We start from the raw sequence: 144,179 nt of genomic DNA, 5'->3' as shown, positions 1-144,179 counted from the left end.
CAAAATATCCATACTATACATCCATGATACATTCTATATTAAAGTAATTAGTTTTGATTGCTTATTTAACACAATGCTGAATCTTCTGAGAAGAAGGCCTCAGTGAAGGATTGTACAGGCGACGCTGATCTGTAGACATGTCTGTGGCCAATCATTTTGATTATGGTAACGAGGCTGGAGACTTGCCTACTGTGAGTGACACCATTCCCTAGGTAAGGGATCTTAAACTGTATAGTGGCAAAAGCAGGGAAAGGGGTCTGAGAGGAAACACGAATGTGTTCATTTTCTCTCTGCTTTTGACTGATTGCTACTACATGCTTTAAGTTCCTGCTTCCTATTACTCCCTGATACAGTAGGCTTTAACCTGAAATTAGGAACCGAAATAAACACTTTCACCTCCAAATTGTTTTGTTTTGTTTTTTGCTATGGACCGGCTCAGGGGAGCCACTCAGACCGTGAGGGAACAGGACGAAGAACAGAAGATTTCAGGATACGGCGAGGAAAGTGACAAACAGACCACTCTCAATGTATTTGAGACATGTTGTTGTGATTTACTTTTTCAGTGCGAGGCTTTTATATTTTTAAAAACAAAGAGCTTGGCAAAGGCATACATCATCAGATCATAAAAAAAAAGCATAAAACAGTTTACAAAAAGAATCTTTGAAAATGCTTTGACTTGGGCACAAGGACTTTCGCCCAGTCTGTACCAGGTGGCTGGCAGGGCTAAGTGACCTTGTGCTCAGAATATCTTGGGGTGTGAGAGGAGAAGGCCACTATCTTCCTGGGAAAACTTTCTGCTAGGAAATTTCTAATACATAGTCTTGAATCTCTCTGAAGTTTACTCTATATCACTAACTTCAACTCTCCTCCCTTCTCAATTCTCAGGCTTGGATATTGTCAGTTTAGGTTAGGTCTTTTTCTTCCCACAAGAAAGGTTTCATAGGCCTTCTATTTACAACTGTACATATTTCTCAGGTAAATGCCTAAGGCTTCTAAGGTTTTTCCTAGTAAAATTAACTCCTTTTGTTCCACATCATCAAGGAATTGTCCTAATGATGACCCTGCCAATTCCCAGAACTGGCTACTTCTTTTAAGGCTTTAATTAATAGTGGAGCAGAATTCAAAAATGTCCTCAGCAGTCTTGTTTGTATCCGCAACTGCCTGGAATAGTCTGATCTGTTAGCAATATGCAAGGATCACAAAGAACACAAAGACAAAGAAAAGGACACACATATGGCTTCCAAGGATAGCCAGGTCGAGTCAGTACAAATGGCGACTCAGGTGGCATTACACCACAACTGATTGCCAAGGGACAGCCTGGGACACATCTCTGTGGAGCGCGGATCCCAATCCTCCGGCAATATTTGCCTGCCCAGTCAGCATTTCTGCTACACTGGCAAGACAGCAGTGGATGTAGCAGTTTTTCAGGGTATTCCAGCAGCCAGAAATGAAACCTGGATATGCCTAAATATTTGCTCAAAGGCGTTAAGAACATTGACATCAAGAAAATCTACACACACACACACACACACACACACACACACACACATACACACACGCGTTTTATTGGTAATTGTGAAAATTTAGAAGCAACCAAGATGATCTCCAGTAATCAATGGATAAATAATCTATGGCTCAACCTGAGAGTGTTATATTATTCAGTACTACAAAGTGGCAAACTCCCAGATGACCATGAAAAGACAGAGATTAAATGCAGAGTATCAAAAAAAAGTCAGTCTTTATGATTTCAAAAGCTGAATACATAATTTCAACTATGTGATACCTTTTTAAAAATTCAAAATTGCAATGTGACTTTTAAAAGGAAAGAGCAGGGTTGTGAAGGCTGAGTGAAGAAAGGCAGAGCGAATGGAGCATGGGGGACTTATTACACAGGTAAAATCATATATGACTCTGCATGACGCCCTAACTATGGATTCACATTACACGTCTCCAAAGCACAGGATGCACGACACCAAGATTGCCTGCTAGTGTATTAAACTACGGCCTTCGGCTGATTATCATATGTCAGTGCAGCTTCATCAGCAAAGATACCTAATGCTTAGGTCTGTGATGCTGGAAAAATCAAGCAGAGGCAAAAGCAGAAGGTGTATCTGAAATGCTTGTCATTTTGTGTCAATTTCACTGTGAAACTAACTGATTTAAAAGTGAGCTTTTAAAAACTTACATTCTCGTGTGTGTGTGAAAGAGTGTGTGTGTATGTGTGTGCGTGTGTGTGTGTGTGTGTGTGTTGGGGTGGAGTAGAGGGCAATTTTGAGTTCTCTCCTTCAATATGTTAGAGTTAGTGGCTAATGCTTTTACCCTCACTGAGCCATTTCTCAGGCCCATGAAGTTTTAATAATAATGGAAAGCTTAAGGTGTACTCGTTTCACACCTCAGATTCCATCATTTGACATGCCCATGCTATAGTTGGAAAGATTTTTCTTCTATCTATTATCCTACCAGTGAGAACTATGACACAAGGTATGGCTCTCCCATGGTTCCCTGTCCATGTATACTTTTGTATGTGCTTCTTCTGGTCTGATGATCTCTGATCTCATTGCCCTGGAGGAGATCCTTGGAGTCCAATTTCATAATAGGTTGCCTTGTTATCAGTTTTGTTTTGGTGTTGTTTTGTTTTCACTACATTGCTGAGAGTCAAACCCAAGGCCTTGTCCAAGCAAAGCAAGCTCTCTCCCCCTGATCTATCATAACAGGTTCCCCCACATTAATGAAGCTTCACAGAGACTGACAAATAACATTAGATCCCAATACAACTGTAAGAATATTTATTTTTAATACTTTTAGCTTGTTGCAATTAAAAGTTAGACTCCATTGTCTTTACCAACCTAGCATTAAGTTCACACTTCGAATTTAATAGAAATTCTCTTGCTGTTGGCATTTTCTTTAAACTGCCAACCAACTCCCAAATAAAGACATGGGGGTTGTTACTAATTGTGAATGCTTAACCTTAGCTTAGACTTGTCTCACTAGGTCTTTTAGTTTAATTTAACCTGTTTCTGTTCAGTTACATTTTACATCGGGACTTTTTACCTTTCTTTCATTTTGTATGTACTACTTTCCTGCTTCTTCCATGTCTGGCTAGCTGACTGGTCCCTGTCATCTCCCTGTCATCTCCTTTTCTTTCTTTCCTCAAGCCTAAATTCCTTCTCCTGCTTATTCTCCATGCCACAAGTTCTGTCTATACCACCTTCCTCACTATTGGCTGGCCAGTTTTTAATTAGATCAGTCAGGGGCCTTAGGCAGGCAAGGTAAAACTGCAACACATATTTATGTAATTAAACAAATGCAACACATATTTACATAGCTGAACAAATATAACACATCTTTGCATAGTTAAGCAAATATTCTGCAAATTCTCTTTTTCTAAATAATTAAAAAAATTGAAATCTGTATTTTAAGCTTCATTTTAAGTTTAAAATGAAGATTGCTTTAAAATTGTTATTTTTGCTTTATTTTGATCTCAAAGTAATACATTTTTAGTTGCTTACACCTACAAAGATATTATGAGTAAATTCCAGTTTTTATTGACCTTAAATGTAAGTAAAACAATTTGTCTTAAAAACAGATGTTGAACAAGTATGCCTTCTTTGGTAATATACAGATACTGCCTATGCATATGAACAATGCCTGTATTTCTTTATTTGTTATTAATTTGTAGAATTTGCCCATATCACTAATAACTAGCCTACTTAAGATATCCATGTAAAAGGACTTGACCATGTTTCCATCTACTTTCTTATAGGATGTGTAGTGTCTTGAGGGGCTGACCTGTGGGCAATCACAGGTATTATCAACCTTTTTCAGATTTTCTAAGGAATCTGTTATTTCTCTTCCATGCTTTATAATCACCCGTGGATACATTGATGTCAGTTCACACTACAGGGTAATTTGTGACATGAATAGATTATTGTTGCTTGGTTTTTATCTTGCTACTAACACAAGTTTATGGTTTAAAATCAACTTAAAGATATTTTATTTTCATTGCTATCCTTCTGAGACTACCAATAAAGTTGGAGGGCACTTATCTCTCTCACACTTTTGTTTAATTGTAGAATTAGTAAAAATTAAAGCTTTTATGGAAGATTAACTCGATTAGACAATAAAGGCTCTTTATTGCTTTCCTTATTATAGATTAACATCTCTTTAAAGCAAGAATTTATACTCATTTAATCAAAACTACTATGCAATCTTAAGGGAAGAATGGGTTTCATCTTCTTTTGTCATGTTTCATTTAGGGTCATCATTTTACATTTGAGCTTCCTTTTTCCTCTCTCTTTGGTCTTTCTCATTAGCATATATTAATTGAACAAAGGGTTTCCTATGCCACCTCCATCCATGCGTATGATGTGCCTTAATCCTATCAGCCCTCCCTTCCTCCTTTCCTCCCATATCTTAGCAGTTCCCACTTTACTGTTTCATATAGTTTATCTTTGGAATATACTCTTTGTTATTTAAAGAAAGCTTTGATGCAAGCCAAGTCTTTTTGTCACAAAGAAGTATTAAAATACTGGGGTGTAACAGCTAGAAAATAGTGAGGCTTATATCCTATAGAAGTTGGGGACTTAAAACAGTCCAAGATGCAAAGAAAAAGAAACCTGAACAGACTGATGGGTGTAGCAGCTGGGAGCTGGCCAGTCAGACACATGGGTTTTATAGGTCTTCCCTTCTTAATTTCCAAATTTGCTTTAGAGTAGCTATATTTATTTTGGCTGTTGGCACAAACCTTCTGTGTGTGGTGTCAGTAGAAATTTTAATGAATTTAGCTAAAACATTTTTAATGAAGATAAGGTCCAGGTACCTAAACCACATACATGCCTCTGATGTTCTCTGTCAGATAAATCTGTGGTTCTGAAATCTTGGAGTGGAAGTAAGGTGATCAGGAGACCGCAGTCTTCATAATCTGAATAGAAGAAAAGGTTACCTTTGTTTGTCATAAATTTATAATTAATTACGTTCTCAGAGAAAATACTACTGTGCAAACTAATCAGTCTTCATTTTGTTCTTCTCATGCATGAGGATTCTCTTGACCTGGAAGGAAATAGACCCTCAGCTTCAGGACTGGAAGCTGCAGGCCTGCGCCAGCACTGCGTGGTGCTGCAGTGCCGTGGTTACTTTTCTCTTACTCTTGTAGTGTGCTTTGGAAGGCCCGGTTTGCTTTGCTTTAGGGTGTAAGGGGACACATCACATTCCGGAAGGCGTGGCTGTGGGAGTCATACAGTCATAGCAGGATGAATACTGGTGCTCAGATAGCTTCCAATTTTTCATTTAGACTGGGACCCCAGTTCATAGGATGGGGCCAGGTACCAGAGCAGGCCTTCCCACATCAGTTCAACCTCTCTGGAAACATCCAGATCTGTGTTTCCTTTGTGACTATAATTCAGGTTGACTGGAGATTAGACATTGCACTCACTATTGCATTGCCCTGGTCCTGTGTGCTCCCAAACAGCTCCCCAGATGGGACAGATCTATGTTCTGCTGTTAGGGTACATGGTGGGTCCATGTGGACAAAGAGCTAGGAAAGATGGAGAATGTGGGCTCCTTGCTGCATAAGACATAGAGATGTACACGCTGGGAAGCATTGTACTTGTGCTAACTGGTTAGGTCCTTGTAGATTTTGAATTACCAGTTGCCTTTTAAAAAATAGAGTCTTACAAGTCTTTTCTCAAAGTCTATGATTTCTTTTATGACTGGAGTTGCAATTTGCAAAGCACAGACTACATCAAGTGTTTCCTTCATGGATCTGATGTATGTTGTGGCTTATTCATCAGAGAAGACAGTTTGGGCATGAGTTAAAACCAACAAAATGTCTTTATTATCAGGCCAGCAAATACACTGAGTGTTCAGACTCCCAGGATAATCCTAACCCTTTATCAGGTTTAGCTTTTAAGTACACACAAAAAAACATGTTCTGGATTAACATACTTGGTTTAACAAGAACAGTTAGTCAGAAGTGGAACAACAGAAACTAAACAGCAAGGTTAGTACATTTTGAGACTTTCTCAGAACTGTACCAATTTTGGTAGATTAGGTTTTGTTTTCCTTTTTTGCAGATGGTGCTGTCTTTGTGCTGAGTGTTACAATCTGAATGGTACTTTCATCCTGGACTCAGTTGTGCTAAGGTCTGGGGACCTACTAAGGTCTTGGACCCTGTTACATTTCCCACTGGTATCAGTGAATGAGTCAAATCGTGGGCTCACCTCATTTTAGTTTGAGATGAACGGCCCTATTGTTAATCCAATCAGAATGAGAATTAGAGTTCCAGCCAGTGCTGATCTATGGGTAGTTAGCCAGGGGAACTAAGAGAACAGAGAATGATAACATGTCTTGATGTTGATAAACCTGTGTACTTATTTTGAAAAGCGCTGAGGAGACATATTTAGTTAAACCACTGATAAATGCCCATCAGGTAGTCTCAGGGGCTCAGTAATATTCATTATCCAGATGAATTAATCCATAAGACAGAATAGCAGACATCAGAATAAGGGAAAGTGCCTAGGTTAAGCCTTCTAATGCTAATTTGGGCTGCGGCCAGTCACATGAGTTTTGTCAGTCAATACGCTGACAGTCTGTTTAGTTCTTCTCCCAATACAGTACAGAGGTCAAGATTCTACACATAACCAGCAATTATGGCTGATTTTTGGTCAATAAATTAATAGTTAATAGTTAATAGATTAATTCTATCCCTAGGGTCCCTTCCTGTGTCACAGAGTCTTATTGCCCTGTTTATTTATTTCTTATTTCTTCCCCCATGCTCCAAAAGGCCAGGATCTTTTATAAGGAAATTTCAGGAAGTATCAGTTTTATAAACCCAATTTTTGCAATGGAAACTCCCTTCTTTCTGGCAATTAGGGAGGCCAGCCATAGAACATACATAAAATGGTAAACTTTGCATTTTTAACTTTCCTTTCTCCAATACAGTCAGACATTTAAAGTGTGCAAAGATCAAGGTGAATATGGGTTGCTGGGCCCTAGTCACACTAGCTAATACCTCATCTTTTATTTGTCTTAGTTCCCTGGTCCAGGCCCAAGGGTCATAGGGATTAGACAATAACCCTGTATTTATACCACACACACACACACACACACACACACACACACACACACGTCTCTGAAGGAGGTGAGGAGCAGGGAGTGGAAGGGCCTGGGGGGTATCCAGTGGAATATTTCAGTGGGCCCATAGTCTGGAGACACTCCCTCTGTGGCTTTTACTTTCTTGATTTAGGTATGGTGTATCCATGGTGTAATGGCAGCTGCCTTCACACCATAGGAGTAGAGCTAATTACCATGTAGAGTATTTTCCAAGTTGGTTTTAATGCTCCTTTGGCTATCTGCCTGAGCCAGACAGTACTGTAGAATGGGAACTGGGGGAAACTGGTGGTAGACTCAGAAATTGCCTGGGTTCCTCAGATAGTCCAATGAATAGCCTTTATGGAGGACTGAAAGGGCTGTAGTGACTTAGAAAGTTCTGCCAACTGTTGGTCTATGAGCCAGGAAAGCAGTGAGGAAGGTTTTCCAAACATAATCTCATAGGAATTAAACCCCTCTGATATAGGAGGGTCTTTTTTCTATGTTGCTTTCGTTGGTTAAATAAAGAGACTGCCTTGGCCTTTTGATAAGACAGTAGCTTAGAAAGGTGGAGTAGACAAAACAGAATGCTGGGAGAAAGGAGGCAGAGAGAGAGAACTGCCCGCCATGAAGCTGCTAGGTCAGACATGCTGAATCTTTCCCGGTAAGCCACGAGCTCGTGGTGACACACAGATTATTAGAAATGGGTTGAATCAAGATGTGAGAGTTAGCCAACAAGAGGTTAGAACTAAGGGGCCAGACAGTGTTTAAATGAATACAATTTGTGTGTTGTTATTTCGGGGTATAAGTTAGCCAGGGAACCGGGAGCTGGGCGACAGGAAGCAACCCATCGTTCCTTTTACAACATCCCTCCTTGTATGAGGTGAAGCAGGCCCAAAGCACAGGAGAGGAGGTCTATCTATTCACATTTTGCCAGACTCTAATGAGAGTTTTGTTAGAGTTCTCTTTAATGTTTTGTTTGTTCTTTTTACCTGACCAGAACTCTGAGATCTATATGCACAGTGAAGTTTTCAATCCACATTTAAAGCTTTAGCTATTAATTGATAAGTTTTTGGCTATGAAAGTCAGACAGTGTCCAACCCCATTGTTAAGGGGAGGCTAAATCAGGGGACCAGATCCTGGAGGAGCATTTTAGCGACTACTTGAGCAATTTTAATTCAGGTAAGGAATGCTTCAACCCACTAGGAAAAGGTACCTTTAGAAACTAGTAAGTACTTTTATCCTTCCCAGCAGGCTGGGTCAGAGTTCGTTGGAGTTCTGGTCTCTCATCTGGACCGCTTCCTGGGTAAGCTCTCTGTTTTGGATTTATTTGAGCACAAACCCGGCATCTGATGGAGACATCCCACACTAGACTGTTCAGTCTAGGTATAACATACTGTGGTCTGAGCAACTCAGAAAGCTCTGTGGCCCGCAGATGAGTAACATGCTGAAGGTTAGTTACCAGAGTCCTGACAGTTGGTTTGGGGTGAATTTTCATTCCTTCTGGTATCTTCCAGCAACCTGTTGGTTTGAGTTGCCCATTTCTTCTTTACCATGAAGTCTTTGGCAAAATCAGTGTGTGGTATGTCATCAGAATATCTATAGGTCCTGAAAGACCCAGATAAATCCAGACTCCCCTAGCAGGAAAAATAGAGCCAAAAATCTAGCAGGAAGAGAAGAGTCAAAAATCTAGGTTAGCCAGTTCAGTGACTCTGTTCCAGGAATTAACTGACCACAAAGTTAGATTATAATCTTGAGAAACGGGGAGTTACTCCCTTGTGATTATCGGAATTTTCAATGATGCCCTCCCTACCCCCTTTTGGGTCATTGTTTCTTCTCTTAAATACCCCCTCTCCCAGCTACTTGGGGTTGAACTCCTCCCCTGTGTGAGATACGAGTCTCGGCCCCAGCGCTGATTCCTGTCAATAAACTTCATTGTAGCAAGAACAGTCTCTCGTGAGTTCTTGGGGGACCATGTTATCCCAAGACTTGAGTGATTGTCTCTCCACACTGGGGGTCTTTTAGTCCCACTGATTTTAGAGTCACCTGTCTGTCAGCTCAGCAGTGGGGGACAATAATTTGTAGACAAAGCCAAATAGCCTCTAGAAGGGCTAAGATTTTTTTTAATACCCTGTTCCCCCAGCACTGAAAAGCCTTCATTCTCTATAAATCATACCCTGGATTTGGCCCAGGTTGTTTCAGTTAAAGTAACTACTAATACAGCTGCCATGGACCTGGTTTCATCTTTCATTTCCTGATAGTCAAGGATGAGCATCTATGTCATCCGGCAGCAGAATTGATGACAGTGGATTTCTCAAACTGGATTTGAGGGTAGGCCTGAAGTAGGGTCTGGTCCTGGGTTACATATTCCTTTGACAGATAGCATTCTAGTGCTCCTCGGAGGAGGGCTTCTGCTGTGTCATGGAGTGCTATGAGTATAAAATCTTTACCCATATTAACTTGTTTGCCTTCTTTCATTAAACTAGCCATAACCCCCACAGTTCTTGGGTCAGCCATCCTGTGGCTACGGGATGCAATTGTTGGGACAGATATGTTATAGGGCATTTCCATGGCCCCAAAATTTGGGTTGTAACCCCTTTTGTATTTTGTTTTATGGACAAACAGATGGGAAGATTTTGAGACATCTGGAAATTTTAGTGCTTGAACATAAGTCAGGACTATTTTTAAAGTCTCAAATGCCTTTTTCAGCCTTAGTCTAGATTAGCGGTTTAGTGCCCCTCCTTTGTGTTGGTGCATAGAGGTCTTGCGAGTTCCACAAACTCTTGTATGGTGTTGGGAGAATTGTCTGTATTCTGCCAATCATGTATTTTAATAAAACGCTGATTGGCCAGGCAGGCAGTATAGGCGGGAAAACCAGACAGGAAGTAGAAGTGATGCAATGAGAACAGGAGAATTCTGGGAAGCAGAGAGGTTCCTCTACCACTCCTGTGCAGACCACCGAAGAGACAGCGTGTAACTTGCCCAGCTGAGAAAGGTACGGAGCCATGGGCTAACGTAGATAAGGATAATGGTGTAACAAAAGTTGTAAGAACTAATAAGTAGCCTGACCTAGTGGGCCAATCAGTTTATAACCTTATGGAGTCCTGTGATTGATTTTCGTTGGGAGTTGCCAGTTGTGGGGTACCGGGCGGGACAGAAACCCCAACAGGCCGGCCCCCTCATGCTACACTTGTATCCAGAGGCAGCAATATCCAGCTGTACCTAGGACCTGTCAGACCTGAAATCTTTTGATTGGAAGCAGAACTGTCATTAGAAGACAGTGTCCTGGTAGAGGGTAAGACATCAAAATTTTGCTGGGTGTCTGTAAGTCTAACTGTGTTTCATCATCAGAGAAGATGACAGGGGCATGTAATTTATACAAAAGAGCTTGTCTCAATCAGTTCTTGGCTGTTATAAAACCTTTGAGCTACCCCAGCAATGGGGACCTGCTTATACCATTAATTTTTTTTTTAGCTTTTATAACTTAAAAAAATATATCTGGGGCTTCCTGAGTGGCAAAAATTTTTCTAGCAGCTTTCTTTAATCTTTCTAAAAATTATACCTAGTGACAATTGTTTAAAGTTTCCTTGATCAGTGTTGGAAAGAAAGGAAAAAATCTGTTCTGGGTTCTGTCCAGGCTGTGCTGGCAGTAATCCCTGTGCCCAGCCCAGAGGGGAGCATGTTTTTAAACTTTTTCTGAACATGGTGGCTTTTACAGATCACTGGTTAAAAAATGACATAAATCATGAAAGAGGAGGAAGTGGAGCTTTCTCTTTTCCAGTGGGCTGAGGCCAAGGGAACTTTCCCCCTTCCCTGGGGCTGCTTAGAGCAGGCACAGCAGAGGGAAGGCTCACCTGGGGGAACTCTTTCTCCCTCTCTGAGTGCTCTCTGCTTAGACTTCAGGGGTCCTTGATTGACAGGCCCAGCCACTCCCCACTTCCACACAGCAGGACCTATCCTGACTGGAAACAGGTGTCAAGGAACAAAATAAGTAAGCATTTCTGCTCCTGGAGTGGGACAGGTGGAGGGGTTTGTTTGGTTGGTTGGTTGGTTGGTTTCTCTGGGTGATCTAGCAGAACCAAAAGGATTCAGGTTCCAAACAGGAGGAAGCATGAGTTATAAGTTGGATGGAGGGAGGATGTTACATCAGAGAAAGCAACTGGTCAATACTGCAAAATAAAACTGATGGAACACAAACACACACACACACACACACACACACACACACACACAGAGAGAGAGAGAGAGAGAGAGAGAGAGAGAGAGAGAGAGAGAGAGAGAGAGAGAGAACAACCAGGTGTGGCTACCTCACATTCATTCATCTGCTGAACAGGATAGAGGGATCCAGGGATGGTTCCCGGTTCCCGGTTCCCGGATCCTGGATCAACAGCTGCATTTAACCTCTCCTAATGTGCCCAAATAGAAGCCAAAATCAACAAGACTTACCTCCTAAGGGGACAGACCAAGCAACTTTTCAATTTGTTTACTGTTGGGGTAGAGCTGTCAGACAGTGTTACATGGGCAGTAATTGATCAAAAAGAGCTCTGGGAACCTCGAGCATGGGGACCTGGAACATCTCAGTTGAAACACCCCCTCAGAATACCCTGACCATTGCACTCTTTCTTGCTCCAAGGGACTCTGAGACTTGGTGTCTTCAGGTCTGATCTCTGGGATCTCTGTCGGACCTCCAGAGATGTTGTGGGATATTCAGCAGAGAAGACTGATTGGACATAGGTTTAAATCAATAAACCTATTGCTTTAGGTAGTTGGGGACTACACTGGGTGTTCAGGACCCCAGGGTAGCTCTGAACCTTTCTCAGGGTGAGCTTTTAAGCACAAAAACCATGTTCGGGGTTAGAACTTCGGTTAGCAAGAGCAGTTAGCAAGAGCAGAATCATGGAAGCCAAAAAAACAAGGTTAGTACGTGTAGAGACTTGCCCAGCATTATACAGACTTTGATGGATTTGGTCTTTGTTTTCTTTTTTGGCAGGATGTGCTGTCACATACTGAGTTTTACAGTCTGAATAGTGTTTCCATCATGGAAACCCCACTAAGGTCTGGGTCCTGTTACATGCACACTACATATCTGATGAAAACTGTCAAAACATTTGATACAATTTTCTAGGTGTTCTAAAGCATCTCATTTTACAGTCAGGATAATGATCCATTTTCAGTCAGTTTCTGGGATGTGGGTCTGATTGTGAGGCTGGGTCTGATTCACTTTTCCTGTGTGGATGTCCTTTTCTTCCAATGTCATATTTGAAAGACTGTCTTTGCTCCACTGTGTTTCCCTAGCCTTTTTATCCAAGGTGATTTGACTGTATTTAAGAAGGCTTGTTTCTGGGCTCTGTAATATGTTTCTTCAAAGTTGTTCTTTTCCGTGAAAACTGTGTGAGCAGCCCCGGGCATCTTTGTCTAACCATACAGGTGTTAGACTCAGGTGTATGTAAGTTTACATAATTTGCACCACATAAATTTACAGGCCTTTTTGCTGTAGTTAAATCAGATTTACACATCAAACTTTGGGAAAATAATATTGTGACAATATAGGATGCTATTGATGAACATGAACTATTGGGGCATTCACTTAGCTCTTGTTCCTATTGGATATCTTTCACCAGAATCTAGTGGTTCTACTCACATGGATTTCATATAAAACCTGCTAAATTATTCCTTAAGTATTTCATTTGGAAGGATGGATCGAAATATATAAGGTATTTTTTTTCCAGTGGTAAATTCCACTCATTAGTTGCTATTATATAAGAAAGTAATTAGCTTTGTATGTTAGAGTGGTTGTTACACTTGACTTCTCAGTGTCCTCTATGAAGGTCCATTTGTCTGAGTCTTTGACTCCAGCTAGTAGTGCTCTTTTGGGAGGTTCTGAAAATGTTCAAGGTGGGGTAATCAGAGGAGGTGGGTAACTGGGAATGGGTGGGCACCTGGGGATCTGTTTCCTCTTACAGTTTTGTCTCTTACACTCTACTTCCATTAAGAGCATCCGTCTCTATGCTTTCACTAATATGATGTTCTGCTACCTCACGCAGAGACAACGGCACCAAGGACCGTAAACGATTATTTGTTGCAGGATATTTGTTGACAATGTATGAAGATGTAACACAAAGAGCTGAATGGCCGATGGTGAGGCAGGAGAGAACACACAGAACTTTTGGGGAGAGAGAGAGGGGAACTCTAGGAAGAAGAGAGACAGGGAGACACTAGTGAGATACTGAAGAAGTCAGCCATACATTATAGTGGAGAGGTAACCGAGTCACATGGCAGAACATAGATCAAAAGAAATAGGTTAATTTAAGTTGTAAGACCTAGTTGGGATAAAGCCTAAGCTAAGGCCAAGCTTTCGTACTTAATAATAAGTCTCTTTGTTGTTATTTGTGAACTGGTGGCCCAAAGGAAGTCCTATTACAATTACTCTCAAGTTGTCCTCAGAGATTTCCTCACAACCACAGAAAAATATTTGATATTGTTGCTTATCTGTCAACCTTATTGTGATTGCTTAAGTCTAGGAGATATTGTGTCATTTTTTTCAGATTACATTCATGATCATATCATGTGGAAACAAAGGCACTTTTATTTCTTACCTCTGAATATGTATTTCTTTTTATTTATTTTCCGTGTCTTGTTACTTTGGCCAGTATTGAGTACAATGTTGCAAAGACTGGTGCAAAGGATGTCTCTACCATGTATGTTATTTAGTGAAAACTTGAGTTTTTCACCATGCAGTGGGATATAAACAACTGTAGGTTTGCATGTTTTAACAAGTTGAGCATGTTTTTCTGACTTCTTTATTTTCTGGGGGTCTTTTTTTTTTCTTTTGGAAACCAATAATAGGATGGCCCATGAGTTTTTGTCAAATGTTTTCTCTGAATCTATGATATTTTTCCTTGTTAGGATGTGAATATAGTAGTGGAATTGTGTTCATTTATTTAAAAATTGTTCTTTTTACTTTTAAAAATTCTATTATGTTACATCATCCCTTCCTTCTTTTTCCTCTCTACATATGCTCTTATATATTCATAAGAAGGGGCTTCTTAACTTTTTTTCAGATTCATGGCCCCTTTTTGCATTCATTGTTGTCACACATACATACACGAACATAGACACTATGTGTGTGTGTATGTATGTATATGTATTTTTTATGTGAATTATATACATGTATGTATGTATGTATGTATTATACAGGCAGAGCAAGTTGTATATATATACTTGCTCGGTTTGTATAATGTTATTTGTATGTATATTTTCAAAGCTGATTATTTGGTATTAGATATCCAATTGGTGTGTCCTCCCTAGGAAAGAATATTTCTCTCAGGATTTCAACTGTCTGTAATTCTTTATGTAGGGTAGAACGTTACTGCAGTTCTCATCAGTCAGTCTCTACACACCCAGTCCAGATTCGTTTCAGGAGCTCTCATTCACACCCTCAGCATGTCCTATAGGCTTAACTCAGGTGCCTTTTTCTTATCCTTGTTGTACCCCAGTCCGCGGGGACTTCAAAAGACCACCAGGGAGACTGACTCATTGAAATGCAAAAGCAAGGTTTATTATGATGCATGAGCAGAAACCAGTAGGGACCTTGTCAGTGTAGCAGCGAGAGGAGGTACTCCACCCTTCTAGAGAGCATTATTCGAAGGAGAAAACCAGGAAAGTTACATTAGCAGGGTTTGGGGTGATGGGTTCACTACTGATTGGCTCGTGACTAGGAACTTTCCACAAACTTTTATTTTAGAACCTCACCTGTTGCTTGTCAAGTTTTCTTATCTGCTGACCTTTGGGTGGGGACATTCTATGGTTATCTGTACTTTCCAGGTGGCTAGTCTGTTACTTTTGCCCCTAGCCATTTCTGAGGACTGGAACATTTCACAGGAAATAGCTTACACAAGATGCAAGATGGAGGCAGAGGATAAAATGGAGGAACTTTGGTTCTTCGATCCTAGTGGGTCCTGCGGTTTGACCTTGACCATGGAACTCCCCTGTTACAATTCTACCTATTTTCTATCAGTCTGGCTGATCACTGCTCCAGTGAACACAGCACAGCATTATCCATGGCTTTTCTTACAAAGAAATTCCTATCCTATATCAGGTTTTGCATTAGTCCTAACTGTTTTCTCAATTCTCAATATTCAAATGCATCTTCTGAGTCACTGGGACTCCAAATCATATTTGCTTCCTTAATTTCTACTAGTAGATGTTTACAACTGTATGATTTATGCATTCATACGTACCCCTCAATGTTCTGGTATCTTTTTCCACTTCCCATAGTTGTGCTTTTCCCTTCCTTCCTTTCTTCCTTCCTTCTTTCCTCCCTTCCTTCCTTCCTTCCTTCCCTCCCTCCCTCCCTCCTTCTTTCCTTCCTTCCTTCCCTCCCTCCCTCTCTCCTTCCTTCCTTCTTTCCTTCCTTCCTTCCCTCCCTCCCTCTCTCCTTCCTTCTCCTTCCTTCCTTCCTTCCTTCCCTCCCTCCTTCCTTCTTTCCTTCTCCTTCCTTCCTTACTTCCCGCTCCTTTCTTCCTTCCTTCCTTCCTTTCTTCTTTCCTTCCTTCCTTCCCTCCCTCCCTCTCTCCTTCCTTCCTTCTTTCCTTCTTTCCTTCCTTCCTTCCCTCCCTCCTTCTCCTTCCTTCCTTCCTTCTTTTCTTCCTTCCTTCCTTCCTTCCGTCCCTCCCTCCTTCCTTCTTTCCTTTTCCTTCCTTCCTTACTTCTCCTTCCTTCCTTCCCTCCCTCCCTCCTTCCTTCCTTCATTCCTTCCTTCCTTCTTTCTCCGTCCTTCCTTCCCTCCCTCCCTCCTTCCTTCTTTCCCCTTCCTTCTTTCCTTCCTTCTCTCCCTCCCTCCTTCCTTCTCCTTCCTTCCTTCCTTCCTTCCTTCCTTCCTTCCTTCCCTCCCTCCCTCCTTCCTTCTTTCCTTCTCCTTCCTTCCTTCCTTTCTTCCTTCCTTCCTTCCTTCTTTCCTTCCTTCCTTCCTTCTTTCCCTCCCTCCCTCCTTCTTTCCTTTTCCTTCCTTCCTTCCTTCCTTCCTTCTCCTTCCTTCCCTCCCTCCCCCTCCTTCCTTCCTTCCTTCCCTCCTTCTTTCCCCTTCCTTCCTTCTTTTCTTCGCTCCTTCCTTCCTTCCTTCCCTCCTTCCTTCCTTCCTTCTTTCCCCTTCCTTCCTTCCCTCCCTCCCTTCCTTCCTTCTTTCCTTCGTTTCTTCCCTCCCTCCCTCCGTCCCTCCATCCCTCCCTCCCTTCCTCCCTTCCTTCCTCCCTTCCTTCCTTCCTTCTTTCCTTCCTTCCTCTCTGCCTCTGTCAAAGGTGTTCCCTCTTCCCATGAAGTCTATTCCTGAACTGTCACCGTGTTGATCCTTTTATTTTACCCAGATGAGTTCTTCCTGTTCTACTTTCCAGGAAATAAATACAATAGCAGTGGAGTGGTTTCTTCCTGTCTCTTATCATGGCCAAGGTGTAATTTGTTCTAACAGAGATAAAACTTTCTCTTTGGATGAGATAAGAAATAAAAAACGAAGCACATGACTTCTCCTACTTGGGGTGAAGGAGAAATTTTATTGTAGATAGAAGGAAGAGCCTAGCCAGAGGGAGAGGCCTCTGAGAGATTGCAAAGTGGTCATGACCCTAAACTTGGCAGAAAGGAAAGCTGGAAGGGGGGGCTACTAACCAAGATGGTTGTCCTGGGTCAAAAGACTTGTCCAAGAGACCAGCAGGGTAAAAAGTAGATGAAATGATTAGGTTATATAGGGCAGGGCATCTGAAGAACAGCCCAACCCCTGGGCTGGAGAAATTTAGGGTAAGGGTAGGGGTGTGCCAACCAGAAAGATTCTGTAAGAGGTAGGAACTGAAGGTTACTGAGATAACCTGATGGCCAAGTCCAGTATGTTGATAAGTTAAATAGGTTCCTCAATTATTTGTTTCAGGTTTGAGTTCTAATACTCACTCTTAAATGAACACTCTGCTGGTGGCAGTTAAAGCCTGTGACTCTGAGAAGGAAGGAAAATCACTTCTTTGCAGATGGAATTGTTGATATTTCTCACACTTCTTTGTTATTTCGCTGTTGTATTTGACTGACTTGCTTTCTGGGTTCAGATTCCTATAGTGAAGCCTTGTGGACATCCAGGAATGCAAGAAGAGGAGTCCTCAGAATTAATCTGGGAAATGTTTGGTTTGCTTCTATAATCTGGTTGGTAATGGCTAGAACAAGGGCAGGAAAAACAGGGGCTCTGAGGTCACCACCTACTGACTGCTTGCACCCTGGTTGTGATAGTCATGTAAATAACCAGCGGCATTATTAGCAAAATCCCTGCCTCTCCAAAGCACAACCATTGTTCCTTCTGTATCAAGAAACCTTGGCCTTTTGCCATCATCTATTTTAAATCTTTAAAAACACAAACCTTCAATTCTGAGAGACACATCCCGAAGACACTCACTAGAGTATCACACTCAAGCTGGAGTCAATGAAAGGAAGCAAATGGCCACCTAAATGAGCAGGCTCTATTCTACTAGGGATAGAAATATCCATGCTTGACTCTTGTACTTAAATTAACTTTCCAGAAGCTTCTTTTGAGGGTGTGCTGTATTTTTCCAAGCTTGGAGCTATTTTGCAAAGTTTCCTAGTAGGTTTGCATTCTATGCAAATAACTTCCTGGCCAAGAAAGACATGCTGATTTGTCACGTTGTCTGCTGCTGGCATTCTGGTTGTGCTGTCACCACACGTTAACAGTATCAAGGAGCACTGGTGCTAGTGCAGGTGGCAGTGGGAAGAGACACTGGTGAAATCCTGAGAAGTTCACATGGCTGGTCCAACACACACCACAAGTCTCAGATGGGAGGAGTGCCCTACTGCAGACATGAATTTCCTTTAAGATTTTGACTTTTGTGGTAAGATGATGAAGAACTAGAGAGATGGCTCAATGGTTAGGAGCACTGGCTGCTCTTACAGAGGACCTGGGTTTGATTCCTGGCACACATATAGTGGCTCACAACTGTCTGAGACTCAAACAGCAGGGGATCTTATGCCAATTTCTGTCCTCTATGGATGCTGCATGCACATGGTGCAGAGACATATAAACAGGGAAAAGAGCCATACACACAAAAGGAAAAATAGATTTTAGAAAATCCCTGAGGGATTTCTAAGGTTCAGGATCCCTGATTGACTGACATTTGTCTAGGGGTGTCCTGGTGGAAAGCATGGGTGTGTGCTGGCAGGTAATCCTATCTACAATGGTTGGAATGTTAGGTGTAACACCTGATTCTGTGTTACCCTCTTGCCACTGTACCATATGCAAGTTGGGCAAGGGCCTGGAGATTGAAAGAACACACACACAGAGACCTGGGTCATTCGAAAGGAGATCAACCGAAAGCCTTTATTCAACTTTGGGGAAATCCTATTATACCTAGCTGCTGCACAAGGATTTCCACCCAGGCAGGTGGGAAATTACCATACCAAACATGAAACAATGCCCTACAGCTAATCACCAGGCGGGGCAGAGGGAGCACAGGAACAAACAGAATGTTTTAGCTGGCTGACCAGAAACTGTCCTCAAGATGCACCCCAGAAGCAGAGGCAGACCCAGGCCCTACAGTTAGGAATTTTCTTTGGATGGTCTGTTCCTGAGTAGTGTTTGGGTAGTCTCAGTTGTGGTTTTCTTGGAACCAGGTATTGCCTTAGAATAAATTACTGAGACTCAGGCTTCTATTGAGCTTATCATGAAAGGTCCTACACTGAGATGCCTGCCTAGCTGATGGTGAAGGTGCAGGCAAGCATTGGGAATGTCTCAGCAACCTGGGACTCCACTTGTTTTCGGGCATACACATCCCTTTTCTAATGCACTTGACATCCGGAGACCCTTACCTGCCTGAACTATTCAACCTAAGACTCTGTTTAGAACTCTGGACCCCCATCTGAATCGAGCTGCATGCACACCCTAACAGTGGGATAAGTTTTTCTTCCTATTAACAACACAGATCCTGTTCAGTGACACTTTAGTTAGGACCAAACATAAGGGAACAGGGGATGATTTGCTCAAGGTTGATTTTGGTGAATGTACAATAATGCAAACTGTGTCTTCTAAGTGAACCTTTTGGAAAACTTCTTATTTACTGACTTTGTCCTATAAATAATTAGATATCTATATGGTTAAAATCACATGCACTATGGGATATGCACAATAGGAAAAGTTATATAATTTAACTTTGTTCATCAAAATAGAGATCCATTCAAAGTATTTTCTGTAGAAACTAACCAGGCTCTCTTCTCTTTAGACTTAATACAAGAAGACTCAAGCAAAGCACGGGGCCCTGGAATGCTCTCACCCATGGGGCCTGCTGTCATTCCTGACAATGCTATTTTTCTCTGATCTATACTATGCCTTTGCTCTGAAAAAAGCATTCTTGATACTTTTCAAGCTGTCTGCCCATTTCTTTTCTTGAAGAAGATGCCAAGAACATGGGAACACCCATCTCAGACTTCAGCTACCAGTAGCAATTAATTGTAGCTATTCAAAACATGCACATTTTTAAAGAATATTTAAGTCAACTTTCTATCATGACAAAATACCTGAGAAAATGTATATATAAGTAGGAAAAGTTTCTTCACAGTGGGTATTTCAGTAGGCTTGGTCCTTGGTGGCCTGGTTGTATAGCTTCTGACCTGTGGGAATGCAGAACCTGGTAGAATGGAACACACCATATGACAAGTTTCCACCCAATGGTACATGGGAAGCAGAACGGAAAGTGAAGGGCCCAGGTTCCTGCAGCTCTGTTAAGTCCGTGTTGCTATGATTTATCCTCCCTCACTAGCCTGCAGCTTCTGAAGGTTCAACTACCTCCCAATAGTACTGCATACTCAGGAACAAACTTTTGACATATGCCCTGTGGAGGGCATTTGAAATCCAGCCTCTAATACAAAGCGTATTCCATTCTTTCCCTTTTAAAGTTTATATAAGTGTATCCAGAGAAAGTCAAATCTGTCCTATAAGAGATTATATCTTCTCATTAAAACTAAACTTTTGAGATGGCAAAGGGTGTGAACAAATCTTTTCCTGTCACCAGCCCACCTCAGCCTGAATGTGTAGCAACTGAAAGCAATTTCCTTTGATTTTTCCGGTGACCTTTATGAGACTAAACATCCTCTGCTCAAGCCTGCCTCCTGTAGGACTTGGCTGTGCATCAAAAAGTCCGGGTAATTGGCAATCCTTTCCCATAGCCCTTTTCAGAGTCAAAGGTTAAGTGGAAGCAGAGACCAAGGCAAGTGCTCAGTGCGCACTCTCCTGGCTCAATAAAAGCCTGTCTTCGCTTATTCCCGGTGTTGTATTTTGTGACTGATTTTCATAACATGGAGCTTTGTTCGTAATCTGTCTGTCCGAAACAGTGTGTGATTATGGTCACACAGCCAAAAGCCCACGTGGTGCATTTATTTCCTATGCCATTTACAATCACTGCAAATGACAGGAAAAAAAATGGTCGTTCTCAATGCACAAACACCACTTGGACATCATTCATCAAGAACACAACGGTATAGTACAGGCAAGCTGGGTCTGTCAAGTCTAGAGGGGCGTGTCGTTTGTTGCCTTGGTAAATTGTAGGAGCCTCTCTGCAATCATGAGGCTGACAAGGGAGAGCTCTCTTCTCCCAGGATTTGGTGATTAGTGGAATACACCACAGTAGATTAATTGGAGATATTTGGAGGGTTTTCCTTAATATTACAGGCACAGGGCTGGGGCATTGTTCCACTATTGTGATTTGCCATCTGGACTGCTGCTAAATGGTAGCGTCCTCTTCTTCCCAAAGGGGAGAACAGGATAAATGCTCCCGAACATTTCTTATGCCTGTTTAAACAATTTTCTGTGGGTGCATAGTAGGTCCTGCCACCCCTCCCCTCCTTCCCCTTCATTCTTCTTCTGTAAATAACCTGGCAGGGAGAAGGAAAAAAAGAAATCTTATGTCTACCAATTTCCCATTCTGACACCCAGTGTGGTGCCATTAAATTGTCCCCTTTTGGAGTGGGTCTAATTGGTCGGGATATGGGGGCTTTCTATTGATGCTTTCTAGCCAACTTCGTGTACTTACATGTATATAATTTATCACGTGAAGGTCACTTTCTTCACCCTTATTATTCTGCTGTTCAAATTGTCATTCACCGTGAATTTCCATGTAATTAACTGGTTTGGTGGCAATTTCAAGCACTTCAGAAAGACAAAGGCAAACCTGAGAAATGCAACCCTCGTCTCGTGCTCTGGCAAACACACAGGGAAGCGTTACTCGCCGCTCCTCTGGACCACCAGATGTCAGCCTAAATTGCAGAATAGAGAAGAAACCATGTTTTATTATGTGTGGTCTCGAGGGCCAGATGGAGTTTTACACAACCGTGCAGCAAGGACCAGACAGCAGCGTTTAGACTGCTGTGTTAGCACAACCCCAACTGCTTGCTCCACAGCGCTTTGGATGATGGAACGCAATTGTACCGGAGGTCACTGATAGCTTAATTTATGAGGATTGATTTTGTTAATTCCAGTGGTTCAAAAGTCACTGGTAGAGCTTTAGTCCATTTAATTGCATCTGACTTTAACTTTCTCCATGCTGTGGGAAGACAAACTGCTGGACAGAGGAGACACAGTCTTACTATTTTTTTCCCCATTGGATAACACATATGTGTGATTTACATGACAGTACATTTACATACAGGAAGCAGATTTTTTTATTTGACTTTTAACTGAGCACAAGTAAATGTAAATGCTAAACTAAGTTAATTCTGGGTCACTTTAATTTTTTTAAAAAAAATATTTTATTTTATTTTTTTGTGTGTTACTTTTTATTTCACAGTGTTAGTTCAACAACCAGGAGATTTTTTTTTCACCTAAATGTTAGTCAGAAGCTCTAAATTGGAAGATTGTAGATGTTTGTCAGGATTAACTGACTGTGTTTTAGGCTAGCAGAAGATGTCTGCTGTAATTTTCATTAATGTATTCAGCATTAAACATGGTGGCAAACTCCATTAACACACCCATAAAAACAAATGGTGAGAGATAGAAGCAAAGGGATTTTGCTTCTTGTTTTTTGAATTTCACATAAGATGGGGGATACATTAAATAACAGTGATAGAAGAGAAGGGGAAAGAGATTAAGGGAGAGTCAGAGAGAGAAAGAGAAAGAGAGTTCACTGTTGTTTACTTTGTTTGGGACTTGTTCCTGCTGGTACTGCTGCTATATCAATGAAAGAGTTTTTCTACCATCTCTGCAGTTTCTTCTTGAATTTTGAGCCCTGACATTTATTTGAATAGCAGCAACCAGGTTCTTATCTTTCATTCATTCTACTGAACTATGAAAGCTCCGTTGTCTTTGGAACCAATGGCAATAAGAATACAACCTCATATTTGCTTATCATTCTGAGACTAAAAGCACCTACGACATTCTGCATATGTGACTTTATTACCTTCTTCATGGAGTGCTGTCAACATAGGCATGCGAATTTCAGAATGGTTGAAAGCCTGTGGCCTCACCACGAGGTTGTGGCCTACCAGCAAAGTTTCAGCAGATCTAACTCCAGAGGCTCCATGGCGTCTCTCTGACTCCGCCTTCCTCCTCCCAGCATTCATTTTAGTTTTCCCCACCTAGCTCTGTTTCCCCATAGCTCTGCTATAAGCCCAAAGCAGTTCCTTTATTAACCAATGAAAATAGCACATAGAGAGAAGGACCTCCTACACCATCTGTCCTTTTAGCAATAAATTATGAAGAAAATTAAAATGGTATCTGACAAGTTTATCCAAATGTTTGTCATCAGTAGATACAGATATGAAATAATGACCCAATTTCCATGAGTACAATTAGAAACTGAACCAGACTATACACTTTCAAACAGAGAATGAAATCACATGTGAAACAAAGAGGTTTTATTTTTGTTTATTTTTTTGTTGTTCCCTCTACAAGCAGCACAGGCATTATTCAGTTCACCCAAGCCTGGCTGTGAGCTGCAAAATGTCAGGTCAAAAGAATCTGGTGAAAGGGCTCAGTGGGAAAGAGCAATCTGGTGACCTGAGTTTGAGTCCCTAAACCATAAAAAGGTTGAAGAGAAAAGACAGAACAAAATTATTTTCTGATCCCTTTACAAGTACTCTGCCATGCACACACACACACACACACACACACACACACACACACACACTGATAATAATAAGTATGAAGTAATTTAAAAAGGTATTAGTATGGTTCTGACCAACAACTGCAAGCAGGAGCTTCAGGTCAGAGGAGGTCACATGAGGACAATTCTGTACTTGTAATTGTTCAGCTCACAGAATATGATGAAAACTTCCTCCAGGACTTATCTACCTAAATCTGCACCCAGCAAATGTAAAATCTGGATGGGGCCCCTGTCATTCTCTAAAATCCTAATCTGCCCACATCAATCATTCATGACAGTCAGTGCTTTTCCCCTCTTTCCTCTTTCCATATACTCTTTCAGTCAAGCAAAATAACTCTTTAAACATCTTTTATCTCCTTGCTTTCTGGTCGTCCACCTTGTTAAGAAGCACCTTTGGATGCATGACTTTGGATTTCCCCTGCTCTTTCCACGCTAAGTTCTGTTCCACAAACATTTGCTTTGCAGGAAGGAGTCTACTTGTCTTAGTTAGGGTTTCTATTGCTGTGAAGAAATGGAATCACTCATAAAGGAAAATATTTAACTGGGTGGCTTATAGTTCAGCGGTTCAATCAGTTACCATAGTGGGACATGGCACTGTGCAGGCAGACATGGTGCTGGAGGGCTGAGAATTCTACATTTTTGATCCACAGGCAACAGGCAGTAAACTGAGACACTGGGTGTGGATTGAGCATGTATGAGACCTCAAAGCCTGCCTTCACAGTGAGACACTTCCTTCAACAAGGCCATACCTCCTACTAGTACAAGTCCCTATGCACTGATGCGGTCAGTTGCACTCAAGTTGCCACACTGCTGGAGTTCCTCTTCAGCCTTCCCTAGTCTAGCGTGAGCAGGATCTGCCAGAGCTAGTGTTCCATTAGACCCTGAGCTAAGGGAACTCTCATTCTTTTCTAAAGTGACAACAGGCTGGCGCAAGAATTAGTACACGTCCCAGGCATGGTGCTAATCCTGCAATTCTCCAGAAATACCAGCTCCACCATTTTGGCTGAGCTTAAGAAAGTTTTTGTTAAAAATTTAAATACTGACCAAAACAGAATTTGGTTAGGATACGACCTGAAAACTTCCCAGCTGTGTGGCCTTAAGACATGTGTTAGTGGGGCTTGTATGGACAAAAACTTTCCCATGAGGGAAATACCATACTTTCCCATGAGGCTTTGTTGTTATTTTCTAAGAACAATGACTCCCAGAATCCCAGGAAGTTATGAATCATAAGCTGTTATGCCCAAATCCACGAAGTCCCCGCAAAAGCCAGCAAGGACACCAAGTCCTGTATGTAAAAGCAAAGAGCCTTTATTTTAATCAAGTTTGCAAACTCGGTCTCTCTGCATGCAATGCATTGAAATAAATGGAGAGTCCCAAGCACAGTTAGAATTGGGTTTTTATAGTAGTAAAGGTGGGAGTGAGGCGTTTCTGAGATTTAGGACTCTTGTTTGGCTGACATTTGTCTAGAGGTGTCCTGTTGAGTATGCTAGCAGGTGATCCTACCTACAGAGATTGGAATGTTAGGCATTTCCTTTGAATGGACTATTCTTGGGCAGTGATCAGGTAATCTCAGTTTGTGGTGCTTCCTGCAACCAGGTATTGCCTCAGGGTAAACTACTGAGACTCAGGCCTCTATTTAAATTTATCTATGGCCATAGTTTTACTTTGGCAAGTGATAATGGTTGGAAGTAAAGAACTTCCTTTAGGTGACCTGCCCATACTTAGCTTACCGTGGCCAGCCCCCATAATGCTAACTGTAATTGTTGTTCTGTCTCTTTAAGAGACAAGCCATGCCTACTCCCTCCCCCATCCCCCGAGGCAGGCTGATCTTCAGGTTCTGGCCGGAGCTCACTCCCTTTTCCATCTTCCTCTTGGAGAGACAGCTTCGATTCTGCCTCTCTCCACACTTCTCAGCTTCCCCCCTTCTCTGTTTCTTTCTCCTCTCCCCCCCTCTCTTCCCCCTTCTCTCTTCCCCCTCCATAACCCCCTGAATAAAATTCAGCCTCACTCTGCATGTCCTGTCTATCCATGTCTCTGTCTCCTGCCTGCCTGCCATGTGTCTCCCTGCCTGGGACCAGCCACTGTTCTGGGACCGGCAGCGGCAACCATCTTTGCCTGGGACTGGCTGCTCACAGAGCCTGCTTCCTGACACCACATGGCCCGCCACCACCGCTTGGGCCACCACTCTGGGACCGGCAGCCGTCTCTGCCTTGGACTGGCTGCTCCCAGGGCCCTCTGTCTGCTGCCACATGGCCCACTACCACCATTTGGGACCTACAGCATTTCTGCTGCCTACTGTCACTGGATTTCTTGCAGCATTTTTAAAATAATCATAAAACTAACAGTATCCTAGAAGAAAGACCCTTGACTTAAGTGCTCTATTTTAGCTCATATACCCTCCTTTAAAGCAGTTCTTTTGACTGTAACTTCTATTTAGCATCTACTGTGCTTCTGTGCTAAATTCAAATATTCAAATTCTTGAAAGTCAGTTTTGATGACTCTTTAGCAATTTCTCAGCATTTTTCTTTAAAAATATCTATGACTGAAAAAATAAGGGGCTTGTGTGAGTTAGTTTTAATCAACCTGACACAGGCTAGAGTCACCTGGGAAGAGGAAACCTCAGTCATGGAATTAATTCCACTGAACTGTCCCATAAGCATTTGTGGGGGCATAGTCTTGACTGATGACTTATATGGGAGGCCACTCCTGGGCAGACGGTTCTGCACTATGTGAGAAAGCAGTCTGAGGAAGCCACAGAGAGCAAGCCAGTAAGCAGCATTTTTCCATAGTTTCTGCTTCAGTTTCTGCCTGTAGGTTCTTGCTCAGTATTCCTGCTTTGACTTCTCTTGGTGATGGAGTGTGTCTTAGGAATTCTAAGATATGACATAGACCCCTTCCTTCTCAAATTACTTTTTGATCCTGGTACATATATATCACAACAAATGAGAGCTAATTAAAACAGTGTGTTAAACTTTACAGTCCTGTAAGGTCACCTAAACCTTTGAATTACCTTTTAACACTCATATTCAAAGACCTCATCAGATCAACTCAAGCAAATACTCTGATGATTGCTAAGTGTAGTGATATTGTTACTATTTAAGGAAATCTGGCCTTCGGTGTGCTGTGTACCAAGGCTATGGAGGGTTGGTAGGACATAGCACTGTATACCTATATTAACCCAGGCTAATCTCCTGGCTTCTCACAGCAAACTTCCACCCTTCCTGAATAATTAATTTTGCAATATCTTTCTTTGCTCTTAATTAGGTTTTGGATAAGGAAATGGGGAGGGGATTGGAGAGAGGTAAAAACTGCCTTTCAAACAAAAGGCCTTTAAGAAACTTGGCCATAGAGTGCGGTTCTGTAGTAGAGATGGAGAAAAGGTGTACCTTTAAGACTGCATAGGGAAAGGGTGCAGTCTCTGTAATAGATTAATAAAATTCTGGGGATCCCTGAGAGACGCAATGGGAAGCAGGACATGAGATCCCACCACAGGTCCCTGAGCAGGTGCAGGCTGCTGGTCCCAGAGCAGCCAGTCCCAGGCAGGGACAGTGCAGTTCCCCGAGTTGCTGCAGCAGGCCATGTGTCCCAGGCAGGGAGTCGTGTGGTGGGTGAGAGACCCCGTCGGAACAGCCAGTCTCATGAGGAGAGACAGACAGATGGGCATGCCACAAGACCATGCCACAGGTCTCCAAAGTCAGCTGGTCCTGGGCAGGGAGCCACACAGCAGGAGAGAGACAGAGACATGGATAGACACACCAAGTAGAGTGAGGTTGGATGTTTATTTAATGGGTAAGGGAAGGGGAGAAGGGAGAAGAGCAGAGAGGCAGAGAAGGGGGGAAGTGGAGAAGTACGGAGGGACAGAAGCTGCTTCTTCGAGAAGGAGATGGGAAAAAGGAAAAGACTCAGGCTGGAAGTTGAAGATCAGCTTGCCTTGGTGGATGGGGGAGGAAGTGGGCGTGGCTTCTCTCTTAAAGGGACAGGACAGATCATTACAGTCTTAACCCTGCCAGATAAAAGGCTTATTTAACATATGGCCTATGGTATGTGTTTGAAGTATAGGATTGAGGAACATATGATTTATGCTGTGTGACAGAGACCATTTATTTCCTGGGTGAAGGAGTGGGATCTGATTAATATATGACCCATAGGATGTGACAGTGGTCAGGCTCCTATGAGCAATGAGGAGCAGGAGAGCTTAGCATGTCCTCACTGGACTCACAACTTTTTCTACATAGGGCCCCAAAGGGCCTTGGCACTGTAACATCTATAGGCTTCTGTTTATATATGAGAGAAAAAGAGAATGGTTTTATAGAAAGGAGACAGAAGGAGGGTAAAGATTTGGTGTACACTGAATTCAGTCTGTGGCGGCTTCTTGCAGAACTGGAACATTATTGACTTGTTGGTCTCCCATCTCCTGTCAGGCAGTCAAAGGGGAATCCTTGAGTCAGTCTCTGTTCACACCTTTGAATGAGAGGATGTCCACATGAGTCCATGTAGTTTGTTGGACCATGGTTTGGGAAAGCCAGTTCAGCACATAGACCTGAAACAGGTCCATGGATGATAAAAGATCAAAAATGGTCTTAAAAAGTGTGGCAATGGGGATGAGACAGGGTATCAGGAAGAGTAATGAAATCATTTATTCCATGATTTTGATGCCCCTTGCCTCATTTTTGAAGCATAAGCAGCAAACTCATTTTTGCTGTATTCTGATCAGGTCAAACCAATTTATATAGAAGCACCATCCGTCCTGCAAAAACACAGGCCCTTGTTTAGCTCTCAGTAGATCTAGGTCTCTATTAGTTTAGAGTGTGGCTTCTGCCAAGGAGCCTACATATACTTGATTCTACTTGATTCTGGATTCTTTTCAGGGTTGGAGAGATTTTGTCAAGACTCCCTTGTATGTCTTGAATGAGATAAGGAATGATAGACATTACTGATGTGGCTTATAAATTTATCCTGTTCTTGTCAATAACTGCCCTTATTCTTAAATTTATAAGAAGGGGATTAGATATCACATGTTCTTGCTAATATATGGCTCATAGCTTTGGATTTTTAGATATATTGTTTAAATTGGAATGCATACAGACTTGATAAGAAGGAAGAGGCCATGACAAGGTGGAGAGGACAGAGACCTTAAAAAGAATAAAGATGATAGAACACATATGCTATGAAAATAAAGGGAGAGAGTATTGGAGATATTAGGGTTTAGATAGGAATGGACTACTGTATGGGGTTAAGACGAGGTGTGGGGGGAAGGCTAACAAACATTAAAGATATATGATGATGTCGTAAGTAAATCTACCAGTGATCAACTAATTCAAATAATAATTAAAAATAAAGACTTTGAATAGAGGTTCCTACCACACAAGGGTGGATAATAAAAATCCCGGAAGCCATAGATTGTTAAACCAAAGTCCCAGTGCTATTTGTGAGATTCCTCCCTAGGAGCTGTGCACCAGAAAATTCCCACAGCTCCCTATAACTGTGCAGGGTGAGACCAGTAACAGTGAATGAGTGCCGGAAGTTGCACTGGGGGAGAAAGTCAGCAATGATCTCCCTCAGCTTTAGTCATTGCATGTTTCAATACCAACTTTCTAAACTAGGGATTCCTCCTTTGTCATAGTGGCACAACTCTTACGGGTGAAATCAACTGCTTTATTTCTGTTTGGATCTCAGGCCTGCTCTTTATGAGGGTGTATTGTGTGTGGCTCTGGATAAAGGTTGAATCTACTGAATGAAACTGAAGAAAGGATCACCACGAGGTATGGAGAAGATTTTTACTGTAGATAGGAGGGAGAGCAGAAGAGCCAAACTTTATCAATAAGCCCCACCTGCCCAAGGGCAAGGTAACATCTCGGAATGCTAGGAATTATAGTTCTTAGATGTAACAAGCCGCGTGTTCTTTTCCCTAAACAAGTGTATTTGAACCAACTACATTGAATGCATTTGATCACCTGCTGGCCGGAAAAAAACATCAGGATGTATGTTTGACCCTGGTTAGACCTAAAGGGAAATCCAATATATTATGGATTTTACATTTGAAAGATACTGTGCAATGGGACTCAGGGCTATCTCCTGGGAACCTATTGTCCTGATCAAAGTCTTTTTTACCTGGACAGTATTTAATTAAAGCTTGTTTCAAATTTGTCTCAAAATTGTGAAACTTGTTTTTCTCTCACGAACCCGAGGATTAACCAGAGTGCAGCCAGAGAGGCATCGGGATGGGTTCAGACTGAACTGGGATCTAAGGAGAAAAAAAAGAGAGGGGGATAGCAACAGAAGAATGGAAAAGAAAGGGAGAAACCGGCAAGTGGATCAAGATAGCCAAGAGCACCAAAAGAGTCAAGAGCCAGCCAAGAGAGGAGCCAAGAAAGTGCATTACCAACACAGCAGGTATATACAGGCAAAAGAAGCTGAGGGAAGGAAAGCAAAGTCCCAGGGCTAAAGAGGCTTAGGGTAGGGAGCAGAGGTGAGAAGAGCACAGAGGAGCCACAGGGATTTGAGATCCTAAGAGATCCTAAAGGCCAGCACATGCTTTAGTATGTTAATAGGCACCACAGCTGGCCATTAGTCCAGGTTTCTTTGGAACATGACACCCACTACTCTTGTTTTGCTGAACAAATATGTCAAAACTGCCTCTTAGAAATATAAGCTTATACCTGTGGACAAGAGCTGTCCTTAGCCTCATCAAAGGCACTTCTTTTGCAGTGAACAGCATGTAACATAGAGACTTAGGGCTGTCAAGGTGTTGACAATAAGTGATTATTTTGTGTTTAGCATTAAACAGCATAAACATATTATCCATCCACTTCTCACAGCATGAGAACATAGTGGAAGGTGTGGGGGAGAGAATGTAAGACAATGATATGAAGAAAGATAAGGAGGAAGACAGTGAAATGCTGTCTTACAGGTATGGCCTGGTTATGGCATTCATAAACTTATAGATGCTCTATTGCCTGTGTAGAGCTTGTACAAGATTGACCCCAAAACATTCAGTCATGGATTGGGGAAGGGTCATGAGTCCACATCTTATCCAGGAGAGTAAATGGGAGTTGAGGACTGCTAAAGAAGATCTTTAGTGAGGCAGCCATGAATATGATGCTTCTGCTCCATGGGATAGCTTCACACATATACCCAGGGGACCTAAGTGTAATAGATCACTAAGTGGATCAGAAAGCATAAGCAAAAATATATGAAAGTGGCCTGGGGACTTAGTAGAAAGAGGGAAAGGATTAGCTGGGAAATAGGGACAAAAGAGGGTAGAAGGTTGTAACCAATATGTACTACATTGGATGTACTACATACATGTATGCAATCATCAAAGAATATTGTCTTAGGGTTCCTACTATTGTGAAGATACACCATTGTTATTCCTTTAAAGCGGCAGGTTTCCTGAGCAGGACAGTGGTGGGTTATCCAAGGGGCCGTGGTTCCCTGGGGGGCAGTGGCAGCAGTCCATGAGGTGCAGCCGGTTCCACCACCCTAGGTCTTAGCAGGTCCCAGGTGGGTGAGAGACTGTGTGGGTGAGAGACAGACAGATGTACATGCAGAGAGAGTTTGGGTATAGAGTTTATTTAGTGGGTTATGGAAGGGAGTGAGAAGGGAGATGGGAGAAAAGAGAGACAGAGAGAGATGGGGAGAAGAGAGAAAGAAAGGGGGGAGAGATAGATAGATAGATAGATAGATAGATAGATAGATAGATAGATAGAGAGAGAGAGAGGCAGCAGCCACCTCTTCAGAAAAGGGACGGAAAGAGATAGAGCACAGGCTGGACGAGGCAGAAGATCCACTTGCTTCTGCAGAAGGAGGGAGTGGGTGGGGCTTGTCTCTTAAAGGGACAGGGTACCCAGGTGATGGGACAAGCCAGGAGCAGATCATAACAGCCATGATCATGGAAACTCTTATAAAGGAAAACATTTAATTGGATGGCTTACAGTTTCAGAGATTTAGTCCATTGTCATCATGGTGGGACATGGTAGCATGTAGGCAGAAAAGGTGCTGAGAGTGGAGACGTTCCATCTTGATCCTGCAGGTAACAGGGAGCAGTCTCAGACACTGGACCTTATTTGAGCATATATGAGACCTCAAAGCCTGCCTCCATAGTGACACACTTCCTCCTACAAATCCTCATCTACTCCAAAGCCACACCTCCTAGTAGTGCCACTCCCTATAAGCTTATTGGGGCCAATTACATTCAAACTACCAAAAATACATCAACACATATATAATTTTTTAAAGAAAGAAATTTCAGAGAGGATTACCTGATATGGGACTTCCATCTGTATGCTGTGATTACCGTTGATTAATAAAGAAATTACTTTGGACCTATAGCAAGGCAGAACTTAGCTAGGTGGGAAAAAGTAACCTGAATGCCGGGAAGAAGTCATGTAGCCCCACCACAGACAGATGCCAGAACTTTAGCCAATAAGCCACAGTCACGTGGCAATACACAGATTAATAGAAGTGGGTTAAATTATGTAAGTTAGCCAATAAGAAACTAGAACTAAAGGGCCAAGCAATGATTTAAATAATATAGTTTCTGTGTGATTATTTCGGGACTGAGCACTCGGGAACTAACAAGCAGGCTCTCACAACAATTACCCAAAAGGACATCATACAAAATTCATTTTTCTGCATCCTTTTTATACACATTCCTAGTTATCTCCCTGTGTGAGAAACCAAGACACATTACCACAAGAAAAATGATTACTGTACTCAAGGAAAAGTATATTCAATGGAGCTCTCTGCCTGTTTCCTTTCCTCTAAGTAGACAGTAATTCACAAACACAGCAGGTATTCCTGCCCACTAAAGCAAAGTCAACAGCAAAGAGCCCCTTTTCCCCCCAATGGGCTTGGAAATGCCTCAGGGAAATCTACATTAACAATCTATATAAGATAGGCATCTGCTAGTGATTGGTTTTCCATCAAGCTGCACCCTGATAGATTCAACATTTCTTCCCTTTATCCTTTGAGACTCTTAAATCTTGTTCTTTTTCTCTTTTTTTTCGATTTTATTGAGCTATACAATTTTCTCTTCTCTCCTCCCTTCCTCTCCCTTCCCCTTTAACTCTCTCCCATGGTCCCCATGCTCCCAATTTACTCAGGAGATCTTGTCTTTTTCTACTTCCCTTGTAGATTAGATCCATGTATGTCTCTCTTAGGGTCCTCATTGTTGTCTAGGTTTTCTGGGATTGTGATTTGTAGGCTGGTTTTCTTTGCTTTAAATTTAAAAACCACTTAAATCTTGTTCTTGAAGATGCCAGATAAGCTGGAATTTAAAACTGCCTCCTGCAGAATTATTCATTCCTTGGATGTTTCCCACCTGTATGTGACAGACATATGTTAACTAAGTTACCATTGTTTATCACTTGTTAATCTTTAACTTGTAAAAAACACCTCAGTCACATGATTATGTTATTTTAAAATGTTTATAGATTTAGAAAAATTAAAATTATGGATTCAGAAATATTAAATCATGCAATCATGTTTTGCAGTCTATTAGAAATTATCCACATATCTGTGATTAGAAGAAAATTACATGCTGAGAAATGGAGTTTTTTTAATAGTAAATTCACTGTACCTCAAACTTAAAATAAAAAGGAATGAAAAAGAAAGAAATGAGTAGGCATTCTAATCTTCAGCTGGTGTGAAAACCTCACAGAATTTGGAAGATCCCTTTGCCTTCAATTCCTTCATTAAAATGATTAAAGGGATTGGAATTACCTAAATAATGTTAATTAATATTTAATGAGTGATTGATCAAATGCCAGACATGAACCAGCTGTTAAAACAAAATAAAGAAGCAAAAACAAAGGAAATGCCTTTCAGGACTCTGTTATAGACAGTGTCCTTTGAATCATTTTTCCAACTAGTCTGTTGGAATGTCCTGAACCTTCGTAAGTTCATAAGCAGGCAGTTATCGTCTGTTCTCTAGTCAATCAACATGAAATATGAATCTTTGGACTTGTAACCAGTGAATTAAATCTTGTGTCTCCTAAAAATTAGAGACGAGTGGAGCGATTACTTATAATTTTCTATTATTAAATAAAACTTGGAGTCAGATATTGGGGTGAAAATCTGAATGATCAGAGAAGTGGAAAAGAAACAACCAGTGACCTTCTTGCTCTCTTTCTCTTTCCAGTCCAAAAGCACCTGTGAATCTTTCTAAGGCCCTCCCTACTACTTCCTGTGTCTCTCTATATGTCCTGGGTCCTTCTGACTGTCTTTAGATCATGAAGGAATACTCCAGTATCCTTTACAAGGGAAGCAGAGCCCTGAACAGAAACACTTTCTCCCTAAAAAAGGATTCTAGATAAAGAGATGCATCTACAAAGGGTGACTTACTACAATGTCACTGTCTGTGAAAGTTCAGACTGTTACAGGTCTGAGAACCTATTACAAGTTCGCTCAGCTATCTTCAGTCCCTTAAAGAGCCATTGTTCTTTTGTTCAGAGCTGATAAATATATAAAAAACATTTGAAATGTATTAACTTAACAAAACTTTATTATCCCCAATGGAAGGGCTAAGAATGCTACCAGATAATCTCTGAGAGTCATAAATGAGATTACTCTTCTTGATGCAGAGGATGGTTCCACCAAATTTTTTAATGCCTTGATTTACATCTTTCTGTAGGGGGCATTTTCCATCCTGTCAACTGCTCCCAAATAACCACACAGAGACAATTTATTAATTGTAAATGCTGGGCCACAAACTTACGCTTGCTATTAACTAATTCTTATAACTTAAATTAACCCATATTTCTTATCTACTTCTGCCACGTGGTGTTACTTTCTTTCATCATGGAACTTTTGTCTTGCTTTTCTTTGCATCTTCTCGAGACTCCCCTGACTATCCTGTTCTTCTTCCCAGCAACCTCTTAGTCTGGCTGTCCCACCTAACCTCCTCCTGCCCAGCTATAGATCGGTCAGCTCTGCATTTAACCATTGAGAGTAACAAATATTACAAAAAAAAGTTTATTCCACAGCAACTTTCTTTGTTCTGTCAGTATAAAAACTCATGAAACTGCCTCTACACCGGTACACTGTATTTGGGGAGACCTAACTCTATGTTTCCACACCATGGCTACTCATATTTTCCTTCAGAATAATTAATTAATTAATTAATTAATTTATTAATTTGAAAAGAGAGTGGTTTATTTCCAGGGCAATTTTAATACACAAATTTGGGTCTAGCACAAGTTTTAGTCTATAGGCAGAAGAGCCTCATCTAGTAGATCACATTCACAAAGCCATTGGCTCTAGGGATTGATTTCATAGGCAACTATGGACCTAGATGAAACATCACAGCTTCTGAATTTTAGTGAAGACCCTCAGTCTCGATCAGTCACAAGATGTGGCCCTTGAGATATGAACTACCCACTGAATGACAGCAGTGGTGTTCTTAGAACAACTGTTTCTTTGTGAGTCAGTTCCTGAAGAAAGATGGCACTTCAGGGCACACATCAAAATTACCACAACCTGGGGAGGGGGGCGGTGAAGCACAATTCAGGGTGGGGATTTTGGAGACTTGGTATTGTGCCCACTGCAATGAATGAGCTAGTTAACTGTGTGTCTTTTGCTCAGACACGTTGATCAGTACTTTCTCAGGCAGTTTAATGGCCCTTGCTGACTAAGGGCTTCAGATCAAACTATGATAAAACACATATAGGTGCTATGGTATAAGGCAAAAATGGTCTCTTAGAAAACCAAGACAACTTAAAGGACTTAATTCAAGTAGGGGTAAGGCAAGAAAAGAGAAAGGTTGAAGTGACTAGGGCTTCATATACTAGTAAAGGATGGGCACTACAAAATAATGTGTCCATGAGTGGTAACGCAAAGTGTTAACTCTGACCTCAAAAGAAATGAGTTTATTCTACAGTCAAATTTGAGTGATCGTGTCTTAGGAAATTTAGAACTATGTTACCCCAGATCCCATAAAGGAAGAGGTAAATATTTGAGGAAGAGAGACAGTAGACAAAGACCAAATGGTAAAAATCATATCAAAAGGCAAAGTAAACCAAGACAAACAAAAACAGAAGCCCACATGCTTTCACAGTTGTAAAAGTGAACAAAATACTTAGAACAAGTTGAAGTCAGAATCAAAATGCCTTTAGAGATCCACGAGTAAACAAAACACCACCAGAGGTCTAGACCAGGATGCTTTCAAAGCAAACTGTTGTTTTTCTTCCAGGTTGGTGGCTACACCTGAATTTACTGATATTTTAATTGTGGCTCTGTAGTCACCAACCCTCTGCCTAGGCTGTGACCTGGCAGGATTTCTAGTCCCACAGGACCTGGCTCTGCCTGTTTTAAATGTAGTTTTAAACTAAGTCTCTGTCATTCTTTTTACCAATAAAGACTTAGGAGTCAGATGTTGTGGTGAAAACCTGTTAGCTCAGAGAGGCTAAGAAGCAACTAACTGATCTTCTCTTTTGGTCAGAGACCCAGTTGTCCCAAACCAAAAAGACCTCAAGACTCCAAGTCCCTCCTTAGTCATTCCTGTCTGTTTTTCTATCTGAATTCTGGATCCTCCATACTCTTTATGGCCAATTCTGGTCAACTAGTCTATGGCTAATACTGGTCAACTAGCTCCTGCATTTGACCCCTGTTTCAAGGTTGATTTTATTGACACTGTCTACGGTTTTACAATGCCATCAAATATCCTTGTAACAGCAAACAAATTAGACATCTTAAATTTAATGCTTTGGAAGCAGATTCTGGATGTATCTATTAAATTAGGATCCTTATTTAACCAATAAAAAGACAACAAATAGATTGTTAGACAAAGAAAGAAACGTCTGGAGTCCCGTGAAAAATTTACACAATCTACCTGAGAAAGTACCATCCAATGGGCCTAAATTCAATGGGACCAAAGCAGAAACCTCATTTTCATTTTGAAAAGTAGATCAGTTTTTGGCTCCCCACCTTGTGGTGTCCTAACTGTTGATGCAAAACACCTAGCTCTCTCCTCAAGGAGAAAAGAGAGAAATTATTTGAAAGCCAAGTTTAGTGACTTGGTCCAGAAAACATGGAGCTAGGTTACCCCAGGTTCCATGTTCCCTCATAGAAGCAGTTTTATGAAGTTGTGTTCTACCAGAATAAAGTTATAAATTAAACACTTAAAAACTATGGTGGTGAGAATATCAGAGAGGTGGGTTACAGTACAACAGAGGACTCTTCCTTATAGGGCTCAGTATTGCCTGATGACTGTCTTGGCTTTTGGGTTGGTATAAGAAGTCTCCTAAGTTAGGAGATTTGAAAATAATTTTTATCAATTAGTCACAAAATGTGAGCTCCAGCTCAAAGGAGGGCAAGGAATGGCTACTTAGAAAGCTTAACTTAGGCTAAGATAAGGTAATTAGGCTCTGAACCTATAATATCTCAATCCCTGCACATCATTGTGCTTCTAATCAGTCTTTGAAGACACAGATTCTTCCCAGGACTTTTCCCAAGGGAAAGTTCTTGGCTTAGAGCAGTCTGTTAATACTGATCCATGTTCACCCCCTTCACCCCCACAGTTCTCATGATGCCTCTCACTGGGTGAACTTACACAGGTATCTTATACAAATGACTCAGTTTTAGAGGAGAGTGAGTGCAGGCTAGCAATCAAATGGGTAGATAAAACTTGATAACTTTCATTAATTTCAGCAAAGATTTTTATTTATGCATAGGGGTAGAGTGAGTTCAAGTTCTTAATGAATTTCAAAGGTGATGGGAAGTCAGGTTATAATTGCTGGCACAATAGTAGATTTAAAACGGTTAAGTAAGGAAACAGCAACAAATTTACCAGAGGATTACACTTGCAAACTCAGCCATCACTGTGAGAGAAAAAGATGAAGCAACTACGATAAAGAACTATTTATTCCTAGTTTGGTCACGGTCATCTTTAGTCTCCACCCTCTTTCTCCACATAACTAATGATACTGATGTAACTCCTCCTTAGACAAGAGATTACCTTCATCAGTACTAGCAGTAGACCTCTAAGTAAACCTCTGAGCACTTCCATCCTATGTCTGAAGTCCAGTTCACATCTTTAGACAGGAATCATGAAAGACATGGCCTTCTGGTTATGTGCATGGCTTTACCTTCTGTTCTAGTCTGCTAAGTATTTCACACAAGACAGATCTGACTCAGAAGAAATATATAGCTGAGATATAATAAATACAAGTTAGCACGTTATCACAGGTGAGAAGGAGAAGAAAAGTTCCCCTGCTTTGGTTTTATACCTGTCAATACCTAATAAAGCATATCTCCTTTGTTGCTGTTACTGTAGAAACAGGAGACACACGTAAGCATAAATGACTGAAATGTCTTCAGACACAGAAAGTATGTGTTATGGCAATTAACTGGATCATTTAGAAGTGTGTGTGTGTGTGTGTGTGTGTGTGTGTGTGTGTGTGTGACTGCATGCTTGACTTGTGTTTCTTTGATTAATTCAGCTCATTTAAAATCTAATCTTTCATCCTTAGAAATTATTTGACCAAGTTGCTGCAAGCCATATGCTTTTCCATTTTCAAATGTTCTGTGTCTTGTCTCGCATGTCACAGTTTTCAGCAAGTAGTGTAGTCTTTTTAATGTTTCTTTCTAATTCTGAAACAACCTTTTAAAAAATCAGTTTCTTTTCTGTGTCAAATTTTTAAAAAGCTAATCTTCCAATGCTTTTAGTTCTTAAAGTTTTAATCCTTTGCATAGTCCCTTTCATCTAGTAATCCCACCCCACATTTAAAAAAAGATGAAAGAAAAGAGAAGAAAAGGAAAGAGAAGAAAAGAAAGAAAAAGAAAAGTAAAATATCCTGAGCCTCACGATGTAGCCGGCCTTGCGCTCACTGAAATCTGCTGAAGATTAAAGGTGTTTGCTACCACACCCAGCATAAATCCTTCCCTTTCATCTTTGAGTTAGGTTTATATTTTTGCAGAACTACAGCCTGGTACAAAGTACAATGTCAAGGTTTCTGGGAGAAGCATGTCAAAACAGTCTACTTACTTGGCTTCAGTCATAGTACCTGACAGGCGGCTTGTGACTGATCGTTGTCTGTGAAGAAATCTACTGACTGACATGTGGCTGCATGACAGTGCCCCAGATGACTTAGATGATAGCAGAGTCATGCACGAGACTGAAGTCACAGTGAGCATCAGGCAAAGCCTGAGAAATAATGCAAGCAATAATAAATATTTAAGGAGGGGTCACAACCCCCAAGTTTCTGTTGTGCTGAGGCTTCAGTTTGTGTGTGTGTGAAATCATTTGGTGCATGTATGGAAAAGAAGGCTGTCTGTATACAGGTTTACAATGTGACTTTGTAGTTGTTTTCTGGTTTATTCCTCTCTTTTCTCCATTCAGAAGGGAAGAAGGAAGAGACAGGGTAGGGAAGGACGAAAAGAGAGAAGAGGAAGGGAGGAAGAAAGAAATAAGGTAAGAAAGAAGAAAGGGAGAAAGGGACGGAAAGGAGAAGTCACCAGTATGATGAGTGTCCCAGTAATTCAACACTTTTCTCCTCAAGTCATTGAGAGTTAACATTTGTCCTCAAGATCCTCCCTGATCAGGGAGTAAATACAAAAAGGCTTCACATTCTTGTCAAACCATTTCTACAATCATTTCCACATAAGTCTCATCGATTTTGTTTATGCACCACACTTAATGAGTGCTAAGCCAACAAGGAAATAGTTAAAAACACTGCTTTGGTTGGACAGATCAAACCATAGTAGGAAATGATTTGGTTAAACTGATGCTGCCAATCATCACCGCAAACTCTTCTAAGTGGCTGTTGTGAGAATGAATTCTTTTCCCAGGAAGACAATGTCTCCTGCCTCCATGTAAGTCCCTAAAATAAAAGTAGAATTTCATCAAAGCACATCAGAAGGGAAGCTTGGGTAATTGCTTCCCCATTGCTGCAAAGACAGAGTCCTCCACTCTCTTCACTAACCTTTAGCACATCCCTAGCTAGACCCAGAGAGCTTGTGCAACCAGGGCAGAATTGTATTGTTTAAAAATGGCTTGAAAGGTCCCTATGAGAACTTCTAGAAGATCAGATGGTGGTCCAGTGGCCATTCCTATCCCCTCCTTTCTAAGAGCTTGTCAGTAGAAACAGGCCCTCTGAGAATGGTCCCTCATTCTCAGAAGTAGTGACATCTGTTTTGGTGAAGACAGCAACTGCTCTGCTCAAAGGATCAGTTTCTACAATGGTGCCACATCAGTGCTACATGCAAAAGATTATGAAACACTGCATAAAAGCTTTTCAGTTTGAGTTGATTACTCCACAGTCATTCTAAGTGATGATGGAGACGAATGTGGGTAATGTTAGTATATCTTGAGCATAATCAGGACATGCTTGTACAATCTGGAACTCTCTATGTGAATTACATTAAAGACCCTTTCTGAAAGGCATTGAGTTCAGTCCATTATACCTTGTCTAGTTGAACTTTCACAGACAGTGGGCTTTCACTTATGTACTGAGTAAAATTCTTAGTTCCATTCATTTACATCCTTACCAATGCTTATAATTTTATTTTCAGGTATTTTATTTTTAATAGTTTTGTGATGGGGGCTCATGTGTCTTGGTACTTCTAGTTTGCACCTATGAGACTGTCATTCATTTATGTGCTCTGTGTTCTTGCAGATATTCTCTTCTCTTGAGGCTCTGTATAATTTAAACAACAATTTCAGAACATCTGGTTCATTGAATAAAAGCAATCTTTGTATAATGAACTGGAGAATCAGAGTTCATTCACAATATAAATGAGTTTGTGTTAGTCTAACATAGTAAGCACGGGTTGGGGTTTGGCCTCACACATCATTTATATTCCTCTAACATCTAGTTCAGATTAGTAGAAAACCTTTCCTGAATCTCTTGGTAAAGTCTGTCAATAATACTGGTGTGAAACAGTGGTCTGTATTCAGTCAATTATATTTTAAATAAATGCTGATTGGCCAGCAACCAGACAGGAAGTAGAGGAGGGGCAGTGAGAACAGGGGAATTCTGGGAAGAGGATGCAATTGTGACCTGGCCATAGAAGAAGTAAGATGTGACTGCCTTACTGAATAAGGTACTGAGCTGTGTCACTAACGCAGATAAGAATAATGGGCTAATATAAATCATAAGAGTTAATAAGAAGCCTGAGCTAATGGGCCATTCAGTTTACAACTAAGGTACACCTCTGTGTGATTTCTTTGGGACTTAACGATTGTGGGAACCGGGCAGGACAGAAATTCTGACAACCTAATACATACTTTTGTAGGCTCTTAAATTATCATTATTTGTCAGATGACTCAATATGATGCTATTTTCAGGTGTTGTAAGCATTTAAAGAAAGAAAGCGCCCTAATGGTTTAACCAGAAACCCTAGGAAATGTCCCATACTCTCTCTCAATGAATGCATCAAAGCATCATTAGAGCTATGGAATCACCAAGTTCAGATGAATTGCTCCTTACTTCTCATTTGATAGATGGAGGTTTACAATCTTACTCTATTCAGGATGATGGAGGCTCACAGTCCATGGTGATGGAGGCTCACAATCCTCCTTTACACAGGATGATGGAGGTTCACAATCCTACTTTACACATGGTGAAGGAGGCTCACATTCTTACTTTACACATGATGATAGAGAATCACAATTCTCCTTTACACAGGGTGATGGAGGCTCAAAATCTTACCTCACACAGGGTGATAGAGACTCATAATCCTGCTTTACACAGGTAATGAAGGCTTAGAATTTTGCCTTACACAAGGTGATGTATGCTCACAATTCTACTTTACACAAGGTGATAGAGACTCACAATCCTACTTCACATAGGGTGATAGAGAATGAGTCCTAGAACTCACTGTGTAGACCAGGCTACCCTAGCACACACAAGATACACCTGCCTCTGCCTCCTGGGTACTAAGATTAAAGGTGTCTGCCATGGTGCCCTGTAATCTTGTAAGTCTTAATGAAAAGTGGGAAAGCACTGGGCAATGTTAGCAAAGAAGTGACAAAGAATAGACTCTACTGAAAGCAACAGCATTGAAATGAATGAGGTAATACCATTTCATTCTGATTGTTCCCTGACTCCATTTTGTGTCTACTTCAGGTGCTTTTCTGTCACAAAGCCTCATTGTCATGTCCATCATCATCATGCACTCTGTACTTTCTGTGACTTTGACCATGGAGGTCCGGATATATAACCCAAACAATTGATCAATCTGCCAACACAAATCATGCAAAGTTCCTTTGACCTACACTTGACAATGATGCCATTGCCTTTAAAAAGGTTGAATTTTAGGGCTGAGAGTTCTTTGGAACCATAGCCTTCTCTCTCTTACCTGCTAATAAAAAACTCTAATTTGACCCTGTATGCATGGTGTTCTGTAATTTTCCCGCCTGGACTTTAACAGCGAATGCTAATTAAGAATACGAAAGGATCCATCCTTCCTTCCTCCCCCCATCCCCATCCCCCAAGCTTTCCCCAATCCTCCCCTACTCCCTTCCTCTAATCCTCTCCCCTTCCATCCACCTTCACCCCCACCCCCGTGCACCCAAGGTTGCCTGGCTCTCTTGTCTACTTCCAATATCCAGGAGGATAACTACATAATTTTCTTCAGGTTCACCTTCTTATTTAGCTTCTCTAGGATCACGAATAATAGGCTCAAAGACCTTTGTCCAGACAGAAGTTACTATAGTTTGGAGTTCTTTATGGTCTTGCACTTCTGGGTAAATGGCCTGATCATATTACATTTTAAAGAGGAAATCATGGAAGTACATAGATAATAGAGGTATATAGATTTTATGATGTGTGTAAAACCAAATCACATCAACTTTAACAGAGGAACAGATTTTGTGTGTATGTTGCTTATCTCATTATATCAAAACACTGGGATAAATTCAAATCTTTGAATGGAATCAGAAAATTTCTCACAAAGGAGCATTTTGTGACCTGGTGTAGTCAGAACCTGAAGATGGAGACACTTGGGCCATTAGTCCTAAAGGCAGGGTGATGTGGGAAGTCCTTCTGTATATGTGTTGATTTTATTGATTAATGAATAAAGCTGTTTTGGCTACTGGCTTAGCAGAATAGAACAAGGTGGGAATTCCAAACAGATAGAGGAGGAAAGTAAGCAGAGTCAGGGAGGTGTCATGTGACTGCTGGAGGAGAAAGATGCCCTTGAGCTGGTACCAGTAAGCCATGAGTCTTGTGGTAAAATATAAAATAATAGAAATGGGTTAATTTAAGATGTAAGAGCTAGCTAGAAATACATTTACCTATTGGCCTAACAGTATCGCAATTAATATAGTTTCTGTGTGATTATTTCAGGTCTGAGTGTTCGAGGAAACAAGCGAACAGTCTCTGCCTACAGCAGGGTCTGGCTTTTTGGAACAAAAGTTGAGTTTGTTCATTTCAACAGTTTAAAATTCATCTGCAGAGCACTCGAGCTTGAGCTGGAAGGCTGGCAGTTTCTGTTTGACAAGAAGATGGCTACAGTGTAGTCTGCCCCTAACTACTGCTACTGTGGAAGCATTGAGCACTGTTTCCATCGTGGTCACAGACGTTGGCAATATGAGAGAACCAAAGTTGTCCTGACAAAGTCATATATGACCTTCCTACTAGATCCAGGATTATGTATTTCCTTTGAGACTTTTGTTATCATCTTGGTCCATTTTTTTGGTCCTCTTTTACACCAAATTTCTTGTGCTAACCTCAACAGTATACTTTTTATTAATTATTTTGTGACTGAAATGCTGCCTGCCTTTTGCTCTTCTAAAAAAGAAAAGAAAGAAAACCCTAAATTATGTACACTTACTCTTTGTTAGATGTCAATAGTAGTGCATTTTCATCAGTTCTTTCCCCTCACCAGTCCTGTCCCACCTTACACATGTCTGAGAAGACACATCTTATTACTCTTCACAAGACACGTCTTGATTCTCACATTGCCACACGTAGCTCCTGCTTACTGGCTGTTCTGGGAAGATGGAAGCATTTCCTTTCTGAAAAACAATTGATGATGTAACATTCCTTCCTACATAACATTCAGCCTTCTGATTCAGTTTGGTGAGTTTTAAGAAATGTCTGCAGCAAATGCAGCTAAGTTGTCCACTGGGTCAGATGGCTGCAGATGACTGGGTTATGTGCACTCTTCCCAGCTGAAGATTTCACTGTCCTTTGTTCGATGGTGTTTTAAAAGGATATAAAGTAAATCTGTCCAAAGGGCAAAATTAAAAACTTATATGAAAGAAAGGCCGGTAAGACATTCAGTAGTTCAGAGGACTCAATGCTCTTTTAGATGACCAAGCATCCACCTAGAGATTCAAAACTGTAATTCCAGTTCCATGGGATTGAACTCCCTTTAGACATGACCAGACTGTTGGTCTCCTTAACACACAGTCTCTGTGGTTTTATGCACATGGACAGGATTAGTCGAACAACATTTCAGCATGAATCAGGGAGGATCACAAACCCTCTCCATTAGCTGAGGAGCTATTAGCAGTTGATGGATTCTGGGAGGAAAAGTAGGTTTTTTTAAGGGTGAGGCTCTTGGTTGGTGGACTGTGTTCTGGTGGAAAGTCCTATGTACAAACTAGAATCAATGGGGTTTAAAAATATTAGAAAGACTTGAAGCTGTTGTGAGGAAATAGAACTGGGAGGAGTAAGGAGAAACAGTGGCATACAAACATAATGAAAAAGGTCACTTTAAAAAAGCAGGAGTGGAAAGACTCTGAGGAACCAAGTATAATAGACTGCTCAGCATGTGATTGTGGAGAGCATGCTGTGACTGGAGGATGAGAAAATAAACGCTGTGAAACTCTGAAAGAAGTGGTCACCATGCAGTGGGCAGATAAAAACACAGACATCGGTTTCTCATTAACCGTGTTGTTCTGAAGGCAGTTGTGTAAGTGCTGTGGTCAGCACTCTTGTAAGTGCTCTTAGCTAGCAAAGGAAATGCTTGACGGGAAAGCAGAGCCATAATACCACCTCCCCATGAGCTGCCCCTGAGATTAAATATATGTATCCTCTTCAGAAATTTAAAAAAGTTTGTGCTAAGTGAACTATACCATCTCTTTCAAAAAATTTCATAGTCTTAAGGAAACTTACATGTAGAGGATATGTTACCCAATTATTTTAAAAATATGTATTTAAGCTGTTTGCATTACCTAGACTGTTGGGGCTGACAAATAAAATACCACAGACTGGATGCATAAGTAACAAAAATTTTGATTCCTACAGTTCTGGGGGCTGACACTCCAGGATCAGGCTCTCCACATGTTTATGATTTTTTGAAATCTCTCTCCTACATTGGCACATAATTTTTCATGCCCATCTCAGCATAAGAACAGCAGTTATCCTGGACTCTGACCCACAACAAGGATTGCATTTTAACTTACTCATATATTTTTTTTGCTTCAAAAATCATTCAAGTGCCAACTTTTTAATGATCATGAAGACCTTCACAGCAGATGGAATGCAGGGAAAGAAGCATAGTAAAGTTTCTACATGTGTGGAGAAAGAAGGATTAACTTGCAAAGAAATGGTGAGCCCTGTGATCTGGGCAAAGGTCAACCAATTGCTGGAAGCCCTCTAGGAGGAGACTGCAGGGATATGAGGCTAGTGGAAGGTAAGGGTTATTTCATTTCCCAGGGGTGCTTTATGTGCCTCCAGCACAGCAGCAACTCCCAGTTATCAGCGAGGAGAATTGTGTTTTTCACTGGGGTGCAAGAGAGGCATCATTCTCATTGGATTCTTTGCAGCTTGCTGCAGGTGAGAAAGTGCAGTTCTGATGGCTCTTTCTATGCCTGCTCCTTTCATATACTTTCAGCTCAGAAGGATCCATCTGCTATATCAGCACATCTTGGGTGGCATCTCCTAATTTCCTATTCCCTCCGTAAGATACACCTTTAAAACACGAGTGTGTTGGAGGGAGGCTGCTTGATTGTTCCCAGCTGCTCAGTCCTGAAATAATCACACAGAAACTATATTATTTAAATCACTGCTTGGACCATTAGCTCTAGTTTCTTATTGGCTAACTCTTACATATTAATTTAACCCATCTCCACTAATCTGTGCATCACCACAAGGTCATGACCTGCCAGCAAAGTTTCAGTGTGTCTGTCTCTGGCAGAGGTTCCCTGGCTTTTCTCTGACTCTGCTTTTTTTTTTTTTTTTATCTCAGCATTCACTTTAGATTTCCCTACCTAGCTCTTTCTGCCCCGCTCTACTATGGGCTCAAAGCAGTCCTTTATTAACCAATGGTTTTCACAGTATATAGAGGGGAATCCCACATCACCTCCCCTTTTCTGTTTAAATCAAAAGGAAGGTTTTAACTTTAACATAGTATAATTACATATAGCAAAACAGGTATCAAACAAAATTACAGTTACAATATTTATATCTACTTTATCTTTTATCATAACTAAGGAAAACTATAACTATAACTATCAATTCTTCAACTCCATCTAAGACCCCAGAAGGATACAATACTACCTAAGTTAACAGGAAGTGTAGCGTAAACAACTTCCAAAATTCTAGAAATGACAGAGACATCTAGCTGCCTGGACAGTTACCCAAAGTTCTTCTGTATCATTGGGGCACCCATCTTCAGTCTACAAGCCCATAAAATCCAGCAACTACGTCCTGCAAAATTTATTTAGCAGACTCATGAAGCAGAAACCCTGAAGGATGGTCTCCCCTTTAGACAAGTTCAAGATTCATTTTTCTGTGGGTCCTGCATGTCCAGTTTTTGTAGCATACCATGAAGCAGTCCAGGCAAGAGCAGTTTCTTGCCCAAATGGCTAACAAACTCCATAAGGAGCCTCTTCAACGCCCATCATCCTCTTGAAATAGATTGGTGTTGCAAGGAGTAGATGTGTCTCACTGTCATGAAAAGTCCTAAATTCTCTCTGACTTTGCCCTTCCTTCTCCCAGCATTCACTTTAGTTTTCCTTGCCTAGCTCTTACTGCCCTGCTCTGCTATGGGCTCAAAGCAGTCTTTTATTAGCTAATGATCTTCACAGCATACAGAGTGGAATCTCACATCACAAGTACATCCATGTATCCTTATTTTTTTTGTTGTAGTCAAATGACATTTCGCTATTGCCACTTAAAAAAAAAGCTGTTAAATTTCATAAATCCTGTAGCACTTTAGGACCAAAAATAATACGAGTTGTAGCAGAGGATCAGGTTGATGGTCCTCTTTGTATACTAGATTAAGACCAGGTAATTTTAAACACTTGTATCATGAATTCATTTAAGATTATTATTTTATTTGTTTATTTCTGAAATTAAAATATAGTTCCATAATTTCTCCTTCTCTTCTTTCTCTCTCCTGCTTCTCTCACGTCCATCCCTCTTAAGTCCTCTCAAATTCATGGTTCCTGCAGCATGATTAATAAAAACCAGAGTCAGAAACTGAGGTTAAACCTAGAGGTCAGAAATGTAAAACAGCCAGTAACTGACTCTTACCTCTAACTCAGTTTGAAATGGCAATCCTGTCTCCAGGAATCTCAGAATAAAACTGTGTGTGAGAGCTGTAGCCTCCTGTCTTACATTCCTCTCTAGCACTGGGATTAAAGGTATGTACCACTATGGCAAACTAGTGTGCCTATTGGGATTAAAGATATAGATGTATGTCACCACTGCCTAGTCTGTAAAGCTTATCAATGCAGCTCTTTTACTATCTTGAACTTCAGGCAAACTTTATTAAAATACAAATGAAATATCACTACAGATTTCTTTATTATTATCATTATTATAACACAACTACATATTACACGCATAAGCATAAATACAGCTGCTCAGTTTATATAGTGTTGGTTGATATAATTGCTTTCAAGGTGGACAACTTGACATTGGATAATTAATTAGGTGCCCCATCCCTGGGGAAGACTATTTCTCCTGATCTCAGGACAACTTAGTTGTCTCTAGTTCTTTATCTAAGGGTGGGTCCCCATGAGATTTCCTCCTTCCATGTTAGAATGTCTCTTGGTGGGTTTTTGTTTGTTTGTCCCCTGACTACTTGAGCTAAAGTGTGCATCACCATACTTTCCCAGGTAGTAGTTAGGAAATGTATTGGTTTAGGGAAGTGGATGTAGAAGGTTCTCCTCTAAGATACATGACCTTACTAACCCTGGGTCATTGCCTAGGTTTTCAGTACTAGGAATTATTTCTTTCCTGTTGAGCACAACTTAAGACCAATTAGAGAGCTGTTAGTTAGAGTCAAGTTATCAGTGCCATTTTACACTTGTAGGGATATCTTGGTTATCTTATAATTGTTGTGTTTTATAGGCATTACAACTGGTTAGGATTATTGGTTTATTTCCTCCCTTAGAATCCTGCACAGCATCTTTTGGTACTATGAAAATTAGTCCTCAGGGAGGAGGCTTTCAGGTTAGAACTAGTTCAAATCCTTTGACTCCTGTGTCTGAAGTGCATGTTGTCTTCAAAACCAGGCAACTGCCTTCAATTTTCGTAAGGCATGCAAGGGCAGCAGTAACAGGCTATATTGTTTTGCCAGTCTCTTGGACTCCCTTGACCAACAAGCAAGACAGTTTCATATACCAGATACTGGTAGTTTTTTTAGATAATCTATGACCCTGGGTGGCAGGTGGCATTATCAGCCCAAGTTGCATAACTTTAATTAGACCATATATGTCTACACATAAGCTTCCATATATTATATGTAGTTTTAGGTAAATAAAACATAATTTCCTTTGGCTTTTTAAAACATCCTTAGTATTGTTTTTCTCATCCTTCCTTTTTCTGCTATACTGAGCTCCTATCTTCTCCCAAATTAATGTATACACACTGTTTTCTCCTATGTTTTTCTTATTCACCCTTTCTCTGCACTGTACTCCATCCTTCTGCCTGTCTTGGTGGTGTACCTCCTCTCCTGAAGTAGTCCAGCTTCTCCTCTGTGCCATACGAATTCAATTAGCCTCCCATCCTTCACTCCTCTGGTGTAGGAGGGTCTTCTATCTATGTGTTACTTTCATTGGTCAAATAAAGAAACTGCCTTGGCCTTTTGATAGGACAGCAGCTTAGATAGGTGGAGTAAACTGAACAGAATGCTGGGGGAAAGAAAGCACAGTCAGTCAGATGCCATGGCTCTCCTCTCCAAGACGGACGTAGGTTAGGCTCATCCTGATAAGCCACAGTCATGAAATGATATACAGATTATTAGAAATGGGTTAATTAAGATGTGAGAGTTAGCCAAGAGGAGGCTAGATATAATGGGCCAGGCAATGTTTAAATGAATACAGTTTTCATGTAATTATTTTGGGTAAAGCTAGCTAGGAGCCAGGCAATGGAAAGTGGTCTGCTGCTCCTTTTACAACACTCCTCTATTAACATCTTTTGCTGTCCTCCCAGAGTGCCTTTATGTCCTATACACACACACACACACACACACACACACACACACACACACACACACACACACTGGGGGTATGTGGTATGTGTGTGGTAAATCTAGAGTCTGTATATGGACAGAAATCTATGAATTGCTGTTAGTAGAATAGTCAGTTCCACAATATTAATTCTGATGATTCATGAGCACGACATTGTCCATTTTCTACTATCTTCAACTTCTTCGTCTAGTGTTTTAATTTTTTTTCAGTTTTTCTTTTCTTTTTTTTCAAAGTTTATTAAAATACAAAAGTCTCCATTTCCGCACCTCCTCCCAACCCCCTCACACTCCCCCCACTCCCTCCTCTCCTCCCTCTCCATCGCCAAGAGCAGTCAGGGTCTCCCACCCTGTGGGTAGTTCAAGCTCCTCCCCTCTCCCTCCAGGTCCAGGAAGGTGAGCATCCAAACAGACTGGATCCCAGAAATCCAGTATATGCAGAGGAAACAAGTCCCAGTGTCATTGTCAATGGCTTTTCAGAAAGACTCCGGGCCAGCCACATTTAGAGAATCCGGCCTCATTCAGAGAATCTGGCTGGATCACTTGCTCGCTCAATCCCAGTCAACTGGCCTTGGTGAACTCTCATTAGATCAGTCCCCTTGTATCAATGGGTGATCGCACCCCCCGCGGTCCTGATTTCCTTTCTCATGTTCTTCCTCCTTCTGCTCCACATTTGGACCTGGGGGGACTCCGTCCGGTGCTCCAATGTGGGTCTCCGTCTGTATCGCCATCCATCGTTGGATGAAGGTTCCCTCTGATCTTGCCTTCCTTGCTCACGTTCTCTTTCCTTCTGCTTCTCGTTTGGACCTAGGGAGTTAAGTCCAGTGTTCCAATGTGGGTCTCCGTCTCCATCTCCATCCATCGCCAGATGAAGGATCTATGGTGATAAGCAAAATAATCATCAGTATAGTTATGGGCCAAGGCCAGTTCAGGCACTATCTCCTCTGTCCAGAGAATAATCTGGGGATCTCTCCTTGGACCTGGGATCCCCTTTATAATCAAGTCTCTTGTAAACCCTAAACTGACTCCCTTAGTTGAGATATATTCTTCCCTGATCCCATATCTATCCTTCCTCCCGCCCCCCCTCCCAGTCCCCCCCGAGCATTCCCCATTCCTCCCCTGCTCCCTTCTCTCTAACCCTCTCCCCTCCTACCCCCCCATGCACCCGAGGTTACCTGGGACTCTTGTCTATTTCCAATCTCCAGGAGGAAAACTACCTGAATTTACTTCAGGTTCACCCTCCTATCCAGCTTCTCCAGGATCACGAATAATAGGCTCAAAGACCTTTAATTATGACTAGAATCCATTTATGAGTGAATACATACCATATTCCTCTTTTTGGGTCTGGCTTACCTGACTCAGTAAAGCGTTTTCTTTTCTTTTTTTTATTATATTATATTATTTATTTATTTATTTATTTATTTATTATTTAATTTTTACTGGGAACCCTTCCAGAATCAAGTCTCTTGCAAACCTTAAAATGGCTCCCTTAGCTGAGATATAAACCTCCCTGCTCCCCCCGCCATCCTTCCTCCCTCCCCCCTCCCACTCCCCCAAGCCTTCCCCAATCCTCCGCCTCTCCCCTCTCCCTGACAATCTTCCCTTACTTCCACCCCCCCAACCCCCATGCACCCGAGTTTGCCTGGCAATCTTGCCTAGTTCCACTATCCAGGAGGATAACTATATGATTTTCTTCAGGTTCACCTTCTTATTTAGCTTCTCTCGGATCACAAATTATAGACTCAAAGACCTTTAACTATGGCTAGAATCCACTTATGAGTGAGTACATACCATATTCCTCTTTTTGGGTCTGGGTTACCTCACTCAGTAAAGCGTTTTCTATTTCCATCTATTTGCATGCAAAATTCAAGATGTCATTGTTTTTTACTGCTGAGTAAAACTCTAATGTATATATGTTCCACACCTTCTTTAACCATTCTTCTATTGAGGGGCACCTAGGTTGTTTCCATGTTCTGGCTATTACAAATAGTGCAGCTATGAACATAGTTGAACAAATATTTTTGTAGTATGATAGGGCATCTCTTGGGTACATTCCCAAGAGTGGAATTGCTGGGTCCTGAGGGAGGTTGACTCCCAGTGTCCTGAGAAACCGCCACACTGATTTCCATAGTGGCTGCACAAGTTTGCATTCCCACCAACAATGGATGAGTGTTCCCCTCACCCCACATCCTCTCCAGAATAGGCTATCATTGGTGTTTTTGACTTTAGCTATTCTGACAGGTGTAAGATGGTATCTCAAAGTGGTTTTGATTTTCATTTTCCTGATCGCTAAGGAGGTTGAGCATGACCTTAAGTGTCTTCTGACCATTCAAAGTTCATCTGTTGTGAATTCTCTGTTCAGTTCAGTACCCCATTTTTTAATTGGGTTAATTAGAGTTTTAGCGTCTAGTTTCTTGAGTTCTTTGTATAGTATGGAGATCAGACGTTTGTCTGATGAGGGGTTGGTGAAGATCTTCTCCCAGTCAGAAGGCAGCCTTTTTGTCTTACTGACAGTGTCCTTTGCTTTACAGAAGCTTCTCAGTTTCAGTAGGTCCCATTTATTCATTCTTTCTCTTATTGTCTGTGCTACTGGGGTCCTACTTAGGAAGTGGCCTCCTGTGCCTATATCTTGTAGACTACTTCCCACTTTCTCTTCTATCAGGTTCAAAGTAGACAGATTAATGTCGATGTCTTTAATCCATCTCTATCTCTTCTAATAGATTTTAGTTTGAAGTCAATTTTGTTAGATATTAGAATGGTCACACCTGCTTGTTTCTTTGGTCCGTTTGCTTGGAAAACCTTTTCCCAGCCCATTACTCTGAGTAGATGTCTGTCTTTGTGGTTGAGGTGTGTTTCTTGTAAAGAGCAGAATGTTGGATCTTGTTTTCGTATCCAATTTCTAAGTCTGTTCCTTTTTATAGGTGAATTGTGTTCACTGATATTAAGTGGTATTAATGACCAGTGGTTAACGACTCCGGTTATTCTTTTTTTTGGGGGGGGATAGTGGAGTGTATGTTTTTCCCTTCTTTGAGTTCTGCTTGTGAAGGGTCGCTAGATGCCTGAGTTATTGTAGGCGGTGTTAGGAATGTTGGATGCCTTGGGTTGTGATTTGCCTTCTAATACTTTCTGTAAGGCTGGATTTGTAGCGACGTATTGTTTAAATTTGTTTTTATCCTGGAATATTTTGTTTTCTCCGTTGATAGTGAATGATAGCTTGGCTGGGTAAAGTAGTCTGGGCTTTCATCCATGGTCTCTTAGTTTCTGCAGTACCTCTATCCAGGACCTTCTGACTTTCATGGTTTCCATAGAGAAGTCTGGTGTAAGTCTGATAGGTTTTCCTTTATAAGTTACTTGATCTTTTTCCTTTGCAGCTCTTAATATTCTCTCTTTAATCTGAATGTTTTGTGTTTTGATTATTATATGGCGAGGGGATTTTTTTTTTGATCCAGCCTATTCGGTGTTCTGTATGCTTCTTGAACCTTCATAGGGACATCGTTCTTTAGGTTGGGGAAGTTTTCTTCTATAATTTTGTTGAATACATTTTCTGGACCTTTGATCTGCAATTCTTCTCCTTCTTCTACCCCTATTATTCTTAGATTTGGTTTTTTTATTGTGTCCTACATTTCCTGAATGTTTTGTGATGAAAATTTGTTGGATTTGCTGTTTTCTTTGGTCAGAGCGTTTAATTTCTCTATGGTGTCCTCAGAGTCTGAGGTTCTTTCTTCTATCTCTTGTATTCTGTTGGTTATGCTTGTTTCTGAAGTCTCTGTTCGTTTACCTAGATTTTCCGTAGCCAGCTGGGCCTTGGCTTGTGATTTCTTCATTGACTCCATTTCAGTTTTCAAATCTTGAACTGTTTCCATTACCTGTTTGATTGTTTTTTCTTGGTTTCCCAGAATTTCATTCATGGATTTACTCATGTCTTCAAACCTTTTGGTTTATTTCTCTTCCATTTCTTTACTCATTTCCTCAATCTTTTTGTTATACTTATCTTCCATTTCTTTACAGCAGATTTTCACCTCCTGTTTAAGTTCCTCTATTATTTTCATAAAGATCCGCTTAGAATCAATTTCTTCTATTTCTTCTCGAGTCGGGTGTTCAATTCTTCTAGTTTCATGATCCCTGGATTCTGGAGATGTCATGTTGCCTTTCAGGTTGTTGGAGGAATTCTTGCATTGGCGCCTGCCCATCTCCTCCTCTCTGGATGAAACTCCTCAGCACTCTCTGGATAGAACTCCTCAGCACTCTCTGGATAGAACTCCTCAGCACTGCAGCAGGGATAGCTGGTATTTCCAGGACCCAGGAGACAAAAGGACCGTAGCAGTGGGGACAGTACTTGGCTTCTGCAGCTGAGGGGGGAGGGGTTGTGCTCTCTTCTGGGACAGAGAGCCCAGGCGAGCACCCACTCACCTGTCTGGGTAGAACTTCTCCTAGTGTTTTAATTTTAATTGTAAATGTTTCTATTTCCTTAGTTAAGATTATTTTGAGGCATTTTTAAAACATTGTTATTTTTGTTTGTTTGTTTATTTTGATACAAGGTCTCACTTTGTAGATCTGGCTGCTGTGGAACTTGCTATGTTATCAGAACTCACAGACAGATACATGTCTCTGCCCCCGAGTACTGGGAGATGAAAGGCATATACCACTGTGCCAAACTTTTCCAAGTATTGTTTTTGAATCTAGGGAATGGGGTTTTTACCCTTATTTCTTTCTCAGTGGTTCATTTTTGATATATTAGAAGGGTACTGATTTTTATACTTTGATATTTTTTTCTGCCACTGTATTAAAATTATTCTTCAGTTCTAATCATTTTCTGGTGGAATATATGGAATATCACCTGCAATGAGGGATAATTTGATTTACCCCTTACCTATTTGATCCCTTTTATGTTTTTCACTATTAGATATATTGGTCTAGTTAAGACTTCAAGCACTATATCGAATAAAAATGGGAATAAAGTTCAGTTAATGTATGGCATAGTTTAACTCTAAAACTTTTTTGTTAATTAGTTTGGATAATGTCTTGGATAGGGTTTCTAGTGTTGTGATAAAACTCTAGGATTATAAGCCACTTGGGAAGAAAGGGTTTATTTGTATACACTTTCACATCATACACCATTATGAGAGGAAGCCAGGACAGGAACTCTAGCTGGTCAGGAACCTGGAGTCAGGAGCTGATGCAGAGGCCAAAAGGGAGCCCAGGCTACTGACCTGCTCTTTGTGGTTTCCTTAGCTTGCTTTCATGTAGAACCAAGGACCACCAGCCTAGGGATGGTGCCACAATGGGTTGAGCCTTCCATTCCAATGAATACCAATTAAGAAATGCCCTACAGCCCAACATTATAGAGGTCATTTACCTCTATAAGAGTTGAAACACTCTTATCTTAGATCACTCTAGTTTGTGTCAATTTGACATAAAAACTAGCCAGATACCTGATTTAAAGATGAAACGTGGGGTACTGAAGTCATTCACTATCCTTCTGCCAGAACCCACCTGATCTTTGTGGCCAGTAATATTTGTTTTATAAAAACAGGAAATTTAAGTTTAGTGTATTTATATTTACAATTGATATATGTTCTTTTTATTTTTTAACTTTCTTTTTATTTATTCTTGGTGTCTTTCACATCATATGTCTCCATCCCATTCATTTCCTTGTCCCTTCATATCTACCCTCTGTCCTTGCAACCTCCCATCCCAAAATAAAATAAAATTTAAGAGACAAAAAAAGGAGAAAAAAGAAAAAAAAAAGAGAGAAGGAACAATAATTCTTGTCATGAAAGCTGTAGAGTGACACAGTGAGTCACGAAGTAAACACCTTTATCCATTTATGGTCACTTGCAAGTGTTCATTGCAAAGTCATTGGTTCGGTTCAAGGCCCCTGGTTTCTGCTACACCATCAATACTGGGCTCTCACTGGAATGCCTCTTGGTTATGCTGCTGATGCTCTGTGTTGTGGACATCCTCCAGTTAGGTCTCTAGTCCCTTCATGTGCTCCAGCAGATCACAGATTAACTCAATGTTGGGGAGGGCCAACATATAAGCCTGGTTCTTGGCCTGGGTAGTAGTTCTGGGCCAGGGTTGGTCAGCCTGCCAGCTTTCTCCTGTCTTCACCACCACGGTGAGCTCTCCTGCATTGCTGTGCTAGTTCACTCCTTGCATCCATGAGCAAGTGGTGGGGCCAGTTCTCCAGCTTTCATAGCCTCAGGGTTGATTCTCCCACACCTACACCTTCTAGGCCAGCTCTCCTGTGTTGCACAGGTGTGACAGGGACCATTCTGCTGAGTACTGCATCTGGTGGAGACAGGGCAGTTCTCCTGTGCTTATGGCCTCAGGGTTAGTTCTCACACCTGCCTCAGGTATTGCTGGGTGGGAGGTATGGGGACATTTATCTCCTACCCATGCTGCCACAGGACAGATGAGTAATAGGGACAGCTCTCCCATGCTCACAACATAGGGGCAGGCTCTATTGTGCTACCCAGGCAAGGTGCAGGGCCTGCTCTCCCAAGTGTTACAGATTTTTGATGAATAGTTTCTTTATTAACATGTAGTGATTCTTTTCTCTCTTTTAATTTTTTGGTTGGTTGTACTTTATCAGATATTAGTGAGTTGGTTTATGCATTTTATTTATTTTATGTATTATTTTTCATCCTTTGACTCTCAGTTTGTCTGTGTTTTTGCATATGAAGTGTGTTTCTTGGAGACCACAGATAACTTGTTTTTGTTTCCAAAACAGTCAGGTAGATTGCAAGTCTTCATTGGTGAGCTGAGGACAAAAACGCTAAAGATGTTAGCCATTTTCTTAGTTTTTGCCAGTTGCTTTTCTGTTTGTGGGGTCTTTCTTTCTTTCTTTCTCTCCTATTTTTATTAAATATTTGCTCGTTTACTGGGCTGAACATATTGGATTCCTTCCTAGCTCTCTCTTTTCATGTATTCCTGTCATCAAATTTATTTTTTTACATATGCTCATGATTGAGACTGGTTCCTTTCTCTTCTGTGTACAGTATTCCTTTCAGAATACTGGATTATTGTTTATAAAATGTCTTACATTGTGCTTGTGTTGAAATGTTCTAAATGCCCATTTCTTTCTCTAGGTATGGAACAATTTCTGTCATAATTTTATTAAATAAAATTTTATACCTATTTTGTATGTATATGTATGTATGGTATGTATGTGTGTGCTTGTTTGCAAGTACATGTGTGCTATGAGCATAAATGTATATGTATATGTGTATGTATGTATGCATGCATGCATATATGAGAGAGATTGCCATCATATACATTCCTGTATTGCTCTCTATATTATTTCTTTAGGCAGTATATCTAACTGAACCCTGAGTTTATCTGTTGACTATACTTGTTGTCTAGCAAATTCTGAGATTACACCTGCTGTGGGACAATGTTCTTTTACCTTGTGATTTATATTTATTTAAGATTTGTGATTTATATTATTTTAATAAATGCTGATTGACCAATAGCTAGGCAGGAAGTAAAGGCAGGGCGATCAGAATAGGAGAATTCTGGGAAGAAGAAAGGTTCAGTCTGCGCTCGCCACCCAGGTACAGAGGAAGCAAGATGAGAATGCCTCACTGATAAAAGTTACCAAGCCACATGGCTAACACAGACAAGAATTATGGATTAATGTATGATGTAAGAGTTAGTTAATAAGAAAGTGTGAGCTAATAGGCTAACTACTTTGTAACTAATGTAGGCCTCTGTGTATTTCTTTGGGACTGAATGGCTGCAGGACCAGGTGGAACAGAAACCTCTGTCAACATACACCTGTCTCTACACCTACAACCCCAGCATTAGAGTAACATATACTTACTATCATTTGGGTTTTTATGTGAGCATCTGCACGCTGGGAATCTGAATTCATGCCTTCTGTGAGAAGTATTTTATTTACTGGGTAATCTTCCCAGTTCCAAAATATTTATGAATTTAATATGTATCTCAACTATTTCTTCTTTCTTTTGGATTCATGAGTTTAGTGTTTTGGTGCTGTCAGTTGTGATCATATTTTTTTTATCAACCTCGATCATTCCTGGTCCTTGTTCTCTTGCTTGAGAAAGTTAACTGGTGATTCTTCTCTCTCATAGTTAATCCACTGTATTTTTATTTCCAACATTTTTGTTAGTTGATTTTTAAAAATTCTTCATTTTCTTATTTACTTAAAACACATGTTTCTAGCGTTCTTATCCTTTTCTTTTACGCTGTTGACATACCAGGTCCTGGACTCAATTCACTTGTTGCTTTGTGCTCTGTTACAATCATTGATTGGTTTCCTACTATCTTTGAAATTCCCTTGAATGTTACTTCTGTCATCACCCTTCACTATGGTTGCTGAAGATTTGCCATATTTGAGAGGAAACCTGTTCGTATTCTTCTTCATGATTGTTTCTGGCTTGTGGTTTGCACAAGTTGATTTGACTCTTTCTTTAGTCTCATTTGGGGAATCTTCTTACTTGACAGAATGATTGTAAGGACCCATCATCCAAAAACACTCACAGAGGAGAAAACAAGCTTTTTGAGTTTGTCCCTCTTCATGTTGTCCCTCTTGAAGCACAAAGCAGTGACAGCCGCTCTCAAAGCTGAGGCCTCCTTATCAGCCATCACTATGTGGTGACAAGGTCACCATTTTCTGCTTCAGCTCAGTATCAGACCTCCATGTTTCCCTGGTACTTTCAAAGGCTATTGCTCATCAATTCTGTAGATAATCATATAAATAAGTTTTTTTTCCTGAGGTCATTGGCTTAATACAGTGTTTCCTTTTCATTTATAGAATGCTTTAACTGATGTGAACCTGCTCTAGACTCATTTTATGCTTCAGTTGCTACGACAGTTATGAAGAAACCCTGAAACTCCATCTCAAATGATTCTTACGTAGCATTTCCTGACAAACTGAACTGTTTGGGGTTAAGATTGGCAATCTCCAAGTCAAGAGACTGACACCCCCTGCAATTACTAATAGTAAGCTTGGGAGCATCCTCCTTCATGGTATTTGAATGGGTTAATTACTGTTAGAAGTAAGCTAGGGAGCATCTGCCTTCATGGTATTTGAATGGGTTAATTACTGTTAGAAGTAAGCTTGGGAGCATCTGCCTTCATGGCATTTAATGGATTTAGCTTAGAATTTCCTGCCTCTGTGACGAATAAAGTGGTGTTAACAAAGAGGAACAAAGCCACCCAAGTCATTTTCATTGTGTCTTTCAGAAATTAATGTGGAAATAACAGAAATAATTTTACCTCAAATTTAGGAATGACATATGTGATTCAAAATGGAATAAACTTTTCATCATTTAATAATCCTTATAAATAAGATAGGAAAATAATCCTCATAAAGAAAATAGGAAAAGTACTATATACTACCTCATATTCTCTTTTCATTTCTTCTGTTAATAAAATTAGATCACTTGCCTTTGTTGAAGTTTTGAATGCAGTTAATAATTGTTTTCAATCAGAGAAAATAACTATGTAATAATTACAATGGTGGGTGGTCCTTAGATTTGTATTTGATATTCATTTGTTTATTTATTTGGTTTTGTTATTTGTTCAGATAGACTCTGGCTTTGAGGCCCTGTCTGGCCTTTATCTCCTTACTATCTTATCTGTCTGTCCTAGATGCCAGGGTTCCAGCAGGCACCATAAAGTCTGATTCCCAATCTAATGGAAATTTTGTAGTATCTGAGAGTAACAAGAATTTCTGGAATTTTTAAAGTCTGGGAAATACAGTGCAGTAGACAGTTTTAGGGTTTTGTTTGTTTAGTTTTTGGTATTTTGAGACAAGTTTTCTCAGCATAGTACTGGCTATCCTGGAACAGTAGACCAGGCTGTCCTTGAAATCAGAGATCCCCTTGTGTCTGGCTTCAGAGTTCTTTGAGTAAAAGTATGCACTTAGGGACAATTTCACTGTTATTCTCCTTCAACTAACTGATATTTTTGACATTATCAAATTAGTTTACTAATGTGAAAAGCCAACATGAGAACTTTCTTTTACTTGTTTTGTTTGAAAGGGGCAGTAATGTTCTCCTCCCTGTAAAGATAGTTATGTGTCAATGCTTTTCTGGCCTTTCCCAGAATTTATTGCCACTGAGAGTTTAGGATTTAGACTAGGTTAGCATAAAAAAAAGTGGAATTTGGTGAGTGATTTCCAAACTGATTCTTTTTTGTTCTGAATGTGCACTAGTTTTGCATAGTACAACTCTATTTATGATAGATTGAGTAGGCCAAATGAACCAAGGATTTCATTATTACTACTTTATTTTAAAGATACACAGAAATGCTGCTTGAAGGTCCTTCTCTCTAAGAGAGAATAGGCATAAAGGAAAGGAGGTAAAAGATAAAAACTGAGAGGAGGGTGCAGATGGAGACTGTGGTTTCATTTCCTGGCTGCCAGAACTGAATAATCACACAGAAACTGTATTAATTACAACACTGTTTGATCAATGGCTCAGACATATTCCTAGCTAGCTCTTACTTCTTAAATTAACTCAATTCTATTATTTTATATTTTACCACGAGGTTTGTGGTTTATTACCTCACATCTTGTTTCTTGGATGGCTTTGTGACATATGTCTGATTCTGCCTTCTTTCTCCCTGTATTCAGTTTAATTTTCCCACCTAACTTTATTCTGCTCTGCCATTAGACAAAGCAGTTTCTTTATTAACCAATCATAATCAAATATATTCACAGCATACAGAGGTGAATACCACATCAGGAGGGATTGAAGGACATTATTTTCTAGTGTGTTGTTCATTCATAAAGGAACATGAGTTGAGTGGTTAGGGTTAGTTTAGGAGCTAGAGATAAAATAAGGGAAATGGGCCAGAAGTGGTGGTACAAAACTTTACTCCCAGAACATAGGAGACAGAGGGAGGAAGAGCTCTGTGACTTCAAGGCCAAAGTGGTCTACAGAGAGTGCCTGAGAGTCACCTGCATTGACATGACATGGTCTTTCCTCAATAATACATCAAGTTTAATTTTTTCTAAAATTTTGTTGCAATTAAATATGGATGAATAGTAAGTCATGAAATAAAATGTTAATATTATAATTTTCCTTAAAATTAGATAATTTTATATTTTCAATATTTAACATCTGTAAATAAAAAATCTGTAATACTTAGAATCTATAAATATAAGCTATATGATATAATTTATGTTTATACTTACAAATCTAAATAGAATGCTACATTTATTTGATTAATATGAAAAAGATAAGAGGAATTGTAAATTTTCGAACAATTGTTGTATCATTATTTATTTACTTTATCATTTAAAATATTTTTTCTTCAAATAGTCTGTTTTAGTTGTCATTAAAGACACCTTTGAATTACAAATGTAGTTGAAAAATTCTATGTGCAAAACTGGTTTCAAGTACATAGATTTTAAATTTCAATGTATAGGATGTAGTATATTTGTATAATAACATATACAGGATAAAAGACATGGAATCTTATATATTAATAACTTATCTTGCTTCCTGTCTTTATTATTATTAATTTATGGTTATCATTTTAAAATTATTAATCAACATCCCAACTAAGACACCCTCAACTTACTGCCATTTTCATGTATTCTTCACAACTACACTATCAGTGGAGAGCGGTTTGGTTTAATAGACTTTCTTTTTTCACTGGTATTTCTTCAATTGACATATCTTCTTACAATAGATAACTGTAAAATAATTAGCAAAATCAAATGTGACCTTATGCTAGTGTGACATATAAGTGAAACTAGCAGAGAGAGAGCCGTGAGAATGGATGCTGTGGAAGATCCTTTTTCTATACTATGAATACATATTACTTTTATTAACCAACTCTCATTGGTTAATAAAAGACAGAGGCCAGTGGCTGGAAGGAAGTTAGGTGGATAAACCAAATTGAGAATGATGGGAAAAAGGAGGGTGGAGTCAGCCACCCAGGAAGGAAGATATGCTGGAGGACAGCTAAATCCAGGAGCCATGTAACAATACATATATTAATATGTTGGGTTAATTTAAATGTAAGAGTTAGCTAGTGACAAGCTTGAGCTATCAGCCGAGCATTTATAAGTCATATTTAACCTCTGAGTTGGTTATTTGGGAACTGGTGGGTGGGAAAGAAATGCCCATCTACAGAAAAAACTTAAAAGTCTGTGATTTACCTACACCTTAGGCTTATATGAGAAAAAGCTTCAGAAGCTTGGCAACATTACACAAATGAGAATTATTTTATTGTCTAAAAGTTTGCTTCACATTGTCTTACTCAAGAGATTATGAAGAAAATGCTTCCTGCTACTGTCTTTATGTCTGCTTCAAGTGAGCAGTCAGCATCTTTGCCTCAAATAAAATTCCTGCTATTGTCCATACATTTGTTTTAAGCGAGCAGTCAACATCTTTGCTTCAAATAAAATCTCTTCAGCATTAGGGAAAAATTCTGTTAGATAATAAATTGGAATGTATAGTTCTAAGATGCCATGTCCAAAGACCCTGTATCATTATATATATATTATATATATACCTTTGTACATATATATGCATAAGCATTCTGAGTTTTTTAAATATCTGGTGCCATCATCGCTAAGTGAAGAATTCCAGAAACATCAATAATGAATACATCAAAGGTACCGAAGATATGCCAAGCAAATGCCGTGTGCCTACTGATTAATTTAATCCTGCAAGGCTTTGAGTTAAATACATTTAATTATTATTCATTTTATAGACGATGAGGCAGAGGCTGAGATTAAAAAATAAACACAGGTCATGGACTGTGTTACGGCAGAGCCAGGGGTGAACTCGAAAATCTTGGTTGTATGTTCTGCTTCAAACGAAAGGTTTAATTAATTTAGGAATTAGTTTAATTAATTTTTTTTCCCATTTACTGGAGTGAGGGTGGAATTTTTATGTTATGAGACAAGGTCTTGCTTTGGAGCTCAGACAGCCTTGAGCTGTCAATCTTCCTGCCTGAGCCTGAGTGCAGTGAGACCATTCAAGTGTTAACGAGAAAGAGAAAGAGCAGACAGAGAATGCTGTCAGTGAGACACCAGAAAATTCTCCAATCCGAGAAACGAATCAAGAAATTTTAGTGAAGCGTCTAGCCACAGAACCAGTTATGGATATGAAATGATTTCCTTATTGAAGCAGCTGTGGCTGCTCTGGTGCTTGCATCTTCTATTGACCTTGTCATATTAACATTTGTGGTTAGTATGTTATATACAGGATCTGTAGCTACAATAAAACTGATTCCAGAGGAAGAAGAAAAGTAGATAAAATGGCTTTTAATTGGTTTGGTTTCAGGTAGCTCTGGCTGTCCTAAACTCAGTATGTAGGGTTTAATCTTTTATGTAAGAATTTCTCTTAATTTTTGGCAAAGACAGTTCTGTTTGTTTTTGTGATATTGGGAGTTGAAGCCAGGGTCCTCACTTGTTGGTACCACTGAACTACATACCCAGCCTAGCAATGTTTTAATGCCTTCTTGTCGTTAAACCTTTTAAAAAAATACCCCTGCAAAATTTGTTTCATAAAAAAATAAAAAATTAATATAGAGCCCAAAGCTCAACACACATTTCTTGTTGTATTTCCTTGTTCAAATACATTTAGTTCATGTGCCAGGGTGGAATCAGCCTTTGCTGCCCAAGATAAAAGATGCATCTCACTGGAGAGGTGTCCAGCATTACAGATTTACTTGAACTGGTAGGTGAACAGGGGATGTCAGGGGATTTCACAGCAAAGGGATTATTCTATAGACATTTAATAGTACTCTTACAGCTTTTTAACTCTTACAATCGAAGCTATGCAAATCTTCTTGGAATTTACTGCTTAAAATAATTTTAGTTACGTTCTCTGTAATGCTCCTTCTTTGTACATACCTTAAACAGATCCATAAGGTGTTTTATTCATGCCTTTATCTGTAAAGTCAAGTCTTCAGTTAGAAAAAGCATGAAATAATTGTCTCCTCTGTATTGACCTTGTAAGTAGTATGAGGTATACAGTCTGTGTCTGTGAACTTCCTACCAAATAACCAGAAAGAATTGCAAATTTATTGACTAAGCAATGATGATAAAGGGCTTTTTTTTCTGTAGTAGGTATGACCTATGTATATATTAAATGATAGTTTTTTTTGTTATAAGAAAAAGTAGAAAATAGGTGTTCAAAGACATTTTCTTGTTAAAATTTCAGTCATTTGTAAAGCAGATTGATTATTTAGAGAGATCTATAAATTATCCTCCATTCTGTCTGTGATTTTAATCACGTTATTTTAATTGCAATAGGTTGTAAATTTGCAATAAAATAACAAAAAGGGAGGTGGTAACAGATGTTCTGTCAGCACACTGATTTCCGCGCAGACTCTCTCCATTCATCATGCTTAATCTTCATCAACGGAAACGGACTGATTTGTAGTAGCATGGGCTCTGGGCATTTCAAAAGGTGTCAGACACAGGAAACAATGGGCTTGGCTTTTAAAATAGGTTTTAACAGTGGAATTTACTGGTTCTGTGTCTTGATTATAACTGTGTTATTTCAAATTGCATTTGTTTTAATTTGAAAGTGACTATTACTATGTACTGTACCAGTAGGTTTTCTTTCTTTTCCTCTTTAAAAACATTTATCATTCATGTATTTTTACTCATGACAGATTCCTCACCTCAGTAAAATCAAATATCATCTTTGTTCGGTTGGATTTCATTTTAAAACCACATCTGGACAGAACGCTGCTACTGTTTTTGGAATGTGCTATTCATATAGTGGTAACAGAACCCTCACTTTCATAAAAAAAAAAAACCCCACAATTTAGACATTTCATATAACATATAATAAAGACTAATTTTATAGCTATTATAGTAGCTTCATCATATGTTTTGGATTATTATTGAGCATTAACAAATATGTATAAGAAATATGCAAGAGTGGGCTTATAAAACATGAATGAAAAATAAGAGGGAGCAGAATTATATAATCTGTATGTTTTCTACAGGAAGGCTTGTGAAGACACGTGTGGGGGGAAGAGTGGGGGAGAAAAAGGCTGCAGGGAAGGTCAGAAACTGAAGTAGAAGGACAAAATAGAGAGGGCAATGATGGGGAAGGAAGACAGAAGGAGGGGCAGGGATGCAGAAGGAAGAAAGGAGGGGAAAGGAAGAAAAGGAGAGAGCAGAAGGAAAACGAAGAAGGGAAAGAAGTGCGTGTGATGGGGGAGGGATATGAGAAACAGGACAGAGCTAGTGAAGTTCTAGACCACCCTCTCCCAGGTAAGGCTGGGCTGGTGAGCATGCTGAAGCCCTGGAACAGAGAGGAGGTTCCCTACCTTTGGCTGACTGTCACAGAAAATCAGAGAAGAGACAATATGTTCTTATCAATGAGACCTGGGGAGGGACCTTTAGGTCTGGAAGGTTCTTAGGTTCTACAAAAGCACTCTGTCTGGGCCTTATGGCTGCTGGATATACCGTTCGCTGGGAAAGTGATGGCAGTTTGAGAGGTGACCAGCAAAGTCCAGAGGTTGCCCAGAAGCACAGCTTGGTGAATGTGGAGGGAAGATAAGAGCAAAGGTGTAGGGAAGGAAAGAGAATTGCTATGTCTACTTATATGGCTTTTCCAGTAAAATGGTTGAAAGCTACTCTGACATGACGGCACTGTGACCTGGGCTCCCTGTCCCTCAGCCTCCTCCAGGAAAGAAAGCTGAAGGGGGAGAAGGATTGCGCATGCCTCTAATACAGTGTGGGGCTTAGCAGGTGTCTTTTCTGCCAGGTATCTCCTCTCCCACCTATGATCTATGCATTGTCTACTGAGCATTGCACCTTCTCCAAGAACAGACACATACTGAAATCTATACTTTTTTTAATAGATAGAAATTTGTTTCCTCTTGTCTTTTCAGAACTCCCACCCCATTGTTTTGGAGAAAGAGAAGTATATATTGTGGAGGGGTATTTTCTCATCAATATTTGTAAAACTGTACTTTGTGTTCTTGCTAAAGTCAGTGTGCATTTGTTTTAAAACCACAGTTCTCAGTCTTTTGTTAGCCGTGATAGCTAAGATTTTATATAACATTGCCTTCACTCTTAGCTCTCAGAGGACACAGGAAAGGGGTCCCTTGCCAGCTCCCCTCATGCATCCAGCAGCAATGCTGGCTGGATTAATGACATTACACCTGCTCCAGTCACCTGTGCTTTCTGTCTTAATGTGGGGACCTGCCTTTCAGGGCCACAGGGAACAGGCTGAACAACTCACCAATATTTTCTTTAAAACAGGAAACCATTAAAAGTAAACTTATAGAAATAGCACACTTTCCCTTGTTAGAAAAATTGCCAAGTTTTAAAAAATGAGAATGGCAAGATGAGAACACAGTGGCACAGAAAACCTTAAGTTGAAGGAGTTGTCTGTCTTGCCTGTACGATGTCCCTGTTGAGCCCATCAGAGTAGCAACCTCACAATGTCCAACAGACCATGTCTTCGAATTGTCTCAGGACAAAGCTACAGATTTTCCAGTGGCAGCTGGAGTGAGTGCTCAGTGATTACAGCTTCCTCGGCCAGCTGGTGTGGTGGCACATACCCATGGTCTAAGCATGTTGATGATCTGAAGCAGGAGGATCACTGTAAGTTCCAGGCCATTTTGGGCTCCCTGTGGAGACTCTCTAGAAACAGACCAAGATTTCCTACACTAGTCCTTTCTCCGCTGGCTGGTGTGAAGTTGCCACACTGGCCCCAGCATTCCCACTCCGGTGAGTTTCACGCTTTTGGGCTACCTCAGGTGTATTTGGCCACAATCTGTATCTCAATCCTGATCAAAACAGTTGCTCTTCCTTTCTGCTCCTCCCTCCTTTCTGTCGCCTACCTTCTCTTTCTCTCACTCTTCCTCTACCTCCTCCTTGGCTGTATTCTGCTGTGACGGGAGACTGGAGACTGCAGATCTGAATCTCCAGAAGAAGCTGTCCCAATATAAGAAAAATCTGTATCTCTAAGTAGCAACAACAACAACTATTTTCATGGAAAAGACTCTTTTTTTTTTCTCATTTTCAAAACAGCTTGCTCACCAGGTCACTCACCAAGCACTCTCTCCACTGGTGGCAAGACGACATACCTTACATTCCAAACTGTAAAGACACAGCTGCAGGAAGCAGCAACAGTTAGAAGGCAAAAACACAATCCAATATGTTTTCTTTGTAATCTGCTTAAATCTCTATTAACGAAGACAACAGAATAGCTAAAATGTAGACATCACATTCCCCTGTAGATTAAGAATGATCAGTAGGCTTTGGGATTATGAATTTAAATATGTTTCCATTACAGTGAATAAAATGAAATTTCTGAGGAATTCTTTTCATAGTTCCATAAGCTTCTAAACATTTACTTACAAATTCCTAAAGTTTTATTCATGACTTGTGATATTTTTTCTTCACTCTCTTTGTCAGCATGTTCTTTGTGGTTGGGATTTTTAAGGCTTTGCCCTATTCGTCAATGCAGCTAGGACATCTGTAATGCTCTGTGGGCATGTTGGTCTGATTCTTCTTCAGACCCAACTATGGAATAGCATTTTAAATGGCAGTGTTGCTCGTAGATATTTAACTTGTGTCTTTTAAATTCGGAAGGACAGATAGTCCGTAGATGTCCACAGTGCCTTTAGTGAGCATAGGCGTGTTGTTCATGATGTCTTTCTTTCTCAAACACATGTTTTTGCCTAAAGTGCACCACACTGGAAGCCAACCGCCACAATTGTACAGAAACGCAGCATTTGCCTTTATCTTGCTTTTCTCATTTTTTTTTTCTTTTTCTTTTCTTTTTTGTTGTTTGTTTTTGTTTGCTTGTGTTTTAGAGACAAGGTTTCTGTGTAGCCCTGGCTGTCCTGGAAGTCGCTCTGTATACCAGGCTGGCCCCAAACTTGGAGATCCACCTGCCTCTGTCACTGCTGCCAAGTGTTGGGATAAAAAGTGTGCATACAACCACAGCTCAGCTGAGTATTTTCCTTTTTTGCTGCTTCCTTTTTCTGTGTAGGTACAACAGAGTTGTGAGTTTGCTCTTAGCACAGAGCACTGTGATGGGGAAAAGTCCAGCCATGGCACATTAATATTCTACCCATTTATAGGAATTAGAATAAGAGTTTATGAAACAGAATCATGATTTAAGCATTTAATAGCAAGAGTTAGAAAGGGCAATGAAAGTCACATTAAAAAGGCATGAAATCTCTGGAGGATTTTTGAGTTTCTTCTACAGAATAATTTCCATATGATTTAGCTGCCTTATCAGCAGGAATAAAGGGTTATAAACATTAGTTAAATAGCAAGTCTACAGAGAAATAGAAATAGCAGATAGTTGGAAAATGGATAATACAGAAGCATCTTTGTGAGACTTTTTTTTTTTGCTAACAGCAAAATTGTTCTAACAAGTTATGAAGGTGGTTCATGTCAATAGACTGAAGAAGTTAGGACAAGAAATGCACAGTTTTTGACATATGTATATCAAATGCCTTTGTCTAAGTTTAATATTTTCTGCATAAATTATACATCTAGCTACATTAACTCACTTTAGAGATGACGAGATAGCAGAAATAAGTATGTTTCCCTACATATGCTTTGACAAATGTTTGTCATCCCCAATCTGCAGATTTCCTGCAGATGACAAAATAGGCAAGCAGTACAGTGAAGAGGCTGATTCTGATAATGGCGACAGGAGGAATAATCGAGAAGTAAAATACAGAAGCAGAAAAAGTTAAAAATTATTTGCCATTGTTGGTATTCCGGTCTGAATGAACGTAGTCAACGGCAGTGCCGGTAAGGGAAGTTGAACATTTCTGAGCAGGCACATTTTGCTGGACTGGCTAGTGTGATATTTTCATCGTGAGCACAGTCGGTGTCAATTTTACTCTAAATCCCCAAAGAAAACTTGAGTAGGGAATTGAAATAACACGTCGAAAAGCACACTAAACCTGAGATCATGTCACACATCATTTTCAGTGTCATTTTGAGTGGGAGTTGCCTAGAATTGTGCTAATCTGAGTAACAAGGAGATCTGTTCTACCCGGGGTAGAGTATACACCAACAGTTCACAACTGAGGAGAACAGGGTGTTAGAACACCATTCTTAACTTCGCGGCACTGGGGACCTGATCCTGTGGATGACATGCTTGTTTCCCTCAGAACTTTGAGTATTGAAACTTCATTCAATAGAATGTGACTGGGTGGTAAAGTCTTCAGAGTGCAATTATCTTCGGAGGAGACCATACTTGGGGCCTCTATTAAGGAACAGTAGCCTCAGGATGAGACAGTGACAAACATCTCACTATGTGTGGCTAGTTTGGAATGCATTATGCAACCCAGGCTGGCCTTAAGTTTGGGATTTCCTGCCTCAGTTTCCCGAGTGCTGTCATTCCTAATGTGTATCACCAGACCTTATTGTGCTGAAGCCCTTGTAAGGGAAAGAGCAGGGTTCTTCATTGTACACCTTCTCCATCCATGTAAAGACACCCTGAACAGATTTCTGTAAGCTGAGGAGCAGCTCTCAAAAGCCATCAAGGCTGCTGGTACCTTATAGCCCTCGAGAATTGGAGAAATATTTGCTCTTTAAGCCATGAAGACAACAGTGTTTCCTCAGGGCAGCTGGGACTAAGAGAATTGATATTGGGAAAATGTTTTATTAAAACCTGGGTTTTAGGGTCAGCCTTAGTGACACCTGCCTATAATTCCTGTACATAGAAGGCTGTGGCAGGAGAAAACAAGCTTGAGGCAAGTCTAGAATATATTGAGACCCTGTCTCAGAAAATGAAACACAAAGCCCAGATTAAAAGAAAAACAAAATGATCACCACTACCACCAAAAAAACAAAATGGAACAAAACACCCCCAAGCGGACACCCGAGCTTTCACGACCTCTGAAGGGATTCATATGCAAATCATGAAATCTCCTGAATTTGGACTTTTTCCAGGGTTTTGTGTTCAATTGAGATGTCAACCTAGAGATAGGAATGCAAATTCACCGCTGCTGGATTGCAGCAGGGCTCATGGTGGAGTGGCTACCAGCTGCGGTAAAGGCACTGGTGGGTGGTGCTTAATAACCTTCCCGGGACGGCTGCAGCCTGTGTGGTAAGCCCAGGAGAGCCACTGGAGTAAACGGCACAGGTTGGCAAGGCAGGCCTATATTTCACTTCAGTGTGTCTCCCGAGTACCCCGCGATAACAGATGGGAGGGAAATACTTTTGGCTGATGAATTTTTTGCCACATTTGAAATGAGCTTTGATGACAGGACACTACTCAGTATTTTTCTATCATGAACAAGGAGACACTAATAAAACTGGAGTTCTCAGTGAAGGAGCTGTGTGGCCTCCTGCTATGTGCAGACTCAGCTGGCAGTGCTTGATAAAGGTTGCATATGAAATTTAACATAGATTTGTTTTGTTCTTGGCTTTTTTTTTTTTAAGGGATAGGGTTTCTCTGTGTAGTCTGGGCTGTCTTGGAAATATCTCTGTAGGTTAGGCTAGCCTTGAACTCACAGAGTTACACCTGCCTCTATTTCCTATGTGCTGGGATTAAAGGCATGTGCTACCACCCTGGCTGAAATTTAACTAGATTAATAATAGTTAAATATTACATAAACTTGAGTAATAATTTTTTATATAGAAATGATATGAAATAAGCTATGTAAATATTTAACATGCATATATCATAAAAAGATATTGAATATAACTGAGATTTATAAAACATAAAGTATATATTACTTTATGTAGTTTTACTGACTATATCTGTAAATTTGTTTTATATTTATATTTATTTTGTGGGCAAGTAAAGCAACCCCAAGAAGATTAAACAGACAACCAAAACGATCTGCTTGTCATATAGGAATCATTTGTTAATGTCTAAAAAAATTAGCACATTCTTCTAGAATGAGAAGTTTTGTTTTTGGATTGGTAAAATAGTGTAATTTTAGAATAAATTAAGACACTTTTTTTTTACTATTTATTTGCTTAATTAATCAATAAGGTGTGTGTGTGTGCGTGTGTGTGTGTGTGTATGCCTGAGTACTTCTAAGTACACAGTGTGTATGCTAGAGCCCTCAGATGTCAGAAAAGGACATGAGATTCCCTAGGACTGGAGCTATAGGCAATTGTGGGCTGTCATGTGGGTTTTGAGAACTGAATTAGGTCCTCCGCAACAACAAGATGTACTCTTTCATGATGTGACATCTTTCCAGTCTTATCAAAGGATTTTAAAATATGGAATATCAACCCCTGTACTGCAGATTGATCAAAGACACAGAAGAAAGAACAATATTGAATCAGATAAGCCTCTGCTCTTCCAAAACTTGCATGAAGCAGGCTATGGCAAACACCTTCCTGACTCCGAGCTGTATCAGCTAAGAACATGTTTGTTCTGACTCACAGGATGTTTGCTCTTAGATTATGTTTTAAAGGTTTTTAATATCTGTCATATTATCTATTAAGCATGGATGAGGGGATGGTGTCAGCAATCAGGGGCTGGAAATTCCCTGGAGCTTGCCGAGCACAAAAACATGAGGACAGTTTCTATAACTGAATCTGCAGAGGGGAAAGAACAAAGTCCACTGTCTCCATAGAAGAACTCAAGAAAAGGCCTTGTGATGGTTTATTATCCTATATGAGTAAATTGACCATGACAGAAAGAAATTCCTAAGTTGCTTAAATTATACTTGCTAACTTTTAAAGCACAACCCTGCAAAGTCAAGCAACTTAAGGTTGCTGTATTGCCTCTTAGCTATTGGTGACACTATTGTCTAATCTTATATGCTACAAATATGTATACAAAGATTAACGTTCATCATTAAAATGGGAACATCAGAACCTCTGATAATGCTGCATGTCTGTCACTTAATTATAAAACTCATGGCTCAACCTGGCCTGAGAAGACAAGTGCTGTCGAGGGGCTTCCTTCCTTGCTTTCTACCACAGAAGAACAGCGTTGACATAGACACTGGAAATGGATTTGGAAAGAAAAACATATATCTACTCTCTATTTGAAGAAACAAAGTAAACAGCAGTTTAACTATGGTAATTTTCTAGTCAGGGACTGCAGAAAGCATTTGCTTTTTGAATTTTCTTAAAAACCACTGATTTATCTACAATCAGAGGAAACTCAGTGAAGCCTCCAAGGTTCCACTCCTAGATCACACTCTCCCCTATATCCCGATCTGCTCAGAGTGTGTCTGTGGCCTCCATGTGTATGAGGTTCACTTGAAGAATTGGCTATAGGTCACAATCCACTGTAACACTCTTTTGATGACATTTATAGGTGCTGTAATGCGTCTGTCCTTGCATTAATTGGTATCTGTGCACTCTTTGGATACATAGAGTTTTTTACTTGTCTGTTGGATATGTGGGTGATGAACTGCTTTGAACTATCACCAAGAAAGTTACTATGAACATTCATGTGCATTCTTGGTATTGATACATGCTTTTAATTTTTGGTAAATATAAAAAAATTTTCAAGCCTCTATTATATGAAAACATTATTTTTATTTTGAACTTTGAACACATTTTAAAAGTTGTAAGATTTGATGAAGATATATTGAGCATGTTAATATTAACATATTACAGATAGAAAGAAATATATAAAGGTCTGATGTGGGAGTCCCCTCTGGATGCTGTGAATATCATTGGTTAATAAAGAAACTGGCTTGGCCTGATAGAGTAGAGCTTGGCAGGAAAAACTAAACTGAATGCTGGGAGAAAGGAGGTGGAGTCAGGGAGAAGCCATGGAGCTGCAGCCAAAGACAGACACATTGGAACCTTGCTAGTTAAAATATAAAATAATGGAAATGGGTTAAATTAAAATGTAAAAGCTATCCAATAAAAAGCTAGAGCTAATGTGCCAAGCAGTTGCTGCAGGAGCTCCTTCCGCTCCTTCAGCCAATAGCCATTGAGATACCAGCCCATGGGGTGTGGCCTCTTTCTCTTTAAAAAGCAGTGGCAGCCCTCTGCTCTCACTCTTGTTCCAGTTACTAGACTCCTTTCCTGGCTGTCATGTAGGACGGTGTTCTATAAGTTTTTCCCCCTCAAATAAATAACTCTTTGAATCCAAACTAGTGTGGGATTGTTTCACGCTTTAAGCAGTGATTTCTGTGTGATTATTTTGGGAGTCTAGGCAGCCAGGAAATGAACAAGCAGCCTACTATCACAAAGGTCAACCAGTTAGCATTTAATGAAATTAAGAAATGTTTATTCTCTGTCCATACTTTCTTCCTTTGAAAGGTAAATCTCCCAGCCTCTGTGTGCCTCTGTATTTCATGGGCAGAAAGAGGATGGGAATACATAATATGTATTTGATAGATTAATACATAATTAATGACAATATAGTGGTCATTAAAATTGACTCATGAGAGATGACGGCATTATAAAAATATTCTCATTGTTTTTATTACTACTCATGAGACTACATTCAGAAATCCTCTGACAAATATAAAGAGAAAATGCTATCCTAAAAATGTTATTCTAAAAATAATAGTAATTAGCTTCATTGCTGCTGACATGACACCTTCCTACTTGTAGCGTGCTGCTATAGTCAATGAGACCCTGTATAAAAATTGTTTGGCAGACAAAGGCATATCATGCCTCCAAGAACTCATTGACTCATACAGATTAGTACTTAGTCTTTTAAGAATAAGGGTAAATCTGTATGTTATACTTTTAGGTAGCTGGATAAGACATTCTGATCTCCTCCAAAGATTAGACATTTGCAAATTTCTTCTCCTTTAAGATTTATTCCAGATAGTCTGTACAACACCTTGTTAGGGGACCCCACAGGAAAGTGATTCAGGGAAGATACACCAAGAAGATGGGAGGCATAATTGTCTCCTTAAAGGGGTAGTATATGTATATTTCTTAAAAAGCCCTTCCCCACTACAGTTCTTATTCCTTTCCCAGACATTGGGTGAAACTTTTAAAAGAAACTAGACCTTCTTTACAGTAATCTTACCCTGCTTTCCTATTCTCGTGGAATAGACTTTTACCTTACCAATTGTAATCCTGCCAGTTGCTGCTCACAGTGATAAGGACCATCCAGTTCTGAGATGATACCTTCAAACTCCACCAACATCACACAGAGGCTTATTGTGGAAATCATGAGCACCAGTCCTCTTGGAGAAGCCCATGCCTATGTTCCATGGCAGGCCCTCCTTAGTTCTGCCAAGTCCACCTCATCTCCTTCCCACCTTTATTAAACCTGTACTGAAAGATCTTTAGTAAAATTTGCAACTCTGCCAGCTCTAGTCCTGGTAGTTTCAGTGTCAGAACTGAGAATCCTGGTTTGGCCTCACTGGGCATCCCTAAACCTCTTTGGGAAGTCCTCCTACTGCTGATGGTGACATGGAAAAATTGTCCTCATTCACTTGTAACCTCAATGCCGACCTTCTATTTCTTGAATATTGGCCAGAGGTCTGGGAATCTTTCCCTTTCATTCCAGGCTTTCTCACTTATTCTCTGAAAACCTCTTCTTTTCTACAAGCATCTACTTCTGGATCTCCATTGCTGAACATGATGACTTTCTTGAACCCTAACTCAAAAGGCATGAAGGCCTGGGGAGATGGCCCGGTAGTTAGAGTTCAGTGTGCACGAGCGAGTACTCTTAGAACACCACACATGCACATGCGTAAATACACGCACACACATTACAGATGAAAAATGGAAAAAGGGAAAAAAGCTCATGACCTTTTACTTTCTTCTCTGTCTTACTCCTCTTGAAAGCTGCCCAAATGTACAGCTGTTACTTTTTGTCCAAACTTTAAAGAAATGGGACTTGAGCTTCCTTCAGTGTCCATCTTTATAATCCTTTATTATTAAGACTTAGAGTCCACAAAAGGAAACCCCAAATTTCCCCACAAGACTATAATGAAAGAATATGAATTAAAAGCATTGCACTTGTCTTCATGTAGATGTTATGTGACAGAGGCATATCCATAGAATTAAGTATAAGTATCCAAGTAGGAGTCAGTTATTTCTCCATTTTCCAATTTTGAAAAGAGAATATTTAAGCATATTTTATATTTATATTTTACTTTTCTTAGTTTTTAGCACAAATATAAATGTTAGTATATAAAAATGATCAACTCAAAAGTGAAGCCAAAATAGAAGTTGAGAAATGGTGGGTTTTTTTTGCCTTTGAACTATATTTGAGTTTGTTATTCTAGGAAATTCTTGTTCTATAGTTACACACAGAGAATAAATCAGATTTTAAGTTTCCTTGGCAAGTCTTGCTGTGACTTACAATAGCATGTGCTGACATTTTATTCTGCATTGGAGATACCACAATGAAGGAGCATAGGTAGGCATGTGTACAGTAGTGTACACATTGGGTTTCTGTCCTTTCTCTGCATTTCCTTAGGGGAAATAATCCCTTTCTGCACAGGCTAACCAAATCATCTTATGACATACCCATTAAGACTCTTAAAAGACATTTCTCATTTCATGCAGAAATGCTACAACAGAGCAGATGTGTGTGCAAGGGTAGATAAAAAGAGAGAGAGTCAGCTCTGGAGTGGAGTGAAGTGCCAGTCTGTCTCTCAGACAATCTTAGGTGCGGTATAACAGGAAACCACTAAATGTGGTCACAGGTGGGTATTTGATTGGAATTGCTCCTTTTACAAGGCGCAACCACACTTCTTGCCCGTAGTTTAATTCAAATAAGGCATCCCCAGTCAAAACTCTATCACAGTGTATTTCATTGTCGGGATTTTCAGACTCAAATCTAAGCTTGTCTACTCCATCAACCACCACAAACCCTGAGATATGAGCACTGAATGACTCTATAGTGTATTTGAATATGTACACTCCAAGGTATGGAATTCTGAACTTGCCGGTCCTTGGGTTATATGAAGCGCCATAGTTGACGCCTAGATCATTGAACAGGATTGGACCGGGAGTTGTCATTCCATGAGTGTGAGATACAAAAAATGCCACCATTGGAGCGTATCTGTAAGATCCTTTGGAGAAATCTGTTCAAGGAAAAAAACAAGGCAAGAGTTATTTTTCAGGTTTTTATCTTGTTTCCCTCCCCATATAGTTCTCAATTTATCACAGTTGCCCAGTCCTTAGCAAAAGCACCAAGGTCTCTATCAAGCTGAATGTCTGCCTCCACTGTGGGATAAAGTACGTGGAAACACTCAGTCTCCTGGAGCCTGTTTCTCCATTTAGATCAGGGTTGATTGTCACCCCACACCTCTCTTGTAGAAATGCGTGCATGATCATTGCATTCTGCTTTATGTTCCCTAAAGATGGTGCAATTCAAAGCTCGATCATTAGAGGAGGCCAGAATGCCCTGCAGGATGGGGAGAGTTTCCACAATCCTTCTTAGAGGCGGAAACTGAAGTGTAACGAACCCTTATTCATCAAAGAGAAGCAGACAACAGGAAGTTTCTGTGTAATTAATGCCACACACACTTAGGAAAGACTAAAAATGGACTAAAATGTACTTTTGAACACAGGAAACAGATAAAGTCTGACTTGAAATATTCTGTGGCCACCAAAGATAATATATTTTAAATGTTGTACACATTTTTTATTATAAAAGTCAGGAGTGCTACACTAAAGTTTAATATTATTATTCTCACTGTATATATGTATGTGTATGGGCCATCGGTCGACTTTCAGGAGTTAATTCTCCCCTCTCCCTGGGTGATCTGAGCATCAAATTCAGGTGTCAGCTGTCTGCCAGTACCCTGTCCGACTGGGCAGCCTCAGGGGCCAGGAGTGCTGCGCTCTCAGATGTGAAACTAACACCAATCTACAGGAGTGAAGAAAACAGGAAAAACAGGCTAAGAAGGCACAAATGGTCTTTCACAACTATTTCCTGCCTGTGTTTGTAGGTGACACTGCAAAGCATAGCAAGGTGAGGCTTGTACCTGGTGCTAAGGCGTTTTCTTCCGCCGTCTTCACAGTGCAGGTGTCACCCGTGAAAGGGTGTCGGCAAGCACAGATGAAGCTGGTTGGTCCACTGATGCACGTGCCGCCGTTCTGGCACGGGAAGCTGCTGCAGCTGGAATGTTCATGCGCTCCTGGAAGGGAATCACAACAAAAAGGGGGATAATCTATTTCCATCTCCAGCAAGAGTTGTTCAGTAGGATAGTTGAAATGCTGAATTTGAAATAAGAAAAATGTGTCTTTAGCCTGAAGACACTCACCAGTGTGGGCATGGGACTTCAAGCAGATAGCTCTTCTCTGCCTCTCATCGGGGTGGACATGGAACTTCCTGCAAAACTCTTATATCTGACTCCGTTGTGTGATGTAAGGATAATTTTGTGACCAGTTGTATTTGAGTGTCTTAAACTTTTGGTCAACTTTGGAACAGAATATAACTCTCCAAATGCAGAACTATTTATATTTGAACTGGAAATGACAACGGCAAGGTTTCAACTCATTAGAGAAGAAAGTCACCTTTTTATTTTAACTATATATTATTATTTAAAACTTTTATGTGTTCATAGGCACACATGAGTGAATTTATGTGTGCCATTTGTGTACAGATTCCTGTTCATGCCAGCAGAGGGACTTAGATTCCCTGGAAATAGAGTTAGAGGCAGTTGTGAGCTGCCTGGCATGGGTGCTAGGAATAGAACCAGTGTTCTCTGTAGGACTAGTAAGCACTCTTAGAGACTGAACCATCATCTTTCTAACTCTACCCCTTTTAACACTAAAGAGAAAAAAAGGCCTTTTATATTTGATCATCTGGAAATAAAATCTTACTTTGAAAGTTAAAATTTTGGTAAGTGACAAATTAAGAGAAAAATCTTAACACACAAATTTAGTGACTAGTATTTATCACTCATGAAAGCCTCTGATGATCAGACACAAGAACATTTTCACTTAAAAAATGGAAAATGACCAATGAGATTAACTGATAATTCATTGAATTCTGATAACATTTTCGACACTACTATGGATCACATGACTTAATATTATTAGGTAATAGTAAATTTAGCCATAATTAAATCATGTTTATATCAGGTAGAAACAGTTTAAAAATTCAAATACAAGGATCTGACAAAAAAGGTCAAATGTTGATTGACAGTTAAATGGCCAGACCCCTTGACTGGAAAATTTGGCCATACTCACATTAAAGGGCTCATTTACTTAGGTCCATACTTCTGGTCTGTGTACACAAAGGTGACTGCTAAAAGGGCTTTTGTAATATTATTTCGATTTATTTTAATTTTATCTCAAAAAATCAAAATGCCCTTTAATAGCCAGTGATTCAACTTGTCAAATAAATTGGAGTATATTGCTACAAAGAGAGAAAGAAAGAACAACTAAAGAATGTGGTATAACCTCAACACCATTAGTTGACTGTTGGGGAGCTTACAGTTCATGCACTACATGCAAAAGAATTTTGCTAGAACTTCAAGCTACAATAGCGGGTATAATCATAAGGCAAAATTATGTAAATTCAGAGAAAATACGGGAAGAATTGTTCTTTACTTGCCACAGTTTTTGTTTTGGCACCACCTTGTGGCAGATTCTAAATTAAAATTCACTCTTTTCAAATTTTGTGCCTGTAGATCACTTAAATTTTGGAATTCCCCATATCCCCAGCATACCCCTGCTCTGTCTTCATATATGAAGACTGGATTCTATATGTGAAGGAAATTACATTTGTGTGAGTATGGCTTATTTCTCTCACCATGGTGACATTCAACTTCATTTAGTTTTCTACATGCGATATATTTTTAATATTTCTACAAGTGTAGAAGCCTTTATTGTATGTTCATAAAACATCTTTCTTGTGTGTGTGTGTGTGTGTGTGTGTGTGTGTGTGTGTGCAGGTGTGCTATTATGTGTATACATGTGGAGGTCAGAGATTGGTGTGGGGTGTCTTGACCACTTTCCACCTGATATTTTGACATGGTCTTTTGTTAAACCTGTATCTCATTGATTTGGCTACTTAGGCTGGACAATGAGTGCCACAGTCTTCCTGCCTCTACCTCCCCAATTCTGGGATAACAAACCAAGCTATTTACATGAGTCCTGGGAATCTGAACTCAAGTCTTCAAGCTTGTATGGTAGACACATTATTTACTGAGTCACATCCCTGACAGACAATATATTTATTTATCTATTAATCGTTGATGAACAGGTAATCAGATGTTATATCTTGGCTATTGTGAATAGCTAATAAACATGGATGTTCAAGTGGCACTATATATGCCAATTCACTTGAATTCATATACACACACATGCACACATATATAAACACAAAGCACAAAAATATGTGTATACACATCCATATATATGTTCATACATGTACAGATAAAAATAAATGCATGTAGCTATATATACACAATTATACACATATACAAAGCCACAAATGCACACACACATATATGCACACATAAAATACATGTAAACAAAAGAATATACACACATACATAAATACTTGCACATACAGTTGCACACATACACTCACACATACAGACATAAATGCACGCACATACACAACAACAGATGTACACACACAGTCAAATAGAGATGTGCAGAAAACTACTGAGATGCAGGGTGATTTTTTAAACGTTTTAGCACTGGAATTTACTTGATTAGATGTAGTATCAGAAAAGGGAACAACAAAACCTCCGTGAAAGATGTACACCCTGGAATTGTCTGGCTGGATGAAATGAGGAACCGATATTTCTCATTTTAAAAACTGGGTGATTTGTTTTGCTTAATAATTGTTTTCTGTAAAAAAAAAATCTGTATATCCTCTGTTTCTCTATGTACATAAACAACTTAATAAAACTGTGGTCAAACTTCTTGCCTGTATTATTTAATTTTTTAAAGAGAATATATTAGTACATTCAATTATTCCATTGGAATTTTCTTTACAGAGACTCTATAAACTACTTCTCCCATCTAGGAAAGTATTTAAACAGTTTAGGCAACATATTTTATGTATTTTTATGTATTACATTCAATGTATTTGAAGAAATGTTGTATGCTGACCTACATTTTTAGAACACGTTCATGCCTTGAACCAGGCTTTAAGGCCTTTCATTTGCAGCCAGATCTCATTCTGGAACTTAGCCCACTGCCTGCTTGCTTGAAAACTCCCAGCGAGTCTCCATTGTTTGTTGAAAAGTGAGCTCCTGACTGCAAAGCACTTGCTCCATTCCTTTTGACATCCCCTGACCTAACTCCATGATTAACTCCTGGGAGACTGCTCATGTAACCAGCTTCACTAGCAATGAGTAGATTACATAACAGAGGTCAGGATAATAAATTATTTCTGAAACTTGATCAGCTCTATAATTCTAGCTTTCCCAGTTGATAATGTCAATCCCACCCATAGACTCGGTCTGTAAAGATACCAGACTTATTCCAGGGAGAAACAAATATGAAATGACGGCTTTCTCTCATTGCTACCAATTCCATGCACTTCTTCAAGGTTAAGGCTTCTGCTCGGTGTTCAGTGTCTGGTGTACACACTCAGCTGTCATTCTCCTGCCCCATTACTTTCCGAGATAGAGCTCTTGTCTCTCAGCATTACTGAGCATGTTGCCCACCCTTCATCCCAATCTTTCTGTGGAGTCAATAATCTGCAAGACGGGTTCAATTCTGTCTACTTGAGTACTTGAACTTTATCCTATTACTGCAGTAGTTCAAACATCTTGTGAACACACAATTGCTCACTCGGACCTCTGTCTTGTGCTTTCTAATCACCTGTCTGCATCAGCTTCCAACATTTCTTTCTTTCTTTCTTTCTTCCTTCCTTCCTTCCTTCCTTCCTTCCTTTCTTTCTTTCTTTCTTTCTTTCTTTCTTTCCTCCCTCCCTCCCTTCCCTCTCTCTCTCTCTCTCTCTCTCTCTCTCTCTCTCTCTTTCTTTCTTTTGTTGCACTCTTTGCCCCACTTGCTACTTAAGGTATTTCTGGCCTACAAGTTGAGGACACAGTGACTCATAGTTAAAGATGTAGTATACATGATACCTAGTACTGCATACATTATACCAACTGAATCTTGATGGTAGAGATTACAGTGACAATTGCTAGTTGTCCCTTTTCAAAAGATTTCACATTTCTTCCAATGTAAAATAAGTCGTCGGTCTTATGTAGCTTTGCATCTGTCTTATAAAACTTGTTTTTTTTTAATCACAAACTTGTTGTTTTATCACAACAAGTCGCTTGTACTCTGATGTTCCTGACAGCCTCTAAAAGTCTACCTCAACTCGTGTGTTTGTGTTTAGTGCTGTCAATAATTAAAGTTACTATACTTGACTTGTCATCTATATCTGTGGAAACAGTGCCTTGTTTTATTTTGTGGGAATGTGTCAGTGACTCAGGCCTGCTTTGATAGCATTTTCACATTTATGTTGTTGTGTGTTTAGCTAATCAGTGCTAAAACATGTCATGGCACTCTGTCAGGTATTAGGTCTCACAGACCGGCAAGCATGGTTAATCACAGTTTGGCAGTTGGAGTTACTTGTAGTTAGGTACAACTCTACTTTTATACATCCCGTGACTCAGACTGTTCTTTACTTCCACAGTACTTTAAAATGGTTAGGAATTCAATAATCAATTTGTTATGGAATTAGCATAGAAAGTGAACTCTGAGAAAGGAATTTTGTCACGTTCCCTGCTGCTACAATTACCGTCCCTTAATGATTGCCCGATGCTGTATGTGTTCTCGTATTGAACTTATCACACTTGACAGTAATTGCTCATGTGTCTTTACTTCCCTGCTTTAGGAAGTCAGGGTTCACAGTTTCCTCCTTAGCTGCATTGCCATGAATTCACAGAATTTGTGACATACACAAAATGGCAAATCTTTAAAGGATGAATGAATAAGTTAACGGAAGTTTGAATTGGTGCTTAGTTCTTTATCCAAATTCTGTCTTCACAGTTTCACAGAGAGCACCGGGGTGTCATGCAGATAAGAACAATTAGTTGAGTGGTTTTACCAACTCAACGTTTTACTATCTTGTGCAGGGAGCATGGCTAATCTTTTAATGCTAATTTCCCTACACAGAGCATGACTAAAATTAATTTTCTATTGTCTTGGGATAGTTCACGAATCTTGAGCTTGGCATTTTGAACTCTAATATGCACTCCAGCTGCGTTTATTTCTCCATCCTATTACAATATTTCATAAAGGCTGGTGGTAATTTACACATATTAGAGAGCTCCTTCTATTCCAGAGCACCTTGCCTTCACGAACACTCGCACTTTGTGACTGTGACTGCCTGTTCCATGTGTGCAGCCTGAAGACGGGCACTGACTTGAAGCTACACTCCATCTACTTAGTTTTTCACAGCACTCAATCACAACTTATTCAGTCGGAATTTCACAATGGAACTAGCACGCTGTGTTCTGCTTTATTCATGCTTATTACAAAAAAATAGATTGTGTAAGTTAGAGAACAAGATTGTATATACAAGTCATCATTATATTTTACTTTATGATTGGTGTGGGAGAATTGTGTGTATTCTGTCAATCGTGTATTTTAATAAAATGCTGATTGGCCAGGCAGGAAGTATAGTTGGGTCAACCAGACAGGAAGTAGAGGTGATGCAGTGAGAACAGGAGAATTCTGGGAAGCAGGAAGCTTCCTCTGTCACTCCTGCACAGACCACCGAAGAGGCAGCATGTAACTTGCCCAGCTGAAAAAGATACCAAGCCATATGGCTAACGTAGATAAGGATAATGGGGTAATATGTGTCATAAGAACTAATAAGTAGCCTGACCTAATGGGCCAATCAGCTTTATAATCTTATGGAGTCCTGTGTGTGATTTTCGTTGGGAGTTGCCAGTTGTGGGGTACTGGGTGGGACAGAAACCCCAACAAGCTGGCCCCTCATGTTACATATGATTTTATTATTTACTAATATTTTAGCATAACTATCTCAGTTTTATTTATTTTTTTCATTTAAACAAGCAGTTCTCAATCTGTGGGTCATGACCGATCTGGGATTCCAGCGACCCTTTTGGAATGGATCACAAAGCAGACATCTTGTATATTAGATATTTATGTTTCACAACAGTAGCAAAATCACAATTATGAGGTAAAGACTAAAACAATTTTATGGTTGAGGGCCACCACAACATGAGAAACTGTATTAAAGGATTGCAGCATCAGGGAAGCAGAGAACCACTGATATAAACAATAAAAACTGTGATCCCTGCCCATGACATAAAAGAGTTTCAAAAGGATTAGTGGGGACCCGCCCTGATGCTTCTGGCTAGTTTCACAGCACACAGGTACAAGCAGTCTGGCATTCACTGTGTGATTTTTGCTGCTAGGTAACTACTCTCACTCTCTCACCTTTCTTTACGTCTCATTCCGATTCCATTGATGACAAAACCCTTCTACTCTCATACTTACGGGCACATCTTAGTGCCATTCTGATTCCCCATTTATTATATGAGACTTACTTACATTACTGTAGAAATAGTTCACATTCCTTTCCTGACAAGTCTTGGAAGTGTCAAGGTGCATGTTTAGATATAATATTTTAATTTATTCAGTTGCTTATTTTGGGCTCTCTGACATGTAAATGTGTAGAAATTCTTTTCTGTCATTGCCACTTTTCCTTAAATATGTTAATTTTTATAAATGTTTTTCTTTCACATCACATTTGTTGTTGTTGATAATGTTTTCTTGGTTGCCTTTTTTGGTAACCCCTCAAATGTTGTTTTAAATGATATTTAGTTCTACCTGCAATCTAGGCTATCAAGAAAGCTTTTGGAACCCATTTATCTGTATTGCGCCCAATGCTGGGGTCACTGGCTTGTACGTTCATGCCTCTTTGCTTTGTGTGGCTGCTGGGGATTCTAACTTAGGTCTTTATGTCTGCAAAACAAGTACTTTTACCTAGTGAGACATCTCCACAGCTTTAGAAGTTCAAATTAATACTTAAAACTATGTAGTGTAAAAAGAATTTTCTTGGTGTTGATTTACCTTAAAAATGATTTGATAATCAATACATAAAATACAATGTTATTTTGCCATATTTCAAATGAAAAAAATGTAATTAATGAGTAGCAAAACTATACACATATTGCATTTGATGTAAAGAGCAGTTAGCAATCAAATTTTCTTCCAAGTCTTGGTGTCAGAGGAGTTGACTGCTGTGAGAACTGCTGATTCTTGCTTGAGCAAACATGCAAACCCAGATAATGGGTAGATAAATACAGCCAACTGCTCCATCTCCACTTTCTCTCTTCTGCCTTTTCTCTCTCTCCTACCATCAGACCAAATACTTCAAACTTTAGTTCAGAAAATGACCATTGAACACATGGGTTTTAGACTAATCATAGACATCCTGGTATGAAGGGTTTGTTAAACCTGCCAGCCTTCCCGCTTCATTTGTCATCAGTTTCCACAGAAAAGGAGATAATAGAGAAGGTGAGGGGACATTTGTAATTCACAAGAAGCTATGAACAGAAACTTGCTCATTTAATATTCTCTCCAACTTGGATACATTTTATCCATAGGAACAGGGGAAGTCATTCCTAGTAGATAGGTCTATAACCAGGCCTATAATCAATTCTGATACAAAGACTATCTTTAAGACTTCCATGCACACAAAAGAGTTATGGATCTTGAAAGAAATGGGCTCACAGAAAGATGGTAAGCGAGAGGCAAAATGAGTAAAATATATTATGAACATGTATTTAAAAACAATCATGGTGGAAGCTGTTATTCTGTATAATCAAAGCATAAAAAGAATGTTGGTGTGAAGGAAAAGAGAGGGTAAAGACACACATAACCGAAATTGAGAAGTTGCACCATCCTTAAAAGTTGCTTTGTGCTTACAATTTGGTTTTAGAAATGCAGGATTGCTCCTGCTGAGCAACTGTCACTGCAGAGAATGGGTGTCTGTGCTTGTTAAGAACAGCATGCCTGTCTGACATGGCTGGGAGCTAAGAGCCTTCTCTGAGAAGAAATAAGGTGCACGTATTATGACATCTTTCCCCATTCCATTAGAGAGCACAAAGACATTGGCCTCTTCATAAGGGAAGCACAAAGAAGCCTATTCGTCGATTTTCTGAGTCTTCCTGAATTTTTTTTTTATCATATTTGGTCCTAGTCTGTTTATTTTTTAAATTATAATCCATTTCAGCTGTGGACACAACTATTTCCAAAGATTGTAGTGATTCCAGGGATCACCAAATGTGTGTGGTTTTCATATCGTCTAAAATAGCGATAAGTTCTGAATTCAATTAACCTTTGTCATCAAAGTGATTTAAAGTTAGCTATTTTATACAGAGGTCATCTTTGCCAAATATACCTTATCTTAAGGTGTACTTAAAAATCTTATTTTAAATAATATAGAAAATCATACCAATGGAAAATTCTCTTGAAAAAAAAAACCATTCTTTATAGACTTTGTAAAGCATTGAGAATGTAACCCACGGACAGAACACTTTCCTTTCACTCACAGAGTTTGGAGTTTGATCCCCAGCACCACAAGAGACAAGGGTTTTGCACAGTTACGTCATTATGCTTTTTAGTCTGCTCTTTTTCACATTATTTCACAAGGTTCATTTTACACACACACACACACACACACCACATGCCCATGCTGAGTTTCAAGCAACGACTTTTAAAAGACAGAAGCTGTTAGAAAAAAGAAAAAAGAAAACAGTAAGGTTAAAAATTAAATCCTGAATTTCTAGTGATAAAAGAAAATAGACATCAAACGTTGGATGATATAATAAAAATGTAAGCTGTTGAACAGAGCTAAGAGGATTGCATCATATAATCATAACTAGATAATGGGACACAGGCAGAGAATTTCCTTGATCTGGAAGCTAAACTTGTAAGGTGGTCAAGTTATTTTACAGATGATTTACAGTTTAAAACATGCATGGCATTACAAATAAATGTGTTACCAAGAGAGGTCTGAGCCCTGGTTCTAAAATTCAGCACCCCGTAGTTATCGCAACTGTATCTGTGAAGTCACAAATGCGGGAAATGTGTGAGAGTGGTGAAAACAGGTAAGGATTCACTAGGCTTTCCTCCTGAAAACAGGGAAGGATTCACTAGGCTTTCCTCCTGAAAACAGGTAAGGATTCACTAGGCTTTCCTCCTGAAAACAGGTAAGGATTCACTAGGCTTTCCTCCTGAAAACAGGTAAGGATTCACTAGGCTTTCCTCCTAATTTGCTTATATTCACGAGACAGATGAGTTTGGAAAACTATGTTGGCACGGTGCTGAATATTCAGTACAGTGAAGTCTTCCTTGGGAGTACAGGAACAATCATGGATAAAAGCGGTTTGTAACAGGACTCTAAGCTTTAACAGCGGGGAGTGGAGACCAGGAAGTTTGCTTACTCCACAGTGATACTGCAGAGTCTGCTGCCCTTGAGAGGGCAGGCAGCCAGTCTCTCTCCAGGGATCAGTCAGTCAATTGTTGTGCAAACAAACCTTCCAACATGAAATTAAAACGCATAAATCTTTGATATCTATCTGAGTATTGTATAAAAACAAATCAAGTGTTTAGAAACTAAGCCAGAATAGCTTCAGCAATGGCCTGGTAGATACCATATTTAGCATAACCGAATGCAGGCTTTCCCTTTTACGACAACAGGTTAAGGCAGATTTCATGAATAACCCATGAGACTTTCAGTAACTACCCTGTGGTCAGGTCACAGGAGAGTCAAACTGAAATCAGTATCAAGATTTCAGCCATATCAATGGAGGTCTCGGGTGTCAGTCTTTGAATATTTAATAAAAGGAAGTCCCAGGAATTTGAGCTTTGGTCACATTGAGCTTTTGGTCTGAAGAACATGAAATGCATGGAAGAATAGCATAAGGGATAAGGCATAAGAATACATTCTCCCATCTCTGTAGGCGAGGATGGAGGATGGAGTCTTAGGCAGTAGATCAGGGAACCTGCTATCTGAAGGACACTGTGGTTATTTGCTGGCTGTTTCTGATTCTTCCAAAGAGAATGATAATATCTGTCTTGTAGGTATTGTTGAATGAGGCAACATGTCTAGTACATCTACAAAGTCTTCAGTGAGTGAATGTTAATAGGGTCAGGCCTCAAAGTAACTTATCATCTATTAACATTAAAGTTGATATAAAGATTATTGTCACAAATCACACTTTTGTAAATATTGCTAAAAGATGAATAATATGATAAATAGATTCCAGAAATGATGGTGTTATCCTCAAGTTTTAGCTATGCCAAAGAAAATGTGGTCCCGGGTTTTACCTTACAATATCAGAAGTGAAAGGACACTGGGAAGTGATGGCACATGCCTTTAATACCAGCACTTGGGAGGTAGAGAAAGGCAGAACTCTGTGAAGTCGAGGCCAACCTGGTCTACAGAGCGAGTTCCAGGATAGCTAGGGTTACACAGAGAAATCCCGTCTTCAAAAACAAGAAAATCACAACAAAACTTGTGCTTGTGTGTATACACTTGTGTATCAGAGCATGTGCCTGTGAGTGAGCCAGAGGTTGGTATCAGGATGCCTTCCTCAATGGCTCACCATCATACTCTTTGAGGGTTCTCCATCTCTTCAATAAATCTGGAGTTCACCATTTCTGCTAGACTGATTTGTGAGAGAGAGTTCCAGAGTCTACTCTGAGTGTGGTCCTCTCTGCTGCCATTACAGATGATCATAGCAATGCCTGGCTTTTCGCATGAGTTTTGAGGATCTGCACTCAGGCCCCAGGCTTTCATAGCAGACACCTTACCCCCTGAACCATCGAGCCATCGCTCTGGCCCCCCAGGTGCTCTAGCTAGCATCCCTGACTTTGTCATCAGGTGCTCTAGCTAGCAACCCTGGTTTTATCATATTCTTTAGTCCTTACTTGTTCAGCTGTTCATGGAATGCCACCAGTTTATAGCCCACAGCAGGAGGGACGGGTTGACAGGTGAGCAAATGACATTGGCTTGAAAGGATCCCAGGCCTTAGACAGTGAATTCATGGAAAGGAATTTCCACATCGACTGCATTTATAATGGTACCAATGCCTCTCTATTGCATTGGCATTATTATTTTTTATTTTAACTGAGATGCCATAAAGAAGTTTTTGTTATTAACTTTTATAGATAAGAGTATAAAACTTGGTTGAAAAGTAAATAAATGCATAGTAAGGAATTTTATCAAGCTCCCATCATAAAAACAAAATTCAGAGCTGTGTTATTTCCTGTCAGAGCCTTAATCAAATATTATGTCAATCACTCAAGTGAGAACAGCCAGCAACATTTGTTAATGGTCCTGCTATCCTCTCATGCCCTGTTTCAAAACTTCAGAATGTGTTTCTCTCTTCTGTAAGTGACCTTCTCTTGGCTGTGAGCAGAGCATTTCTCACAGTGAAACACTGTGGTAATTTTCTCCTCATGACCCCAGGAAATTACCTGCTGCAAACCAATCATTTCAGCACGAGTAATAGTTGCAGAGGGGGTAATTGTCTTTTCCTTCCTTCCTTCCTTCCTTCCTTCCTTCCTTCCTTCCTTCCTTCCTTCCTTCCTTCCTTCCTTCCTTCCTTCTCTCCCTCCCTCCCTCCCTCCCTTCTTTCTTTTTTTTCTTTCTTTCTTTTTTCTTTCTTGGACGGGTTTCTCTGTTTAACAGTTCTAAGTGTCCTGGAACTAGATCTTGTAGACCAGGCAAGCCTTGAACTCACAGAGATCCACCTGCCTCTGCCTCCTGTGGTTAGATTAAAGGTGTGCCCCACCACTGCCTGGCTTGTTTTTACTTTTTAAGGCTATTGACTAAAGTAGAGACTTAGTGCTATAGTGAGGACCAAGACCTGACTCTTAGGTCTTCCCTTCTTCCCCTGCTCCTATTTTCTGCTGATTACACCCTCACAACAATTTTCACGGCTCCTTTCAACCATCTCTTCTTACTTCTCACCCTCACTGTGTTGGACCATATTTATTTAGTACTGCCCTAACTTGTGTCCTAGGGTTGGTCTGTTTGACAATGATTGGCACTGCAGCAACTTCATACTTCTGCATCGCATATTCACTGCAGCCAAATTATTGTTTTGAGCTTTCAAAGATATCTCACTCTCTGCTAAATTGTAGCTAAGTAGAATTTTTTCTTCACATCCATCCCTTTCTGTAGTCTACTCATATCTGATTTTTGAATAGTCCCTTAATGCAGTAATTTGAGAGACAATCTGAGTACTTATTTCATATTTTACCCACTAAAGCTCTGATTAATTTATGGTCTAAATTTCTTAACTAGCCATATGGAGAGATGTTTCATAGGAAAATGTTTACTTATTTTGTAGTGGTCTGGTTAGACAGAGTGGAAACGTGTTGTTCAGCTACACACTGACACCTAACTTATGTTCAATCAGACACAACAGAGTACATCAGTTACTTTGCATTACTTTACCTTGCCCAAGCGTGAGTAAGTGCCTTCCCTGCCTCCAGTCTGGCTATGAAGTAGGATCTACCCAATAGCATGTAACCTATAGCATGAAAGAGGCTCAAAGTTGTTTTTCCGTTTCAGCTTACCAGGATGTGGAATGCTGTCTGTGTTTCTTTGCGTCCGGCCTATCAAGATGGTCGTCACGTTCACAGATTTCTTAAGTGCGTTGGGTTTCTTCTGAAGTTTTACCTGCTTCTGAGGCTTGACAATATTTGCCAGACCATCAGACAATAATCGATCAACATTCCAGGTTAAATTAGATAGAGCAGCTTGAGTTTTTATTTTAACAATTGATTCCACAAGTTCCGTCAGACTGTCTCTCAGGGGACCTTCGGTCCACACAGGTAAGGGAGCACTCTGTCCAAAGGTGCTTGCAGAAGCATTGTGGCATGTCATTGAAAGCTCATGAACAGTTTTGTTAAGCAAAGAGAAATTCACTGAAAGATAGATAGATTTTGCTTCCAGTGCCTTAAATCTGGAATTTAATACCTTCAATTGAAGATCAGTATCTTTCTCATTTGATAGCACACCACTTTTTTTGAATGAAATATAGTAAGGTATGAGTGTCTTGGTCACTTTAGATTCAACGCCTTGCAAACGAGTTTCAAATTCTTTGGCAGTCTTTTTTGCTGAGAGTATATTTTCTTCTAAATTACTCATGTTTTCCTGACATTTTTTCACCTGGGAAGAGGTTTCATTGAACATTTGATAAACCTTTTGAAAGTTTAACTGGCTTAGTTTCTCATCTTTGGGAAGAACTGTAAGGGCTTTAGCAATTTGCAAAACAAAATTATACTTCTGATTGTCGTTGATTAAAGTCTGAATAGAATCATTCAGACGCTGGAACTCAGTAATAAATGACAAAATGGATTCTACATTTTGGTTACACTCACAAACCTTGGGATTATCTGACCTAGCACTTAAACTCTCCTTCAGCACATAGTTATCTTGAACAAAATCGATGGCATTGTTTATGACAGTCATTGTCTTATTTAGGCCATCTTCTGTTTCCAAGACATGGTCGCTGATACGTCTTTCTAAGAATTCGTCCCGGCTCTGCACTTCATTTCTGAGTAAGTTGTGTCTGTTTGTAAGTTCTTTGGTAAGAACATTCAGGCGGTTGACAGCCCCGATCAGGTTCTGTACCTCTCTGCGCGTAACTGCAGCTTCCTTTGGCTCGCGTATAACCGGCTGTCGAATTGACGGCCTCTGCTCCAACAAAGGCTGGAGGATCTCCATGTCATATGTCAGATCATTCAGCTGCTCACTTATTTTATCCACCTTGTTGTCCATGGGAAAGATAACCTCAGACAAGGTTTGGTTTAGCACATGCAGATTCTCCTCTGTGTCCTTCAATTGATATTTAAAGTCGTGCCTGCATTTAGACACCATTTCTTCGCATTCACCCCTGACTGATTCTTTCTCCATCTCCAAAAGAATGGTGAGGTTGCTGATCTTGCTTTCTTGGACACGCAAATCACTGAGCATCTGCAGCAGCATCAGCCCTTGCTTGCTTGTTGTCTCATGAAGCACGGAGAGATATTTAGTGACGTTACTGCTCCTTGATTCCTCAGTGGCAACATTCTCCATTCCCGATGCTTGCTGAACTGGTAACTGCTGTGTGTGCGCTTCCTGCATTTTGGAGAGAGTTTCATTGAGGGTTTGCTGGTACAGAACTAGTTCTGAGTGCTCCTGTCCTATTGCTCCTTCCAAGTGAGCCTGCTTTGCTTCCAGCTCCTTGAGCGGCTTCTCACAGGTCAAGGCCATTTCCTGCCTGACATTTGTGATGTTGTTCTTTAGGTCTGTGATATCCTTCCATGTGGGTTGATTTTCTTGTGTTAAAAGGAGCTTCTGCTGGGCTGTTACTGAAACCAAGGACGCATTGACTTGGAGAACTGCCTGCCTGGTGCTTTCCAGGTCCTCTGACAGCCTTGACACAGTCTTGAAGAGCTGCGCAATCGTTTCTTGCAGGTCATCTTGAAAAGCTTTAAACTGTTCTTTTACTATATTCCTTAGCAGATCATCAATGCTTTTTGATTTTAGAGCTAAAAAGAATAAGATAAAAAATAGGAAAAATACACAGTTTTGAATTAAAAAGACATATTTGTGAAAAGGCTAAAAGTCTAACACCAAACACTAACTACACGTACTAGTGAAAGTAATTCTCCCCTGCATATATTTATGACATTAAAAAATTTTTCTAGTATTCTTAAAAGATAACCACTTATTTGACTGGCAAATAAGACATGGAAAATCAATTACCATGTAGAACATACTATCACCATAAGCCAATGTTTTTATGGGCAAATGGCAAAAAGGAAGTGCTATTGACCCCAGTGACACAGACTGCTCTACAGCAATCCTAGACCTAGCTCTGAATGAAAATAAATTATGTTGGAGTTTTTTTCTGAGTATATCCCTAAAGTTAGTATATGACTGCATCGTCAACTGTCTAGCAATTAAAGGCAGCACTTACATTGTGAATTCATGAATGCTAGTAAATCACAGAGAAAAGCCTTAATGACTTGAAGGGAAATGTAGATATCCATAAGACTTAAGAATGCCTTATGAAAACAAGAACTGAAATTACTATTCTTTACAAAATGAGTGAAACTTATTTTAAAATATGAATTTAAGACATGTTAATAATATGACATTAATTTTTTGTCTAACAAGAGGAAATCACCCTCAGTGAACACTTAATAGTGTTTCCAACACTTGAAATTACCCATCCTGAGGCTGTGCGAAACAAGAAAGAAAGAAGAAAAGAGAGGATCGAAGATAGGAAGGAAGGAAGGAAGAAAAGAAGGAAGATAAGAAAGAAGGAAAGAAGGAAGAAAGAAAGGAAGGAAGGAAGGAAGGAAGAAATAATTGAGGAAAGAAGTGGGAGAGAAAGAGGCAGAAGAAGAAAGGGAAGAGGATGGGAAGGAATATGGTCTGGATTATTTAAAATGACTTAAGTATAAAGTGCATATTTGAAAAGTCTAAAACCAAACCAAACTAAAAACCAATTAAACAAACAAACAAAAAGCATTATCTCATACGGAAACAATAGGAAAAATAAAATATATACTTATAAAGTTTAGCTACAAATAATGACAAATGGAAGAACTGTTCATTAAAATTTACAGAAAAGCACATTGATTATCATATGAAATTCAGGAAACAAAGGACTTTTAAAAATGAAAGTTGTATACAGTGAGCCATCACCAAGTAGGCTCCACAGCCTTGTGTTTTTACAAAGTGTTTATTTAGCACACATGAAGACTCACATAAAGTTTTACTCAGCAGTAAAAAACAATGACATCTTGAATTTTGCGTGCAAATGGATGGAAATAGAAAACACTTTACTGAGTGAGGTAAGCCAGACCCAAAAAGAGGAATATGGTATGTATTCACTCATATGTGGATTCTAACCATAATTAAAGGTCTTTGAGCCTATTATTCGTGATCCTAGAGAAGTTAAATAAGAAGGTGAACCTGATGAAAATCATGTAGCTATCCGCCTCGAGATTGGAAATAGACAAGAGTCTCAGAACCTTCATCGCGACAGACAGAGACCCACATCGGAACACTGGACTTAACTCCCAAGGTCCAAACGAGAAGCAGAAGGAAAGAGAACGTGAGCAAAGAAGGCAAGACCAGAGAGAACCTTCATCTGGCGATGGATGGCGATACAGACGGAGACTCACATTGGAGCACCGGACTGAGCCCCCCAAGGTCCAAATGAGGAGCAGAAGGATGAAGAAAATGAAAAAGTAAATAAGGACTGCGAGGGATGCGATCACCCACTGATACAAGAGGACGGATCTAATGAGAGTTTACCAAGGCCAGTTGGACTGGGACTGAACGAGGACGCAATCCAACCAGATTCTCTGAATGTGGCCGGATTCTCTGAATGTGGCTGGCCCAGAGTCTTTCTGAAAAGCCATTGACAATGACACTGGGACTTGTTTCCTCTGCATATACTGGATTTTGCGGATCCAGTCTGTCTGGACACTCACCTTCCTGGACCTGGAGGGAGGGGGGAGGAACTTGAACTTCCCACAGGGCAGGAAACCCTGACTGCTCTTAGGGATGGAGAGGGAGGAGGAGAGGGAGTGGGGGGAATGGGAGGGTGGTGGGAGGAGGGGCGGAAATGGAAACTTTTATAATTTAATAAAATTACTTTCAAAAAAACCTATTGTAATAGAAATTTTAGAAGAAAAAAATGTCCTCTTTGAACATCTTGCTATTAATTTTTTTAGTACCCCCCCCCAAAAGGAAAACCCTATAAACCATATTCCTGGAAATGTATTCTCTAAAGATTAGGGTTGCTAAATACAGAAAGGCACAAAAGAATAAAAATACAAAAACCATGAAGTATCATGCACTAATACATGGCAGCAAAATATGAAAGAAAGCTAAATTAGAAAAATTTAAATAGCTACAGGAGAGAAATTATACAAAAACCACCTTTTCTTTTTGTTTATGAACAAGTCAGAGGCATGGGCTAGCATTTTGCCAGCTACCCACTTATTTCACAAGTATTTTGTGAGTGTGTATCGATATCCTATGTGGAGAGCAAAATCTGAGCTTAAAATACATGGCATTTGTAAGGCATTACTCCATAGTACACATATGTCTGTGCTTTCTACAGGATAATTTTGCCATTTTTAGTTAATTAAAATTATGTTCAATTTTCACAGCTTCTAAAACTTGATGATGTTCAATGAAATATTTATACCTGTGAGGGTTATTTCTTTTGAATTTGAAACTTCAGATTAGTCAGTCACAGTGCTTTGAAGATTGATACGAAAAAAGGAAATTTAAGCCTTATTGAGTTTGCTAGCTGAAAACAACAACAGCAAAAACCCTGACAGATGTCTAATCCCAGTTATCAAAAAGCTGACATGATCGGAAGGAAAGATTATGACTGATAGGCTGGAAACAGGATGCAGAGATAAGATGGATATGGATCTTGCTGAAGGATATTGGAACAAGATGTAAATATACTTGGTTCCTTAGCTATCATTCTTTTATACACCTTTGGGAAAATCACAGAGGAAATCTCAAAATCATAGCAGTGTTCAAAAAGACACCAAACAAAACATTAGCTCAAAATCATATTCCATGATAGCGTTTTTTCCATCTGCAGTTCTATAACTCATTGGTAAAGAGTTTACAAAAGCATGTATGTCACCATGCCTCATGTTAATACCTGTGTGGGGTCGCTCTCCAAACTGCTTGACTGTTCCATGTGTGTTAAATGGCATTCTTTTGTCGATGTTATTGACATTCAGTTTTAAAGGCTTTGGATTATAATACAGTTACATCATTTGCCCCCTTTTATGTCTTCCTTTTGCATCACCAACATCACTCTTCTCTAGCAACTGTGATTGACGTGTGGGCTCATTCTAACGATGGCTACATACAAGTTATGCTGTAACTAGGTGCAACATGCCGGTTCAAGTGAGTATTACAAAAATATGTTTTGAAACACAATTTCCAAGTATTTTTAAGTTACATATTTTAAATTACCTCATTAAAAATTTCCTTACTATCTAATTTAAAGTAAAGATTCAAAGTGGCAGGAGAACACGTCAATGAATAATTTTCATTTTATGCTTACCTTTTAGAAGAGGTTGAAATTCCTTGCCTTTGTCTTCACCGATTTTCCCTTCCAGGGAGAGGTATGCATTCCTCATGTCCTCTGCAGCCAGAGAAACATTGTCTACTTTCTTCTGCAAGAACGTCAGCTTCATCGCCTGCTGGCTCATTTGCTCTGCCATTTTTTGAATCACAGCTGTGTGTAAAAGAGAGAGATTTCATACCATTAAAATAATAGACGTAACACCTGTCAAAATTTATCGTGTATAAAGATAGTTCAAGTACACCATATCACTTATAGATTTGAGACTACAGACCACGTTTCAGTGGCAACATGAACAATGAAGCTACTTTAGGGGATATGACATGTAAAATATTGTAATATCTTGAATTTTTACATTTTAAAGTTTTCTCATAATTTGTCTTTTAAAAAGTCTTAGTCCTGTCATCACATTCTGAATAAATACAGATATTGAGGGTTTGAAAGCTAAAGGAATGGGCTTTCTATCCCCCAGTTAGTAGCTCATTTCTGCTATTATACCGTGTCCCAGCACTAAGTGAAACTACAGTTTCACATACGTATGGCACTGTAGTTGTTCAAGGGTGACTGTCAGTGCAGTCCTCCTTGATGAGATCAGATCCCAGTTTACAGTGACTCTTCTATACAGAGGCAGTTATCACTGCAGCCTTACACGCTGCACTGATTCAAAGACCTGCAGTGTTTTACAGATACTGAGTCTCAACGTAAACTAAAGGACAGTATGAGGTATGCTAGCCAAATTCAGTTTTCAAAATTAATTCTTTGGATTATCATCCAAAATAACAGATTTTAATATGGCATTTCCTACGTATTTATCATCACTTTTCATTCATATTCAACTTTTGTTACTGTCGTCCTTGTCACCATTCTGTTTCTTGAAGTTCTCCTTCCTCCTCCTCAATGACTTCCCCTGCTGCTAAGCCTTTCCATCTATCTATCTATCTATCTATCTATCTATCTATCTATCTATCTATCTATCTATCTACCATATATATTATTAACTCTCTAATACATGTATGATATTTGTGCATGCATATATATATATATATCCTATATGTGAATTTGTATAAATCTAGTTTTCATGTGTGAAAGAAAACTTGATGTTTGTCTCTCTAAATCTGGATTATTTCTATTAATATGATGATCTCTAGGATTTTAAAAAAAGAGATGTCTTTAAATATCAGTTCGCAATGGGGTGCCTTGCTTTGCTTACCAAAATCTATGCCACTAGTGAAGAGATGCTACTGGCAATAAGTGACTTCATTTTGGGGCTAAAGTTATGTCTGAGATGGCAAAGTACAGTATAGGACAGAAAACCCATCCCAGGCTGACTTTTGATCAGTACAAGGTCTTAGGTATACAACCATTTCCCCAAGTTATCAGCACCCCTTTGTGGTGTCTTATCAGTGAAAACAGCCTTCCCAGCTCTTTTAACTCAGTCAATCTGCTCCTTCTACATCAAACAAAAGCTGAGTTTGATTTTGGAAAACTGTTATGTTCCCTGGATGTGTGATTGCAGCATTTTTAGTCTCCTGGGTTTGTGCATGGATTTTTTTTCCCACTGCTTTATATAAATCTTTTCCATCTGGGAACCTACAACCTAGTGCAGTTTCTCCAAACAATTAGCCCACCATATAGCAGGATTGAGAAGTATAATCTATCACCACCAAAATGGTGTTGACAATTTTTGGGTTGAAGGTGACAGTAATTAAGACCTGGGTTGCTATAGTCTTGCTTCTGCTCTTGCTGGTTCTGCTGGGCCGTTCCGTGGTCAACAGCTGTGTGACTTTCAGCCTGGTTACTGTGTGCCAGTTGCTGCTGTTCTTCAGCTAGACAGAAGCAGAGAGAGTATTCAGTGTTAGCATTGGAAGGGCCTCCTGTTTCCAGTCCTGAGTGATAATGGGACTGACATTCATTTTCCCGTGTACTGAAGCGTGGTGATGAGGCCGACTGCAGAGCAAACTGTTCTGCCCCATTCATGGGACAGGGTAATGCCGCATGCAGTTAGAAGTTGGGGTTCTAATTTTGCCTTGAAAAAAAATTATTCAAAATCCATGTGGGTGAAAAATGGATGGAATCCTTTGCCGATGCAGCCTATGAAACTAAGTGGACATTACAATCCATTATGGTAAAAGCCACAGCAGCCCTGTAAAGGGACTGATTTTTCAGTAATGCATTTCCCAACTGGTGACTGCTAGAAGGAGTGAAAGCTGCGTGTTCCTTACAGCCTAAGACCAAATCAGCTGCTTAATAAACAGTGCATTTAAGGAGTTGTTTCAAGATTAAAAAATAATAAACACATGGTTTCTGATAAACTAATGGCAAAATTAAACAATTACAGGTATATCTCCAGGGCAATCAACCCATAAAGTCAGTGACATTCCACAAAAATCAGAAATTCTTGTACCTATATTTAAGGAACACCATGTCTTACAAATCAAACAATTTAAATATCTATATAATATTTCTTTGGGAAAACAATTTTGAGAGAGTCATTTGAAATATTAAACACTTCAATAATGCCTGCTTAAATTATAGACTTTGAATGAACACATTTGGTCACTGGTGCCTACACACAGATGTGTTTGGTGTCTAGCTGGATTTCTTTCCCTATGAACTTTTGTCTCAATGAAATGGCAATTGAGCTGCCTGTCAATGACCCCCATGATGCACATGTGGCCTTGCTGACAATCTTTACGCTTTCCTGCTCCTTAAAACATGCTGCAGGTTTGCCATTAGTTGGGGTTTGTCTCCATTATTAGACTGAATTCTGCCGTGTTGTTCTTCAAGGACTTGGGCTAAATCAATGAGTTTCCAATTGTGTAGAGTTTGTTTCGATGTCCCCTCCCACCAAAACCGAAGAGTTATTTAGAAAACGAAATTGTTGCAGAGGTTTGAGACAAGAGCAGTGGTTTGAGAATTAGGGTAAGGAGTGAAAAGTATTAATTTCCTGTGAGCCCCCAACAATAATGTTCTTAGGGTGTGAATTCAGATCAATTCATGCTAAGATATCTCTGAAATAACAGTGCAACTCTCCTGCCATGGCTCCTCTGGGGGTGAGATAATAAAGTGTGTTTCTGACAATTTGCGTCTCTGCCCACTGAAGGACATAGCTAAACAGTAAAGCAATGGTTTGCAAATTGGAGTCACTCCTGTGACCATGAAAACATTCCCTGGGAAAATTTGAAACAATAGCTTCAGAACCCTACCCTGATTGAAGAAATTTCTGCGTGGAGCATCCACTCCTCTTTTACCAAGATGGTCACGTGATTCTGTGCATGTTAAAGCTTGTGAACCACTGAAGTAAAGCAGCTTGATCGACATTCCTCTGTAAGCTGACCACATCCCATTCCCTGTTTCTCTGGGCAGTGAGGAGTGTCCAGACCATAGACTGTAAATACTAATCGCAAGATGAGCAAATGGGTGTAATAAGGCTACAATAGCTTGTCCATTTTCTTACTGGATACTTTCTGGAGTTTGACCACAGAAAGAAAAATCATTAGTGAATTTAAAAGTGAGTGAGCCAATGTATTGGAGTTAAAGCAGAGTGGTCAGTGCTATGGCAGTGTGACACAGGCTAATTACCATAGAAACTTCCTCACTCTCAGCTTTTTATACATCTCTTGCATCTTTGTTGCTGCTTTCTACTGTTTTAGAATGCTATTGGGTTTTTTGTTACTTTCATTTTATTATAGATAGAAACTAGAAGTCTTTATGATTTGGAGACTAAAATATTCCTGTTTTTCCAATTCATCTCCCAGGGCCGTGAGTCTGGGTGATTGGACACATGTGTATTTAAAAATTTCAAGTTGTTAGGTGATTTTGATTCATGACTCTGGTTAGATCCACTAATTTAGAAAAGAATTGAAAGGTTTTCCAAATCTAATACAATTTATTGATACGAGGCAGAACTTTTTCTATATTCACAGTAAAATTGAAATACAAAAGTCAGTCTTCATGGTTCTTAAATAGGATCCTAGTTATGGCTAGAACATGTTTTAGAGGCATGGTTTATTACAATCTAACAGATGAAGACCATGTGCCCATCATTCTGTAAAGAAGTGGGCCGTATAAACAGTGGCATTGGCAAGAATTGCTCAGGATTCCTCATTTCTCTCATGTATTCATTGTCATTCTCTCTGTGGTTTAGACAATAGGACTGAGCAAATGGACTCTGGACCATAAAAGAAGCTGTTGCTGTCTCCCCAGCGGTCATGTCTAAAGTCTACTGTGGCTCAAAATCCCTCCAAAGTAGACTCCTTCCCATTCTACACCCAGGCTGTCAGTCTTCCTTCCTGCATAGCTGTCTGTGTGCTCCCCATTCCAGATTCTAGGCAGGATGAATGAATGTGGCTTATCAGTTGTCAAAATACCGAACCATGCCTTTCAGTAAATACATAATAATGCTGTATAACAACTTACATAATTAATCTTAAAACTATTATCTTAGTTTATTTCAAGTTAATTATGTACATGTGATAAAAGATATATTCTTCAGGATGTATGATGAACAGACTTCCAACCCAGCACCATCTGAAAACTATTTCCTACGGCACATAATGTAATAATTATAAAGTAAGATATCATGGCAATTCAATTTTATGCCATTACCCTTTGTGGAATAAATATCTAATAAAATGAAAAAATAAATGCTTAGGAAACCAAAAGTCAATTGAAAACTGAAATACTATTAATGAAATGAATATCTTTCATACATACATCTTAGATGTTAACTCAACTTTTAGAAGTTATTTAATTAACAACTATTAAAAGTTAACTAAAATCCAAAAGTCATGAATTTGACTACAGTTAATAGTTTTATCTCAGGAAACTGGAAGAAAAAACATTTTTAATATTATAAAAGTAATATAGTCATATATAGGAACATTCAAGAAACAAAATTTCTATGAATTGTGATTGTAAAAATATAGTCAATCCAAGTGGTGTACAGCTGTATTTGGAATGCTTGATAGGATGGGGCAGGAAGATTAACAAGAGTTTCAGGCCTTTCTGGTTAAAGAGCAACTCTGTCTATAACAAACAAACAAACAAAACACCATTGATGTAAAACAATGGAAAAGAGAGTACACTGGATATTCCAGACAAATAGAGCAAAAAAGCAGGATAAGAAAGTCATCCTGGAGACCCAGACACAGCTTCAGAGAGAATCCTGCTGCTGTCAGTCACCATGTTCAGACATCTTAGATGGGGACAGGATGGCCATGGTGTCAGCAAGCATTTGAGCATAGTCGTGCTGGGTTCATATATATGCACCACATTTCCTGCAATGTAGCAAATACATGGCAGTCTAAACACAGATGAGGGACAGATGGACAGGAAGAGTTTGTGCTACAGAATCAAATGTGAAACACTGGAAGGATTTTTGGGCTTTAGTAGTAATCTTTGGGACCAAGGTTAAGAAGGCATTTTATAAATTTTTCTCCTTGTGAATTATTTTACATATGTATGATATTAAAATATCGATATTTGAAACAGATGCTATTTGGAATACATTATTTGAGACAGCCACACATATATTATATGAAACCAATATAATGTGATCAGTTGCTTGAGAAAATGAAATCTTTTCTAATAAATTTAAATGCAAATTAAATGTATGTGACATAGCTATAAAGTTAATAAATGTTCCTTTGTTGATGTTGCCCCAAATATGACTAAATGGTACTTACACGGCTCTAAGAAGAAACTACATTTGTGATTGCCCTAGGTGTTTTCCTGATTTAGCTGCCAAGGAAGATGTGCAAATTTAAAAGCATGCAGCTGTTATAGATTGCGTTACCACCCACTTTTCTTACAGCATAGTTCAGAACAGGACTTCCAGAGCATCAATATTAATAGACAATACAGATGTGCTTGTGTCCTACGATGGCTCTGGATCTGAGTGAGAATTCTTCAGAGAAAGTCAGAGCAGCTTCCCGTGTTTAATCATTTTCCTGAAAGGGACATTTTGTTGGTGTATCCTTGGCCAAAGAAAAAGCATGTCAGGAGCCAGGAGACACCAACAAATCTATCAGGGATTATTAAAATAAGAGTGGTTTATGATTTTTGTGACTTGACATTGTCACTATATTTATTATGGTAATTAATGTGTTAGTTTGGAAATTAGTATGGCGGTTTCTCAGAAAATTGGGAATCAACCTACTTCAGGACCCAGAAATACCACTCTTGGGCATGTACACAAAAGATGCTCAATTGTACTACATAGACATTTGTTGAACTATGTTCATAGTAGCATTATTTGTAATAGAGAGAACCTGGAAACAACTGAGATGTCCCTCAACCAATGAATAGATAAAGAAAATATGACACATTTACACATTAGAGTACTATTCAGCAGTAAAAAGCAATGACATCTTGAATTGCAAATGAATGGAACTAGAAAACACCATCCTAAGTGAGGTAACCCAGACACAAAAGGATGAATATGGTATATGCTAACTCATAAGTGGATACTAGCTATAAATAAAGGATATTGAGCCTATAGTGCATGATACCAGAAGAGCTAAGTAACAAAGTGAACCCTAAGAAAAACATATATAAATCCACCTGTAAAGTTGAAATAGATAAGATCACCTGACAGAATTGGGAGCACAGGGATTGGGGGAGAAGAGAAGGTGGAAGGGGAAGAGGAGGGGAGAAAGGAAGTGGGGAAGATAACTTAAGGGAATGGGATAGTCGAGATGGAGGAAGGACAGAAATGAGAGCAACGAAAGAGATATCTTGATTGCGGGATTCATTATAGGACTAGCAAGAAACCTGGCACTAGAGAAATTCCTAGTAATCCACAAGGACGACTCCAGCTAAGACCCTAAGCAATAGAGGAGAGGGTGCCCTAACTGACCTTGCCATGGAGTCAAACTGATGAATATCTTAAATATCACCATAGAACCTTCTTCCAGCAACTGATCAACCCGCATCAGAGCACTGGACTGAGATCCCAAAGTCCAGCTGAGGAGTGGGAGGAGTGAGAATATGAACAAAGAGGTCAAGATCATGATGGGGACATCCACTGAAGCAGTCTACCTGAGCTAATGGGAGCTCACCAACTCCAGCTGAACAGGGAAGAAACCATCATGGAACCAAACTAGCCCCTCTGGATGTAGTTGACAGTTGCATGCCAGGGGCAGACTAAGGGGCACCAGGATTTAAACCTACTCCATGTATTAGCCATTTGGGAACCTATTTTTTTGGATGGATACCTTGCTCAGACTAGATATAATAAGGAGGGCCTTGGACCTTCCTGAAGACAATGTGCCTTACCCAACAGATGGAGCAGTGGATGGGGCATGGGGTGGGGAGGTAAGTGGAGGGAATGAGAGGAGGGGAGGGAGTGGGAACTTGGATTGGTATGTATAATGAAAAAAAGATAGTTTGTTTTCTCTTTCAAAAAATAGTAAAAAAAATAAGTAATGCATTCTTACTGTAGTTTATATTTCAGCATTACTGAAATAGTGGGTAAATGGCTGAACATTATCGTTGTCCCTCCCCATAGCTCTATGTTCACAGTTTCACTATACTAAAGCTTTTAGTAAAGTTTTGCTTCAAATACTGTTACTGCATTCTAATAAAATTAAACCTGTTCATTTTATTACTTATCATGTATGGCATGCTTCAGACTTAATGAACAGATTATAACATTACCCTTCTTTACTTAGCATCTTGCTAGAACTGGGAAGTTGGAGCACTTGTCTCTTATACATGTAAGTGATTGTGAAAATCCACCATAACCAAAGCAATTCATAAAAGAGAGGGTTTAACTGGGGATTTGCTCACACTCACGGTTTCAGAGTCTTGCTCAGAGTCTTTTATCGTCACAGAGGGAAGCATGGTGGCACATATGGCTCTGGAGAATTAGATGAGAGCTTTACATCCTGATCCCTCAGCAGGGAGATGAGAGAGAGAGAGAGAGAGAGAGAGAGAGAGAGAGAGAGAGAGAGAGATCACCTGGCCTAGAAACCTAAAAGCCCACCCTCAGTGACAGACTTCATCCAACAAGACACACCTCTTCAACCTTCTACTCTTTCAAACAGATCCACTCTCTGGTGTCTAGGCATTCAAATATGCGAGTTTGTGTGGGCCATTCTTCAAACCACTACGTTCACCCTTTATGGTGGAGAGGGGTTGCTTGAGATTTAAGTAAAAGGATTTTCTCTAGCACCATAGTTGTCCCCATACTACCCAGTTCAGACCAACCTTAAATATTCAGAAATAAGAAGCCCTGCTATGAGACAAACTGGGGAACAGAAGGGAGATAACACTGAATACTGAAGTCTAATTTTCTATTGACCTTGAAGTAAAAACCATCATAAAATATCATTCATGAATTCTGGAAAAAATGGTTTTGTTTTATACACAGGTAAACAGTGATGAACTAGAGAAACCCAAAGTCTTGAAATAGGAACCAAGGAGCACAAGGACAAACCTTCTTCAGTTAGTGACAAGTGGAAGAGGAAAGGAAGCTGTCAGGACCAGTGATAAAGTTTCCACCAGAGGCACCTGCCCCACACCTGACAAGGGCACCTTACCTTAATCCCCAGAACAAATGACAATACAGGACAAAACACAGAGCTAGCATGCTAAAGTCTTTAGTTTCTTAACCCATTCTTAGATGATTATGACTTATATGGTTGACTATTAAATCTTTTAATATTATATTTAACATTTTGGTGAAATTTTAAAAATACTGATTAGAAGAAAAATATATTGAGGAATAAATTTCAAATATCCTTATGCATGTGTGCACCTACATGAAGCAGGTAATAAAATTGTCCTCCGAATTCCAGGGGGTTAAACACCACACAAAGATCTTTGGGATCTGGTGTTCACACGAAGCTCTCTGCTCCACAGTGCATTTGCTAAGGTCTCTGGCAAGGCTTTTAAAAACTCAAAATGCCTATTTTACAAATTCAATAGGTCATGTTATCTTTTCCTGGCTGTGTTTGTCAGTTAGAGTTCAATATTTCCATTCAACCCAATTTATATCCTAGGATTTTGACTGGTACCTTCAAAGGGCTAATACAATCTCTTACAGTCTGCTACTTTCCTGTGATGAGAAGCCTGGTTGATCGATGGTCCTTTATTTTTTCATTTAGCAATTGTTCTGTGTCCGCTGATGTATTCTCTTCAACACAGACTGCAGAGGTTTTCCTGACAATCTATCTTCCCTTTCACACAAGCACAGACTGCTTAGTTCCGTGGAGTGCAGATTTCTAGGTCTCTTCCCTTGTCTTCTTTACATGACAGATGCAGCTACAGAGAAGTGCTAACCGAAGCCAGCAGACTATGGAGACTACTGTGCACTTATTTTTGAAGGACAATGTTGGATTTTATTTGTGCTCCTTTGGTCTTATGTTTCTCTCTGCAAAACAAACTCTGATATTGGTGATCAAGGACTCAGAAGCAAGGTCAGCAGATGTCAAGAGAAGCAGCTCTCTCATTAGGTGTGTTTATTATTGTTTTCTATTTAATAAGATAGATTTTATTTGCAAGTTATTTTTTTTTGCTGTTGTTATTTGTTTTTGCTTTTTAAGATAATTTTCTTGAACACTTTGAGCCAATAATGTCAATAATGTCAAGTCAGTAAGGAGGATGCTCTCTTTCCTGCTAGTTGCCAGAAAGTCTTCCTGTGTATATTGATGTCTAGCTGCTCCTGCAGCATCAGGTACACTGGCAGGTAGATGCTCAGTGTGCTCATGAAATTGAACTCAGAAAGCTGAAGGAGGCAGCTTGGCAGACAAAGGCTCTGAGCATCAATGTCCGTTAGTCAAATCCTACACAAAGTTACTGAACAAGAAGCTCCCAGAACACAACATACGTCCAAAGGCAGATGACAATGAAGAACACTTGGAAAAACCAATTTTATGAAAATATAAGAAGCAGAATTGTTTCTTCATTTAAGTAGTATAAATTTCAAGATGATAAATTTGCAATGTATTGTGAATAATCTCACTTCTGAAGCCATGTATTTAAAATGTTAGTTCAAGCAGTTTCATAACTGGTTGAATTTTTTCACACATGCAAAATAAAATGTCTTTCATGTGTTTACAATGTACCTTAAGGGGTCAGTTTATTCTATATCTTCACTTATCTTTCCAGTATTCATAATTGCTGTGAAAGATATTTTAAAATGCAATTTTATAGATTTTTCTTTAGAAAATCTGCATGGGGTCAAATGTTTAACAGCTTGGCAAAAGGAGCTTCTCTAAACCAGTATCAACTGAACATAAATGACTTTTCTTTGTGATTTAATAGAAATCATAATTGCCTTGTTCCACTTCAGAATATTTTAGAGACATCTACTGGAGAGGCACGGAACTGCACATTTTATCTCAGCCATAAGTGGTATGGCATTAAAAAGTCTCTAATACGATATTGTAAAATAAGATAAGTTTCCTGCTAATGGAAAGCTGGAAAGACTTGTGACTAAGTCCACAAGGCATGTAACTATATGAAAGCTATTGCTTTAATATCGGACCTAATATTTTTTTCCCCCTAAACTATCAATCATGCAATTAAAAAAAAAGGAATTCTTTTAGATACTATGCTATTTAAGTAGGTAAACTAGAATCCAGGGTTCTAATTATTTGTAGTAAAGCACATGCAGAGCAGATAAGCACATTGGAACAGGCGCTGGGAAGAATTACCCAGTGGGTTTGATATGCAGTATCTCTTGCTAACACCGAGAGGATGGATTTCAGTAGGAAGAGGAGGAAGAGCTGGGAAGAGCTGGGCACTCTTGGGGAAGCATAAGGAGGGCAGACTAGTTGCCAGTAGATCTACTGATATTTATCATATGTTTAAACCATCTCTCTACTGCAATCAAATTAAAAGGAAATTATGCTTATGTTATGAAATCAATTTTGTTTCTGGAGATGAAACTACTTTGGGAAGCAGAGATTTATCAAGAGTATATGGAACTTTACACATTTTCTATGAATAAATAACCCAGCGATATTTTGAGGGATAAACTCTGAAATAATTGTTCTTGTACATACATAACCAGGTATCTACATAACCAAACTGTAGAGGTCTCGGCAGAGGTTTAAAGAATGGATCCAGCCAGATTGATCATTCTTGCCCTTTGGGGAAGCCTGCCAATGAGTGCCGTCAAACACTCTATGCTTATGGGAGACAACTTGATCCCCTGTATGAAAACGAAAGGCTGGTACATATTTTTAAAGTGTAATAGGTAAGGGGACAGCTTGGGATGTTATTAGGTAGGTATCAGGATGAAAAAGTGTGAAGGAAAACATAAAGCAGGAGAGAACTAGTGAACAGTGGTTCAGGGACAGCATTGTACCTGGGACAATAGGGACAGTGACTCTTGACCCTACCAGTATCAAATACAAGTACTTGGTGGACTACAATACAAATAAGAGAAAAATGGCCAGGATTCTGTCTGAGCAACATGACATCCTTTTGGAATCAAAGCTATATTAGAATTCATACTATGACAATTTAAAATACTTGGGAAAAATTGCCACCCTAGCCTTATTTCCACATATATTTCTATAGGAAAGACACCTAACAGATTAATCAGCAAACTCTGGCCTTTTGTGTAGCTTTAATTCGATGACTATGACAGGATGTCATCAGTGATGCTTTTCTGAGGCTTTTTTTTTTTTTGTCAACATGTATTGAAACAGAAAACTGCAAATCTAACAATAAAGATGGCTTCCAGGAAGAATTTCAGATGTGATCAACTACAGAATATAAGTCACTTAGATTTAGCCACGTGGTAATCCCTGTAAGAAGCCAATGGCAGTACAGTTATCACTTAGTTTTGTTTCTTGTGGGTATATGTGCCATCCCGGAGTTCTGTAGCTTCCCTCTCATCTGCATGCATGTAGTCTGCCATAACAGTTAAGAATCGATTAGCAAGTCCAGGAAGCTGAGTGTGGGGCATGCCCAGCTCTCAGCGGTTGGGCCTAGGACATGCTTTGACATATTGCTTTGCTCTCTGCCACCTGCAGTCAGCTATTCTGTGCAGTGGGGTGTGTAATGACAGCCTCCATCTGAAAAGACACTTTGCAAACCAACACTTTATTCTTTAAAAAAGTAATCAAAGGATTAATATTCTCTAAATATCTTTCGCATGAGAAGACAAATAAAGACATAAGCATAATTCCAAGTAGTGTCAAGATTTTTAAATAACGTAGAATTATGTAAGAAACAAATGCACTGTAACACTGTGATTAAATTTGCACACCTTATAAAAATGAATTCTTTGAAAGCAGTAATATATTTGGATCTTTTTCAAATATTTTGTATTACCTCATTTCTAAATATTTTCAGTGTGGGTAATGTTTTTTGTAAAAGTTTTATTTTACCTGGTTACAAGGTAAAAATTTACTGATACATTTGAAAATATGCTGGATTTTATGTTATCTATGAAACTTAAACCAGGCCCAGAGAAAATAGCAGTATGGAAGATTTGTCCACAGATTCTCGGTACGTGGGCTGACTGGCCATGGATAATATCCCTGACTAAACTGCATGATTCTTGGAGCTCCTGCATATGATTCTCTGTTTCTTAACGCGACTGATAATGGTTTCTCCATAGTTACATTAATTTTTAATCACAATCTCCTACACTGTTGATTGAATTCCCCACCACTGCTAATGGCCTTTCTTGTAATATTCATCCACTTAAAATATGAATGCAGATGTCACATCTTATTTGTCAAAGAAAAGCTGTTTAATCTGAAAGCAGAATAATAGTTGCATGGGTGTTAGGCTACATCAGGTGTCTGTGTGCTTGATTAGCCTTTCACCAGGACATCCTCAAAATCTCTGCTTTAAAAAAATGACTACTTTAAGATTAAAAAACTCACCTAATTATTCACAAGTTACATGGTATATTCTCTAATGTGAACTGTCATTCACAGCCCGTTATGTCAAGTAGTTGAACTGGAACAAAGCCAGAGTGTTGTATAATTATTTTATACGGGTTATTTCTAATCATTTTATTTAAAGTATAAAATGACAATTTACAATAATATGTAAGGAAGGCATGTCTTTGTAGTTTTAGTTAATAATAAGTAATACAGTGAGATATTCTTACTCATTTCTTAAAACCAACACAAGGATGAGAGGAACAGTAACAGGGCAGGTTATGAGATTTGTGGGTGACTTAGGAAGTTTGAAAACAGCAGCAGACCTAACATCTGGCTGCTTAGTAATTTTCCTTGGTGCACAGTTGGTCCATTCAACTACTTATTTATCAGAATTTTTTGTTATGATGTTATTATGGGCATATACCTTTGAGCTGACAGTTTGGCCCTATGTACCCAGGGCAGCATCTCCATTCTAATGAGGTCACAATCTTATGCTGCATCCTATAGACAGCATTGGACGTCTTCTGCGATCTGGAGAGGAAAATGATTGATACAAAATTATTTGTTTTATGTTAATGTGGAATCAGAACTTACAAATATAAAGTGCTTAGAATAATCCTCGAAATGTGATAACCATTTAGTCTTGGTACTATTATAAAGTCTTAAACATATCATCAGTATTATATTCAAAATAGCCAACAGGATTTCTTTGAATATGCAACAAAAAAGCATGAGTGGGTTTACTATTGGTATTTTAGATTAATAGTCATCACTTCATTTTCTAAAGATAAGACAGTTTTTCTTTGCATAATGTTTTCTTCCTAGATCAGTATTAGAACTTACTTTAATTCTAATACTATGCATTAAAGCTGAGGAGTACAAATAATACAGAGATAAAATAACTTACTCAAATGTCCATATCTAAAACTGATGGAATTGGAATTTTAACCTAGATTATGTGAGTTACGCTTATGCTACTGGAATTTGTCACAGCCAACCCTGGTGAACTGTATAAGAGTTGCTGGTGAAGAACTGATTTAGTGGGGTTTCAGTTTCTGTTGTAACATGACAGGTAGGACAGAACATCAGAGGTTATTTTTCAATAGCAGGATGAGCGACAACATTCTTTCCAGCCCTAAAGGCATGCCAAGACATTCATCTGTATCTCCTTCAATAAGTTATATTCAGTAAATAATTCTGTCAGAGGGACTATCATCTCTAGCCCAAGTGCTAAAGTTAAATAAGGAATGAAGGTGGAATTTATTTAGTTTATGGGATTGACTCTAGAATTTAGAACTTTGTTGAATCATGCTTGATGGTCAATGTTTCTGCTCTGGCAAACTGAGTGTCTGCTGCATGAAATGTTGATAGAATAAAAGAAATTTAGATATCTATTGTATAAATACAGAAATCATGAACGAATGCAAAGACCCATTCAAGTAGACACAAAGGGAAGAGATAGGAATAAGGAAAAAGTAGCTGGGTTTAGAAAAGAGTAAAGAGCAGGAGAGGAACTCACCTTGAACCCAGAAGAACAATATGATAAGGGTTACCATAGTAATGTTTTCATCACTCAAGAATTAACAACGTGTTCTTTGTGCCTTCCTTGACAAGAAAATTGTCACAAAGGGAAAAACAGAGAAAGCAGGGCCGTAGCTTAGCTCTATCAAATCCCTATGATGTACTCAGCTCTCTGGACCGTGAATTCCAGTCCTCAAGAGACTCAGAAACACCTGGACTTTATGTGTCCTTCCTGTGCATTGTTCCAGACAGCTGATGCATCAGATTCATTGCCTGGGTTATTTGTATGATAATTTGTGTACCTTAGTTTCAGGGCTTGAGTAGCAGTACTACATTTTCCTCCTCCCTCCCTCCCTCCTTCCCTCTCACCCTCCCTCCCTCCCTTCCCCCCTCCTCTCTCTTTCTTTCTTTCCTTTTTTTCCTTTCTTTCTCTATTTTGTTTTATCAGTCTCTTTGTGAACATCTCTAGTTAAACTATGGTTATATGTGGATTCAGAGAATTTAAGAAGAGCTCAGCCTTATGACAATGGTATATGTGTTTGTGGACATACATTGTAATATATTCATATGTGCAATGAACAACATGGTCACTAATATAACATATACATAATAAAATATATCCATATATGTAATGAACAGTATGGTTACTAATATAATCTATACATAATATAATATATTCATTTATATATAAATGAAGGAATAACCATTATTGTAAACAATTCATTGTTAGAGAAAATATTTTTGTCAATATCATTTCCACAGACCTTTACATACTCTAATATGTAAAAAAGGTACTTTTAAAATTGCTTATCTTTTAATTTTTATAGCCATACAGAAAAATATGTCATGAACAACATGGTTACTAATATAATGTATAAATAATATATCCATCTATGTAATGAATAGTATGGTCATTAAGGCATACAAAAGAAGAGCTACTTTTTCATGCACAATCACAGGTAATGATTTTCTATATTTTTAATACAAGTCAAATTATATATGGACTTTTTTATCTAAAAAATGTTAAAAAGTCTTTGAACTTATCTACTATGGCTTTCATAAGAATCTCAATCCAGGCATGTTGACTAGGTTAATAACACAACAGTGACTATGAAACAAGGTTAACACACCCTAAGCACTCACTGGGTACTAGGCAGTAAGCTGGGTTCATGAGTGCATTAGCTCACGTGATTCTCAAAGCAAATACACAGTCCAGGTATTATTAGTAACCACATCTTAATTTACTAAAGGCCATCTATCTAATCTAATATAAAGACTCTCTTTCTTTGCTTAGTCATACAGTGCCTAGAATGGCTATTCCTATGTATTTTAGGTCTACATAGAAAACATCTATTTTAAGAAAATATAGCATACCTTTGGGAACAGAGTCCACTGGACCAGCCACAGGATCCTCTCCCATTTGGTGTGTAAGAGCTGTGAGTGTCCAGTATCACTGTCGGAGATAACTTGGTATGTACATAAGCACACCAGTTCCTGAGTGAACAACAATTATTGGTAGAAAAATTCACTGTTAGAGAGAAATATCTTGGTCAAAATCATTTTCAAAGACCTTTGCTTATACACAGAAAAGAAAATGAACAGTGTTTGATAATTGTACCTAATGAGATTTGAAGAGACAGTATATGGTGAAAATAATCAGAGCTTACATTTTGTTAGGCTTAGATAAAATCGTGAACTGTTCTTATATTTAATTTTAGTATTTGTACTGAGATCAAAGACTTAGACCTCTGTCTATTACTTTGGGAGATATATAATAAGATATAAGGTAAAAAAATTTGAACCACATGGTTTGGCGTAAAAACTGACATGTTGATTAATGGAATCAAATAAAAGACCAGATGTAAATCTACACCTCTGAATACTTGATTTTTTTAATAAGGAAGCTAGACACATGCAGTGGAAAAAAAATATCTTCAACAAATGGTGCTGGTCTAACTGGATGTAGGCATGTAGACAAACGCAAATAGATTCTTATCTATTACCCTGCTCATGTCCAAGTAAATCAAAGATCCCAACATAAATCCAGAGACGAAGAACCTGATAGAAAAGAAAGTGTGAGAGAGCTTTGAAAGCATTGATAGGAGACAACTTCCTGAACAGAACGCTACTAGCACAGCACTGAGATAGATCAACAACTAAGAGATGGGACTTCATGAAACTGAAAAGCTTCTGTAAGTGAAAAGACACTGTCAGTAAGACGAAAAAGCAACCCACAGAATGGAAAAAGCTCTTCACCAACTCCACATCTGAAAGAGGGCTAATATTAAAAACACACAAAGAACTCAAGAAACTAGACACCAATAAACTTTATAATCCAAATAAAAAGTGGGGTACAGATCTAAACAAAATTCTCAAAAGAGGAAACTCAAATGGCCATTAAGCATTTGAAGAAATGGTCAACATTCTTAGCCATCAGGGAAATGAAAATCAGGATGATTTTAAGATTCCATCTTATACCTATCAGAATGACCAAGGTCAAAAATACAAGTGCTGTCAAGGATATGGAGCAAGGGGAGCACGCCTCCACTGCTGGTGGGAGTGCGAACTTGCTCAGCCACTTTGGAGATCAATATAACAGATTCTCAGAAAATTGAGAATAAAGCTACCTCAAGACTCAGCTATAGCATTCCTAGGAATATATCCAAAGAGTGGTCCATCCTCTCACAAGGTCACTTGCTCAACTATGTTCATATCAGCTTTATTCATAATAGCTTGAAATTGGAAACAACCTAGAACTTTTTTAACTGAAGAATGGATAAAGAAAATGTGGTACATTTGCTCAGTGAAGTATTACTCAGATGTTAAAAACAATGACATCATGAAATTAACAGGCACACAGATGGAGATTTAAAAATAATCATCCCAAGTGGAGGCACCAGGCTTTCTTTTGAGCCACCAACCATCTCTCAAATCATGACATGGAGACTTATTATTCATTATGAATGCTCAGCCTTATCTTATACCCGTTTTGGTAGCTCTTATAACTTAACCTGCTTCTCTTTACCTGTGTTTAGTTCCAGGGCTCTTCACCTTTCTTTTCTTCTGTATGTTCCAGTCCAACTACTGACTGGTGGCTGCCTGACCGGTCCCAGGCATGCCCTTCTCTTTCTTGTTCGCTCTCTCCTCCTCTCTTGAGCCTAGACTTCTGCTCCTACTTGTTCTTTTTGCCTGCCAGTCCCACCTAGTCTTCCCTGCATAGTTACTGGCCATTCAGCTCTTTATTAGACCTATTAGGTACCTTAGGCAGGCAAAGTGAAACAAATATAACACTTCGTTACATAATTAAAAATGCAGCATAAACAAAAGTTCGTCTTTACATCATTAACAGAGGCATTATAAGCCATTGTAACTTATCTGTACACAGTTAAAGCAATATTCCATAGTATAAATAAATAGAACAATCTTTGCCTAGTTAAGATAATATTCCACAGCAAGTGTGGTAACCCAAACTCAGAAAAACAAATGTGCAACAAACATGGTACGGACTCACGTGTAAGTGGATGTTAGCTGTAAAATAAAATGTAATGCTATGGTCCACAGACCCAGAGAGGCTAAGTAACAAGGAAGTCTAAGGAAAGGATGAATGAATCTCCTCAAGAAGGGAAAATAGAATAGATTTTGTGGGTGGATTGGGAGCACATGGGGTTGGGAATAAAAGGGATCAGCTTGGGGGAGAGGAAGAACATACTGGTAAAAACAATTGAAACTGGGGTACATTTCAGGGGCGAGGTGGAAACCTAATGCAATGGAAATTCCATGGAATCTATGAGAGTAACCCCAGCAAAGATTCCTAGTAATGGGGGGCAAGGAGTCTGAACTGGTCATCTTCTACAACCACGCAAGATTTCAAGACAAAGGATTGGGACAGCTATCCAGCCATAAAACCTCTGAGCCACAGTTTGTTCATAGCAAAAGAACTTCTTCAGTGGCTCATAATTAAGTTTATGTTACTGTTGAAATAAGATCATTAAAGGATGTTAAAGATGAAAATATGATTTTAAACCAAATTATTTGAAAATAGAGTTTTAAAATATAAAAGTAAATATGACAAATTGATGACATTAGACAAACAAGAAGCCCTTTGCATGTGAGAACACTGACTGAAGTGTTGGGGAGTGTTGACTTTGGAGCTCTCAGTACATTATCAGCTCAGAATCTTTCCCCAATGGACAACATTTGGAATTCTCTATAATGACAGCAACTGCTGCTGTCCAGCAACAGGTGCTCAAAACAACAGCAGGTACTCAGAACAACAGGTACTTAGAACAACAGGTACTCAGAACAACAGGTACTCAGAACGGCTAGTGTTGGTTCGTCACATTTTCTAAGGGAGCAGGTAAAAGGTTTCTATTAGAGAAAACCAGATCTCTTTGGTTATGAGCAAAAAACTTAACATGCTGAATCCAGTAAGATAGAGTGGGATGAGGATTCTATTGTAACTTAAAAATTAACCTTCTTGTGCATACTAAAATACAGTCTGAACAGTATCATGCTTTTTGTTTTACATCTTGGAAACTCAGTCTTTCAAATAGCTAGCAAAAAGACTAAATTGAGAAAAACATCCAGTAAGTGACAAAATCGTGTCCCAATCACATCTTATGAATCAGAGTGGACAGACTAACTGAAGAGAGGGTGTCCCTGACTATGACTGCACAGAAACATATCTTTAAGAAATAAGGACAACAGCCTCAAAAGCAACTGTTCAGGTGTGTAAAACTCGGAATTCAGATGAATGAGCTTCTGGTCACACAGTTTGCTGGCGCTTAGGCTTCTGTGTTCACTCAGGTGACTTAAACTGACAGCACAGCAGGGAATCACTAAAGATGATCACTGTACTCTTGTGAACCAGAGAACACTTATACTAAACCAAGCCAATATTCTTCCCGAAGATGGAACTTGTGGTTGAGGGACTTCATTGATTCAATAACTTTTCTTCCCTGGCATTTCATTTTTGAGATGAAGGACAGCTTTCAGGAGGCTATAGGATTCAAAATGTCTTTACTGTCCTGAGAAATCAAGAACACAATTCTATTTTTTTTTCTTTTAGAGACAGGGTTTTTCTGTGTAACAGCCTTGGCTGTCCTGGAACTCACTCTGTAGACCAGGTTGACCTTGAACTCATAGAGATCCTCTGCCTCCCAAGTTCTGGGGTTAAAGATTTGCACCACTACTGTCCAGTGGGAACACAAGTATTCTTAACATGCTATTCAAAATGTTATAAGGATTTTGTTTGATAAGATTGAGGGAAAGAAGCCCTTATGAAATCTAAACTTGAAAGAGTGAAATGACGTATTGTTTACTACTCATTAATGAGAAAGGAAATTTGCTAGTATGAACAAAAGAAATGGTAAAATGGAAAGTGCAAACTTACACTTAAAATAATTATAACAGACCAATCATACTTAGAGCTTTAGACTTCTTATATTTATCTGTGGTTACAGTACAAACCATCATTGCATTTTAACATCTATCTTGTTCTGTAAACAAATGCTTTATTGCAAGACACAAATAATAATTTTTGTCCATGTTTCTTTGCTTTTCATATACTTCACATAAATATAGTATAATGTTTTACAAAATTTTTTGGTTGTTAAACTTATAGTGAATTTTTTATAATTTAATTTTGTAGTTCATTCAGACTTTAAGACAGAGCACCTAGCCTGGTGTGGTGGCACACGCCTTTAATCCCAGCCTTGGGAGGCAGAGGCAGAAGGATCTCTGTGAGTTCAAGACCAGCCTGGTCTACAGGACACAGAGAAAGAAAATCTGTTTTGAAAAACAAGCAAAATGAACACCTCTTTGACACCCCCATTTGCAGCATGGTTAGCACCATTTATGTGCTCTCTGGAGTGGAACAGAATAGTAGAAGATGCAATCACATTTCCAGTGACGGATGATAAAGGCGCACAGCCTCCAGGGTCACAGTTGCTGTGTAGGATATTCTTGATGTGGCACCGTTGCCATGTACCAGATGCTCAGTGTGATGGTAGTTGCTGTGTGCGGTATTTGTGACATGATGTGAGAAGAGAGCTACATTATCCCCATTCCAGGATATGGCTGGTGTTTGCTTTTTGGGTGAAACTTACTTTCTAACTTTAAAATCAATAAGAAAGTACTATTAAAATTGGGCTCACAAAATTACAGACAAGTGACACACACACATATTCTTGTGGTCAAACTGTGATGTTATCTTATTCAAGAATTTGCCAAATTTTATTTTTCTTCAATTCTGGTTCTCCATAGGCTGTGATCTCAGCAGAGTATTGCAGATGACTTCTGGTCCAGCAGGGGTCAGACTTTGCCCAGCAGCAGACAAAGCAGGTTAGTTGTTTGATGTCTGCTTTTCTGCTTAACCCTCTGGTCCTTCCTGTCAACTGACTCTTTCAGCATATCTCCTTAAATAGTAAATTTTTCACCTGTAGCTTTATAATTAGAAAGACAAAAGGTGTGGGAACACAGAGGTTTTTCACTTAATTACTTGATCTGAACAAGCACTTGTCAAATCCAAGTGCTTTAGATGTATATGTTTATAGCAACCATGACAAGAAATAGAAAAGTAATAGAAGTGTATGATTAATGGGAGAAATTAAAATGCAGGAAACACTCTAGTGTTTGCCCTGGCAGTGACATAATGGAGGTACCTGTTTGTCAACAAGATGAGAGCTTTCCTCTCTGACCTGATGTTTCTGGCATTTTGCAATGTGCATTAATCTCCTTTGAATGTGCCGATGTCCTCAGTCTTAACTGTAACTTTTCAAACACTGTGTGGACTTAAGGCATCAGGGAAAATAGAGACCTGTCTGGATAAGATTTAATTTCTAATCACCCCCTCTCCATTATTGTCACCTGTTTTTTCACAATCTCTCACAGGCAGGTCACTCAGGCTGGAGCAAGGATCTCACTTAAACTATATCACATGACTGAAATTGTGGTATTTTCAGTTCTTGCTTTACTCCTTTTCAACAGTATTTTTGAATTATTTTTTTCTCTTGCTGTATGTTTATTACTCATTTCTCTTCTCCTTTCCATGGCCATTCATTTAAAACCTCCAATGCAGACACCTGTCACTATTAGACTATCAAACACAGTAGCATCAGGTATGGTGACACACACCTGTCCATCCAGCACTAGGCATATCATAGCTGAGAATCAGGAGTTCAAAGTCAGCCTGGGCAACATAGCAAGTTGAAGGCCAGCTTATACTCCCTAAAAAGCTCCAATCCTTTTCTTAATTCTTATTTTCAAACTCCTTTTTCAGGACCATCCACATCCATGACCTGAAATACTTCTCTTCACTAACGTTTTCCAAATTTCTACCTCTGAGTTTTGATTTCTCATCTGACTCCCAAACCATACAGCAACCCATCACTCCCAGCACCCTTGAGTTTTTTCTTTGTTCCATGCAGTGAATAGAATTACCAGTAATATAGGTAAAGTCCTTGCTTTCACGAGAAACAAAATGGGCACAGAGGCTGTCTGCAGACACAGGTGAGTATGCTAAGGGAAACTATGGGTGTGATGTGGAAGGAGCAGGGCACTGAAGTCTCTTGGATGAAGTGACATCACACTAAAGTTGGAAGAGGAAAAGGACCCCTTCATTCTAGACCCTGAAGAAGGAATACTCCGGAAAAACAAACAGCACCCCCAAACCTATGACATCCTGGAAACATGGATGTTAACTTTTTCAGTCCACAAGCATTTGCCTGGAGGATTCAAACCAGATGTCCTGTGTGAAGGGGCATGGTGAGACTCCAAATCTTCCTGATTCTGAGAAACACCTCTCTGAGAACTCAGAATGTATTTTGAAAAGTACAGTGGACCACACAGTAACTTTTTCCAACTCCTTATTTAAGTCAGTTTCATTTATTTTTCATTTTAGGTTTTCAAAAGTGTGTGACGATAAACAAATTCTAAGAGTATGGCACAATCCTCTTTTCACATCAATACTTGAGATATTCATTTCAGGCTTCAGGAAGAGAAACTATGTCCAGTGAAGAACACTAGCTGGCCTTTCTTGTTTAAATGAACTCTCACCGTTTGGAGGGCGGGGCGAAGGAGTGGAATACTGTTGGAAGTCAGGAATGGAGACTGGTGACTTACAAGGGCAGGGTTAGTACAAGATGGAGAGAGGCAGAGTGATGTGGAAACCACGAGAGGCAGAAGAGACTTGCTGATAGATGAGATAATGTTTGTAGAGAGAGGGAAGTGTAGAGGATCTACTGAGGCCTCCATTTACAGAAGCAGCTTAGCTCACCGAGATGACAACCACTGGAAACCTTGTGTGAAGTAGGTCTGATATAGGATAAGCTAAGCAGGTAGCTGGATTATAGCACCTCATTTGGTCTCTTATTCTTAGTCACAGCTGACTGAGCCATTCAGAATGGATAGCCATGTACCCCAATTCACTCTCCTCAGTTGCACTCACATATATGCTACATTTGGCACCAGCACTCAGTCGCTACAGACTGCCTTTCCTGCTCACACCTGTCACCCTGTGACTTAGGTCTCATGAGGGTGCAGGGTGAGGGAAGTTTGCCATGACCACTGTGTTGAGGACACAATGGATGCCCAGCAAATGTCTGTCCTACATATAAATGCCCTAGTACTAATTTCATCTTTTTGTGCCTATTTCAATGTGCTCAGTCATTTAGAAACACCCCTTCTGCCTGGCAGGAAACCACAGATCTCATGTAGCTACAGCTCCCCAGAATGCTAAAGGGGAACCAAGTCAGACAAAAATAATTCAGAGGAATCTTGCTGAAAGGAACCTATCATTCATACAAGCATCCCCTTTTACTAAGAATTATTATTAAATTCCAAACATGACAGAGTGATAAAGGTACAATGTGCTTGTCCTAGACCACCCAGGGTTTATTTTCACTGAGAAGTACTTCTTGGGAATAGCTCTACGTACATATGAACCCCAATTTCCCATTCTCTTCTCTGCTTTCTTATGTGCACCATATCACCTAGGCCAGAGCACAGAGTGATTACTTGTCATGCACCTAACATAGTAGAGATTTAAATAACACTGGAAGGAGGTTCCTATGTGCATAGAGTTCTTGAGTTCTTTGTGAGAATCCTTCTCTGAGCCAGGCAGTATTTAATCCCGGCATTCAGAGACAGAGGCAGGCAGATTTCTGTGAGTTCAAGGCCAGCCCGGTCTACAGAGTGAGTTCCAAAACACCCAGGGATACACAGAGAGACCTTGTCTCAAAAAAGTTAAAAAACAAACAAAAAAAGTGAAAAGAAAAAATTCTTTGAAGATTGAGAACCATAGCGGGCATTAGAGTGGCTATCTAACTGCTCAAGAAGGCTGCCATTGGGTGTAAAAGGAATAGAGAACAGGGAAAGACCATGCTATCTGGACAGAGAAAAAGGAAATGAAGGTACAAGATATTGTGGACCAAAGAACTAAAAATTTGACAGGCAGGGTGTGGTAGAAGATAAGGGTGGGGGATATGTGCAAGGTTGTATGAATAATCTGAAATACATTCTGGAGGCAGCCAAGAGCTCATGAGATTCATAAACAGAGAAATGAGACACTTCTTCTGTCTTCTCACTTGAGATGATGTCCCCTCTTCTGCTAAGGGAATACACCAGGGGCCACCAAGCCTCTAAAGCTCAGCCATCTCTTTGCTCTGAGATCTACTAAGTAAATAACTTTAAGTCAAATATTTAACCTCTTCAAAAAGACACCATGATAGAATCTTCCGTTTGTTATGGAGTTATTGTTACATATAGTGGTTAACTGGTTCAAACACACACAGATGCCATATAAGTTACTGTTAATCAAATCAAACCATGGAAACCTTCTTTCAACTCGAGTCTTTGGATCTTTGTGGCGAGAGAGAGAGAGAGAGAAAGAGAGAGAGAGAGAGAGAGAGAGAGAGAGAGAGAGAGAGAGAGAGAAAGAGAGAGAGACCTTGCTTTTCTTTCATGCCACTGTCATTTGGATGGTCTAATGAGTAGAATGTTTAGTCTGAGTAGATGGAAAAGCCTGGGCTCTCTAGGCCCCCAAACAATAGAATTTCTAAGTCAATTGTTTTTTTACTGTAGAAACAATTGAAGATTATTCTCAGTGGGAAATCCATAGGGTAAGGTGCTGTTCAGTTAGTTGCAGTTCATATGTGGTTTTCTTGGAACACATGTTGATGTTAGGAAATTCAGTAGATATAGTGATGCTTGCTTTTTGTAGCAAATATTCACAGAGGTAGGAGGACATTCAAATTCTTTGTGTGTTTAAAGCCTGGAAGAGTTCCAGGCACATGCTGGACACTCATAAACAATGATCAAAAAGTAAGTATTCCCAAGGGTTGAGGGGAAAGGCCTTAGCTAAAATAAGTACCATTAATTAAAAGGCGAATATCAACTCTAATGTCAAGTCTAATATTTATATATAAAATAGTTAAGTAGTAATTTTAATTGTGCTAAAAGGATACATACTTCTTCTATAAATGGTGCTTTAGTTTGTCTTTTCAGATGCTTTATTGGCTCCCTATTCTATCACCAAAATTCTCCCAGTTACAGACGTATGAAAAGCTCAAAATCATTTCCTAGGACTGTTAAAGAGTTCTATTGAAATTCAAGAAAATTAGGTTACAGAAACTAACAAAACATGATAAATAGAAATGATAGATGAAAGCAATTTAGAAGATTCTCAGTAGATAGCATTTGCCATTATTATTAGTTACTAGGGAACTTCTTAGTAAGTAGGATATGTGCGAGCTGTTGTGGATCAAAATTCCACTCGTCCCAAATTAAACATGGCTGGTAACATTTATTTCAGAGTTAATTTGGTTTATTCCAATTTCCAAGTGAATTTGTAGCTAAAATGATACTTATCTTTGAAGTTTTATGACCTTGGGATTTTATAAATAGACTTGACTTACAGGAACCCGGACACTCAGATGCGTTGGCTTTAACTTTCTACCTCTTGCTCCTCAGGTTATCCAGTCACCAGCTTGCTCAAAACAGCTTTCAGCCAGCAGGTGGGAACTACCATCTTGAAGTTAAGTTTTATTGTATTATAGGCATAACATGTAACTCAATTTAGACTCTTGAAACTGCTTCACTATGGGTAAAATTATTAACAAGGTTGGCTCGTACCTCTAAATACACAGACGACCACATCATATGTGAATAAAACATTTACTTGCTTAGGCATATGTTTTCTCTGTGTTTTGTTTTTGGGCCCATTTGGGACTTTTCTTACAAAGCCCCTTAATACTTAGTTTTATTTGACTTCCGTAATTCAGATTGCTGCCACCTTAAATCAAGCTGAAAAGCCTGCTTTCTGATTCATCACACTTCTGACAACAGAAATCGGATTTTCTGGACAACTGTTCTGTGAGCCACAGATAGCTAAATTCTCTTAAGTGGGCTTTCCACTCTTTCACAGTGGCATATGGGTGTCCCTGATTCTGAGCAAGTGGAAAAGAGATTTTAGCCATTTGTCCTTTTCTCGTCTCCCTTCCCTAAGGTCACGACTGCAGTTTTGAAACCACTACCAACCACAACGTGATGCTATGAACCTTGCACAATTCTGTGAGCATGAGAGGCTTCAGACTGCTAGCTTACAAATGTCTAGACCACAGTCAGAAAGAGAACAAAAAAGAGAATGTTTCTTACTTTCCTCTAGTTGTTTCAAAACTGGATTTTTGATAGCTGGGTCTTTGACTTCTGATGTTGCCACTTCTGCTGAGGTGCGTTTCCCTTGGGGACCTGTTCCCCATGTCTCCAGCCGACTTGAGGGAGATAGCTTGTTGATTGGGCTTTCTGGAAAAACTCTGAAGGAAGTTCAATGTGGCATTAGCAAGCTCCACCATCCCTGCTCCTGTGCCGGATTTCATGATGGGTTTGCTCTGGAGAGCAAGAGGCAGTGGTGCCATCACTGCCCCTGTCTTCTCTAGGGGTGTGGGTGTTTGGCTTCTCCCCTCAGCTGACTCTCTTGTCTCAGAGTTCTGCAGTGTTGATTGTAGTAGAATGTCTTCCGAAGGTCTCTCGGGAGCTGCAGCTGCCTTAGAAGGGGGATTGTGAGTGGCAGAGAGCTCTGGGAGGCTCAGTACTTCATTTTGAGGAGCTGAAGTAGAGTTCAGAGTCAGTGGGGAGTTTTCCTCCTCAGGTGCAGTCCTTGAATGCGGGGTGTTGGTAAGCCCCAAGACCCCTCCCCATAAACTGGAGAGCAAGACAAGCAATTGCAGTCCTTTCATGGCAGTGGATTTAGGCACAAAATTCCATGTGGAACTGAGAGACAAAGACCTTCCAGTCTTCCCGATAGCCACTTCTGCACAAACGTACTGAAACTGGGTCTAGACAATCTGGTGGGTGCAGAGGAAACAGGTTTCTGTGTTTACAGTGTGCTCAGGAAGCCAGTTTTCCTGTTTCTGTACTTGTGCGGCGATCTGTGACCCTCCTAGGATGGATCAATGGATGTGGTAAAGGACCTCTGAGAAGCTAAGGGAAGAGGGGAAAACACAGACAATCATCACCAGGAAAAGCCAGGGGAAACCATGAAGTCACGCTCCTTTTCCCAGGTACGCTCAAGTACCTCTGCCTTTGCAAAAACACTTCCCATTGGCAGTGGAGGGTGGAATTTCTTAGGCTTGATGAAAGAGTTTAATATTTTGCTCTACAGTATCAGGAAACCAAGAAAAAAAATGTTGTCGAGATTTTCTTCCCTCTGTGCCACACCCGGAGAGCCATGCATACTCACGGGCACACACACTAGCACACAATTGTCATTTTTGTACTCCTTCCTGTGTTGAGGGAAGAATATATTTTATAAATATGTCTCAGTTGGATCGTTACTAAAAGTCAATCTCTACAATTCTAGGGAATACAAAATCTAAAAATGAAATATAAAGGCATACAAGAAATCCATTGTAAATTTTGGCCTTAAAATCTTTATATCAGTGATACCAATAACAGAATGAATGCCCAGGAGTTAATATTTGTGCTTTTCAGCTCATATCTGTGAATGATGGTGTTTGATTAGGATTTTACCATTGATAAATGAAAGAAGGCTTATAAGATGCATTAAATTGTGGAATGTCACATTATTGCTATAAACTAAAACCAGAGGAGTTTTAGGTAACTGAAAATCCAGTTAAAAGAAAAGTTTTAAAGGATATTTTTGAAGTAAAGACCCTTTATGAAATATGAGTTAATTTTTCCAGGATGCCTTGAAATAGGCTTCAGCTAAGCCCTGTTCTCTGGAAAGTTTCCTAACAGACACTAGACAAATTAACATTACCACAGTTTGTGACATACACACATTTACTCATGCAATCTTTTAAAATTCCAAGTCTTTGGAGAAACTTACTCTTAGGTATTGGAACTCTAAAAGATCAGATCAAGAATTACCCAGCATTTCTTTATGTGTGGTCTGTATTTTGTTGACCACAGAATAGACTTTTTTAAGAATTAGGAAAGTGGATATGCTGCATACTTGTTATAAATCATTATAGATACGTGTTCTTGTCCCCAGTTATGGTCAGGATACCAGGGTTCAAAATAAACCAGAAAAATCTCCCTTGGTTTACCAAATACTTGTCTGGGTACATTTTCTAGCCTCCAGTTTTGTGGTTGATTTATATGATTACATTGTTGACCTACTGGAGACTGTAAGGTACAATGTGAGTTACATTGTTGACCTGCTGGAGACTGTAAGGTACAATGTGAGTTAAACCAAGACTCAGAAGCCAGCAGCTCTAACTCTGACTTTGACTACAAAACAGAACAATCCAGAAAACGTACCCATAAGAGCAGAGTGGGGACCCCAGAGGCAAAAGAGCTCCAAACTGCAGAAATTGACCCTGTGAATATAGTTCTTAGTCCTACAAAACAGATTTCATAGAAGCCTCGCTTAGAAGAGATAGGAACAAGCCAAGTTAGTTTATAGCAGGGCAGTAACTCAGCAAACCTCCACGAGAGCATTTCTATTTCAAGCACAATTTAATGTCCACCATGCTAGATCCTGTAGAAATAGAAATAGCCCAGACACTGCTGAACATTTGCACAACGGAACAGTGATATGTTGTTTCCTTTCATTGCTTTATTTGTTTGCTCCAGTGGTTTAAAAGACCACTCAATCCTAGCCACAGTAAGTGAATGTTGGTGGTAAAGGACTAATTTCCAGATCCGTACCTGATGCCACCTAGCTAGCAAATGGTAATAGGATTGAATGGCAATGAACACTGCTTTTCATCTCCTGCGAGATATTGACCAATATAATACCTGTACTTGTCCCCGTGCAGGCTTAAAGTGACCTTGTGATCAATAGGCTAAAGGTTTAGTATGTTGTTATTGATCTGCTAAGCCCTGCTGTGCTGTAACTGACCTAAGAATGCCTAGCTTACATGCTGGGATATGGATCAGTCCTTACTCATAAAATGCTTACACTACAGAAACCATCAAAGGCCAGACCTCAAGCTCTGCTTTCTCAGACTGATTAATAAGCATTAAAAAGTTAAGGGAAAAATCTCCTGGACTGAAGAAAACGTAGCATATTACTTCTTTTGGATAAAGGAAGGGATCTTGATGAAGGAGGGAGAGAGAGGAAGGTGGAGAGGCAGAAAGAGGGAGAGAGGAGTGATAGAGGGAGGGAGAGAAGTGGGGGTGGAAGAAAGGGAAGGTAGGTGTTTGTGTTTCTCTTTTGGTAGCTTTAGGGTTTCTATTGCTGTGACAAAAACACCATGGCCAAACAGCAAGTTGGGGAGGAAACGGTTTATTTGGCTTACACTTCAGCATTGCTGGTCAGCCCTGAAGTAAGTCAGGACAGGAACTCAAATAGAGAAGGATCCCAGAGACAGGAGCTGATACAGAGGCCATGGAGGGAAGCTGCTAACTGGCTTGCTTCCCATGGCTTGCTCAGTTCACCTTCTTATAGAATCCAGGATTACCAACCTGGGGATGGCAGCACCCACTATGGACTGGGCCCTCCTCTATCAATCACAAAGTGCGAAAATACCATACAGCTGGATCTCTTTCAGGCGTTTCCTCAGCTGAGGCTCCTTCCTCTGATAGCTCTGACTTGTGTTAAGTTGCAGGGCATGTGCAGAGTACCTTCTGTAAGCAAGTTGGTCATGGTGTTTTATCATAAGAATAGCGATCCCAACTAAGACAAACACCATGTCAATTTCACAAAACAGTGGTAATAAGTTATTCCCTGGGGCCTATGGCCTTCTCAGCATGAACTTTGACTAGGTTTATAATGCCAGGTGTGATTTACTTCTGCAGAATGGTACTAGAATCCCATTAGAAAGCTATCACTAATCACCAAAACTAGGTCCTTTACAAGAGCAACATGTGTTCTTAACCACTGAGATGTCTCACCAGCCCCATCCGACATTCTAACGACCTGGTTTTGGTCTGCAAGTAGAAGAGGAATCCCATTCTCAGGCTCACTTAGCAGCCAACAGTGAACCAATGGAAGTGATAGTGCTTCGTAAGCGGCACTGTGAGAGACTTCCCTGCCGACAAAACACTTCACAGACTTTGTCACGTGAAGAATGGTGTCCCTGCCTTCACAGAAAGGTAAGATCAGCTCTTACCAAGGAGGGTGGGTGTACCCAGTCTTGAAAGTGGGAGAGCTCAGCTTGTTTCATTAGTTTCGCGTACTTACAGCCTCCTGAAAGCCACTCCTTAGTGACAAGTGGGAACTGTGCCTGGTCTTCTTGATAAAAGGGAAGGCAAGGCCATGGAACCTTATCATGAGGAGCAGAAGGGACAAAAGGATCTCGTGGTCAGGCAGTCCTAGGCCTTTCAGTTTTAGATGTCAAAGAAGTAAGCGCAACTTTTAAATTTAGCACTCATACCATACCTGCCGGGAGGGTTTTCTGCTTGCTTTCTTTCTTTCCTTCTTTCTTTCTTTCTTTCTTTCTTTCTTTCTTTCTTTCTTTCTTTCTTTCTTTCTCTCCTTCCTTCCTTCCTTCCTTCCTTCCTTCCTTCTTTCTTTCTTTCTTTCTTTCTTTCTTTCTTTCTTTCTTTCTTTTTGCTTGTTTTTATAGTAAAGGATAAAAAGCTCTCTAAATCCTTGCCTGCAGTTGAAAGGAAAATCCCAGCTATAACTTGAAATATTTTAAGCTCACAGTGAGCTCAGTTACTAAAGCTATAGTCATTTTGGTTCAGGTTAGATGTAAATTACAAATGTGGGTGCCTCATTTCCCATGGGAGGCTAGGTGCCCTTTGAAATCAGGACTAACAGCACACTGTCAGCTGGTCTTTCATGTCGATTTCAAAGCATTTTTTGTTTGCTTCTTACCTCAAACTTTGCCTTTCACACAGTCAAAAATTATGAGGCAAATGAAGAAAGGAGAAGATGTGATCCATACACAAGTAATAAACTAAGACAGAAAGCTCCGATATTATAAATATACAGGATTTCAAAATACTATGCTAGAATGTGGGGAGAATGTGGAAAAACGCATGTGCAAATGAGAAAATAACCACATTTGACTGCACATGAAGATGAACAATGGAGTCAGAGGACTCAGTGGGGAGGCTGCATGGAGAGGTGAATGGCAGGAACAGTCTCTTACTTGAAGAGAACCCAAAAGCTATTAAACAAAGAACAGCAGGCACATAGCAACACACAAAGTTCATGAGCCTGGGCAACATTTCATATTTTAGGAACACATGCTTATCTATGATTGCAAGAAGTGAGCAAAAAAGAAGACAAAAGATAAAATCATGCAGGAATGTTTCAAAATTGAGGAGACCCAGAACTTCAGCACTGCTTCCAAATCAATTCTTATGCAAATTGTACTTTCTGAAAAATAAAAGAAATAAGTACTGGAAGCAGTTACTGAAAGATGACAATATATCGGTATGTGTGTGTATACATATACATATATGTATATACATGAGTCAAACAAAACTGATTTTTTTATTAAATCAAGTGGAAGGAAAGAATAATGAAATGTCATCTTTCAGTGGCTTAAAGTAGAAGATTAATCCATAAATACAAAAATATACATCTTTAAAAATTATTTTTCCTGGATATAGATGAAATTAAGATATTGACAAGCATAGGCTGAAAAAAATTGTCTCCTATAAGACACAGTAAAAAGATTCATCATCTTAAAAGAGAAATTGGCCCAGAACAGGCTAGGTTGGCTTAGGAGTGATGACTGTCAGAAAAGTGACATGTGTAAATGCACAAAAACATGGAATGTCAGCTGACTTGCATGACCAGTTATGATGTTTGCAATAGCTTCCACACGTTTGAGTACTGAACTTCACAGCTTGTGTGGTGCTGGCCTCAGCCCTTGCAAGCGAACCACAGTGTGACAGCTGCACTCTGTGCAAGCATAACCTTGGCTGTGCATTTGCAGAGTACTCATTCTATATGTGCAAAGGAAAATCATGCTTGAAAGCACACCAAGGCTTAGTTAAAGTGCGTGTCTCTGCCGCTCGACAATACAAGAATGCCAGTGGAAGAGTCCCAAAGTGGAATATTTTAAAGGTACTCAGCTCTTAAAAATGGGGCAAGAGAAGAGAAAGAAGAGAATTAACAGTTTAGAAAAATAAAGATAAACACCTCCAGAACAGAGAGCCAAGGCAAGTGACAGAAAACTGACCTTCAATACAGAGTGAAGAGTCGTTCTAGTTAAAAGGCAGTACTGGCCAGAGTTGGAAAACTACAACAGAAAAGACAAGATGTGACCATGTCTTGCCCTAAACAAGTGTATTTTATACATGATACAGAAACACATTCAAAGCAAAGGGGAGTATACAAATTAAAAAAAAAGTTCACTGAAGACATCAAGAGTCTTTTCAGTGACAAGTGGGCAGATCTTCACATACACAGTACACTAAAAATATGGAACAACATTGAATTGTATGTGTCTGGCAGATCTTCAAAATAAATCAAACAAAATTGGACAGAATTGAAGGTGGAAAGAGATAAATCCACGGTGACAGTCAGAGAAATTACAGTGCTCTCTTGGAAATATGCAGATGACCAGCACTGATAAAGTGTTTGAATAAAATCGCCAATCAACTACTCTAATTGATTTGTACTCTAATTGATTTGTACAGAAGACCCCAAAGGAAAGGATGCGTGCTTTCAGCATACACTTAGAACACACGTGTATGTTGCCTTGGGAACTATTTTTCAGCACGTTTCAAAGTATAAAAATCATAAATGTTTTATGTTGTAAACATAAAAGTATTATACAAATAAAATAAGCCCTCACAAGTGCTCAAGTATTTTTAATCCAAAGAACACATTTCAAAGTCTAGTTCAGAGGTGAAAAAACAGGAATTTATAACATATTAAATTAAATGAAGAAAATCATAAGAAATATGCATAATCATCACTTCAAAAGCATATGCAATAAACAGGGAACTGAAGAGATAAGTTTCTGCTGTAAAATTGGATGACCTAAGTCTTGGACAAGAAATTGTTCCAAATATATAAAAGGAGAAAATAATAGAAACTGATAAAACAATTTTCAAAATTGACAATGTGTCATTAATATATTGATATTCAATATACTAATATATATTACATTATATTATTAATATATAATACAATTATATTATGTAATATAATATAAAACTGTATAGTTGTGAGTATAATGCAGTACAATGATATGTAGTGCATAATCAATTAGTGAAACATAATAAGTAAAATGCTGAGATTATCAAAGATACATATTAATGTGGGAAGATAACAAAGAGGTTATAGGCTGGATGAATGTTAAGAGGGTATTCAGAATAATTTTAAGACACTATGTTTGACAGTTTAAAGTAAATAGACATGCTCATTTTTGAGGACTCTTAAAAACTGATAGAAAGGAACATTTTTTTTAAAAAAAAATCTGGAAATGTCTTATTCATAGTGAAAATGTGCCAATAAAAACCTCCCAAAACTCCAGGTACAGATTTAATAGTATAAATTTTCTCAAATATTGAGACAATCATGTATGCATTACTAAATTCTTTTAAAAAATTCAATAAATACATCTGATAGATATTTATGAGTTCATAGATACTAGAATATATACAAAACAAAGTATTTACTAAAAACAAATGAAATTTTGGGTTACACCCTGTGGTGGTTTGGATAAAATGTTTCTGCATATTGCACACTTGAGCCCCAGCTGGTGGTGCTGTTGTGAAAGTTATGAAACTTTTAGGATATGGAGTCTTGCTGGAGGAAATGCATCTCTGGGTGAGCTTAGTTCTTTCTTCTCCCTGTGTTCAGTTGAGGTGCAGTCTCTCAGCTTCTGCCTCTTACTTCCATACCTTTCTCCCTGGTATGGTCATCTAGGTCTCTGGAACCATACATAGGCCAAAATAATCTTACTTAAGTTACTTTTGCCATGCTGTTTTATCCCAGAAACAGAAAAATAAATTGCATACTTTCTTACCATAAAGCCAAAATTAGTGAACATAATAATAGTGTATGAAAAAGGTTAATACATCTGATTCCCAGAAGGCTGACATCAGAATTCAATTGTAGCTTACCTTAAAAATTAGAATGTCCCTCATTAAAACTCAATGAAAAGAAATAATAAAAGAATGAGAAACATGCGCATGCATATTTTCAGACAGATAAAAACATTTGTCAAAATCAGAGAAGTTCACACTGAAGTCTGTGTTACCTGGCAGTAGAAACACATCCACAGCACATAACTGGCACTGCTTATGGTGATGAAAGACTGTTACTCCTGATATGAAGGAGAGGTCAGTTCCACAGAGAAGTCTTAGCCAGTGCGAGGAGGAGCACAAAAGAATTAAGAAAATGGTGGGAAAAGAAAGTATAGTATGCGGGTATATAACATTCTTATGGACACTAACTCTTTCAAATATGTCTTGAAAATTTTATTAATAAGAAAACTTAAGCAAATGCATGTGTGTCAGATAACTATATATAAATTTATCATAGTTCTACTTACTACTGCCAAGCAACGGAAGTGTCACTGCTTTTGAGAGTCCAAGAAGCAACAAAAGAATCATCAAAAGCTAAAGGTAGAGCTAAAAACAATTGTGTAGGAACTCAGCAATGAAACTAGACACCAGCAAAGAAAATAATACGACACTGGAACAGTGGAGGACTTCTCCATGACAAAAAGTGACAAACAGCACTGCCAGCAGTCTGTCCTCCAGAGGGGTGATGTTTTCAGTGTGACGGCAAAGCACTACTGAAGATCTAGAAAGGACTTAGTAACTGGGAAATAATTTCCACAAGAAACAACTGGAATAGTTCATATGATCCCACTTTAAGTCATTATCTCCAGAAACCACAGGAATATTAGCGTAAAATCCAAACAGGGCTCTACCCTAAAGCCAGGGTGCAGAAACAGTTGACACCAAGACTGCTCGACAGTGAGATGCTCCATGATTGAGCAGCTCTGTGACAAATAAGGATGCATTTTTAAAAACCAATTTGCATGTTGAATGTTGTTTAATATTAATTGGAGATATCTTATATTCATTTATGCTGTGGAATATTTGCTTAATAAATCAAAGATGTTTTGCATTCTTTTATGTTGCATTCACTTAATTCTGCTAAGTTGTGTTACTTTGTCTGCCTAAAACACCTGACTTGTCTAATAAGGAGTCGGACGATCAACAGCTGGACAGGAGATGGTTAGATGGAGCTGCCAGGCAGAGAGAACAAATCATAGAAAAAAATCATCTAGACTCGAAAGAAAGGAAAGAAGAGGGAAGAATGAAAAGAGAAGAAGGAGAGGAGGACAGTAGGTTGAGTTTTTCATCAGGACTGCTGGTTCACAAATGGCTACACAGAGACTTACTATTGATTACAAATGCTCAGTCTATGATAGCTTATGCTTGTTACTAACTTTTACATTTTAAATTACTAACATTTAAATTAACTTTTACATTTTAAATTAAATAATTGTCTTATTTATGCTCTGCCACATGGAAGGACCTTTTATCAACATGACAAGTTCATTTTCCTTCCACGTCTCCTCATGACTCCCGAGACTCCTCCCCCTTCTTCTTTGAGCTCTTTATGTCTGCAGACCCATCTAACTCCTACCTATTTATTGACCAGTCAGTTATTTTATTAACCAATGAGAGTAATACATATTTAGAGTGTACAAAGATTGTTCCACAGTAAAGGACACTAGGAGTCAGGCACCCATCTAGCCACGAAGTAAGAAGAAAAGAAATATATATAGAATAAAAGGTAAAAATCTCAGAGGCACATCAAAAAGATAAATGGGATAATTTAAGTTAGAAAAACTGGTTAGAAACAAGCCAAGCTAAGATCAGACATTCAGAAGTAAGAATAAGTCTCCACGTATTTGCTTGGGAGCCGTCTGATGGGAACCCAAAGAGTAAAACAAAACAAAACAAAACAAAAACAGAAAAAAAACCAACTACAATGGAATATGTTTCATGTTTAGTGTGTTCCCAACTCCAAAGTAATTTCCACAGACTTGAATATTAAAATGAAAACTATGAGCTTCTAAGAATAAGTGTGAGTGATTTTATTATCTCTGTGGAGCCAGAGTTCATTGTTGAGATATGTACTGCATGAAACACTGGGAAAGTGCACACTATACATTTGCAAATAGCATTTCAGTTCAGGTACAGGACTACATAAAATGAGCAGTCTGGGTCTAGGTGTATATAGAGGTGGGTTCCAGCTGGGCAGGCCAAAGCTGGGATTGCAAACAAACACTCATAACTAATCAAAGCAATAGCAATTTCAGCATTTGAACAAACTACCCCATGAACAACATGGGAACTCACTACCAGTCCATTTAGTGGATAGTCAGAAGCTCTAATAAGACACATCACAAAAGGAGATGTCCAAATGCCAGCCAATGCATAAAAAGATGCCTTGTATATTTAGTCAGCAAAGCAAAATGAAGTAATTATAACAAAAAGTAGTAGCAAAAGCGCTCCTTCCCTGGGAGATGACACTCAGGAAGTCAGTGCAGTAGGGCACCATGAAAACAGCACTGTCTAAGTCAGGGATGAGCCAAGTTATCTACTCTTCACTATCCTGGGGTCTGCATTGCAATTGAGGCTACACTTTCACTAATGGCCTCACCTGGCTTCTTTTCATGAATTCCAGCCCTGCCACATGGTGCTAGGCCTAAGAAGTTCTCCATGACTCCTCGTGCTTACAAAACCAGCACCATGTGGGAGACTATCAATTTCTACATTCAGCTTGAGATGCAGTCTTGGCCTCCTCTGAACCACAACATCTGTGTGCTGACCACAAGGAAACACATCTCTGATTTTAATTCAGTGATGCTGATCTCCTGTTAATCATAGCTGATTTTTCATCTCCAGAATTGTCCATTTTGCTTCAGTGGTGCCGGTCTCTGGTTTATCAAGGATAATTTTTGAGCCCTAACTTACCAAAAACCCCATGTATTCTTAATTGAAAATATCATGCTTAGTCTCCTAATAGTCTTAGGAACTCTCAAACTTCCCTCTGAAATTTTACAGGAAAGGCTTCTATTATTGCTTTTTTTCTCAGGATTATCTTTCAAGCTCTTTTGGAGTAATTCACTGTAACAGATCCCCTTAGCCCAGCACAAGTGATGCCATGATGAAAGTACCATTCAGGTCATAAACTCAGCACACAGACAGGACCATCTGCCAAAATGAAAGCCAATATTTAGTCCATAGTTCTGGGAAAATCTCTAAATATAGTAACCTTGTTTTTTTGGCTTTTGTAGTTCCACTTCTGGGAAACTGTTCTTGTTAAATGAAGTATATCAACCCAGAAAATGGTTTTTGTATTTAAAAATCCTCTGAGTAAGGGTTGTGGGAACCCAAATACCCAGTGTGTTGTATGGCTGAAATTTCTAATGACGTAGGCTTCGTATTGAGTAGTCTTCTCTGTTGGATACCCTACAACAGAAGGCGCTCAAGTGTTTTTCCAGCCTAGAGAAACAAATGCCTCGAAAATCAACCCGTGTGAGGCCAAAACTGGAGCAAGTTCATGGAAAAACGAAATAGGAAGAATATACCTTGCAGCTTAAGGTTTCTGCGATTAAAGAATAAGTTGCTGTTTGTCCTTGTGAGTTACGGTTTCTATTTGTAATTAAGAATAAGTTCCTATTTACTAGATCTGATGTGAACTGCTTGAAGCCCATCCATATGATGTGTACATGTGATGTGTGAACCTTACTTTGTTCCGTCCCTTTCATTGCACCTCAAAATACAGTTTGCTTAGGCTGGACACTCGTGGATTTGATCTTCCTCCTCATGATACTCAAGTCTAACACATGTCATGCATGTCACAGCAACAACTCATTCTCCGTTCTAGTTTGCTCCCTGTTGTGGTGATAAAACATGGCGATTGAAAACGTGGGGAGAATATGGTTTATTTCGTCTTCTACTTCCTTCATCACATTACATCCTGGAGTGAAGTTGGGCAGGAACTTAGAGCACAAGCATGGAGTCAGGCACCGAAGCGAAGATAATGGAGGAATACTCAGCTCGCATTCTTTGTTTTTTGAGACAGGGTTTCTCTGTAGCTTTGGAGCCTGTTCTGGAACTAGCTCCTGTAGACCAGCTGGCCTCGAACTCACAGAGATCCACCTGCCTCTTCAACTTGCATTCTTATACCTTCTGGGACTGCCAGAGTAGGAGAGGCATCTTCTACAGAGGACTCCTCCCTCCGAATCAAACACAAATAATCAGAAAAAATCCCACAAATCTGTCTACATGTTTCTACTATCTTAGGGTACACATTTTCTCGGTTTAGATTCCCTTTTCCGAGAATACTGTAGCTTGTGTCAAGTTCACAAAAAAACTCACCAGTATAATGGCAAAACCCACTTGAAGTAGAAAAACTGGTAGGCAGCACCATATCTCTCAACTCAGTATTATAAAAAAACTAAATTAAAATATTATTCTTCTATTTAAAAATACTATGTTCTTAAGTTCATCTTTTTTGAGTTGTTTACCTCAAAAAAATGGGAAGGCAGCTAATAATTCAATTTATATAAACAGAGTAAATGCAGTATTTCTTTCTGTAGATTCATTCCTTTGGCTATTAAATTTAGGAAATAACCAGCTGCTGAAAACAGGTATTATAATCATATTTAAAATTACAAAAAACTGACTACAAAGAACAGCACCTTCATCTAAAATACTTAAGTTTGATGAAGTCATAATCACTCATTGCTCCTTTACTAGTTACCCTTCAGCTCTCAGAAGGTCAATCACAAGTTGAAGGGTGATCACACACAAATAAACTCAGCACACAGTCTTTGGTAAGACTTCAATGAACTGAAAGTGCCTACTTCTGTAGTAGGAACAGGTAGGCTCAGAGACAGTTCGCTGAGCCATTACTAATGCAGCCCAGGCTTTATTCAATGAAACACCTTCAGGTCATCTTAACACCTTTCAGAAACACAAAGGCCTTTACTTAATACACCTGTGTAGGTCTTTCATCTAAAGATAATGAGAAAAACCTGTCATTGTATTTCCTTTCTTTTTGCCCCAGCAAGGGCTTGGGACACACTCCATCCCCTGAATCCGTGGATTTCTTTGTTAGTTGTAGCATGGAGAAGTTAATTTTACTCCTATATGAGAAAGCCTTCAGAGTCACTCAGATTGCAAGTCCTAATTATTTTGAGTTGTTGCTCATTCCAGGACCTTCCAGAGGTGGGTAGAGTAGTTACTAACCTTTTCTGTGCTGACTTTTAGTAATCATAATATTAAGCGGAGCTTAGATTATAACACCTCACACAATCCAACCATGAGACACGATGACTCTGAACTTCCTTCTCACAGTCAGCACAGAAAAGCCACAGATTAAGCTGCATGGCGCAAATATTTGTTTCAGTCTGCAAACCCAAAGCGCCCTAGCCCTAAATGAGGTGAGAACAGTTTTGGGCCTCTTCAGGCTGTGCTTGTGCCTCTCTGACTCCTGTCAGAAGATCAATGATGCTCATGTTCTCCTGATTATAGATAGTACCCACTTTTAAAGAAAACGAATGCTTTCAAAACAAATCATTGGTAGCGCTTACCTTTGTGCTTTTTGTCCATGGATATAGCCTAGATCCCAGCAAGTAGACACCCCCGTGAGTTTCTCTACAGGCTGTTTGCAAGCACTCTCTCATAGAAGTGGAGAAGGGGGAATTTAGGGGTGGAAAGCTGCCTTTTCAGGCACTGCCCTTATTGTTTCAGAGACTGCCTAGCAACAGAATGCAAAGATGTCTACATTAGGAGGCCTCAGGGCACTGATCTGGCCAGCTAAGTCCTTTCTGTGTGGCTAAGTCCTCTTCACACTGAAGCCTTGGCTGCCTCTGCCATACATATTTAGGACAATGAAAGACTTGGTAGATTCCCTCTAAATACTCATAGTATAATTTCTGAATAATCTTTGAGCAAGAATTGAAATTAGATATAAACCTTGCATTAATGTCTTCTTCCTGAAGCACCTACGGATTCTTATACATGATGTTCAAATATATGGGAAGCTAGTTGCTCAATCCTGGAGGTATTTCAGCGGACTTTGTCAGCTACACTACTTTGCAGTTATTTTCTAAAGGGTTTATTGTGGTGATTATTGTTTTATGCATATGGGTGTCTTGCTTGCATGTATGTCTATGTGTCAGCTCTTCTGGAACTGAAGTTACGGATGGTTGTGGTAGATGCTGGGAATTGAAACCAGATACTCTCGAAGTGAAGCCAGTACTCTTAAGCATTGAGCCACGCACTTTGTTCTCTTGTTGGCTGATTTCCTTGGAGAGCTGAAACTGTCCAACTGAGCCCATTGTTCACTGCTGAAAACAAGCATCCTAGCTGTTTGCTATTGAAAGACTCCAGCCGCTAGATCATTCAGCTTTCTATGTGTCAGGTCCAAATGGTACTCCTTTTCCTTCCAAAAGAGAAGACCCGCCGACTTGGTCCTAAATAGAGACTAGGGAGATTGTAATAGGATTTCCGGTGGCTAAATTAAAGTCAGCATTTCTTAAGAACTTTCCCATGTCTTAGAAGGAGTCATTTTCTTTGCTTCTGAAGACAACCACTATGTAAATTACTAGAGATATTTTAAGGAGGCATCAATCTCTAAGCAGATATTTTATATATATATATATATATATATATACATATATATACACATACACACACACACACACACACACACACACACATATATATATATATATATATATATATATATATATATATATATATATACATAAATGCATTTGTAAGCCTCCTCAACCCTAAGACTTTTTTCTAAAACCTTACACTCACTCTCTCTTTGAAACGGGACAGTCACCCCCCGCCCCCTGCATACTGGACTGCTTATCCTCCCGTGTCCTTGTGAATAATCTTCAAACGTAACTCCATTCTGGGAATTAAGGCAAAGACAACCCACAGATGTTGACTCAGTTCCTGATGTATTGATTTAGTCACTAGAACAAGGCCAGGGTGGCCCATAGATGCTCCCTTTATCTCACCTAACCACGCAGCTATTCTCCTGCCCTGCAATAGACCAATCACTGCTAGGAACCCTTTGAATAAGCCAATCCAATAAATTGGAAAACAACCTACAGGATCCTCCCTTGTGTTTGTGGCTTTTTGCTTTAAAAGATGGACTGTAACAGCTATCGGATGTCCTTCATATCCTGAACCTGAAAGGCCCTGTCATGACAGAATAAAAATCCTCTTGCTTTTGCATCAATTGTGGTTATGAGAGTGGCGTCTGGAGCAACTCCTTCCTGATGTTTGGACTTCTAGTCCAACAATATATGTATATATATGTTTTTCAAGACATGAATTCTCTACGTAGTCCCGATTGTCTTAGACTCACTCTGTAGTCTAGGAGGGCTTTAAATTCTGAAATCTTCCTGCCTCTGCCTTTTAATTGCTGGGATTAAAGGTGTGAGTCACCATGCTCAGTGGGTTTTATGTTTTTTTTTCATTTTTTTTTCATTTTTTCAATGACTATTTTAAAAAATGGCTTTGTCCAATGTGAAAATATATTTAACCAAAGATCTAAAATGTCCATTAGTAAAAGTATACTGCCAAGAATACAGGAGAAAATATTGTTTTAGAAATTTTTATTTCAGGTTACTGAATTGTTCTTTAAATTTTTTATCTTAAATTTAACTTAGTTGCACACACACGATATATATCTATATCTATATATCTATATCTATAATAGTATTAACATTTTCATTAGAAAATCATTTTATTAACATAATTTTAAATGAAAGCTCAGGATACTGCATCTGAAACAAAGAAAGCATATGGTACCTTATATATTCAATTGTCTTCAATACAGGTAAAGTAGATTAATAGTTCTGTTTTCTCACAAGTCTACATTACTTACTGAAGATTAAAGTTTTTATAATAGGTACCTTAAAATGGTGTGTTAGAAATAGTATTTACTTTTTATTAGTGTTGTGTGGCATCCAAGGTGGATAACACATCCAGAAAAGGAGAATGGGCATTTATAACTTTATTACTATTATTTTAACTAACAACAAAATAGAGACAAAGAAAACAATACCAAGAATCAATGAGACAAAGAATTGGTTCTTCAAGAAAACCAACAAGATAGACAAATATTTATTCAAACTAACCAAAAAACAGAGTGAGAATGTCCAAAAACTAAAAAGGGGGACATAACAACAGACACAGAGGAAATCCATGGAATCATTAGGTCATATTTTGAAAACGTGTACTCAACAAAATTGGAAAACTTAAAGGAAATGGACAACTTTCTGGGTAAATATCAATTACCAAAGTTAAATCAAGACCAGATAAGCAAATTAAACAGATCTATGACTGCTAAAGAAATAGAAACAGTATCAAAAGTCTCCCATTGGAAAAAAAAAAGCCCAGGACCAGGTGGTTTCAGTGCAGAATTCTACAAGATTTTCAAAGAAGAATTAATACCAATACTCCTCAAATCATTCCACACAGTAAAACAGAAAGTACATTGCCAAATTCTTTTTATGAAGCTTCAATTACCCAACTGTGTTTTAGACATTAACTAAAAAAGAGAAGTACAGATCAATCTCACTTATGAAGAATGATGCAAAAATACTTAATAAAATACTGGTAAATCGAATCCAAAAGCACAACAGAAAAATCATACACCATGATTTAATCAGTTTCATCTCAGAGATGCAGGGATGGTTCAACATATGAAAATATGTCAATATAGTCTAACATATAAACAAAACCACATAATGGTCTCAATAGATACTGAAAAATCTGTTGACAAAATACAGCATCCCTTCATAATAAAGGTCTTGGAGAGAGCAAGAATTCAAGGAACATACTGAAACATAATGAAGGCAATATATACAGCAAGCCAATGCCAACATCAAACTAAATGGAGAGAAAATCACAGCAATCCCACTGAAATCAGTAACAAGACAAGGTTGCCCACTCTCTCCATTTCTATTTGATATAGTTCTTGAGTCCTAGCTAGAGCAATAAGATACCAAAAGGATATCAAAAGTATACAAATAGGAAAAGAAAAAGTCAAACTCTCACTATTTTCTGATGATAGTTTACATAAGCAACCTCAAAAATTCTACCAAGGAACATCTACAACTCATAAACACTTTCAGTAATGTGACAGGATACAGCATTAACTAACAAAAAAAAAACCAGTGGCCCTCCTATATATAAACAATAAAGAAGCTAAAAAAGAAATCAGAGAAACATCACCACAAATAGCATAAAATATTTCAGAGTAACTCTAACCAAACAAGTGGAAGACTTGTATGAAAAGAACTTTAAATCTTTGGAGAAAGAAATTGAAGAAGACACCAGAAAATGGAAAGGTCTTGCAGGCTCATAGGTAGGTAGAATTATCATGGTAAAAATAGGCAATCTTACCAAAAGCAATCTACAGATTCAATGCAATGCCCATCAATATTCCAGCAAAATTCTTCAGAGAACTTGAAAGAACGGTACTCAACTTCATATGGAAAAACAAAAACTTAGGATAGCCAAAAACAATCCTGTGTGATAAAGGAACTTCTGGAGGTATCACAATCTCTCACTTCAAACTCTACTACAGAGTTACAGTACTGAAAACAGAACAGTATTGGCAGAAAAATAGATCGGAGGATCAATGGAACCAAACTGAATTAATTTGGTTTTAATAGAATACAGACCTAAACAGAGAACTCTCAACAGAGAAATCTAAAATGACTGAAAGACATGTAAGGAAATACTCAGCATCTTTAGCCATGAGAGAAATGTAAATCAAAACAACTTTGAGATTTCATCTTACACCTGTATGAATGGCCAAGATCAAAAACACTGATGACAACGTATGCAGCAGAGGATGTGGTGTAAAGGGAACACTCCTACATTGTTGATGGGAGTGCAAATTGGTACAGCCCCTTTGGATATCAGTATAGTGATTTCTCAGAAAATTATGAAACAACCTTCCTTAAGACCCAGAAATAACACTTTGTGTATGTAACCAAAGGATACTCAATTGTACCACAAGGACATGTGCTCAACTGTGTTCATAGCAGCATTGTCTGTCATATCGAGAACTGGAAGCAACCTAAATGCTCCTAGACCAAAGAATGGATAACGAAAATGTGGTGCATTTACACCATGGAGCATTACACAGCAGAAAAAAAAATGACATCTTGAAATTTTCAGTCAAATGGATGGATCTGGAAAACAGCATATTTGAATGAGATAACCCAGACCTAGAGAGACAAATATTATATGTTCTCACTCATAAGTGACTTTTAGACACAAAGCATGGAAAACCAGGCTATAATTCATAAGACCATAGAAACAAGAAAACAACGAGGACCCTAAGAGAGACATATATGGATCTAATCTACATGGGAAGTTGAAAAAGACAAGATCTCCTGAGTAAATTGGGAGCATGGGGACTATGGGAGAGGGCAGAAGAGGTAGGGGAAGAACGGAGGAAAACAGAGAAAAATGTATAGCTCAATAAAATCAATAAAAATAAAATAAAAGAAAAAAGCATATTTTAAAGAAATCATGAATTTTATGTTACCAATTATATGTAAATAAGACAAAAATATAGAATCTGTTTTAGAGGGATATTCTGTCAAAATTTATGTATATATCATTGAAGGATTATTAAACATTTACTATCTCAAAAGCTATCATATAATGGGTTAAAATGTTAAGAATATTCAGTTTTATAAAGTAGTATGTTATTTATTTATCAGGCCTTAATATATGATGATAACACTCAAATTCGCATTTTAGCTGGGCATGCCAAAAAAATAAGTTTAGTATACAACCATAAAAAATTAATTTAAAATGAACTGAGTGGACATCATTTGTTAAAAAATCTTTAACATAAACAACATAAGAAAACAACCAAGAATACATGAAAGCAATTGTCAGACACATGGCATGGTTTCATCAAGTTAGGCGAATACAGTTTAGAAAAACAGTAGCAATTCTGCTCTATTTCTTTTAAGAAGCAAAACCTAGTCATAGAAAAGATCAAAGAGTAAAGTTTGTCATCTAGATATAGGTTCCACCTCCCCTCTCTCTCTTCCTCTCTCCCCTCTTCTGCTCTAAGCAGCTGAGGTAAATGTGGGTTATTAATTGTTTCATTGTCTGTTTCCTTGGGAGGTGACTTGCAGGTCACAGCTTCTACCAATTCAGGTCTGGTGGTCTGGCCAGTCATGCACAGCAAACCAACTAAAAGAACCAGATTAAAAGTAGAAAGCAGAATAATATTTTTTCAATGTGGTCACTCTGGGAAGTTGAGTGCCAAGTCCAGCAAAGTCCCTAGTCCATCCACAGGGTCCTGAAGGAAGGTAAGAGTTTAGCAGAGGTCTTGGGCATGCACATCCAATCAGACCTGCTCAGGATAGAGTCTAGTCAGGACCATCCCTGTCTCCTCATTATCTGGGTTTTAGTCTCTCACATCCTGTAAGGCAGTTTGACAAGTTTCGAAAATTGTTCTAAATTCTTTTTCAGAAAGACAGGTGTACTCTCTAGCTGGTGCCCTTTCTCTTTCCTAGCATGAGCTTCCAGGAAAAGCTCCACTATCTTTAGGGCCCATTATTTTCAACAGCCTGTTAGTCAGCTTGAGAGATAAAAGTATCTCTATAATTGTGACAGGGCAAGGCAGTGCAGACATTCTTTCATCGTGTATGTTTGCTTGGGTCATTTTATATTTGAGAGAAATTTGATTCCTTGATGAAAAACCCCATTGAAAAATGCCCAACCCTATTTTAGAAACCCAAGGCCAAGATGCCCCAGCTAATTTATCTTAGCGTCTGTCAAGCTCCTGCTTGCACAGTCTCACACTCCTTGTAGCTGCCAAGTGAGATACCAGGATGTGGGTTTTGCCTTAAACACCCTCTAACCTAAATGGTTGGTGCCATACTTGATTCCCAAATACCAGCTGGAAAAAAGCCTTTCAATTATAAACTCTGAACAGTCCTCTCTGGTGGGCTTCCTGTGACAATAGTTTACTCTGAAGCTATTTTGGGTGACTTTGGCCCAGAAGCACAGACTCAGGTTACCCCAAATTCCATGTTTGAATGTGCAAGCAATTTTAAAGGATTTTTATAGTGTTACAGAACAAAGAAAGTCATAAATCAGGTCAAGTTTAAAATATATTGGTGGGTACCCAAGAGAGGCAGTTACAATGAGATGGGATGAGCTATTATATAGATCTAGCTTGCTATGTAATGACGTTCTTAGCTTTTTCATTGGTTGAAGTTAGTGTTCTGCTAAGTTTATAGCTTCTAAGAGATTTTTACTTGTTATCATAGAATGCTAGTTCTATGTTAATGGCTTCTCAGAGGTTTTCTTATTTTTATTAATTATCAGAAGGTCTTAGTTCAGATATATCCCCTAAACCTACAAAATTCCAAATTCCTCACACTACTGAAGCTTTAACTAGGCCACCAGTCTCTGCAGTCACAGAAACTCCTTCCAGGAATTGGTTGTTCACAGCCAGCCAGAGCTTCTCTACAGAAATTTTCATTCACATGTCCCAGTACAAAGGGTACCATGTAGCTGCTGCTGGTCTGGAAGCTTTGAAAGGACTCATGCAACTGGAGTATTGGCTCACACCTTTAATTCTAGCACTAAAAAGGCAGAGACCAGAGCTTGAGGCTAGCCTGGTCTATATATAGTGAGCTCTAAGAAAAAACTTTTTTAAGAAACCAATGCTGTGGGATAACCCTTTTGTATGCTGTGAATATGTATTCCTTTTATTGGCTAATAAATAAGCTGCGTTGGCCTACAGCAAGGCAGAATAAAGCCAGGTGGAAAAGTCAAACTGAAAACACAGAGAAGAGAAGGGCTAAGTCTGGAGGGGATGGCAACTAGCCGCCCAGGAAACAAGAGACCAGGAGACCGGTAATGTCATGGCCATGTGGCAATACATAAATTAATGGACATGGGTTAATTTAAATTTAAAATCTAGTTAGTAATAAGCCTGAACTATTAGGCCAAGAAATTTCTAATTAATATTAAGCATCTGAGTGATCATTTATAAGTGGCTACAAGAATGGAGTTGGACAGAGAAACCTCTGTTTACAAACCAGAGTGAGAATGAATGGTATGAAATGCAGGCCAGAGCACAAGCCGGTTGGTCCATCAGCAACAGCCATACAGTATTCAAATCTCTCAGTTTCACTCACATAGCTGCTTGTAGCCTCTAGACACAGGATCTTACTTAGAAGAAATGATATAGAGTCAGAGACCAGCCTTCTTTTTTGCTTTGGGGAACTCCAAGCTTTCTCAGAATGGCTGCTTTGGGATCATCTGGCCCAGTTCTTATCACTACTGTAGACCACTCTGGAAGGTTGTCATACCTCATATAGGCAGATTACACATTCACTCTTCACTATGTGCCAGTAGACTATTTTTTTTATTTATTAAAAATTCCTGCCTCCTCCAATTCCCCCATTTCTCTCCCACTCCCCCCACGCCCTCTACCCCTCCCTCTTGAGTCCTAAGAGAAGTCATGGTGCCCTGCCCTGTGGGAAGTCCAAGGACCTCCCTGCTCCATCCAGGTCTAGGAAGGTGTGCATCCAAACAGACTAGGCTCCCACAAAGCCAGTACGTGCAGTAGAATCAAAACCCGATGTCATTATCTTTCGCTTCTCAGTCAGCCCTCATTGTCAGCCACATTCAGAGAGTCCGGTCTGATCACATACTCGTTCAGTCCCAGTCCAGCTGGCCTTGGTGAGCTCCCATTAGATCAATCACACCATCTCCCAGGGTGGACACACCCCTTGCGGTTCTGACTTCCTTGTTCATGTTCTCCCTCCTTCTGCTCTTCATCTGGGCCTTGGGAGCTCAGTCCAGTGCTCCAATGTGGGTCCTTGCCTCTATCTCCATCCATCGCCAGATGAAGGTTCTATGGTGATATGCAAGATATTCATCAGTGTGGCCATGGGAGAAGGCCAGTTCAGGCATACTCACCTCTGCTGCCCAAGGATCTAGCAGGGAAAATCCCCTTGAATATCTGGGAACCCTTCTAGAGCAAGTCTTTTGCCAACCCTAAAATGGCTCCCTTAGTTAAGATATCTTCTTCCCTGCTCCCATATCCACCCTTCCTCAATTCTAACCATCCCATTCCCCCAAGCTCTCCTAAATCCTCCCTTCTCCCTTCCCTCTCCCCATCTCCCTTTCCCCCCAAGCCCCACCTCTGTGCTCCAATCTTTTGCCCCACAATCTTGTCTATTTCCAATATCCAGGAGGATAAATATATGTTTTTCTTTGGGTTCACCTTCTTATTTAGCTTCTCTAGGATCACGAACTATAAGCTCAATGTCCTTTGTTTATGGCTAGAATCCACGTATGAGTGAGTTCATACCATATTCCTCTTTTTGGGTCTCAGTTATCTTACTCAGTAAAGTGTTTTCTATTTCCATCCATTTGCATGCAAAATTCAAGATGTCATTGTTTTTTTTTACTGCTGAGTAGAACTCTAAAGTGTATATATGCCACACCTTCTTTATCCATTCTTACATTGAGGGACACCTAGGTTGTTTCCAGGTTCTGGCTATTACAAATATTGCTGCTATAAACATAGTTGAACAAATGCTTCTGTAGTATGATTGGGCATCTCTTGGGCATATTCCCAAGAGTGGAATTGCTGGATCCTGAGATAAGTTGACTCCCAGTTTCCAGAGAAACCGCCACACTGATTTCCAAAGTGGTTGCACAAGTTTGCATTCCCACCAACAATGGATGAGTGTTCCCCTTACTCCACATCCTCTCCAACATAGGCTATCACTGGTGTTTTTGATTTTAGCTATTCTGACAGGTGTAAGATGGTATCTCAAAGTTGTTTTGATTTGCATCACTAAGGAGGTTGAGCATTACCTTAGTGTCTTTGGGCCATGTGAACTTCTTCTGTTGAGAATTCTCTGTTCAGTTCAGAGCCCCATTTTTTAATTGGGTTAATTAGCATTTTAATGTCTAGTTTCTTGAGTTCTTTGTATATTTTGGAGATCAGACCTTTGTCTGATGACGAGTTGGTGAAGATCTTCTCCCATTCAGTAGGATGTCTTTTTGTCTTACTGACAGTGTCATTTGCCTTACAGAAGCTTCTCAGTTTCAGGAGGTCCCATTTATTCGTTGTTGCTCTTATTGTCTGTGCTACTGGGGTTCTACCTAAGAAGTGGTCTCCTGTGCCCATGTGTTGCAGACTACTTCCCACTTTCTCTTCTATCAGATTCAGTATGGTCAGATATATATATATATATATATATATATTGAGGTCTTTAATCCATTTGGACTTGAGTTTTGTGCATGGTGATAGATATGGATCTACTTTCATTCTTCTATAGGTTGACATCCAGTTATGCCAGCACCATTTGTTAAAGATGCTTTCTTTCTTCCATTGTATAATTTTAGTTCCTTTGTTGAAAATCAGGTGTTCATAGGTTTGTGGGTTAATATCCGGGTCTTCAATTTGATTCCATTGGTCAACATCTCTGTTTTTGTGCCAATACCAAGCTGTTTTCATTACTGAAGCTCTGTAATAGAGTTTGAAGTCAGGAATGGTAATGCCTCCAGAAGTACTTTTATTGTATAGGGTTGTTTTGGCCATCCTGGGCTTTTTGTTTGTCCATACAAAGTTGATTATTGTTCTTTCAAGGTCTGTGAAGAATTTTGTTGGGATTTTGATGGGGATTGCAATGAATTTATAGATTGCCTTTGGTAGAATTGCTATTTTTACTATGTTGATCCTTCCATTCCAAGAGCATGGGAAATCCTTCTCTTTTCTGGTATCCTCTTCAATTTTGTTCTTCAAAGACTTAAAGTTCTTGTCAAATAGATCTTTCACTTACTTGGTTAGAGTTATCCCAAGATACTTTATGCTATTTGTGGCTATCATGAAAGGTGATGTTTCTCTGATTTCCCTCTCAACTTCTTTGTTCTTTATGTATAGAAGGGCAATTGATTTTTTGGAGTTGATCTTATATCCTGCCACATCACTGAAGGTATTTATCAGCTGTAGAAGTTCTTTGGCAGAGTTTTTGGGGCCACTTATGTGCACTATCATATTACTAAAGGTGTTTATCAGCTGTAGGAATTCTTTGGTAGAGTTTTTGGGGTCACTTATGTACACTATCATATCATCAGCAAATAACGAAAGTTTGACTTCTTCCTTTCCAATTCTAATCCCCTTGATCTCCTTATGCTGTCTTATTGCTATTGCTAGAACTTCAAGAACTATATTGAGGAGATATGGAGAGAGTGGACAGCCTTGTCATCTTCCTGATTTTAGCGGGATGGCTTTGAGTTTCTCTCTATTTAATTTAATGTTAGCTTTGGCTTGTTGTATGTTGCTTTTATTATATTTAGGTATGATCCTTGTATCCGTATCCTCTCCAAAACCTTTATCATAAAGGGGTGTTGAATTTTGTCAAATGTTTTTCAGCATCTAATGAAATGATCATTTGGTTTTTTTCTTCCAGCTTATTCATATGATGGATTACATTGATAGATTTTCGTACATTGAACGAGCCCTGCCTCTCTGGGATGAAGCCTACTTGATCATAATGTATAATATTTCAATGTGTTCTTAGATTCCGTTTGCCAGTAATTTATTGAGAATTTTTGCATAGATGTTCATTAGTGAGATTGGTCTATAATTCTTTTTCTTGTTTGAGTCTTTATGTGGTTTTGGTGTCAGGGTAACTATAGCTTCATAATAGGAGTTTTGCAAAGACTCTTCTGTTTCTATTTTGGGAAACACATTAAGGAGAGTAGGTATTAGCTCTTCTTGGAAGTTCCGGTAGAATTCTGCCTTGAAACCATCTGGTCCAGGGCTTTTTTGGTAGGGAGATTTCTGATACAG

At 39.3% G+C, this 144,179-nt stretch overlaps 1 protein-coding gene across 1 annotated transcript; it reads right to left on the bottom strand.

The window, feature by feature from the left end:
* Positions 1-71,002: 71,002 nt before the first annotated feature.
* Mmrn1 (multimerin 1) lies at positions 71,003-120,307 on the bottom strand. Its single transcript, XM_048416213.3, has 8 exons — positions 119,534-120,307; positions 109,256-109,375; positions 106,785-106,891; positions 95,219-95,332; positions 93,486-93,659; positions 87,961-89,919; positions 75,402-75,554; positions 71,003-74,495 (listed from the first exon to the last, which is right to left on the bottom strand). The coding sequence occupies exons 1-8, from the start codon at positions 120,112-120,114 to the stop codon at positions 74,074-74,076; spliced, it is 3,630 nt and encodes a 1,209-aa protein (XP_048272170.3). The 5' UTR covers positions 120,115-120,307; the 3' UTR covers positions 71,003-74,073.
* Between the last annotated feature and the right edge of the window lie 23,872 nt (positions 120,308-144,179).

This window comes from Myodes glareolus, chromosome 6, assembly GCF_982192425.1.
Source record: "Myodes glareolus chromosome 6, mMyoGla1.1, whole genome shotgun sequence".
In the NCBI taxonomy this organism is placed as follows: Eukaryota; Metazoa; Chordata; class Mammalia; order Rodentia; family Cricetidae; genus Myodes; species Myodes glareolus.
Note: the sequence above shows the minus strand (reverse complement) of the source record. Positions and strands in the feature narration are given on the sequence as shown.

Bases quoted from the DNA above. Each gene is read 5' to 3' on its own strand.
- Mmrn1 (XM_048416213.3), bottom strand. From the start codon at position 120,114: ATGAAAGGACTGCAATTGCTTGTCTTGCTCTCCAGTTTATGGGGAGGG. The intron at 109,376-119,533 runs GTAAGAAACATT...TTGTTCACTCAG, and splicing joins TTTGAAACAACTAGAGGAAA to GAACTGGTGTGCTTATGTAC. The intron at 89,920-93,485 runs GTAAGCATAAAA...TATTCTTTTTAG, and splicing joins ATTTCAACCTCTTCTAAAAG to CTCTAAAATCAAAAAGCATT.